The sequence below is a fragment of the Acanthopagrus latus genome, chromosome 6 (assembly GCF_904848185.1).
Source record: "Acanthopagrus latus isolate v.2019 chromosome 6, fAcaLat1.1, whole genome shotgun sequence".
In the NCBI taxonomy this organism is placed as follows: Eukaryota; Metazoa; Chordata; class Actinopteri; order Spariformes; family Sparidae; genus Acanthopagrus; species Acanthopagrus latus.
The window spans coordinates 19,909,632-20,051,748 of NC_051044.1; the positions used below are offsets into that span (position 1 = coordinate 19,909,632).

General features: G+C 40.9%; 10 protein-coding genes and 1 long non-coding RNA gene across 13 annotated transcripts; 5 read left to right on the forward strand and 6 right to left on the reverse strand.

Annotated features, from left to right (window-relative positions):
* The first annotated feature begins 3,428 nt into the window (after positions 1–3,428).
* On the forward strand, positions 3,429–7,640 carry LOC119021211 (acidic mammalian chitinase-like). The gene is made up of 11 exons (XM_037101331.1): positions 3,429–4,355; positions 4,471–4,500; positions 5,149–5,350; positions 5,453–5,509; positions 5,594–5,759; positions 6,042–6,166; positions 6,270–6,393; positions 6,493–6,675; positions 6,776–6,895; positions 6,986–7,124; positions 7,207–7,640. Exons 1-11 carry the CDS (start codon positions 4,331–4,333, stop codon positions 7,485–7,487), a joined length of 1,452 nt encoding a protein of 483 aa, XP_036957226.1. The 5' UTR covers positions 3,429–4,330; the 3' UTR covers positions 7,488–7,640.
* Positions 7,641–7,673: 33 nt separating this feature from the next.
* On the reverse strand, positions 7,674–16,041 carry LOC119020673 (sodium- and chloride-dependent neutral and basic amino acid transporter B(0+)-like). Its single transcript, XM_037100170.1, has 15 exons — positions 15,988–16,041; positions 14,594–14,738; positions 14,361–14,492; positions 13,888–14,049; positions 13,403–13,502; positions 13,186–13,318; positions 12,853–12,993; positions 11,286–11,421; positions 10,804–10,896; positions 10,589–10,714; positions 10,375–10,493; positions 10,178–10,277; positions 9,748–9,857; positions 9,159–9,326; positions 7,674–8,823 (listed from the first exon to the last, which is right to left on the reverse strand). Exons 1-15 carry the CDS (start codon positions 16,039–16,041, stop codon positions 8,683–8,685), a joined length of 1,860 nt encoding a protein of 619 aa, XP_036956065.1. The 3' UTR covers positions 7,674–8,682.
* A 2,396-nt stretch (positions 16,042–18,437) lies between these two features.
* On the reverse strand, positions 18,438–25,071 carry slc6a14 (solute carrier family 6 member 14). The gene is made up of 15 exons (XM_037101475.1): positions 24,978–25,071; positions 23,990–24,134; positions 23,751–23,882; positions 23,276–23,437; positions 22,963–23,077; positions 22,749–22,881; positions 21,478–21,618; positions 21,242–21,377; positions 21,054–21,146; positions 20,850–20,975; positions 20,644–20,762; positions 20,453–20,552; positions 20,251–20,360; positions 19,405–19,572; positions 18,438–19,308 (listed from the first exon to the last, which is right to left on the reverse strand). The coding sequence occupies exons 1-15, from the start codon at positions 25,041–25,043 to the stop codon at positions 19,153–19,155; spliced, it is 1,902 nt and encodes a 633-aa protein (XP_036957370.1). The 5' UTR covers positions 25,044–25,071; the 3' UTR covers positions 18,438–19,152.
* A 3,670-nt stretch (positions 25,072–28,741) lies between these two features.
* fmoda (fibromodulin a) lies at positions 28,742–33,305 on the reverse strand. 2 transcript variants are annotated; one of them, XM_037101625.1, is made up of 6 exons: positions 33,249–33,305; positions 32,158–32,553; positions 30,885–31,007; positions 30,657–30,797; positions 30,301–30,568; positions 28,742–29,650 (listed from the first exon to the last, which is right to left on the reverse strand). In XM_037101625.1, exons 2-6 carry the CDS (start codon positions 32,521–32,523, stop codon positions 29,499–29,501), a joined length of 1,050 nt encoding a protein of 349 aa, XP_036957520.1. In that variant the 5' UTR covers positions 32,524–32,553; positions 33,249–33,305; the 3' UTR covers positions 28,742–29,498. The 2 variants fall into 2 exon arrangements, with proteins under 2 accessions (XP_036957520.1, XP_036957521.1); XM_037101626.1 differs by lacking the exon at positions 33,249–33,305 and having other exon boundaries at positions 32,158–32,612.
* A 9,195-nt stretch (positions 33,306–42,500) lies between these two features.
* zgc:113307 (uncharacterized protein LOC553753 homolog) lies at positions 42,501–47,622 on the forward strand. Its single transcript, XM_037101533.1, has 5 exons — positions 42,501–42,866; positions 44,091–44,404; positions 44,555–44,879; positions 45,286–45,603; positions 46,783–47,622. Exons 2-5 carry the CDS (start codon positions 44,099–44,101, stop codon positions 46,932–46,934), a joined length of 1,101 nt encoding a protein of 366 aa, XP_036957428.1. The 5' UTR covers positions 42,501–42,866; positions 44,091–44,098; the 3' UTR covers positions 46,935–47,622.
* Positions 47,623–57,431: 9,809 nt separating this feature from the next.
* On the reverse strand, positions 57,432–59,575 carry LOC119020405. The gene is made up of 3 exons (XR_005075306.1): positions 59,474–59,575; positions 59,090–59,281; positions 57,432–57,531 (listed from the first exon to the last, which is right to left on the reverse strand). It is a non-coding gene; the product is annotated as an uncharacterized LOC119020405 (long non-coding RNA).
* Positions 59,576–61,340: 1,765 nt separating this feature from the next.
* Positions 61,341–71,572, forward strand: LOC119021942 (proline/arginine-rich end leucine-rich repeat protein). Its single transcript, XM_037102547.1, has 7 exons — positions 61,341–61,455; positions 66,370–66,805; positions 67,342–67,527; positions 67,617–67,774; positions 67,857–68,053; positions 70,605–70,680; positions 70,792–71,572. The coding sequence occupies exons 2-7, from the start codon at positions 66,374–66,376 to the stop codon at positions 70,880–70,882; spliced, it is 1,140 nt and encodes a 379-aa protein (XP_036958442.1). The 5' UTR covers positions 61,341–61,455; positions 66,370–66,373; the 3' UTR covers positions 70,883–71,572.
* A 2,391-nt stretch (positions 71,573–73,963) lies between these two features.
* On the forward strand, positions 73,964–77,003 carry il19l (interleukin 19 like). Its single transcript, XM_037102548.1, has 5 exons — positions 73,964–74,110; positions 74,582–74,644; positions 74,811–74,963; positions 75,047–75,109; positions 75,868–77,003. The coding sequence occupies exons 1-5, from the start codon at positions 73,967–73,969 to the stop codon at positions 75,952–75,954; spliced, it is 510 nt and encodes a 169-aa protein (XP_036958443.1). The 5' UTR covers positions 73,964–73,966; the 3' UTR covers positions 75,955–77,003.
* A 1,371-nt stretch (positions 77,004–78,374) lies between these two features.
* LOC119021944 (interleukin-10-like) lies at positions 78,375–79,413 on the reverse strand. The gene is made up of 5 exons (XM_037102549.1): positions 79,252–79,413; positions 79,027–79,086; positions 78,817–78,939; positions 78,613–78,675; positions 78,375–78,503 (listed from the first exon to the last, which is right to left on the reverse strand). The coding sequence occupies exons 1-5, from the start codon at positions 79,357–79,359 to the stop codon at positions 78,417–78,419; spliced, it is 441 nt and encodes a 146-aa protein (XP_036958444.1). The 5' UTR covers positions 79,360–79,413; the 3' UTR covers positions 78,375–78,416.
* A 12,607-nt stretch (positions 79,414–92,020) lies between these two features.
* On the forward strand, positions 92,021–94,710 carry il10 (interleukin 10). Its single transcript, XM_037101467.1, has 5 exons — positions 92,021–93,076; positions 93,274–93,333; positions 93,453–93,617; positions 94,297–94,359; positions 94,469–94,710. Exons 1-5 carry the CDS (start codon positions 92,912–92,914, stop codon positions 94,577–94,579), a joined length of 564 nt encoding a protein of 187 aa, XP_036957362.1. The 5' UTR covers positions 92,021–92,911; the 3' UTR covers positions 94,580–94,710.
* A 4,559-nt stretch (positions 94,711–99,269) lies between these two features.
* Positions 99,270–127,002, reverse strand: mapkapk2a (MAPK activated protein kinase 2a). Of its 2 annotated transcripts, none has more exons than XM_037101572.1 (10): positions 126,194–127,002; positions 109,170–109,309; positions 104,618–104,682; positions 103,883–103,962; positions 103,601–103,727; positions 103,421–103,496; positions 103,201–103,325; positions 102,184–102,269; positions 102,015–102,092; positions 99,270–101,160 (listed from the first exon to the last, which is right to left on the reverse strand). In XM_037101572.1, the coding sequence occupies exons 1-10, from the start codon at positions 126,431–126,433 to the stop codon at positions 101,011–101,013; spliced, it is 1,167 nt and encodes a 388-aa protein (XP_036957467.1). In that variant the 5' UTR covers positions 126,434–127,002; the 3' UTR covers positions 99,270–101,010. The 2 variants fall into 2 exon arrangements, with proteins under 2 accessions (XP_036957467.1, XP_036957466.1); XM_037101571.1 differs by having other exon boundaries at positions 102,015–102,095; positions 126,194–127,000.
* Positions 127,003–142,117: the final 15,115 nt, after the last annotated feature.

A 142,117-nucleotide genomic window follows, 5' to 3' on the forward strand; every position in this document is an offset into this window, starting at 1 on the left:
GTGTGTGTGTGTGTGTGTGTGTGTGTGTGTGTGTGTATACATACATCTCTGTGTGTGTATGCGCGTCTGACTTGGCCCTCTAATGGCTTTCCCCTTCATTTGCTTGATTCATTCAGGAGCCAACACACAAAAGCACACACACCCACATGCCCTGCTGACTGAAAGGCATCGAGGATAAGTGGTAGCTCGCTGAAAGGAAGGGAGAGAGAGGAGGTCGCCATAGCAACACTGGGGGGTTGTCGCTTTTATTGGAGAAAGAAAATCAGCTCTGCCTATCCTCTTATCTCTCCACACTCACGCTCAATTCTTTCTCTGTCTCACCTTTCTTTCTTTTCCTCGGCGTGTTAATTTCATCTTCCGTGAGCTGACGTCAGCTGCCCGAGACGAGAAAATTCAAGTCACGTCTGGCGTGAAATTCTTCCCTTCATCTCTTGTGTAGTGCCGTAGACTTTTAGTTCGTAGTTGATAGCTCTTCTGGATGAACAGAATATTTGCGAGTGTAAATCTGCCCGAGGAAACACCTCTCATCAAGGATACGAAAAATCATCACTGCCGCAATGATGATACACAGTGAGGCGCCATGTGACAAATTGTGTGTGATTTCAGCTGTCAGTGAGCCCAGGTCCCAAATCACATCCTCTGCTATTATTAATAAATTGGCTCTTTGTTTCCAGCACATCTGAACAGAAGCAAGCGTCTCTGTCAAGCTGACAAGGAATGTGGGCTATGTACCACAAACACACAGAGTTGTGTGTGCAGAAATCTGGCGAGCGACGCACACACTGGCACGTGACGCCATACCGAAAATGTGGCGTGCTGTTACCGTGTCATAGCATGCCTTCCCTGTCGCAGCATTTGAATTCTGTTCACAGGTGAACTGTTCTCCAGCTGGACCTGGTAACGCTCAAGGACTCAAGGACAACCCTCCCACATCACAGCTGAAAGTGTATGTGAGCGGGTGCACATGGAAACATGGCCGCGAGAAAATGATTGAGAATTTGCTGCCATGGTGACAAGCCCAGCAGTATCTCATAGCAACGGGTTGTTGAGAAGCCTGCCTTATGCAGGAGGGAGGAGGGGGTGGTGGTGGGGAAGGGGGGGGGCAGAGATAGATGGAGGGAAGTGAACAATGAGTGCTACTCACATTTTGCACCATGTCAAGTTTCTCGTACAATATTTTCACAGAGATCATGCTGCATGTACAATCCAATGGTTTCTGACGATCTTCCAGACTGAAACTTAAAAATAAAAGAAACATTTGTTGTTCCTTATACAGTCTGCACTCTTATAACTTCAGAGGATCCAAAAAAAAAAAAGAAATCACACCATCTCTGCTAATTGTACAACTTAATCACACCTGCTCCGTTACTGTGAGAAAATTAAAAAAAAGAATACTTATTATAACTACAGAGCTCCACTTTTATTCAGTTTTATACACAAGAGCAGATGGCTGCTTTCAGTGACTTCACAAAGACAACGTGATTAGTCATGATTCATCATCATTTCCATGTGTCACATTTCAATTAACAAGCACAGTGTGTGTGTGTGTGTGTGTGTGCGTGCGTGCGTGTGTGTGTGCATGTGTGTGTTTGTTTGTGTGTTTGTTTGTGTGTGTGTGTGTGTGTGTGTGTGTGTGTGTGTGTGTGTGTGTAATGCGGCTGTGTGTACTGCGTGGGAGATGCAACAGGTCTGTGTTTATCTGCCGGTTCCTTGTTCACGGTTGCCATGGTGAAGGAGTTTGGTTTGTGGTTCAGCAGGTTCATCGAAATTTGTCTCACCGAGCAAAAAAAGAGGAAAATCTGTTGTTTTTCAGACTTTAAGCCCTGTTTTGCTCGGAGCACAGCTGAAAAGTTTTGACCATTCCAAAGAACAGATCCCATCGCTGGAAGGTGAACTATATTGATCCAAGAATAAAGTGATTCATGTTCTAGACCACCTTATACACAATGAAACAAAATGGACTGTACATGGTGGTCGACTCCCTCTGGTGCTGTGGTTTGGTAGCGCATGTAACACTCTTAGAGAAGAAATACCATAACAAGATTTAAATACACAGAGAGAGATAATATGACAGAGTGTAAGTTTTATGAATTTCATATATGAAGTATTGTATGAAATATAAAAATAAATTCAAATTAGTCAGGGTGGATTTGATAGAGCAAACAAAGGGAAAAATGGAAAGAAATGTCCTTTTCAAACTGACCCATAGTGCTTTGCCATATGAGTCATGATGCAACAGTGATGCAGCCACATAAAACAATGACAGTAAGCTTCAGGACGGGTCAGATGGACTGCTGTATGCTGAAACTCTCATGCAATAAGCTGGATTTTTTTTGCTCTGTGTTTATCAAGCAGTTTAGCATTGAGCTTTTGTTAGCATGGATAATACTTCACTGTTGACCAATTGTATTTAGTGGAGAAAAAAAAAAAAAAAAGCAAAGACTGGCTGTGCTGGCCAGAGGTGATTGTATGTTTACTGGGAATGGGATTTAATGGAGTTGCATGTGATACTGGCTCAGTGTTGATGGTGTGCCTTGTGTTTTTAAGTCATCCTAGCAGCTTCACTCCACTTTGGTCCAGAGGGAAATATGTCAGCAACTATTGAATAAATTGCCGTTTTTTGATCCCCTACCAGCAGGTCAAAACCTTCACTCTGACATGGGACTCAAATTTGGGCAAATGGAATGGAGTCATTAGCTAATGATACTGCAGTCCTACCTGCAGTATTCGTTTTTAATAAAGAGTCCTGTCTTGTAATGGCCAAATTATCTTCCCTGTTCAAAAAGTATGAAAGTGAATATGTTTTTGTATTTGTTAAATGGCTGATAAAAAGTGAAATGAATGTAATCACACTAAACTTGAATAATTATCACAAATTTAGTGATTAGTGTTAAGTAGCAATGTGTTAAGATGCTATTCTAAGATGATGAGCAAGGTTAATATTATAACTGCCATAACATCAGGATGTAACTGAGTCACTGTGAGAATGTTAGCATGCTGACTGTAGCATATTTTCACAGGGCTGCTCACATGGCTGTTGACTCTATTTGGACATTGAGACACATGGGACATTTTTTCCCCCTTTGCTTCTCTTAGCACTTAACAATTTTGTGTAACTTTCAAGAGATGATACCACTGTATCTATGTGACCAGGACTAAAATATCAGACAACTGAATAATAGGAATCATTTTAAGATAAAGTCCTTTTAAAGTCATTCATTCAGAGTCTGTTTATTCGTCAGTTTTCACAAATAAGACCGCCAGGTTGCCCCTTGAGCCTCTCACTGTTTACCTTGACTTTTACATCCCCAAACAATCACACATTATCCATCTTCATATGGGCAATAACAAATGTGAAGAGCATGTCATGTTTCACTTTATACAGATGATTTATTGTGATTGTGATTATTGTGTGTATAGTCTCAGTTAATGCTGATTGTTACTGAAGGTACACAGATTTAGTTTGTTGAGAGATTTATTGATAGTCATTTTTTCTGTATACAACGTATAAATGTGACTGTTTCTGTCTAAATAAGTAAATGCTACAAATTACAAATAAACTTGCAAAAATATCCCCTTTAATGTGCAAACTAAAACTGGACTTTAACAGATGGTGCATAAACAATAGCTTTGAATGTAAATTACCATCTTCAGTGTCTGTTAATTAAGATTTAAATTGTACAGCTAGTGTACAACTAATTCAGTAATCCACATCTCATTACAAACACTGCTGAGCCACATTCAAGGACAAAAAAATCCTTTGTGTTGCAATAAGACGAACAGCGTAGTTCCTTCCAAGGCCAGACTATCTGTATTAAGTGATATTTACCTATGTCTGAAGTTGATAAGGCATGTCGCGGAGAACGTAAGGACGACTGCGTAAACATCCGTATCAAACAGCTTATGTAAATGGAAAATGGTGCAACGTGAATCTTGCTGGCGAAAAATGATTTGGTTTTGAGTGAACCTCACCAAGAAATCATAAAAATTAGATACATTTAAGTAATCATTAAGCAGAAATGTACCCACAGTACTGATAAAACGTGCAGGCAAGGTATAAACCAAACAAGTGTTGCCTGGCCAACAACAATAACCTTGACAATATCTCACTTAATCGGATCACATTATTATCGAAAGGCGCTTGAAGGTTATCGGTGCCTTCCGCCAATCCAACGTGACACTGGTGTTAAGCAAACAAATGAGTTTGACTTTTGAGTTTTGCTGAGTAGTAAGACCACATCAGATATGTTTTAGAGATATTGCAGATATGAGGAGGAACTCACGAGTATAAAAGAGTCTTCTGGTCTTCAGTTCATTGTACAGAGGCACCATGGGCAAGCTACTTATCTGCGTCGGTAAGCATAGCTACTCACTATTAAGCACTTTGGAAACTTTAACTTAATTTAATCTTGTGCATCATGCAGATTAATTCTCATTAACTACTTCCAATTCTGTCTCGTCTCTCTGCAGGACTGGCTCTCCTGCTGCATGTGCAGCTAGGTAATTATATCCTTTGTAACTCAATGGTTGGAGTCATATGTAGAGTAGAGCTGCAACAATTATTCATTTAATCTAGATGTTCAAAAGACAATTTAGTGCTAACTATTTTGATAATTGATGCAAAAATGTCAAACACTGGCTAGTTCCCACTAGTTGAATGTAAGGGTTTTTTTTTATGATGAGTAAATGGAGAGAGTTTTGGACTGTTGGCTGGACAAAAGAAGCTATTGGAAGCCATCTCTCTGAGCTCTTGGAAACAGTGGCATGACTGCCAATCTGAACTGTCTGGGGTCTGTTTGTGAGGAAGTTAAAGATCCACTTGCAGAGTTTGGTGCTAAAGCCCAGAGTGGGTTGATTTCCAATAGGCTTCATGGGTGAGATTATATTGAATGCTGAGCTGCTTAACCAAAAGCATTCGGATATAGCTGTGTTTATTCTCCAGGTCTGTGCAAACTGAGTGGAGGGCAGTGGATATGGCATCCTTTTTTGCACAAGTGTTTATTCTTTTTACAGACTGAATAATTGATAGATTATTCATGAAAATTAATGGCAGATTAATTGATAATGAAAATAATCGTTAGTTGCAGCCCTAGTGTATGATTATTAGTATCAAGTGATGACATGATGTAATTGTTCCACATGTTGCAGGCTCATCCTACATCCTCTCCTGTTATTTCACTAACTGGGCACAGTACCGCCCCGGAGCAGGAAAGTATTTTCCCACCAACATTGACCCATGTCTCTGTGACCATCTCGTCTATGCCTTTGCTGGCATGAACAACAACATGATCACGACCTACGAGTGGGACGACGAGAAGCTCTACGGACAGTTCCAGGCCCTGAAGAACGAGTGAGTACACATGAATGCTCACATGAAAACACACGTTAGTACACATAAGCATCCGAACACCTGCAGGGATTAAGTGTGAGTTGATGTTGTTGGTGCTTGCAGGAACAGCAACCTGAAGACTCTGCTGGCCATCGGAGGATGGAACTTTGGTACTGCAAAGTAAGTAGTTTTGAAATGAGCATCAGTGCTCCCACCTGGAGAAATGTATAGGCAGAAGCACTCTGACGGTATTCCTGTCTTCAGGTTCACCACTATGGTTTCCTCTCCTGCCAATCGTCAGACCTTCATTAACAGCGTGATCACTTTCCTGCGTCAGTACCAGTTTGATGGTCTGGATCTTGACTGGGAGTACCCTGGCTCTCGTGGCTCCCCAGCTGCAGACAAGGAGCGCTTCACTGTCCTGGTCCAGGTCAGTTATGTTGCCTGGCAGTCCCTGGTTATGGACAAATCCAGGTTGTAGATGGAAACACTGTACACAGGTTTTATCACTATAAAGGTACAATGTGAAGGGTTTAGTAGCTTCAAGCAACCAACTGAAATGAATCTTAAATGTTACACATTGGTCCTTCTGTCCAGGGTATTCTGGAGAACTGGTTATATGCTGGAAAAACTGTCATATAATGCCATATAACTCTCATATAACTCTCTGCAATGAAACGTTAACTGTTTATCTCTCATCGCCCATCTGTAGGAGCTGTTGACCGCCTTCGAGGCAGAGGGCAAGAAGACCAACCGCCCCCGTCTGATGGTGACCGCTGCCGTCGCTGCTGGAAAGGGAACCATCGACTCTGGATACCAGATCGCCCAGCTCGGAGCGTGAGTACACGAGCAGACACATGCAAACATTACATACTCTCACACATTTGTCATACAGAAGATAGCGATCACTTAACATTAATTCTCATGTCTGTGTTGTTAGTGTGCTGGACTACTTCCACGTCATGACCTATGACTTCCATGGTTCTTGGGAGCACAACGTTGGAGAGAACAGCCCTCTGTACAAGGGCCCTGCTGACCAGGGATCCATGATCTACTTCAATGTGGTGAGTGAGGGCTCCCGCTCTAAATTAACACAGTTTTCATTAAAAAAAAACAACCAAAAAAACAGATGCTCACACCGGCCTGTAATCACTTGTATGTAGGACTATGCCATGAACTACTGGAAGAGCAATGGTGCCCCAGCTCAGAAGCTGCTGGTTGGTTTCCCCACCTATGGCCACACCTTCCGCCTGGCTTCCTCCAACACAGCTGTCGGTGCTCCCGCCAGTGGACCCGGAGCTGCTGGACCTTTCACCCGTCAGGCTGGCTTCTGGGCCTACTATGAGGTTTGAGTTTCTTCCTGGAGACCATAACAGAGGACAACATGTTGTATGTACATATATCATACACATGGATCCCTAACTTTAAGTCTCTCCCTTCCATCAGATCTGTACTTTCCTGAAGCAAGGAGCCACTCAGGCTTGGGACAGCCCCCAGCAGGTGCCATATGCCTACAACCAGGGAACCTGGGTTGGATATGACAATGTTAAGAGCTTCCAGGTTAAGGTATGAAGTTTTATTTTTTTAATCTAAATTCCTGTCACAAACCTAAAGGGTTTTTAACATTGGTTAACACTGATCTCATCCTCTCAACAGATTCAGTGGTTGAAGCAGAACGGTTTTGGTGGAGCCATGGTGTGGAGTTTGGATCTCGATGACTTCAGCGGCACTTTCTGTGGCCAGGGAAAATACCCCCTGATCAGCACCATCAAGAGTGGACTGGGAACTGGAGCTTGTACGTCTGAACCCCACATCCTCTGATAATAAACATGTCAATGTGGTTTCCAGCTTCTAACCCTTTTCATTTCTCTCCTCAGCCTGCAGTGCTCGTCCTGACCCCCTGCCTCCAGTCCAACCAACCAAGCAGCCTCTGCCCGGCGGTGGTGGCAGCAGTGGTGGCAGCAGCAGTGGTGGCAGCAGCAGTGGTGGCAGCAGCAGTGGAGGATCTGGCTTCTGCGCTGGCAAGACTAATGGACTTTACCCGGACCCAACCAACAAAAACCACTTCTACGAGTGCAACCAGGGAGAGACCTACATCCAGCACTGTGCCGTCGGCCTGGTGTTCGATGACAGCTGCAAGTGCTGCAACTGGGCTTAAACAATCCATGATCAGACTTCATACTGGTTGTTCTTAAGTCAGAGCTGGGTCAACAGTCATGTAACATCAGCTCCTTTAACAACAGCCCATTCAAAAACAGCTCTGTAACACCTGTCACTGATGTCACTGAAATAAACATCACATTTAAAGCAACTTTGGAACTTTGGAGGTTTTGTGTGTCTCATGTATGGTTTTATTCATAGTCAGTAATGTCATAAAACTGCAGGTGTCATTGTAACCATTGTTCTCTGAGTGAGGAGAACATCTCTTTCATTAAAGCAAGAAAGCAGTATGTGTATTTAACAAGTAAAGACATGAGTGACAGTGATGGCCAATGATCGGCAATATACTTACAGCACATAGAGATGCACACACATGCACACATTGTCAACACCACTTTTGATTCAATTTTTTTTTTTTTTTAGGATTTTCTATAATCTGTCAACATTAATACCATCCCAATATCAAGTCCCTATACTTTATTGCCCTCAAATGATAGTAATAAGAATAAGATCAATTAAAATAGGAATGAGATAAAATAAAACAAAAGAAAAAAATACTAAAAGCTCAAAATCTGTTTGTCAATTACCAAGTTCTCCCTCTAATACTTCAACATAACTCCTGCAAGTAATATAAATACACTGCAAGCTTCTTTCACATACTGTACAGTGTATATTTTGACACATTTGTAGAGGGCAATGGGACTTTAAAATACATCATATATATCACAATTATAATGCTCTGAGAGCGGTCTGAGAACGGTCAGACATAAATAGTAGAAGCAATACAATTTTAAAAGGACAAGGAACTGTTTAAATACCATAATTTCAAGAACACAATCTGTGATGAAAAGAACACAAGGTGTCATCTCTAGAATCTACTTTGTTATGCTTGATGACCACTAGGTGGAGCTCTTGAGAGAATAATATCTAGATGAGCCTTGACACACACAAGGTAGGATTTCATAATATCAGCAGAATAATTTAAAAGCTTACAACGATCAGCAGTTACTACAACAGTTTGTTAAAAAAAAGCTGTAAACTACTGTAGACATTTGGTGAATTCAACACCACTGAGGTGTGCTGTTGTGCTGAGACAAAAAAACTTGAAACAATGACAACAAACTTGATCAACATTCAGGAACGGTCACATCTAACAATTCAGTCTACATCAGTATAAATATGGGTGCCATGAACTAGAACTTAGATTCACATTTGATATCATTTGTTGACCCTGCTCTTCTTCGATGACAGCAGTGTTCTGAGTAGCGTTCTCCTCGGTGGATGTCGAGGTAGGGACGCCATTCCTCAGACGGAGAACACAGCAACTTCAGACGCTGTAGAGAGTATCACATAATTAGAACAATGAATATGAGTATGCCCATTAAATGCGTTTTTTTCACTTTCAAAAGAAGTCCCCATCTGTTACTTCAGTTGCTGAAGAGAATTCGCTGCCATGCTATTTTGCAGTGAAGCTCTTGAAACATTTCGTGGATTAAGAAACTTCACCTCGGCAGGATGGACAGACCGGTGGGTGAGCAGATAATGACTGAATGTTCATTTTTGGGGGAACTTATCATTCAAATTGACATTACTGCTTGAAATTGAAAGAGGAAACACAGCCTGCTTTAAATGCACCCTGTGTCATCCAGTAATACAATGTCATACACACCATCCAGGGACTTCCTTCTGCCCTCAACAGCTTATACACTGCGACGACAGGGACCCAGATGAGGATGAACACACTCATGCACCAGCCCAGAGCCACGCCCCAGTCTGGGTATTGGACCTTTCCATAGGTGGGGGACTCAAAGGATACACAAGACCAGATCAGGATCACCTAGATAGTGAACATAATATCAGATCATATTCAGACATAGGACACCCTCATGTCAGAGTCAGAGTCCAAAGATGGACAAAAAAAACCCACAAAAACTAAAACTAATCACTAATGTCACCAGTTCTACCACAGGACACTGCAGTGGGATGTTCTGTAATCTTCTGTTCTTCCATCAGCCACGATCAACATTATATTATCTTTCAAAGTGGATAGAGTACTTTTTGATTACATTTTGCACTTTTATTTCAATACATATTACCTACAAAACCAACTAAAAGATGCAGGCCCATATTTGTACTAAGCATACAAAGAGTGCATGGTGAAGTGGGTGTTGAAAGTAAAATTAGCCAGATTGTCTATTAGAGGGTGTATTTCTATTGAACAGTATAAAGGAAGAGAGCAGAGGACAGGTTGTAATCACCACAATGATGCAGGGGCTGATGACGAACCAGCACGCTCTCCACCACAGCCAGAAGCAAAAGCTCTTTTTTCCGAGCATCATCTCAATGTCTTTGATGAGGCGGTTCCCTCCTGAAATGCACCAAGAAAACATTAACATGTTCACAGCTTAGGTCAACAGAAAGCTGTCGCACATCTGGTTCTAATGTGTAAATCAGAGAAGCACTCAGTCGACTGCTAGCCAAGGTGACAGATATGCTATAAGGAATCACTGTTGAATTCATAGAGGAGAAATCAATCAATGCTGGAACACTGCTGACATGAACTATATACTGTACGAACATACATTCAGTAAATACAGCCAAGCCATTAAAAGTTGTAAAGTTTAGTTGTAGAAAATGTGAGGTATCACATACAACCTTACATATCACTACAGCTGTCATTATATTTACCATATATGTAGATGAAGCCAGCGACCTCGGTGATGGACACAACAAGCAGAACTGTGCTCACAGTAAACGTGTCGAGTAGAGTTACCCAGTATATTCCTGCCTATCTCACACAGACACACACACACACACACTGAAGGTAAACAGGGTAATGATATCAGTTTGTAGTAATAAAGTCACTGTTTTCAGATCCACAGTACCCTTGTGACACATGGCAGACCCAGGAGGTAGATGACGCCACATGCCATTATCGTCAATAAAGAACGTTTGGATCTTAAGGTTTCAGGGTTGGCATCACTCAGGCAGGTGGTGATCACCTCTGATGACAAGAGGACAGACGAGATTTAGTTGAGACAGCGGCTGGTTTGGAATAGTTTGAACTCTAGATCTATGCTAAATAGTGAACAGTCTCACCTAATATTGTAAACTGTGAGTCTAGGCCAACTATGAAAATCATAAAAAAAAACAGGATAGACCAAAGAGTGGAGACAGGAAGCTTAGATAAAGCCTCTGGATATGCAATGAATGCAAGGCCGAATCCTGCAAAGATGGACAAACACAACATAAGAAGGTATACAAAGGCTTTTTATCATTTTTCTTTCGAGTATGTGTTATCAAAGTTGTCTGACCTTCCTTCACCACTTCTCCAATAGGTTTTCTATTAAGGAAAGCCATATGACCCAGAACTGAAAAGATGGCAATGCCTGCAAACACACTTGTAACTAAGAGGAGAGAAAAACAGTCACGAAAACTAATCAGTTCAGAGATGACATGCTATATATCACACATATTCAAAATTTACGTGTACCTGCCACCATAAAAAATGGTGGAACTAAAATTATTTCATAGGTAAAGAAAACAAAGGCAACGGCTATGGATGATTCTCTCTGGGGACACTGCTGCTGTTCACCACACTGTTTTTTTTTTTAATACTAGCACTTGGAGGCTTTGTCAGAAATGTACAAAATAATCATGGAGGCTGCAGTTTTAACAAACTACTCACAAAATTTAACAGACATACTTTTACTGAGCTCTGATTAAGATCGCCTCTAAACATAAAAAAAAAAAAAAACATTTGAAAGACTGATCAACTGAGACGGTGTTTTCCTACCATGATTAATGATGGACACCAGAGCTGCGTCCAAGAACATGTTGTTGTGAAAGTTGTTGTAAGAAGAAAGAGTCAAAATGCCACCCGAAGAAATGGCTAATGAGAAAATAGTCTGCGTGGCTGCATCCTTCCAGACCTAAAACCCAGCAACCAATGTTAAACGAATGATATAGGACATATTTTGAAAACTTAAAAGGACATTCTTGCATTTTTTAACCTGGGCTCTAAGTTTACACGTTTGGGCATGATTTATACTTAACAAACATTTTGGAATTGCTTCAGTAGGTGGCCACGGCTGGCAGCTGTGACATGGCTGCCTTGGCTACAATGTAATCATTTGAGGCAACTCTGACCGTCAAAGTGACTTCCAATAAAAGTGCTTGTTTTTGCTTCTAACCAACTGCAATTGTTTTTCATACAACGTAGCAGAAACGATTCTAGCAGAGAGAGACCCTTTTGTGAAATAATAAGATCCATTTCGATACCAGTAACACAAAGAGAATTCTTGATCTGAAATCTTGCAAGATGTGAGTTGTTGCATGAATATGACAGTTGGAGAGACGAGTTTACCGAGTCATGGTAATGTTCCACTGGTTTTGACAATCTTGATGGGGAAACAACTTTAACAGCTCACCTCTCAACTTCTCCTTGATCCTTGTGTATCTGGTGTAAATAAATGGATCTTTGTGGCGGTGAGCGTGGTGGAGGCGTGGCTGCGGGAGTGAGAGCGTTGGACAGGGCTCAGGAGAGCAGCGCCAGGTGAGTGATACACAGAGCTGGTACCCAGTTACTAATCACTGTCTCCCTTTAAATGCAGCAGCGTGCTGGACCTCAGGAAGATGCAGGGGAGATGCACAGGAGCGCAGCTGCAGGAAGCTGTTGGCGAGATGCAAGAGCTGCGATCGAGCCCTGAAAGTGCATCACTGTGTGTTGTTTGTTCCTGAGTGGTGCAAGCTGAATAAAGACCGGCTAAATCTAGAACTGTGTGCGTGGTACTTGTTGAGGTTACCCATGGTAGCATGGGAAAAGGCTACAATCTTATTTAACAGAAAGTTCTCTCTCTGGATTCGTTTCCATAATGTTGTTAGCACTTTCAGTGGACATTACTTTGACAGTCAGAGTTGCCCCAGAGGAATACACTGCTGCCATGTTGCAGCTGCCAGCTGAGGCCATCTACTGGACTGATTCAAAAACTTTTGGTAAGTATGAATCGTTTTCACACCCAAACATGTAAATGAAGGGCCTGTTTAAAAATGGCAGTGTTAGTCTATGAGTCTTAGTCTGAAGTTTTGTACAATTCATGGTTCCCAGTTTATAAATGCAAAACAATACAGTATACCTGCTAAACATTAGCATGTTTGCATTGTTACTGTAAGCATGTAAGCACGCCAACATTCGTATCAGTTTCAAAGCACCACTTTTCCTCACAGAGAGAGCCCACTGTATGGCTGTAGGCTCCTCAGTTCTTACGCTGCATTAAGATCAAATGCAAAGAAAATATTTGCATCGAGTTTGTGCTGAGCACAGTGTTAGCTTTGTGCGGTAAACAAGGATCGTTGGTTCTCACCTGTGCCTCCATCAGTTTCATCATATTGGATTGGGATCCAATAAAGAACTCTATCCCATCTCTAGCTCCCTCTAGTGTCACACCTCTGATCAGCAGGATTAGAATGATTACATAGGGAAACGTAGCTGTGAAATACACAACCTGGAGAGACAAAGCCATTGAATCCACAGGCTACTCTGAGTGTGTGCACTGATCACAGATTACAGTCCAAGTGCCATAATTTGAAATAGAAGTACAGTATAATGTGCAGCATGATCTTTATTTAGATAGCATTCATGCCTGAATAAAATGAATAAGAGGTAAGGACTTGTTATTATGTGGCTATTGACATACTTTGCCTGATGACTTGATGCCTCTGATGAGCGCTGCAGCAGTTAACATGGTGCTCAGCAGCAGACAGAGGGCCAAGTGCCAAACTACTGGTCCTGTTTCATCCAGACCACTGGACCTCTGCAGGGCCACGCGACTGAGGAGGAGAGACACCCGACCGTTCAGCTACAGCAGTTTGACAAGTGTGTTTGACATTTGTGCTTGGGTATGTGATGCTTACTCCCAGTACTGCTCACTCGGGCTCTGCATTGGAACTGTGATGATGTTGGATGAAGGACAAGTGCCGTTAGACACTACAGCGCCACTTACATTGCAGTACACTAGAAGAGGAAACAGGACCAGTAAATAGCTTGCATAACATATCAATTCATGCAATGGGTAATGTATATAGTGCTCTGGCTCATCAATGAATCCTCTTCCTCAATGAATCAATGAATCCTTTCAAGACTGGCGAGCACCACAATTGCAGAGATATCACTAAATTGCCCATGCAATTACAGTCATCATCATGCAACATTTATCATTTAAGGTTAAGTGTGGAAGTAAAACAATACTAACAAAAATCAAACCGCCACCTCTCAAAGTCAATACTAGCCAGTATTAGTTTTCTGAGTGCAGTGGTGCTACAGCTGAATAAGCCAAACCGTGACAGATCAGGATTCACCAAACAGTTTTGGAAACATTTTATTTATATAAGAAAAAGACCTGTAGGAGTGTTGCTGCAGTTACTGTCAGCCCAACTGAAGCAGCTGGACCACGGCAGAGGAGACTGGAAGGAGGCGAACATGTAGAACAAGCTGTAGGCGACGATGACGTTATAGTAAATTGCTATGAATAAATTCATTATAACCATGGAGAAGCCAACACCTGGAGAAGATTATATATATTAATATTATATAATGATAATATATAATATATGGATATGAATATTTTTTTTTTACTAAAACACAAGATGTAGAGCCCACAGAACCCGAGAAATCAGCAATTACTTGAACCTCTTTCTTTCTTTCTTTCTTTCTTACTTTTTCTCTCTCTTTTTTTTTTTTTTACAGTAATTCTATATATTTTATACAGGAACGTATTTTCAAATTAAAAAGCTACCAAAAGTGCACAATGAAGTGAAATGAATAATGGTTTTAAGCCTGTGGGATTTTTTCCTCCTGTTCTTTCAGGCTTACCCTGCAGTAGTGGCACAGCTCTCCACACATTGAGTGGGCTTTGGCTGCAAAACTGACCAATGGCATTTTCCAGGAAGAAAAGGGGAATTCCACACAAAACCAACATCAGGAAATAGGGAATGAGAAAGGCACCTGCTCACACAAATTAAAACAAGTTTTCATAATATTCATAATACTTGCAACACTGTAACAATAATCGATCTATTTTTTGAGTACCTGTACAAAATAATTACCCCCTCCATTCCTGTAGGCTAGATATGGAAATCTCCAGATATTTCCCAGGCCAACAGCGTAGCCAACCATAGTGAGCAAGTTCTCTGCCTTGTTGCTCCAGTTTCCACGCTCAGGAATCTCATCACCGTCTTCAACATGACTGTCCTGCTCAACGCAGTGTGTAAAATGTTTATATTGTCAGATATATATAAATTACCATACCATGTACTAATACTAGATAGTTCTCTGTTGTCAACATCAACAGTTTTCATTTAAAGCAAATGGCAGCTTATTTCACTGGTAAATAATCCAAACCAACAGACTTCAGCAGCAGACAGTGATAAACATTTTTTTTTTTACAGCAGGAATTGTATTTGCAGGAAACGCAAATACAAAATACTGACAAAGATTCAGTCAATATTAAAATGTCCTGGAGAAACCGTGATTGTGGTTGATACATGTAAATCGCTATGAATCGTTACGTAGAGCCCCTTTAATGTTATCAGTTACACTCAAAATGTCTGCAGTGAAAGAGGTTGAACGGAGATATAAATATCATAAAATGCAGGACTATTGCCTCAACACGACCTCACTGTGAGCAGTGGTGGAATGTACCCAAGTACAATCACTTAAACTTTACTTAAGTATAAATTTGAGGTACTTATATTTAACATGGGTATTTTTTCTTCTCATGCCACTTTCTACTTCTACTCTCACTACATTTCAGCTTATAATACGTTTACTTTCTACACTAATTATTTAACAGCTATAACTAGCTACTTTTCTATTAAGGTTTTAACTTCAAACAAAACAAAAGAATATGTTTTATATAAATTCCATGACAATGTATACAAGCATTCAAGACAATTACTTGACTATACAACTGGAACTTATTGTTTATACTAGCTGTATAACTAATTTATACAAAAACATGTCATAGGTCACTGCTTTTCCTTTTATTTTTTAATCAATCTTAATTCATTTAAATTAATTTTGATATTTTTCAGTTAGCTGAGCCCTGGGAATTTTATTTCTCAACGAACTACAGCAAAGATTCTGCTTTTATATGAATGTATGAGTAAAAAATTAATGGTATATAAACAGTAAAACAATCAGAGGGGACATTTTTTTGACACTTCAACACATGATAATGTATGAAACCCAGTCGGTAGATTCTTCTTACTTCATTAAGTGACGTTTCTGTGTCTTAGGTAAATGTTTGAGAAGTTAAATGTCTGTTGAATGTCTGTTTAACCTTCTCCTAAAACCAGGGAATGTGTTTGAGCAAAAGTATGAATTTAGATTACCATGCGAAGAACCCTTATTTGAAATGGTGAGAGATAATATGGTTTCTTAAACATCTTTGAATAGAACTGCTATTTAGTTATTCAGTCACAGATGTCGGCAGTCCTACCTGATCAGAGAGAATAGCGGGATCCCTGGAAATCTTTGAGCCGCATTTCACCATTGCGATTTATCTGCTTCTTGAGTAAAAGATGAAGAAAAGTTTCTATGCCTCCGATGGTTTGTAGAAGACCAATTCAAATGGCTCCAAAACTTGTCCCAAGCCACATGAACTAGACTGCAGTCATGCACTTTAAAAGAGAGACAGATGGACAGGTTTCCTTTCAGTTGGAGGTAAACCTGCCTACACAAGTCTGTGTTTATCTTTATGACATGTGACAGTTACTGTAAGCCAAAGTCAGCTGACCTCTATTAGCCTATTTCACCCCTTCAACCCTAACCCTGACAGCACATGTATCTATTGTTTGAATTTATAAAGTCTTAATAAGTCTATATGATATAGGCCATATCAAATGTCTAGCTTTATCTGCATTAGACTGCATTAGATATCTGCCCTGGCCACACTGAACAGTAAATGACACTAGAAACAATAATATGGGTGTATAGATGACTTGTGTGTAGACTGAAGGCTAAAATACAAATTAACATGTAGCTAGTGTTACATCACATCCACCAAATTGTTACAGAAACAAGGGATTTGCATTAACGACAGGTGTGTTGCACAGTAAAGGGCGCTGAGACTCCACAGTTTTATGGAGAGAAAAAAAATGAACAAAATAATAATATAATAACTTTTTCCACTTCAACCAACAGTAACACAAATGTTTTAAGCATTCATTTAACAACATATAATTTAACTCAATGCACCACTTAACTTAGTACATTTAGTATATTTAATATATCTTTTCATGAGCAAGCCTATTGCAGCCAACTTTCTACTTCATTTATGGGTTAGGGTTAGTGGTTTTATGTTAAAAAATGAAGTTTGTTTTGTGCCTTACAGATAAAATATTGTATTTATATGTAAATATGTATTCATGATTTATTAATTGACCATTTGTGGTGCTCATTCCATATGGGGGAGCTGAGAAAAGTATTGCTGTTAAAAGTGTTAAAATTAGCACAATTATTAGTATAATTATTGAACACATTAAGTTTATTTTGAATAATTGTGTTTTGTAAAAGGTATCTTGACAATGTTCACACATGATGATGTTACACACGCACAGACATCTCAATAAACAAACCAAAAGTGTTTCTAGACTTCATTTTATATTCACACTCACTCAAAATAATCCAATTAAAAGTGGATTATCAAGATAAAATAGATAAATGCATTGTGAAGCAAACCAGTGAAGTTGTTGTGGTGTGTGATTGTACACGATTACTTTCTCCCTCACGACTGCAGTTTCTTATGATCCGCAGTAAACCTCACTGGTTAAAGACAGATCAGCTGAACGGACCTCAGTTTGTTCAGTGACATCAGACAGCTGTGCGATCACTGAAAACAGCTGTAATAACCGAGTGATGACATAACCAACGAACCTTCCAGCACAGCTCATTAGAATACCTCAGCTTTAATGATGGTCACAGTCACTCACACACAAATACTCTCATTTTTCTACTGCTAAAATAAGCCCTTAAGCTTAATCAAATACTAGTTAACAGTGCACACGTACTCAGAAGTTCCCTAAGTAAATACAATGTGTTACTTGAGTAAATACCGGATTACAGATGTCCCTTATACACACACTTGGAAGTCAGCAGTTTATCTAGTTTGGTTTAGTCTTAGAATGCTCCCTCTACGGCAGTGTACTGTATATTGTTGCTTTTTTAATTCTAGTTTAGTTTGCATGATATTACTGGAGTAATCACACAAAATAAAAGGAATGATGCAATTAACTCCTAGACTTAATACTTTTGTGGTCTTTGGTATGAAGATGCGTAAGGATGCGGCAGCCAGAATAATTTAATAAACCAAGAAAACATAGGCCACAACACTGCAAGGTTACATGGCCAGACAACGTTACATGGTATACAATAATTTAATAATTACCTCCACTCACCCTCCCAAAGCAAGAAGCCAAACACATCTGCAACAACCAGAACATCTGGGTTGGATATGACAACATCGCAGGCTTCCAGATGAAACTCTGAATTTGTTGTAATGAAAAATGTGTTTCTAATATTTAGCCGGCTCTCTTTGATACAAACACAGAATCAAAGAAACACTGGCAACAAAAATCAGCAGAACAACAAATGACACCCTCCAAAATGATCATACCATCTAGTCAACACCTCTCTAAGACAGCTTCAGCAAAAGGTGAACATCAAAACCTTACTGAAGGCAGCCTTTAATGAAGTATGCAGTATGACATGGTTTTGTGCTCTTGGTTTTGCTTCCCGCCCCCCCGTGGTACTGTCAGAAAAAGGAATGCAATCTGTTGGTAAAAGAACTGCTAACACATCGATGTGGCGCTGCATATTCAACTCTTAACTATACAGTGAGACAAGCTTAGCAAGATAAATAATATAAATAATTTCATCACATATCAGAGATGCAGATTAAAGTCGTTTATTGCAGCATATCAGTGATGAGGAACAGAGTATGTACAGTGGTTAACTGACAGGAAAGACAAGAATCATTACTGACACATAAACACTAACGATTGAGGATTAAACATTTTTGATGAAAAATGGTCAGATAAATAAGTCCATGGATCATCGACAAAACAACAAACACTACCTGATTCTAAAGCCCCAGTGAGTAATATTTGTGATATCTACGTGGAATAAGATGATTTCCTTTAATAAGAAAGCATTATTGTCATTATTATCATTGTCCTGAGTAGCTTTCAGCCACTTTTATATAATTGTCTTCGGTCATTGGTCTGTGTGGTCGAGGGCCTGAATGGCTTTGTCCCATTTATTGTAAACACCTCACACAAGCTTGTTGCAAGCTGCCTGCCACAGCAGAAAATGGTGGACAGGAGGTGAAAATATGGCTGATGAATATAGTCAAAGAGACCCAGAAATGTCCCCCTGAAGGTAGTCAACAAAGCACCAGCTAAAACAGAAATGCATGTTGGCTTTGACATTCAGCAGAAAAGGACGTTTAAACAGGAAGACGCCTGCAATGAAATGCCAGTGTTTCTCTTTTTTTCTGCTGCAGTATTGGGTAAAATCTGCTGTGCGTATTTGAGTCACTCCCTGAAGTCTTTGAGCACTTCACTAAAGGGAGAATAAATTACAGACTGACACACAAAAACTAATATCAGAGCCACGAGCTAGTGATTACATTTACATCTACTTCTGGGGTGTGTTTAGGGTTCCTCCTGTGACGGCAGTGTTCTGCTGAGTAGCGCTCCCCTCGGTGGATGTCCAGGTAGGGATGCCATTCTTCAGATGGAGAGCACAGTGACTTCAGACGCTGTGGAAAGTAAGAGATGAGAATCATTCTATTTTCTTCCACTTCTTTAAATTAATGGAAAGAAATCTCAACGTTTTTGAACCACTACATACACACCTTCCAGGCGGTTCCCTCTGCTCTCATCAGCTTATACAAAGCGGTTACAGGGATACATAGGAGGATAAAAACAGCCATGGACCAGCCCAGAGCCACACCCCAGTCTGGGAACTTGACTGCTCCATAAGAGGGTGGCGTAAAAGTCATCAGAGACCAGACCAGGATAGCCTAGAGAAAAGAAATGTGGCCGGTGTCATTCATCAAAAATGATCCAAACTAACCTGAAGTATGTGTGTTGTTGATAGCAGTGCAGGGTCAGGCATGTATGAGCTGACCAATCAGAGCAGACTCTGATTCTGCAGGGGGGGCCTTTAAGAGACAGGAGCTAAAACAGAGCACCTCAGACCAGAGCATGTGAGCGGAGCTGAGCGGTGAGAATTTTCACTCCCCGCTAACGTGGGTGTTCAGCTTTTGGGCTGTCACCTCGTCCTCTTTCTGTGTTCTGTCTTTTTGAGCCAGTGGATGGCCTTGTACTGCCAGCAGTATCGGAATGGAACTGGAGCGAAACGGAACAACCGCTCTGGCCTTTGGATTAAAACCCGCTCTGCGGTCCGACTATATTTCGCACGTTCCGCTCCCCACTCGCTCCGCTCACATGCCCTGCCTCAGACAGGTGGGGAATGCAGGGATGTGTTTTTGAGAATTAAAGCATGTAAACAAATAGAAGTAATGTAAAATAATATCATGAACCTGAAAATGAGCATACAATGTCTCCCTTAACATTTGCTCAAAAGCAGTTACACAAAAGACTTTACATACATGCATGAAATCTAAATTAAATTCACTGTAATTCAATTTCAGATCTTGAAATACAAGTTCAGGAGCATAGTGAGAGGTTGTACTCACCACTATGATGCAGGGGCTGAGGAAGAACCAACACACTCGCCACCACAACCAGAAAACAAAGCTCTTATTTCCGAGCATCATCTCAATGTCTTTAATAAAACGGTTCCCACCTGGCAACAAGGGTAGAACACAGACATGTGGGCAGCTGGAGATGAATGCTCTCTGTCATCTTTTTATGAACATATCTCTCATTATCATTTACCGTATATGTAGCAGATGCCAGCGATCTCCAGGAGAACCAAAATAAGCAGCACCCAGCTGGCAACAAACTGGTCGATGAGAGTCACCCAGTATATTCCTGCCTTTTGAACCCACAAAAACACACAAACTGAGTAGAATGGCTAGGCCTGAGTCAGACAACAGTGTCAGAGAGTTACACTAAGGCAGTCTTACCCTTGTAACACATGGCAGGCCCAGGAGGTAGAGGATGGAACACGTTGCTATTGTCAGTAAACCATGTTTGGATCTGAAGAGTTTAGGGAAGCCATCCTGCAGGCAGGTAGTGATCACCTCTGACGACAGAAAGAGAGATTATAGGATGCGTGATCTTATCACAATAGCAATGGTTTGAATTTCACGTGAGAATGAACTGAGCTCACCTATTCCTGCAAACTGGGAGTCCAGACCAACAGTCAGAAGCATGAAGAAGAACAAAGTGGACCACAGAGGGGAAATAGGAAGCTTAGACAGAGCGTCTGGATATGCAATGAATGCCAAGCCAAATCCTGCAGCCGGAGAAACAAAACATTACATGGCGGTCTTCCAAATGTGTTTTAATAATCAGTGCCATCGCGATGTCTGACCTTCCTTCACCACTTTTCCAACTGGCATTTTGTAGATGTGTGCCATGTGACCCAAGATTGAAAATATGGCAAAGCCTGCAAAGACACTGGTTCCTAGGAAAATATGAAACAAACAATAAAATAGACCAACTTATTAACAACTAATCCAAACTTTCTTTAAATAATTGTCACAGTAGCTGTGCTCCTACCAGCGTTAGTGAGTGTTACAACAAACGAGTCCCTGAACACGTTGTTGTGGAAGTTGTTATAGGAAGCGAGCGTCATGACTCCACCCCAGCCAATTGAGAGAGAGTAGAAGGTCTGAGTCGCTGCGTCTTTCCAGACCTACGAGAAAAAGAGTTAGGCTTTGAATCAAAAGTTTCATTTTATAAATCTTTGGTTACTGCTATGTGTTGCACTCTAACAGGGATGGTTGGGTTTTTACCTGTGCTTCTGTCAGTTTAGTCAAATTGGATTGGGAACCAATGTAGAACTCTATCCCATCTCTAGCTCCCTCCAGTGTCAGACCTCTGATCAGCAGGATCACAATCACCACATAAGGAAATGTAGCTGTGAAATACACAACCTGCAGAGACCAACAGTTAAAATTGTTAAAAAAAAAAGGCATTCATACACTCGTATATTCTTGTTGCTGCTAGTAGTTTCAGGCTTGAATGTAGGTATCAGGTATTGACCATGTTGCAGTGTGTCCGTCTTCCTTTTCATCTCTGCATCAAGCATTCACGCACATTTTATTTAAAATCTACTCACAAATGTAAATAAGAACTTATAGCACAATAGTTTGGCTTTTTTGGTGATATATTTACTCAATTTTGTGCATGAGTTAAGATTTAAAGATGGATGCCAGTCTCATGTTTGTATAGTAATGTTGCTGCAGCCATCTGGTGGTAAGACTGGCAAAAAAACCCCCAAAAAAACAAAACAAAAACACAACCATCCTGGCTGTATCTAAAGCGAACAACACCCAGCTATCAGCACTTCTAAAGCTCACTCATCAACACACATCTTGTTGATTTCATCCACACAAAGCAAATAGTGAAAACAGTTGTTCTGCAGTGTTTTCTTGCAGTTTATGAAACAATACAGACCAATATGCTGTAAATTAGTGCTGGTAAATTGATCTTGGTACCTTTGGACAAAGTCAGGCTGTTTCACCTTGTGTCCAGTCTTTGTGTTGAGCTAAGCTAGCTGGCATGTCTGTACTGTTGGTTGATCTCAACAAATATTGACCCAGAAGGTAAAATCCCATGAACGTTGGTGTCCAGAGGATGGATCCCTATACCTTTTTTGATCCCCTGACTTTTTCATTTGGTAAACAGAAGGTAGAAATGTCTGTCAAACCAATTTGACTTATGACAAAACTAAGGACATCTCCATTAAGTAAACCAACCAACATTATACAACATCTGCATGTTAACTTTATGAACATATTGGAATGCTGATGTTAGCATTTAGCGCTGCTGCTAGCCTGGCTGTAGACTCGTAGTCTTGTTGTCATACATATAGTGGTGGGAAAAGTGAACTCCCTCAATTGTCTCATGGCAGCTAAGCACCAGACATGCTCCATGTTTATCAATTCTCAAACTGTAAAATGAATCTGTAGTTAACGAGTTTGTGGTCAGGTCTTTTTTGACATGTAGCTGAGTCTGCTTGCTTTGTGTTGCTTTGCTATGATTAATATTGATATTGACTTACTTTGCCTGATGACTTGATGCCTCTGATGAGCGCTGCAGCAGTTAACATGGTGCTCAGCAGCAGACAGAGGGCCAAGTGCCAAACTACTGGTCCTGTTTCATCCAGACCACTGGACCTCTGCAGGGCCACGCGACTGAGGAGGAGAGACACCCGAATGTTCAGCCACAGCAGTTTGAGTGTGTTTGACATTTGTGCTTGCGTATGTGATGCTTACTCCCAGTACTGCTCACTCGGGCTCTGCATTGGAACTGTGATGATGTTGGATGAAGGACAAGTGCTGTTTTCCAGAGTCCAGTTAGACACTACAGCGCCACTTACATTACAGTACACTAGAAAAGTAAAAAAATGTTTATTTAATGAGCATGTGCAAGCATTTTAAATTCCAAGAAAGGGGTTATTATTTGATTATTTAACTTGTTTGAAGTTGATATTGTCACCCTGCCATTATTATTATTATGTCACCCCACCCCTGGAGAACAACACATCAGCTAACAGACAAACAGCAGGTCTGGAGATGAAAAAAGCACCTGTAGGTGTGTCGCTGCAGTTACTGTCAGCCCAACTGAAGCAGCCGGACCATGGCAGAGGAGACTGGAAGGACGCGAACATGTAGTACAAGCTGTAGGCGATGATTACATTATAGTAAATCGATACTATGAGAGTCACCATAAGCATGGCAATGCCAACACCTGAAGAAGCAGAGAAAGAGGTTAGATGGCACTGTGGCTTTTGTTTAACCCACTCAAATATTGGACACTGTGTAAAACTATGTAAAGAAATTAGAAAGAAAAAAGCAAAAGAAAAGCAATCACTGCTGTTGTGTCTGTTTCTGGACACCTAATAAAGCCCTAAAACCAAACAACAAGCTCCTCTGAAATGGGTAATCATAAAAAAAAAGATCTGCATAGTTGAACAAACAGCCTGATAAATAGTTCATGTCTGACATCTTCAAACTCAGATGTATCCGACTGATCCCTCTCAAAACTTTAATGACTGTCTTACCCTGCAGTAACGGTACTGCTCTCCATACGTTAATTGGACCTTGGCTGCAAAACTGACCGAAGGCGCTTTCCAGGAAGAAAAGAGGAATTCCAGTCACCACCAACATCACAAAGTAGGGGATAAGAAAGGCACCTGCTCAAAACGACAGATTTACCAACCGGCACAGGGATACACATGAAACACAACATCTACAGTGGTGCTTTCAAAAGGGATTTCTGTGTCAGACACTAAATATTTACCCCCTCCGTTCTTGTAGGCCAAATATGGAAATCTCCAGATATTTCCCAGTCCAACAGCATAGCCGATGGTAGAGAGGATGTACTCCCTCTTGCTGGCCCAGTTCCCGCGCTCAGCGTTCTCATCGCCATCATCCACATGTGGATCCTGCTTGGAAGAAGAAGAAGTTGTAAAACATTTTTTGTCAGATTTTGTATATTGTACCTGGAAGAAAACTGAATGTTAAAATGATGTAGATGATCTGCAGTGCCAGAGAATAATAACAAAATCTAAATATAATAGCAGTGTTGCAATAGCACTGTTGATCATCTTGTGTAGAGAACCACTGCGGTGCAGGAGGTAAAAAAATAAAAAAATATGTATATATATATATATATATATATATATATATATATATATATATATATATATATATATATATATATATATATATATATATATATATATATATATATATATATATATATATATATATATATATATATATATATATATATATATATATATAGCTTTACAGCTACTGTAAGTACTGCCACTAACGCAACTGTTTTGAAGTGTATCCTTAACTGCTATAATGGAGACATAACATAATACATTGACATCACATTAAGAATGGATTGTGTTTTTTCCCAGTGTCCCAAAAGTAAACATTGGTTCAGTCCGTATAGGAGAAAAAAGTGGTTGTTTGCTTCATCGTCACTCGAAGACTATTTCACTTACATGGCCTCTTGAATGGAGCTGCTTCATCTTTAACTGAAAACTTCTTTTACCTTCCAGCTTTAGGAGCATGTCATAAAAACACACTGGCTCTAAATTCATTACAATTAAAATCAGAAAACAAGATATCTTTCCTCAATTAAATACTAAATAAGCAAACAATACTTACTCATCAGAAATACAGGCATGAACCGAATACTTAGTCTTATTCAGCGTAACTATTATGCGGTAGACCTTCCATTAAAATCTAGTGAAACAGGTTTGTAATCCTACCTGGTCGACAACAGCAGGATTTCTGAAAATTAAGTCCTTGAAACTGTTCCAGCTGTATTCCCTCATGTCCTTTCACCTGCTTGTTAGTGGTCTGTATAAGAAATTCAATTCACTCATGTAGGTCTGTTTTAAAGTGCCCCCACCTCTCAGTGACAAGGGAGTGATGTTTCCCAACCAATCACCTGCCCGGACCCTCCCCCACAACACTAACAAACAGGTTGTGTGTGTGCAATTAATCTTTTTATAGAAATGAAGCCATCATTAAATGCACAGTGATCAAGAAAGTTTCCCTCTTGATGACATTAGTGACTCACCTGTGTGTAGGTGAGTCACTAATGTCATCAAGAGGGAAACTCTGTCTGATATAGTGCCGTTTAGTGTTGCTTCCTGTGTCATGTCAGCATACCTGACCCTAATTTTTGATATCATGCTCATTTCTGCTCTACAACTGTATATCATTGTTTGTAAATAGACCTGCGCTTTTATAGCTCTCACCTGACATTATGTGTGATAACAACAATACTTGTTCTGTATTGATAAATAGACAAAACAGTGGAGTAGTTCAACTACAGTGTTGTGATGTGTGTGTGTGTGTGTGTGTGTGTGTGTGTGTGTGTGTGTGTGTGTGTGTGTGTGTGTGTGTGTGTGTGTGTGTGTGTGACTCAGACACCTGTAACCAAAACTTAACAGCTACTCCCTAAAGCCACTGCTGTGTCTCATTTTGGTCAGTGACGTTGACACATAATCACTGTACTGTTGGTGTAGAAGTACGTCTGTGTCACCCATAATCACAAGCTGATGACCACAGCCGTGTCAGATGACATGACAAGAATGAATGAATAAGTCGTGCACTACCCATTAATCTAAAGATTATTACAACCCCGGCCTGACAGGTCGCAGATAAACAGACACACATATACCAAAACTGTCTGGTGTGTTGTATTAATTACTTTCTTAGATGTCACTAACTACTTATGAGTGAATTCTGTCCCTCATGTTTTTATCGTGGCTTATTTGACCGTTCAAGTTCGATCACAAACTTGTAAACAAGCAGCTGCCTCTCTGCGCATCCAAAAGAGAAAAATATTCAGACAAGGTAAACTGAATATATTAAAACTAAAGGTGCATATGGAGAGTGCTGACTTTGGCCAAATTCAACAGTACAGACTTTTGTGATTCGCAAATCTGTAAGCGCCGCCGCTCTATATGCCAGGGTATATGTCCAAAACTGTTAATGTCTAAATATGACTGTGTCAAACTGAAGCCTCATCTTCATAATGTTCTTCAGAAACTACATAGATTTGTTAAAGCCAGAGAGCGATTATTATCATTCACATACAAAACAGATATCAAATGCTTAGACTGAAGTAACTGTAAAGGAAATCTGAACTGAATGACCTGAACAGAATAACCTAAATTATCCTCCTTGTGTAAATACTGATGTCTGCTTTACAAACTTGTTATCTGTCTAGGAGAGAAAAAAACGACCCCATATGACCTGTCTTAAAAAACATGAAAGCTTCATGCTCTCGTACAAGGTCCGGCTCTTGGCAAATGATAGACACAAGAACTGCATGGCTAGAGACCTTCAACTTATGTAAACTTGGTGTATAAAACCTGCGCTTTAACATCAGAAACATTGTCAGAATTCTCTAACCTATTTAGGCGGAAGAGCTCTGTCCCTATTCAGCTGAATAGTTGATGTGACTCTTGCCTTACTGTCTGATTTTGTTTATGGACTTTGTCTTTTGCTTATTGTAATTTGCAATGTCATTTTCTATTTCTGATTCTGATTTCCTCATATTGAAATATGCAAAGCTTGGTCAAGTTGAGCATGTTTATTCTCTCACCAGGAAATTATGTGAATTTCCATGACAGTAACATCATGAACATGGCAGCTTGTCATAAAAAAACAGTTATTACGGAAAACTGTAACTGTATTACAAAGGAGACACAAATGTACCTATTTTCTCATGAAGCCTTTTGAAACTTGGCACCTAGCCTCTTACTTGGTCAGATGGATCAGTGGTTCCCAAACCTTTTCAACTTTAGATGTTTTCTCAGTGATAGATTCTGTCATCATGTTGCTTGAGGACGGAAATATGGTGAAAATTAATTATTATAATTATTCCCCATTTTGATAGAGCGCTTCAGGGTGAGAAATTTCATGCAACATTTTTACTGCATGGACAGCAGCATCGCTAATGCCATGTTCAAGCCATGATGTTGGCTGTGAGGCTTCACTGTTGTAAGCCTATATAATACAAAGCAGACCTCTTGGCAGTAAGCTGTATCTCAGCTCAGTGTCTTCATTGTGTAATGTTCTCTGCTTGATGCTCTTTTGGTTTCCGAGCCATTTTGGTCAGTGACGTGTGGCCACTAGCTGACCGCTGTAAGCCTATTATATATATTAGTTGTAATGACGTTATCTGCTGGTGTGGCCACAGATTAGAAATCATAGTGATGGAGGGAAATAGTATAAATATAGACATCTTGTGTCCTCTGACTGTCCCACCACTGGTCAGCTGACACACAGGTTTGTCAGAGCTAGTCAAACACTCAGGGTTCATCTTAGAAGACAATGGGACTGCATAGTGAATTTAACTGAAAGGTGTGGCTTCCTGTTTAATCACAATTCCTCTCATGTGAGACAACAGTCATTCAGAGGGAGTTTGGAAGTCAGAAACATCGATATCATCATCTGAAGTGTGATAGTGTGCCAGTGTTGTAAAAAAATACCCAAAGGTCTTACTTGAGTAAAAGTAAAGATAAACCAGTAAAAGTCACCCATACGAATAGGACTTGTTTAAGGGTCTTTAAGCATCTGACATGATTTATACCATAGTATTAAAAGAACAAGTTAAAATAAATTAAACATTAAAACTGACTCATAAACTTGTGTTTTCAGAGTTGGCGCTGTCGACCTGGTCAGTTATTAGACCTAGTAGAAAATTGATAATTATAGCTATCAAATAAATGTAGTGGATTAAAAATTACAGTATTTGTTTCAAATGTAGTGAAGTGGAAGTATAAAGTAGCAGAACATTGAAATACTCAAGTAAAGTACCTCAAAGTTGTTCTTAAGTACAGAAGTTGAGTAAATGTACTTCCAGGTCCATTCCATCACATTAGTTTGCTGATAGGTTAAAAAAAAACACACAAAAAAACAACAACACAATTTGCTTTTGTTTCAGTGTGGAAAAGCTTGTCATTTTTTCCAAACATTCCATCAGCCACAATGTTTTTACTTTCATTCTTTTCTGGAAAAAAAAACAAAAAACAAAAAAACCTTTGTCCAGAAGAGGTTCACTCTCTGCATGCAGTGTGTCAAAAGTTCAAGTGTTCTGAATGACTCTGTTGACGCCCTCACAAACAACGTGATGTCGTGCAGGAAGTTACTGTCACCATCTCCAGTGAGCACATTTAGATCATGAGTCTTGAAAATTCTCTCTCTCTCTCTCTCTCTCTCTCGCTCTCTCTGAAAAGGTATTCTTAAGGTTATGTGTCATAAAAAGTATCATATCTGAGAAAAAGTGTCCAGCGTCTAATAAAAAAAGATAGCTGATTATTTGCTGTTTAACAAAAGCTTACTCTGTCCCAAGCAAACTGTGTTTTCAGTGCCCCAGTGTTTCCTCTTAATCCATCATTACTCCATAAAATCACTGAATCAAACCTACATCACGCACATGCGCACAGAGACAGTGAAATAAAGCGCACTGCAATTACAGGATGTACTGTAAAATGATCGTTTTAAAAAGCCCAACTTTTATTTCTTCTGCCATAGGCTCGTAAACATAAAAGCTTTGTCAGTATCATAACCTATCCATGCAATGCATACAGTAACTCAAGACTTGTAATTCATACACTCAAAGGTATGTTATTCGCTACAGTACAGAATGGAGATATTTGTTCACACAGTACAAAGGGTTCTATCCATGTTTCTAAGGAAAGTTGATTTCACTGAGAAATATGACAATCTGCCATAGAAACAAGCAATCACAGCACAAGATATCACTTTTGGACATGGTGGTCAGAGAAGTTAAACACCTCACGTCATACATCATACATAACATGTGTATCATCAGCTTATCTGACTAAACAGTGGAAAGCATGCTTTGTAGGACAACAGAGATAAACAAAATAAAGAAGCTTAAAACGCTGATTACAAAGATCATTAATCCTCACACCATCATATAAGTAGGGTGGGATTATTTTCAATATGCAAAAAACTCCATCATATGTGGCTCATACAATATCGTATTAGGCTTATACACTGTATTTATGGAAAAGAATCTCATAATGTTAAACACTTTACTTGTCTATATTTGTCACAGAGATTGAGCAGTGAAAGGTGCAACGTTAAGCCACTGCCATGTAATCATCCTCATATGATAATTACTGTGATGGGGATGGTAGATTTTGCAGTACAAACTGCTGCCGCCTGCTGTCAATATTAAATCATATCACCGCCCCAGCCGTGCTTTGGGTTTGGCTCCTGTTGGTGTGGTATCCTACACACAGTTAGATCTCGATGGTGGAAGCCAGGCGCAAGCAGATGGATGACTCTGAAGGGACGTCCTGGAGACTGATCTCGTTCCCATCCAGTCGCAGCGTCCGCAGTTTGGAGAAGTTGGACACATCCGTAAAGGTGCAGAAACTACCCAGAGTGAACTCTAGAGGGACAGATGGAGAGGTGATACAGTTTCACATGCAGTAGCATTTCAATCAATATTTCATTGCTGCAGGAGATCCTGAGAGGGGTGGTTTTTAAAGGTTCAGTGTGTAGGATTTGGGGAAGATTTACAAGCAGAAATTGAATAAAATACTCAAAATTCAGTTTTCATTTTCGTATTATCACCTGAAACGTATAATTAACGTGCTTTTGTTACCATAAAATAGGCTCTAGAGAGGAACTTTAATGCTTTTTTCCTGTTATTAGCTGCTGTCAAAAATGAGGATGAGACAATGGGTACTCAGCTGGTTGAAATCTGCAACCTCACCCTAAGATGCCAACAAACCAAATATGCAACAAAAGTAAATATGCACAACTAAATGAGCAACAAGTTGGACGCTGAAAGACCCTGACAATCTACTTCATCAGGACAGTGTGGGTGTTATTGATCAGGTTTGGCTGAAATTGGTCTGGAGACATCACAAACACCTCCACAGCTGACTGGCTTTGACTCAGATGTTGTTAAATCCTGAGCGGTGCACAGAAGCCTGCAGAATCACCTTTTTTTCCAGCTGAGCCCCTCCACTACAAACCAGAGAGGAGAGCACATACAGAGTCATGTGAACAATGTGACAATCAACACGCATTTACCCTTGATCTGGTTGGCCTGTAGATAGAGATGCTGTAGCGTGGTGCTCACTGGGGGGATTCTCTCCAGTTTATTGAAGCTGAGGTCCAGCTCCACCAGACCGGTCACATTAAAAGTGTTTGCAGGGATGCCTTTGTCTGTGAGCTGGTTGTGGGCAATCCTTACGTACTGCAGCTGAGTGAAACCTCCCAGGAAGCTCTCTGGTAGAGCATCAATGGAGTTGGACTCCAGGTAGAGTTGGTGCAGATGTTCAGGGAGCGCCTCTGGGACCTGGGATCAGTTAATGAAAATATTGTGGGAGGACTGGAAATGATCCATTGACTTAATGGGACATTTGCAAACAGACACGCAAAATTACCTTTGTCAACTTATTGCCGCTGATGTCCAACAGTGTGAGGGATTTTAGTGCCTTCAGTGATGTGCCCATGTCTGTGACAGCATTGTCATTGAGATACAGGATTGTGAGGTTATCCATTCCTTCCAGGTCTGCAGCTATAACCTAGGCAACAGTATAAATAATTGTGTAATGTCTCCAATGTATGGCCAAAATGACTATGCATGACTATCAAACTATGCAAGACATTACCTTTTCAATCTTGTTATGGTTTATTCTCAGGTCTCGCAGGCTGCGAGGGAGGTTTGAAGGAATGCTGGTCAAGTTATTGTGTTGTAGGTATAAACGCTCCAGTCCCCCCAACTTCAGGAATGCCTACAAAAATGATGTGGAGAATGAATAATTTGTGAAAAAAAACCCCAAAAACAAATAAGCACTAAACACCATTTCCAAGACTGAAATGACATTGTTAAGACTTTCTGCAAAAGGGTCTGTTACTGTCAATTATTTGTAAATCAAAAAAATACATAAAATGTTCTTATTAAAATATATACAATTATAAATAAAGTCATTGGAGAAATATCATAAATGCTCTCTTCTCTCTTTGTATTTTATTTAAAGAATTGCAAGGCAGAATTATGGCACAACAGTCCTGTCTCGAACCGGAAGTGAAAAAGGGGCTAAAGTACCGAAACTGACTGATGTGACATTTGGAAGTTTGTTTAAAAACTGCTCTGCTACAACTGACCGGCTAATAAGTTAACTGCAACCTAACATCATCTGGGTAGTTTTTCCAAGTGAACATTTTTTTTAGTTGCTCTTTCTACAAGACAATGTGCACGACAAGATGTGTGTCAAAAGCCAACATGCTAATCTAGTTTGTGTCTGTGGCTCTTGCATTGTGCAGCAAGTTGTTGTCTACCTACTAGTCTGTTGCCATGTCTGACATCACTCCCTCATTTACTGCTCCCTTTATTGTGGACACTTACAGTTCTGACAATCGTGGCCAGTGACTTGAGATTTCGGACACTTACATCATCACTCACAGTTATAATGTTCACAAAGGTGGACCATTGCATTGTAGGATTGTTTAGGTTTTTTTTTTTTGCCATTTTGGAACATCTATCCAATATACGAAGAGGATAATTTTCACATTTGGAAAGTCAAATAAAATGGCAGACTCTAACTGGCTGATCAATGCAAAGACCGGATGCCATCGCAAATAAAAACTTTAGTGTCTCTCCTGTGGAGAAGGAGGAGAACACAGGCGACATGTTTATGGAGCAGACAGGTATACTGAGGCATTGAAACGTCTGCTATTTATTTTTAGCTGGAGGCAAAGCTAGGAACACATACAATGTGCCTTTTGTTAACACCTATACAGCAATAACACAATTTCTTTTTTCTTTTTAATTACATTCTGCCACCTGCCAAACATCTGACATCCATTGAGACCAGCATGAGTCCTTCATACTCTGAGCTCACACGCGTGGCTCTGTCTAACTGAGACCAGATGTAGGGTTACCTTTTTGCCAATGGCGTCAGATGTCAGCTGGTTGTGGTGCATCATGAGCCACACCAGATTGGTTGCATTGGCTAGAGCTGAGTCAGGCACAGCTGTGATGGCATTGTTTTGGAGGTACGCGTATTTCACACGGGAGGGAATGGTTGGCATGGTTGACAGGCCCCGCCCATCACAGTACATGGCAATTGGGAAAGTAGGGGGGCAGTCACACTCATCTGGACACGGCCCTCCAGCGGTGTCTGCCTGCAGGGAGCCATAATAGTGTCCTTGGCTCCGTCGAGTGTACACCCAGGCTAAGGGGTCCCGTTGATGGGAGAGAGAGGGTGGAAGCAGGGCAGACAAGAGGAAGACAATCACCACACGCATGGTCACAGTCACACGAATCTTCACTGTAATCTAACAAAGACAGAAGAGAAAGAGCCAATAAAATTCCAAATAGACACAAAATCATTCGCAAATTGTCAAATTATGTTGTTGACTGACTAATATTTTAATAGATTTTGAAACGGATACAGCTCAAAAGCAAAGTGGTGAAAGTGGTGAAAGTGTGCTCTTGTGCTGAGCCTCTGTATCCCCCTGTTCCTTGCTTATATAATAAAGACGTACATGATTCTCAAGAATAAAGCAAGAAAATGTACATGAAGCCACCAAAAAGTAAAAAATAAATGAATAAATAAGTTGGCAAAAACACCACTTCTTTCACACCGTCAGAGACATCACTGTTACATGAATAGTCAAATGTGCGGCACAGACTGTTTTGGAAATGTAACTGCCTGCAGAGGTACATTCTTAGGGGTCTTAATCCACAGGGAATCCAAAGAGGAAGCATTGAAAAAGAAGAAGAAAAAAAAGCATGAATGGCAGCTTTGTTAATGTCTCTCACTGCTACACTAAAACTATGGGAAAATATCCAATAATCACCCTCTGACTTTGAAAAGGAAAAAAAAATTCTCAAGCAAAAGTATGCCTCTATCATCGTGTGTTTATTTATCCCCTGTTAGGTTTCATAGAAAAATACCACAGAGATTAACAGACACATGTTCACACACATGCATGTACATGCAAAAACACACACATACACACACACCTACCTGATCAGAGAGACTGGCCCTCCTTGTCCCCTCTCTCTCTTAGAGTGTGCTCAGAATTGGAGGAATTGGACTCTGAAAAAGACTTTGTAAAAAAAAAAAAACTTTCCTCCCCTCCCTAGTCTTTTTAACGTTCTGCCATCCCCCCTCTCCATCCCTCCCTCTGCTCCTTCACTGTTGGTTCTTTCCACCCCCTTACCCGACCGCCGGCACCCCATTTTGTTCGCTCAGGCATGGCCCTGCACACCCCACACCCCACTCTGGAGCCTCTTTTTCCACTCATACTAGTGATGTGAGTTGCAGCGACTGTGAGGGATTGTTCCCATCTGTGTCAAGCACACTCAGTCCTTTTCAGCTGAAACCCCTCTGTTTCTTACATATTTAGACCTTTGCTTTGAAGCTCACTGGATCACAGATGCTAAATTATTTGTCGTTTTTGACCAATACAAAACACTGTCAGACACAGGTAAACACATGACCTGGTCGTTGCATTGCTGTGTGTGCTGTTAAGAGTCATGCTGTTGTTGAAGGGAATTTCAGCATTGCATTAAATATCTGATCAATATTTTGTATTTATGTGTAGCATGTTCCTTACAATATAAATGACAAGACTATACAAAGACAAAAGACAATAGATAATTCTATGCTTTTAGATATCAAATAGAGAGACTGATGAAGGACAACAATTATGATAATTCCCAGGACAAAGCTTAAAAGCAGGGGTGTCCATTCATCTGCAACAAGTTTACATCTTGTAAAGGGTTAAATGAAAACATGTGTGGCAGTACCCACATGTTGTCTGTCTGGTCTTAATGTGGGCCCCTTCCTGCTCTGTGTCTTTCCTCTGACACAGGCTCCGTCTGAATCTTATTCATTCACTTTTCATCCTTTATGTGTGCAAGCACTTGAAGATTCTCCAATTTGTCTTATCCACCTTTTCCTCTCTCCATCTCCTCCGTTTGCTGTTATCACGGAGGGAACTGTGACGAGGGAAGAGTGTGAGTGTCGAATAGAATATATCTGGGTCTAATATGTTTAAAAATACATTTCTATTGAACACAAGATCATATTCTGTGCAAAAACGAAGCATGTAGTTAAATGCAGTCAGTCAAAAAAGTGTTTTCTCCAGATGTGTCATTTCACTGGTGCGTTTCCTCCAGACATTCAGTCCATGTAGAATTTCCAAGGGAAGAAGAAGGGACTGGATTAACTGATTGACTTATGTTTCATCACTACTTTGCCTTTGTGAGACTCAAAATGTTAATTGTTATGTCATTGTTAATAATTGGATTAACAGGATTTCAAATTTACTGGATAATGGATCCAATGGTGGGAGTCATTGTAGTTAATGTTCAAACGCCACACCCCATCATAACACCTAAAACAAAAGAACACAGGCATTTCAACAACACGCATTTCTTTAAACAGGAGTACAGAAAGTACCCTGTTTCAACAAGCCTATGTAAAGTACTTTCACTTTTATTGCATCCTCTAAATGTTTTACCTTCTGCAGTGGAGCCGAACAAGGAATGGCCTGTGGAAATGTGTAGGAGGTACACCACATGTGTAAACATACATGTTGTTTTTTCTGGATTTTGGAGAATTTATGGTGATTATCTTGCATTTCTGCACATGGAGTCTGGTTATTTTGGCAATAGCAATAGTGAACTTACTATTAAACAAAAAATGATGTCCTCTGGAGAGAATCTTTACATAACTTGATGGACACTTAGAATAACAATCTGAGCCTGTCAGTGGCACAAAAAAACAAAGCAAGTAATTTAAAGGTGAATGATAACATTTTTATGTAGATGAATCATTATCAAAACAATACATCTACAAAGCACGTAGAAAGGTGTAGCACCTCTTTTCCTCAAGACATTATAACTGTGACTCAATCATTTTAAAATGTTTGTCGGGTCCAAAATGATTGTGTGCAGTTGCCCACATGGTTACAGTGCAGCCCATGTGGCTCCTGGTTGCAGTTGTCTCACTTAATAGTGGGCCAGTTTCAAAAACTGCCATCCACATAAGTCACCAAGGCACAAAAAATGTGAAAGTAGGTCCAGAATGAAATTCACAGCTATCCTTAGTGGATTTCTTAATGCATTCCAACAGTGTGAAAGGCCCTCCCCTGCTGTTCACCAAGTCCTGTGTTACATATCATTTGTTTAATATGTACAAGAAAACAAAGTTACAATAAGACACAGTGTGGTTTTACAGTTGGTCCGGACTATTTCTTGGCTGGATGCAGTGACTTCCTGAAGTGTAAGTTTCTGAGTCATCAAAGAGCAAGAGTGTCAACACTTGTCAAACTGAAAATATATACATAGCACATAAACACATACAGATTGAAAACTGGCTTAGTGCCTAGCACATGTTCTTTGAGTTGGCTGTAACTTAGTGTATCCATTGTGTCCGACATTTGACAATAAAAGACTTTCATATATCAGAAAAAAGGAAGAAAGAAAGCAACAATCAGCTGGAAAATTCACTTCAAAGCTCAGCTAGAGACTCTTAGTGAAGAATTTACTGGCTGTGACTGAGATTGTTGAAGCTTGGATGAGGAGGGTCGGACACTGGCACGAGTCCCAACTAGGACGGACAAACAGATATATAAAGCAGCTTATTCATTCTGCTATCTATTCTGCAGCATCAGGAAACACTTTCTTTTGTCTTTTTTGTGTGACCGCAGGCATCTGTGAGCTGCAGATGGAGCAGAACAGACTGGTCAGTGCTCTGCCCAGCCTTGTAAAAACACTGCACGAGTCACATTCATTCATTTAAATGTGACTTTATATGGGGAATGGACTCAACACATATTTGTTGTTCTCTAAAAAATAGTGTGAAGAATGAGTCACAAAAACCTGGAAATCTTTTTCTGTTGTTGGATGCCTGACATCCAAGCTTAAGAGACTTTAATGTTTTATTTTTAACAAAATAAACTTTTTGAGAGTGTTTTTTTACCTTTTTGGTAAACACCTTAAACATTGATGAAAAGCGGTTTTCATTTGTGGATATTATTCTAAAACGAGACAAAAACGTGTAAGAGATTATTTTCTGCATTAATCCCAGAGGATGCAAAGATCCCATTGGCTTTTTGTTGATGGAACCAGGTTAGTCTACGAGGAAACATCATCCCTGCTGCTCTCTATGCAGTTGTAGGTCAAAACTGTTTGGTGAAGCACTTCTAAGCTGAACCAGGATGACCTCCAACCCCTTTATTCATTCTTGATGACCAACAACCTTATGAGCCTCAGAGGTTATCAGCTCTTGCATAGTAACATCAAATTCTCCCTTGTTATATGAGATTGTTAAAGGTTAGTTAAAGTCTAACACATGTTCACCACAAAAAGATAAGTATCGACACATACAAGACAATATGAGGAAATGCTAAAAAGTAAGAAAGAAAAACGAAGGAGAAATTGAGTCTCTGCTGACCAGAACTTCAAAGTGAGAGGCCCAGGGTGACTCCGCACAGCCCCCAAGACATTCAGCCCCCACCCGTGTCCACTCCCCCCTTCTCCCGTCTGGGTCAAGAGCAGCGCTGAGCAGGGATCAGAAGATCAGAGGACCAAACAATTTACATTCAGGCCATGAACTCTTCACAGGAATGTCACGGGAATTTGCCCTGCGAAGAGTACTTCACCTGCAGAAAAAAAAGCATTTGCGGAAGGTTTTAAAAATATACCAAACATCTACTCATCCTGACATTCCTCTGTCATTCAAATGCATGTTCAAATCCAGAATAAAATCAGGTCAGTGAGAGGAAATCCACTTTGTTTGGAGGCCATTGTTATGCTCCAAACAGACTAAATGGTTTTGTTATGTAGGTATGGCAGTCAGATGTTCTGTTCATCTGGCTGCCATACAGATTCCTATGGCCTTAATGATTTTGGACTGATAAAAATATAGCAGTTATTTCTCTTTCTCTCAGTAAGATGTTGGATGTGTCCTTTGTTTTTTGCCACAGAAGGGAGAAAATGTGCGGAAGAAGACACAAAAACAAAATGTAACATATGAACCATAAACAAAGTCATAATTTACTAAACTCACTTGCAAGTCATTTCTGGCTGACACAGACTCTAATCTTCACCATAATAATTACATGCCTAGCACAAACTCCAACCCAGTCTGAAGTCAACAATTTAATGTTTGTCCTCATGGGAGCCAAACTATTGTCTCCACAATGTGTTTTATAAGTTGACTCACGTACCCTTTGACTAACAATTCAACAGCCGCCTCCCAATTTTAAAGCATCCTCTACAGTAATATTTCCGTGTATAACTCACATACAAACAGCTGATGAAAGTCATAACATTACATCAATAATGAATTACACACACAAATAACTCATCGAGATGACACACTCATGATAAAATACAAATGAATTCTATAGATGAGATTTGGTCTTTGTATTCTACAATGACCCTGAAGGTCAAAACAAAACACCATTACATAAAATATAAAATGACACTATATAGAACAAAATTACATAATATTGAACAACATGCAGTTGTGCTTCCTGAAATGTTGTTGTTTTTTCTGTATATGTTGTTGTGTTTTGACCCTCAGGGCCACCGTAGTATTCCCTGGATAATGTCATCCTTAAGGTAATTTGAACCATGGCACCCCAGGGCACAGGCGGGGAGGCATAAACCATGCTATAGAAAGCAGATGTCCACGCACACACACACACACACACACACACACACACATAAATCATGCACAGATGTTCATGATTACATTGAGCCAAGCTTCTCATCTTTTTCTCATAGAGATAAAAGAAGCAGATTTTTATGAATATATGTTGGTAACAGTTATAATTATGGGTTTAATTTCAATTCTGATGACATCCTGGCAGAATTTATCATTTGAACAGTGTTAATTCGGTTACTAAAAAAAGAGGGGATCTTGAGAAAACAGTGACGGCTGTCCCAGGGACTAAGTGGCCCAAGATGGACACATCCCAAGTTGAACACGTCCCAGCGACCGCCTGTGAAACTTGATCGTCAGAGCATTATATTTCTTCTTCTTCAGTCTGTAAAATGTTTTCTTTTCTTTACATCAATATATCTAATCTTACAAACAACATATATCATTTATTGGTATTAATGTGGTTCCTTGTACTTGTGCAATCAACAATCGAAAGCTGACCTTTACCTTATTTTACTTCAGTTTGTACCTGACTTGTGTGTGCTGACAATTACATAGAAAATGCTGCCCTCTAGTGTTGGTGACAGGACACAAACTGTGGCAGCAGATGGTAAATGGAATTATGAGAAGATGAATAAGGAGAGTGGGAGGAGGAAACAGGGAAAAGACACAAGTTAATCAGTGTTGTCTTTGGTAGCAGGCAACTTTTTTTTAATTTCTTTTTTTTTTTTTTTTTTAGCTCAAAACTGTAAAAAACCTACAGTATTTTCTCAGCAGACAAATAAGGTGAATGAATAGTTGGTGACCATTGTCCATTATTGGGTTTTATATCTAAATGTACCAGATAGCCACAAGCAGAACACCAAATCAACTATGATGAAGCTCTGCTGGTTATGTGAACAGAGAACAGGATACTCCCATGAGATGAGTATATCAGTGTTGTGTTTACAGCTTCCTGCTGTCACTAACTGCTCAAAAAAAGTAGTTTAAAGAGCTCAGAATTAACTATTAACCTTAACATTTAACACAGAATTGTTTTGTTAATTGTTGTTTCAAAGACTGAACTTTGGAATCTCAAAAGTAACACACTATGTGTATCCTTGACGTCGCATGTGTATAATGCATGTCCTTTATCATAAAACATTTGAAAAGCCGACATTTAAGCGTTTCAGGATTTCAGCCTTGTTTACATCCATACGCAAATGTCTGAAGAGGTCTCGTGGCTTTTTCTGGGATCAGACACGCCTTTACAATATCTGACAAGCTGTTTGAGGATGTGCCAACACTCAAACAGGAAACCACCCGGGGCCAACTTCTGCTTTGGGAAATGTCATTATTGTGAGGAGTAGTGACTCACTACCAAGAAATCATATCCAAATAATGATTGTACAAGCAGACTGATTAATTTTGTTACTGTAGTACATTCTCATACTTTTTCTTAGAAGTTACACCAGGACTGATGTCAGAGACCCGTCCTCCACCCAGGTTTCATTGGAATCCAATCAGTAGTTTTCGTGCAATCCTGCTGACAAACCAACTGACCAACAAGCAGACATGAGTGAAAACATGATCTCCTAATAATGGTAATAATGGGCGACAATACTGAGTGACGTGATACCATGAACGTCTTCTTTTGTTTAATTCATGATTTCATCATCCCTGTCATTTAATTTCCCAGGGTAATTGCACAGATGCCGGCTAAGACCACATGATCAACTTGGGACACTCATAACATCAGTAATGAAATCAATCCCCCCCAAAAAAGCTGTCATTCATAGCTATTTGTCTTGTTTATTCCTCTTTAGGTGTTTCTTTGCTGTGCCATATTTCCCAATTCCCTAAAATAGATCTATGCAGTATAAGTGAATATATGTATGCACCCATCTGTCCAATTTCTATACCCAGTTGTCCTGTGCATATTTGGGAGTTTGGAGACTGTCCCAGCAAACATTAGGGGAGAAGGTTGTTTAACAAGAAATGTTTCACTACATCATTAACAACCATTCTCACTTCATGCCACCACTGAAAACAGAGGAAATACTCAAGAATCATACGTGGTGAACACTGTGTTCGAGTGTGATGCTGTGATGTTTCAGTGAAAGGTGTTATTCTGAAGCAGAGGGATCCGAGCCAGCAGAGGATAGAGCGAGGTCTTTTCCATTTCCTCCTCCTGTTTATGACTCAACCAGACGCAGACGGAGTGTGGAGGATGGAGAGGAGCTGCCAACCGGCTGCTGTTGACACACTGTGTACCGGCACTCAGTACATGTTTCCAGAAACCCTCACTTAACCTGCGTCAAATCAATTACACAAACATGACACTGTTTGAAAAGAAATCTTACTCACAGGAAAAAAACACGGGTGGGGAAAAGTAGCACAACATTCAGACTGAGTAGATCACCACTAATGGATGCGTTACCATTTAAATTGCACAGACATGATCTATAGAGGATTGATCTTGATGACTTTGGTGAGGCATAGGGTTTTCAGGTTTTTAGTGACATGTTTCTACAGCTATTGGATGGTTGGCATGAAATGTAATACATACAACCAAGGTGCTTAGACGATGTATCTCAAAGCTTCTGTAAGTGCTTATTTTCCTATTAAGATAAGATTTAAATAACTCTATATTCCATGAATGAACAGTTTGGTCAGTAACGGATGTCTCCCCTCTGCACATTTTCTAGTATCCCTGCTCACTGTATCCAATCAGGACAGAGCACTCCAGAAAAAGTCAGTTCTGTCTGGTCATGAGCACGTAGCGAACAGGATCCTCCTGCTCTGACACCTACACTATGGATGGCAAAACAGCACAAGCAAACAATTCCAGAGCCCCCTAAGACGGCTTATACCACCATACAGGCCAAACGAAGACAAACACTTTAAGAAAAGAAAGAGACGAAGAGAGCTGCCTGGAAAAAAAAAGAAGGGAGTCGTTCAAATGTGGTGAGATAGAAGGAAGAGAGGGGATCACTGTCTGCAAAACAGACAGGAAGTTAGCTAGACCAGCGACAAGGCTCACAGCACCACAATGAGGTTGACATGTGGCTTTGAGGGAAATATATCAGCCACTGGATGTGTTGCCATGACATTTAGTACAGACATTCACAATCCAGAATTTAAATAGTCATCACTTATGTGATCCCTTCAATCCTGTGAACTATTCAATTTAGCACCATGTCCTCTAACTTTAGAGAAAATTTGTTAAAAGAGTTTTCTGACATGCCAACCAAAAGAAAATTAAAAAAAAAAAATGAAACACTTGTGGCCATTAGTCCATCAGTCTGACACTTTTTGTGACAGCCTACTTTTGGAAAATTACATTTTAAGACATTGTGATTGGAAGACTGTCATAATATGCATGCAAACTATAAAGGCCACCGCTCTCACTTCATGTTCATCATCGTAGCCTTCACCAAGCATGATTGGCTTGAAAGATGTCACGTGAGAAAAGAGTGTAAACAAAGATGTCGGCTCCATAATCGGATATTGAGACCATGTTGGTCAGATTATCGCACATAATGGTAGTTTTGGAATCACTGATCATGCGGAGGGCCAAACTATCGTACCAATACCACAATTATCATACCGCTTGCTCTAATAAGCAGATGTCAGCATGCTAAGATGCTAAACAAAGATGGTAAACATAGCATACATTGTACCTGCTCACTTTTTTTTTCGGTGACCCGTTAGCATTGCTTTGTGAGCGTGTTAGCATGCTGATATTAGCATTACGGTTATTGGGGTCTTCAGTGGTAGAAAGTGCTTTCTTTCATGACACAGTATGAAGCGTCACAAAACCTCTCTGGAAGGAACTTTGTTGTCGGTGGCACTGGAACATGTACATGAAGTGCACACACATTGTACTGGTGACATTTTTAAATTACAGACTTATTCATAAACTGTATGTAAAAATAACATCATACAGCTGCAGTAGCCTATACCACCCACACACAGAGTGCATGTGGCATTTACAGCACAAAACATGTTTTGTTCATGGTTTACGGTTAAAAGAAAGTGCTCCATCACCTCGTCCCCCCAAATACAGGCCCTTATTATGTCATAAATTTGGCTGAACTCCCACTGAATTGTGGGTGCCATGACATGTGATTTATCTAGAGGGCACTCTTTCAGTGCTCTGATTAAATATACTGTCTGCACTCTTCCCTCTTTTTCTCCACCTTGCCCCTTTTCTCACAGCCCTCCCCTCATATTCTTTGGGGGGGGATCTGGAAACGTTTTTCTCTCCTCTGCTCTTCTCAGATGCCTGCAACGAGTTACTTTCTTCAAGACGCACACACACATGCTCAGTTGAACACACACAGATGCACACACACACACACACACGCACACACAGAATGGTCTCTTTGGCTCCCCAGGTACTTTGTGGCTTCAGTGCCTCCAGGCAGAACACAGACTGTAGATCCAATAAAGCACACGCACACACACACACACACACACACACACACACACACACAAACACATGCATATTCACACGCTCATTCTTGAATGCTGCCCAAAATCTTCTCATATTCACTTAAAGTTCTGCACCGTCAGACTCCAAACAGATAAGTTACCCTCATTTGATGTCTTTCTTCTTCACTGCCTTCACTCTTCTTCACTTAGTCATTCTGTGTCTTTTTATGGTACAAGCAAACATGTTTCCACCAACTGTTTTGGGCTCAACCGTTACCAAGGGCTGAGCCGAGAGAAAGGAGAAGGAAGAAGTGAGTGAGTCAGGGAAGATTATGGAGGAGGTCTGGGGTCGGGGATGTGGGCAGCATATGAAGAGGAGGAATGCAGTAGACAGTGGGTAAACAGCGCTGGTAGCTTGAAAACACGCACGCGCACACACACACACACATGCAGACGTATTAACGCACACACATTTCCAAACAGCTCCCGAGGGTTTCATTGGGAATTTAGGACAAAACTGTCTGCGCTCTGTGGCTCCTGACCAAACAGGTAAGTGTCAGTCTGTTGTTGGTTTTCTCGTCCGCTTCCCTCTCCTTTCTCTGCAAGGCAGGTAAAACTGGAAATCTGCGCTGTGCGTCTGTTTAATTACAGTTGCTTTTGATGAGGAAGGATTGCATAATGTTGCTGATGCCTTGGCAACCTTTTGAGCATGTGCTGTACTTTTAATTCGAGAGCAGAATGCCACATTGCAAAGATGGTGATTAAGTCAAACTTCCTGATGATGCAAAACTTTCTTACGCACTGATGTGTCATACAGCAACTGAGAGTCTCTGTGTGTGTTTGTTGTGCATCTTTGTGGGAATTACCGTAACCATCTACAGCTGTGCATGCAAGGAAAAAGGGTATTCTTCCCTCTCCTACTCAGATGTTTGAATGCAAAGAAATGTGTATGAAAACATCATCTCACCATCTCAACTTGTGCTGCAACTCAAACAGAAGCGTGCATTCATTTAACTCTAATCTAGCAGTACATGTTAAAGAGACAGGCTGCCATAAAGAGGGTGACCTTTTTGGCCTCACACTGACACCGTTCTTTATCTGATGTTCAAAGCTCGAGGCAGATAACAGTTTCTCAATTTCGCATTCAATATTTACAAGGGTTGCATCAGTTCTTATAGGTGTACCACTTAGAAGAACATCACTGCCATTTCTGTAAAATGGGGAACTTTTAAGAGGCAGATTAGACAAGATAAAGAGTCCTCAGCCACACTAGTTGCTCAGTGAGATTCTACATGTTAAAAGATAATGCTGACATGTTGATGCGTGGAAAAACCTCCAAATACAGGTTGAATACAGTTGCTTCACCAGTAACACACTGTACATAGATATATCAGTCAAAACCACTCAGAGTGCTTCCCATTGTGTTGGTGATGGAAAACAGTTCAATATCATCATATTTGTTGGCAAAACCTTTATCTATAAAGCACTTTAAAGGAATTCATATGGGATAAAGTAGTATTTTATATTTCAGACTGGTGATTGCACAGTAAAACACTATCATTCTTCATGGCAAAGCCTTCATTTCTGCAGTATGCATATAGTATTTTCAAACACATTGCTTAACTCCTTTTCTCAAACTTGACAAAGCTGGTCCAGAGAAGACATTAATCAACTTTTACAGTTTATGGAGCTCATCACTGATACATTGGTTGATGGTTTATTTCCTACCTTTGTTTTATTGTTTCACTATTGTTTCATCATTTATCTCCCCAGCTGTGTCCATGGCTCCTCTGTGCTCTGTTGTGTTGGTGCTGCTGTGTGTTTTTGACTCATCATCGGCCACATTTGTTGCCAACATGGACTATGGAGGTGTTCCTCTGTGGATTGACCGCCAGCTTGGCGAGCCCAGTGTGTTGAGCCTGCAGGGACGGATGGACCCACGCTGGTTCAGAGCCAACAACCCCCAGGCCTGCCCGCTACAGTGTGACTGCCCCATCCAGTGGCCCACTGCGCTCTACTGCGACCACAGAGGCCTGGCAGACGCCCCTGACCGCCTACCGGAGAGAACTCAATACCTGTTTCTACAGGTAGAAAAAACATTGACATGGGAACTGAGCGTGTGTTGTCTTTACAATGGTCTGCCACTAGCCTACAGCGGTTTTCCTTTCCCTGTTCATTTTAACTTTGAAGTGTGGAACGTGAAGCTCCTTCAGACATTTTTTTGTTTTTGTTCTCAGGGCAACAACATCTCATCCCTGTCGTCCACTTCTCTGGCCAACATTACTGATCTACGCTGGCTCATCCTGGACCACAACCAGCTGCAGAGCGACAAGCTGGAACAGGCCGCCCTGCAGAACCAGAGCCAGCTGTGCTACCTGTTTGCCAACAACAACCACCTTACATCAGTGCCCAGCGCTCTACCAGCTGGACTCAAACAGCTGCGTCTGGCCCATAACCAGATCAGTAGCATCAGCCCTGGTGCTTTCCAGAACTTGCACAACTTGACGCTGCTGCTTCTGCAGGGAAACAAGCTGCAGACCATCACAGAGGGAGACCTCAAGGGTAGTGTAATGTGTCATTTCCTGATTAGATTAGGTTACAGCACAACTCTGTGCTTTGTTCACACATAATAAACACCATAGATTAACATTTGATAATTTTCTTTTGTCTTTGACTAGTTTACACAGCCGGCTATTAGGGCCGTTGGAGTCAGAGGGTTGTTTAATTCGACAGTGATTGGATTTCAAATCAAGCAATTTAGTGAATCAATATAATCCAACTGGTCTGAGCCAAATGGCGACCAAGCTCGCTTTAATGATAAGCTGAAGTACAAAGATCCAATTACAGGAGACGCAGAGTGAAAACAGATGAACTGATGAAGAGGGAGGGGAAACAAAGGCTTAAATACTGGAATGATTCACAGTTGATGAACTGATCTGTCACACAAATTTTGTTTTGCGTGTTGCAGGTCTGTCCAGTCTGAATCTGCTGGACCTCAGCGGGAATTTGTTCTCGTCCGTCCCCAGGCATTTACCTCCATCAGTCGTGCAGCTCTACCTGTCCAACAACACTCTCTCCGGGCTGGATGAGGACAGTTTTGGGGGATTTCTCAGCCTCAAGTATCTACGCCTCAGTCACTGTGGTCTGAATATCCAGGGCATCCACCCACAGGTCTTCAACTTCTCCAGTTTGGTGGAACTGGACCTTTCTTATAACAAACTTAGTACCACTCCCACAGTCCCCATCACCCTGCAGTACCTCTACCTGGAGGCCAATCAAATACAAGGTGACCCGGATACGTGCACAAAGAAAACAGGCACATACAGACAAGCACAAATACAGTCATGTCTTTAAAATGCTTATACACCACACGTGGGCTCATTAACAACCTTTACAATTCAACAATGCGCTCACTTCTTGTGACAGCAGAATACAATATAAGTGAGTTATGTGGCTGACCACCTGGGGAGGTCTGACACTCAAACTTGGCTACAATTGAGAAGTGGAATGTGGAAAATGTGAGAGGAACTTTAAAGAAAGCACGAGTTCCTCGAACACACAATCTTGACTCTCTTGACTGCGTACAGACATGGGAGGGGCCGGGCAGAGATGGAAGACGAGGGAGAATAAAGGGAGGGGAGGGACTCTGAGACATGGAAAGAGAAAAGGGTGGAGGAGAGAAGAGAAAAAAGGAATTTTGGGTGGTTGGATGGAGAGAAAGTAGGCTAGTAAAGGAGAAAGGAGAGTGGTATGAAACATCTGTGATGGATTCAGAGGTAGGAGCCCCAGATGAGCCAGAAGCACATGCTGTTCCCATCATCTCCTCTTCGCCCTCTCTCGCTCTGCTCCCCATCACTTTTGGTCTTCTTTGTGCAGATGAGATTCATGATACAGCCAGGAGCCAAATTTTGACTCACGTGATCATCTGGCAGCCGTGTGCAGTTTTCGTTCACAGGCTCTGGCAAAGCAAAAGTTTGCTCCCATTTCCCAATCTGTTTATGCACCAACAAGAAGAGACAGACAGACAGCAGACTGCAAAACACTTGCACAAAAACACACACCTCATCGTCTAGCTAGCAGCCTGACAGCTACCGCGGTGCTTGTCTGCCAAAGCCCACAGTCTGTGCTGAGGGAGGTTCTACTACTGAAATGAAGTGAGAAAGCAAAAGAGAGGGTGTTGTGGTTTCCTCGCCCTCCGTTTTCACCACAGCACCTGCAAGGCTACTAATGGGAAATGCAGACTGTTTTAGAAGAAGAGCCTTTGCAGAATGCACAGACTAATCTCATTTGATCAAACCAGCACTTCATCTTAATGATTCACATATGATGAACACATGGTACATGATGTGAAATCAAAGCTCCGTGGACTGCTTTAGTATCGACAAGGTTTTGACAAGACAGCAATAAAAAGGAGGTTGTCGCTCTGGTGAATAATGAGCCTGTGTTTTCTGTCTGTTCATTACAGGGTTCAACTTGACTAGCTTCTGCAGAGAGGTGGGACCCGTGTCCTACTCCAGGATGAAGGTATTACGACTGGACGGAAACAAGATGACCTACCAGCAACTTCCCCCTGACTGGGTCTACTGTTTGCGAGTGCTTGAAAGGATTTTCGTCTGACCCCTGCCTCCTGAGCATGATCAAAAACAGGAATGCTGTATGTGACTGAACAACCTCATCTTGTGATCCAAAGTACTAAACGAGACTCAACCTAAGATCTTTGTTTTGTTAGCTAACTCATCATTTGTGCAAGTAAAAGCCTTAAAGCTAGAAACCAGAGACTCTAATTCATCATGTGTTCAATATGTAGATGCACTGCCAGCCAATGAGGGGATGCCAAAGCTTGAACTTACCATTTATTTTATGGTGATGCCGAAGTCCTGATCAAAACATTTCTCATTCCACCAGCGCATTCCCAGGAGTCTCTCTCACTCTCATTCCATCTCCGCGTTCTGCCTTAGCAGGGTTGTACATCTGTGTGTTATTACTGAATAGGAACTGTGACAAACCATCTCATTTATGACTGTACAGAATAATAAGCTCTGGTTAGACTGAGCTGTCTTAGGGGGGAACAGAAACACGTATGAATGGCAAAATTCGGTAGCTTTCCCATGAGAGAATCTGACTCAGTTAACTGGACTGAGTGAAACAGCCACACCAGTCCGCACATGGAGCCTGGTGGAACATGAAACTATTTAAAGCCTTTTCTGCAAATCAGTGTTACATTAAAACTTGAACTGGTAAATTTTGGTCCATGATCCTGAACATGGTGTTTGGCTTGCAGATGCAAAAGAAAAATAAAATGCACATGAACACAATATTGTGTACTCGTCTTGCTTTTTTTCACAGCTACTGCAATACTCAGTTCTTAATGTACCAGAAACACAAGCAGTGTAATTCACAGTGCATCCTTGCATCCCACACGTCACTCACCCCAGCGATGCTTTCCGGAGGTCCGAGCTCTATCAAAGTTGAGCCTAGCCAACATTTGGAGGGGAACTATTTTCAGCTGCTTGTATGCATGATTATTTTTTTTTTTTTCGGTCAGTCCCAAAGCACATGACCACAGATGGGGGTTGGAACGTAGATTGACTGGTAAATCAAAAGCTTCGCCCTACAGCTAAGCTCCCGCTTTACCACGATGATCCCACATGATGCCTGCAATGCCAGAAACCAGTAGATATTTATAACCAAAACAACATTTGACATGTTACCAGCCTTAATTAAGAAAGAAAATACTGGCCATGTGCATTGTCCTGAAGCATCTCTGGGGAAACTTAGAGAAAAAAAAATATTCTAGTGAATTATATTGCCATACAGTGAACAAAAGAAATGCAGATTAGCTTCTAACCAGATGAGTCAAGCATTAGCAAAGTGCATGTAGATATATGTGAAGATGAATGACTGGACAGAATGGACAATAAACCAAAGGGGTATTATGGTAATGAAGAGGTTCATTGTTGATTGTATGCACGTCTGACACATCTGTGTAACTAGATTATGTACAATATGAATATGTGGGTTTCTAGTACTGGTATGTGCAGTAAGAAGAAGCCATTACAGTCAAAAAAGGTCAGAGTTAAATAAAGTGCATGCTGCCATAGCAGCAGCAGAGTGAATGGAGATTTCACTGTTGACTGCTTTTTGTTACCTTGACACTTGGCCTTTAATGGCGCACTAAAGGATTTGACTCCCGCTTGTATATAACATTTCTGCACCCTGATTTTCAAGCCTGCGTTTTGTCATGATGTCATCCCCCAGTTTACTCTGCTTGAGGAAGCACCCAAACCAGACGGGTGGAGCTCTCATACTGCACAGAGACACGAGACTCTCTATTTTATTTAAAGAGTCATGCAAACAGAATCCCATTCACTTTTTATCTAATTCAGTGCTGACGTGCATGGGAGTTTCAGTTGGAACCTTAAAAGATTAAAAAAAAAAAAAAAAAACAGCAACCAAATGAATATTATTATGATTTTTGCAGCTCATAATTACACCTTCCATATCTCTTTATTTACTCAGCATCAAACTACAATCGTCTTAGTGTCTCACGTACTTGCAGGAGCAGCCTCACGTGGATCAGAGTGTGTGTTCATCCACCAAACCCCAGTGAATCAGCACTGACCTATTAATAATAGTCCCATCTTCATTTCTTCTGAATGCCGCTGATCAACAAGAAAGTACCAGCGAGAGAAAGTGGAGTCATTGCAGTCCTGCTTACTCAAATGGAGGACTGTTATAACCATCATGCTTTTTCTCAAAATGACAATGTGTATTAATGATAATCTACAGCTACAGTCTCATAATAGCGATAATGTTTACCCATCATTACAAGATAAAGATCATGTAACCCTGAGAAATTTTCTAAATAATTGCAGAATGCAAAGTAAAAATTATCAGATGTACAATTACAGGAAAATGTGTGTGGATGTTCAGCTCTTCAGTGAATGTTTTGTTTGTTTACAGCATAAAAGAAAAGTGTTCACCATATTTCAAATTGTATCATACATCTGATTCACTTTAGGATCCTGCTGCATGATAGGTTTGATTCATTGTAGATGTTTTCTTCATTTTATTGGCAATAGAAAACACATTTTTTAAATTAAATTAAAACTATGATGTCCCTGCTTGCGACCACTTACTATTGGTTTAATACTTGATGCATTAACAGTGGTTTTTCAGATTTGCATTTTTTTAAATACTTCTTATAGGCCTGAAGAGCTAAAGCTACATATCATGCAACATCAGCAGACACCTTACAGCACAGCACTGTAGCTTGTATGACTCAAAATGAATAAAAAAGTAGTTAAAACAGTGTCCTCCGGTAGCTAGACCAAACTGGTCAATCCGTCGAGCGTGCACTCAACAGGCTTAACAGGCTATTGTAGGGCTCATGGCTCATGACAGGCTGTAACATGGATATGTACATTATGAGAAAAACGAAAATGCTGGAATATGTTTCTGTCTCCACCAGTGAGGGAGTAAGTGCACGCTCGACAGATTGACTAGTTTGGTCTAGCTACTGGAAGACAGGGATGTCAACAAACCGGTATGTAGCTCCTTGCACAAACACACTGTTTTAACTGCTTTTTTATTCATTTTGCATCATACACGCTACAGTGCTGTGTTGTAAGGTGTTGCATAACTTTTGGGGTGAGATGTGGAGCATGTTAAGAAGCTTAAAACACAGTGTAAAGTTCTGACCCTATGCTGTTAGCTGTCAATGCTAACTCTCCATTCACGGAGCCCTGTAATGGTTGGACCAAATGTGTTCGCGTCTTCGGTATTGGCAAGTCAAGGGTAGCTTGAGCAATGAAGCTACATGATTAAATCAACCGAAGTTCTCCTTTAAGACAGGAAACACTGTCCCATATGCTCATTTTGACTGAACGGATCATTTTGTTCAACATATCAATCTGGAGGTGAGATACTCTCTAGTGCATGTTTGTGTGTGTGTGTGTGTGTGTGTGTGTGTGTGTGTATGTATGTGCGTGACACTGCCATATTTTCCAGGTGACACCATGTCTTTTAAGTGCTGTGAGTGTGTTTGATGGTCTGATCAGACTCATGCTATGTCTGGACCCACACTAACCAGAGGCGCTCGCTCACACAGGGTTCCTTTGAGGGACGAGCATTAACCATAAAAGTCTGTGTGAGCTTGTTCCAGTGACGACCAGCCGGCGGCCTACTGGGTGAGTATGAAGTCATGATGGAAAGTTGAGCGGTTCCATGTTGCTGCTGAGAGGCCATCCGCTGCATCATGACATCTTGGGAGAATGGCTCGACATTTTGGGGCATATTTGGGCAGTATATATTTCTGCATATTCACTTTCTTGCTGAGCCCTGAGTAAGAAAAAACTGACACTCATAACTGTCAGTCCTAATATGAAGCTGGAGCCAGGGGACGCTAGCTTAGGGAACATGCTAGCCTGGCTCTTCATGTTCAAGAAAGAGTCACATATCCTCCATAAAACCAGGACTGTCACTGGAACAGATCACTAACAGTAATCAAACTAATTCTAAATATAAAATCTCATACAGAAAAAGTTTAGTGCCGTGTTGATGCATTGCTGAATGTGAGTATGTACTGAGTTGTGGTTTTATGATGCTGAAAGCTGTATATTTTCATTACACAGTACATTTACAGCAAAGAGTTAGAAGCTAGCAATAGCTATAAACTCTCCACGTGCAGCGCATTAGTTTCATGCTTTTAATTGGCACTGTGTTCGCTAAATAGAGTGGTCCCTTTTGTATAAAAGTCCAGTAAATAAACATGAACATGATAACATGCTCATCGGTGAGCTTCAGAAAAGCCTGTAGGCTGTAATTCTTTGTTAGCTTTGGACAGAGCCTGGTTGGTTGCGCCCCCTTGTTTCCACTTTTAAGCCAAGCTAAGCTAACCAGCTGCTGGCTGTGCGTTCATAGGCTGTATATGACAGAAAACGAAGGGCTAAACCTCTCAGCTGAGAAAGTGAATAAGTGCATTTCTCAAACTCAAACTGCAAACTATCTGGGATCTTGAGGAGGGCAGCGCTACTGAAGAGCTTTTAAACAGGTTGACGCTCATCCTCAGCTGCTCTGACACTTTGACTTATTATTTCACCTGCATGCCCTTTATTACAGATGTGACTCCTTGATACTTCTCACCTCAAACTTTATTTTCCTCTCTACTCTCCTCTGTTTTACTGCAGTCTGTTAGTCCTGTAAATCAGGCATACACCACACATTTAAACCAGACCGCTGCTGCTTTCCTCTTTTTCTGAGCCATGAAGCACAACGATCACATTTGAAGCACAGATCTACTGTATTAGCAGTAACAATGTGGGTATTTCAAACAAAGACACTTTTCAAACGCAGCACATAATTTGTATTAGTTAACGCCCACTTGTGTCTTCGAAACGGTTGAGAAGACAGTGGGGTAGCACCATGGAGACAGATGGCACCTGTGAGCACCTGAAAGGCTCACTGGTACTTCACAGTGATATAAACCAGTAACTGAAGGTGCTTCTGCTGCAGTAACAGCCGGCACCGAGGCGTGTATTGTCTTTAACAGTAGATAGCTAATGTCATTTTTTCCATCACTACTTCCAGACTCACTGATTTTCTGGATTGACCGGGCCTGAGTGAAGTGGAAAAATGCAAAATGGAGATGGAAAATTAAAAAGGATATTGACTGGTAGAAGTTGGTTCCATGTAGAAAAGAAAGAAAAAAAGAACAGAGAAATAAAGAAGCAGCTTTGTTTATTTCACTGCAGTGGAGACCTTCTCTGTTTCCTAACCTCCGATGACGATGATGATGATGATTTGTTTTCATGAAGTCTGGACTGTAAGGAAGACGGTTATTCATGCTAGTCTAGAAGTTATTCCTAATAAAGCGTCATATTCAGGGGTATTATTTCTGCAGCCATTTAAAAACAGAACTAAACTCCAACTGGGGAAAGCATTAGAGCTCAGGCCATTCCTCTCCTCTGAACTAAACTCTGCCTTGGAAACCACCAGTCAAAACAATCTGCAATGACGCTCCCTGCGGTGTCATAACAGCAACATAGAGAGCTGAGGAGCTCAGGTCCCTTCATATATCACATCGCTCTACCCACGCACTCTTTCGTTTTTACAATACTATACCACTCAGGTATGAGCAAGCCCAGCCACAAACCTGTTTTGCATCTCTCATTGTATCCACTGCTTTCAGTCATCTCTATTGGCACTGTTAGTATTACTAGCTAGTTTTATCATTTTTAAAAAAAAATTTTTTTAGAAAAACTAAATGTGTTATTTTGGCAGAAATTCAGAAGCTGGATAAAAGGAGACCAGCTGTTATGTATGTTTGCCATCTAATCAATATATATTTGCTATTAGCTCTCACTTTAATCAACCTTATTTCACACTGTATGATAAACCCACTGTGCACTAAGCCAAACAACAGACACTGTTAGTGATTTGCTGGTGAACAGTGAAGACCAATACAGAGCTAAAGGAGAGTGAATATTCGACTCCAAATCAATGAATGAATGAATCCCTTTTTTCTTAGCCTAAGTCCAACACTCTATAAGAAACATAAACACATTGCAAACCTAAAGACAATTCAACAAAAATGACAAATTCAAACTCAGTGGACACCACAGAGGGTGCAACAAGATGTTTTGCACCACATACAGAAAATAGCCCAACACTTCCTGTAGAGTCAACGCAGGTACAAAACATCATCACAGCAGAAGGAGACGACACAGATGTGTGTATATTGCACCAATCGGTGAGTTTGATATTGCTCTCATCTCCTCTCATCTGCTCAGACTCTCTGATCCTCCACAGAATTTTTAATCATGCTCAGCTTTCCTCAGAAATCACTGCTAAAAGATCCAGTTTGTCAAGTCAAGAACAGAAAACGTCTGTTGTCCAGCCAGCTTCACGAGTGTGTTTGATGTTTGTCACGTATAATGCTCACCAGGTTGTGCAAATCATTGATTCATTTACGGTAGATGCAACATTTTTTAAGTGTGCCGAGGAACAATAATGCTAACCATAACCATACCCCATCAGGACAAGATCCTTCAATTTACACAGTGTGTGGATATGAAGGTCTGGCCTCAGACCTGAGCCCACGACACACCGGCAGGTACTTTCTTCTAAAGCTGCTTATTTAATGAGTTTTCTCTGCTGTCATGCTACTGTCATTCTACCTCTGAAACAAGATGCAACATACAATACTTTTGATAAAAAGTGCAAAACGACCTTGTTTGGATTTGTCTCTTCTCGAGATTTTTGTGCTGGTGTCAACACAGAGTGTTTCATTCTGAAAATGAACCATGTGTTTCGATGTTGTTTTGGTTCCTGACTTCCTGTCTGCTCTGTGCTGAATTTGTCTGAATTGATGCGTCATGCTCTGGCAACCAGCTAAAATAGAAGCCTTGCCTATCTACTGAGGAAGGGTCTGGACTGCTGGAGCAGCACTGCAGTAGATACACAACGCAGCGGAGCCAGAGGAAGAACATACATAGACTAGGGTGAAACATTTCAGCACCGCTATTGTGGCAGATCGGAGATGGACCGAACTTGGATCAGGTGGAATTTGGGGGTTTAGTGGCTGCAGGACATTGGATTTGGGGAAAGAGTGTGATGTCTTGGGATTAGCTTTGAGGAGTCAAATGCAAGATGTGTCAAGAAGTCAGTTTTCCTAGAATCTCTGTTCAACAAACAAAACTATTGGAAAGGCTGATGGACCAACTGACTGAATAATAAGAGGAATAATATACAGATGCTTCGGAGCTCCCAGCTGTGTGAGGGTTTTGTTAGCTGCCGGGCAGACAAATCATCTCCAAACCCGTCGCAGACTTGTATTGTACTTATGGTTTTGGGGTGCTGAATGAGGAAGCTGTTGGTTTCATTTACAGGCCTGTTTACAAGCAACACTAAGACCTCCAGCCATCTCGTTAAACACACACATAAACTGACACACAGATGCTGATTCTGCCTTTAATGTCTGACGAGTGTTACTTTCATTTTACTAGTCATTAACTTACAGTGCAGTAGTCCCTCAGAGGAGGAAAAGGCGCCTTGATGATTGCTGAAACAGTAATGGCCACACGTTTAAAGTAATGAGCCTCAATATCACGGCACGAAACAATGTTCACAAAATGTTCTGTGACATTTGTCTTTCGCACAGGAATGACCAGTAAAAGCATTTTATTGGCACAAATGCCAAATCTAGCTGTGACTCTCTGATCTATGTTTTTACACTTAGCATGATACCTGACCTGCGGAGTGTGTCTTGTGCTGGAAAAAGGACTGCTTACAGACCGATTTCCTGTAGTTTTCCCACACCCCCTGCACTGTGCACCACAGGATGATTGCCTCAGGACCACATGGCCTCAGCTGTGAAGCCAATATAACTCAGAGTGGGGGCAAAAGTTGTGGTTTGCCTATTCTCCTGAGCCATGACACTTTCATTAGCATGCTGACTAAACAATATGAGAGGTTGGGGTGTAGGTGGTTGCCCCAGTAGTGTTTAAAGGTGTGTGATGCGGAGTTCAGGGGCCAGACTGAAGGCTCTATGTGTGAACTATGTGCATTGCGTGTGAGAGTAGCGCTCTACTGCATCTGTATCACCTCTTCCATATTTAACTGAGTCCCGCCGCAGAGCCTCATATGTGAAACACATGCAGCTAACTTAACACAATATGGCCACGTGCATCCACACACACACACACACACACACACGTTCTGCTTAGCCACACCACTACCATTTATCACACCATGAAGAATATGGGCACGGCAAGCTCGTGCTTCCTTTTCATCTAAAATAATCCATCTGTGCAAACGTCTTCACTCGTTCCCATCTCTAAATCAGTATGCAGTGAAATACAATAAATTACGAACATGTGCGTCTTTATGGGCACATTAATGCCTCTCATGTAGAACAAGGCCAAACTGAGTTCAAGTAAAAGACCATAGTGCTTTGATTTTCTTTAATCAAGTGACTGTTAGCGAAGCCTCATTGTGGCATTTCTGCTATTAAAGCCAATTCCTTTTTTGAATGTTTGGTTAAAGGCCAGAAAAAGGACTGTTACAGCTAACAAGATAATTTCACATATTGTTCTACAACATAGAACACGTCAGGAAATACCACACTTGTGAATATCGAAGCTTTTACGTGTCTTAAAAAAGTCTGTTGCGAAAAATAAATTAGACGAAAAAGGTCATTGGGGATCATAAAAGTCATCTCACTGAACACATAAACTCATTTACCCTTGCAAATTCTTTTCACTCAAACTTTCCATCTTGTAGATTTTACCAGTTTATAGTAAAGTGTTAATAGTGTAATAGGATTCTTGGTGGTTGTGACATTGAAGTTGGGAAATGAATTTATAAGCTCATGTTGGCATTTTATTTCTCATGATTGCATATAGGCTTATTACATATCTTTAACATGGCCTACAGTTGTTAAGATTTTCTTGCTGAACAAAAACTCTGCTACCAGAGTTTATTTTCTGCAATAATCCAAAATCCAATAGAGAAATCCCTCTGGCTTTTTGTCAAGGGGACCAGGGCGATGCTGACATTTGGGTTGGCTTAAAGAAACGCATCCATGCAGGACTACTTACTGAACATATGAAGAATCTGATGTGTGTCCAAGCTACATATGCCTGGCTAACTAGCTAACTAGTATTAACCAAAGCATCATACTTTTAGTGGGGCTACGAGTTGCCTTAACAAAAACAAAAAGCCCTGATGATGTCATGATAGAATATTAACGTTAGAACATTTAGCTCACTAGCGACAGATGACAAAATCTACCAGCACTGAAAAATTGTAAATCTGTTATAACTAACAGTAAACCTTGGTGGTAAATTTGCCACTTTATCGATATAAACTGCGTATTGTCACAGTTCAAAATAAATGACAATCCAAATGCTGCTGGGAACAGGCCAGTGCTGAAAAGGCTGACGTGAAACAGTCTGTGATGGAACCACTCGGGCTGGGGAGGAGCACAGAAACACAGGTAGGAAACGGAACCCTGGGAACACGTGAGAGCAGGAAGTAGAAAGTGACAACAGACACAAGAGGATATAGCTACAAAATAAAACAGGTAATCAACAAACAAGAAAGTGAAAGCATGACAGGTGGGACAACAACAACCTAAACTTAGCTCCTACCACCATCTGGGAGATTCAGATAAGAAGAAGCAAGCGACTCAGGTGCTTATTTAAGTTGTGTATAGTATTGGTTTAAAGTAGAGGGCTTCCCACTGTACTACAGTATACAGCCTGGATTTCTTATTCACTGGCCATTTGGATCACTGGAGCTGTGATTGATTACAGAGCACTGATTGATTTCAGATACAGCAATCACAATGCTGCAGGGATGAAGCAACAAAAAAACAAACAAAATGCCTGAACCACATGACACAAGACCGGTACTGACGAGGGAAGGATGTTTTTATTCAAAGGAATGGAAAACTCATATGTTCGGTGCAGTTCAAACAGCCCATTTCACTAGACAAAAAGGTTTCTTCAAGATTTCTGACATGACAGTGGAAAAAATGCAAATATAGGATGGGCAAAATCAAACATTTACAGTCACCTGATCGCAGCCAGATGTGGTTCAGACCCGATCACAGCAACTGTTTACATTAAAGCAAGTTAAAGAGAAAAAGAAGCCTCATTTGTAAATCCATGTTTGCAGTCTAATCCTGAAATAAGATAAGTAAGCAACCTGCTCCAAGAATTTCAAACCTCGTTTCAAAACTGAGCCGACCAGTTGTAACTTAAGCTCACGAGATTGTATGTGCATAGTGTGTGAGCTGAAGACTGTGAGGGCTGCATAATGTTTGATTTAATGCACCATGGATGAGATTGGATTTGGAATCGTCTAACATCCAGATGGCTTCCTTTTTAGACAACATTCGTTCTAGAAAGCACTCTTCGGTCGACAGCCTGCGTGGTGTGATTTCATGCGTGATGTAATGCTTCCCAGTGTCGGCAGCTGCTCTTGAGATCCACTGTCGGTGTGTTTTATAATGTTTTCCTTTCACTGGTACTGTGATTCAGCACAAAAGACACGTGGTTTGAATCAATAAGATAAGATTTTTATAATCCATTGGTATTCATTTGATTGACAGGAACTGATTTTGCCAAAGTTTTGACGATGGAAATGTTTTTAATTTGGCTTCACAGATGAACAAAGCGGCCAGCTGTCTGCTCTGCTGTGGCCGTATGACCTGTTTTGCAAGCAAAAGAATGAAAGTTGATTATAAATTCTGTAAACGTCTGTAGATAAAACAAGCAGTTCTATCAATGTGATGGGCTTGTTTCCACTGAACACTGCCTTGTTTTAAATAAATGACAAAGATTGCTCTTGAAAAAGGCAATAATGATGTCATTTGTCAAATAATAAAATGATTTAAGAGACCATACATTTATATTGACATAATGGCTTTTGAAGGGCATAAAGACTGCTAACATTTTGCCAGGGTGTGTGTGGGGATTTTGACACTGGGTGTTGCCTGCACAGCGTGGTTATGTATACAGAGTGTGTATAAAGCTGTATCATCTTTTTGCAGAAGTGCAACATGTCAGATAGTTGTCTTCTGGCTGTATGCCCTCTTGGAACATTTCTGGCTGAAGCTCATGTGCGTCTCCTTTAAATCAAAAAGGGTTTATTCATCCAAATCTCCCCGATGATGACAGAACAGGCGGTTCTTGGAAAGTTCTCAGATTATTATACAAACCAAGTCTTTTTTTGGGCCGGAGCCTGAGACTGCCTCGCTCTCTCCATCTGTTTGGAACACAGACGCTGCTGCAGTATGTATAGCTGCTTAAAGATTTCCTGCAGTAAAAGCAGGTCCTCTGCACTTTATGCGTCTCCCCTCTTGAATCAGCAGGTTGGACTCAGCCCTGAAAAACCAGAGGGCTCACAAATCCGACTATCTCTTTCCAGACTCTGTGTCTGAGAGCTGCAGACCAAACATTCCACAGGCCACGTGACTCAGTTTTCACATGCAAAAACAGACCACAGTTTTATCCTCCTTGAAGGTTAGCTATTTTAGCTCTAATAAATACAATTATGAAAAACATAACACATAAAAAATGCATTCCTGGCATGGTGGATTATGAGGTGATGGGTACAGAGTGTGCACCCCAAATGTCTGACAGACAATATGAGGTGATAATCTCTCTCTGTCTCTTTAAAGGTGTCATGGTGACTTGTTTACTGCTACAGGTTGAAACTCAGTGGGTTTTTTTTTAGGTAAGAAAAGGGACAACAGGTGATGCTCTTCAAGGAAACACACAGGTCAAAGCTGAAGATTAGAAAACATGGCAAAGTCTATTTAGGGCTAACAGTGTAGGGAATATTGTGAATAATGAATTTGGCTGCTTCAGTATAGTCCAGCTTGCATCATAATGATGTTGAGGACATTTAAGAGGTTGTCATTTATTATAAAGTTGTTTTCCTTCCATTCTGCAAAGACACATCATATGAACAGTTACTTTACACTTATCTCAGGGCTCTCATGACCCCCTTCAGCTCCTTGGCCTGTCCCCCCACAAAGTGAATGATTAAAACATGACTCAAACCAATTTCTTACACTCCTGTACTCAACGTTGTCGGTAATTCTGTTCAATAATTTGTTGAACACTGGCAAAATGTGCTGTTGGACAAAATTGTACAGATGCATTTAAAAAGTTAGAAATCAGATTATATGTCTGTTGAGTGACACTAATTTATAACACTGATAGAAAAATTGAGTGCTTTGGTTTTTCAGCTCAGCTACTTACTGTAATTCACTGCTGTCTTCGAGCCAAAGGTGCTAAAGACAGAGGAGACTTCAGCTCAGAGAAGACAGGACGGAGACAGTCTGCTCCAAGGTTTGGACCTCTCAACTTAAAAGTAATTTGGCTTACACGGACAGGAGGACTTGCAGTTTATGATGGCGTATTCTTCTTACAATGTGTTCACCATCTGTTGGACTGGATAATGGATTAACCTGACGTTATCATGCTCTAATATTATAATGTATTCATTCAAGAGAAACTGGTCATTCTTGATGTTTCTCTGACTGATTTGACACAGACACACACCGCCTAAAATAGACTCATGATGAATTTTAACCCAAAGCAGAAAGCAGAAAATCATGTTGTATAAGCAGTTATGTATAAAACCTTAGAATGATGTTGAGGTGATCTTATCTGGAAACAGAGTCATGACCGAAGTGATTTTCCTGCTGTCTATGTGGAGATTTTGCCGTTTGGGATACATATAAGCGCCCACGCCTGTTGTGAACTGTGCATGAGCTTTATGAACAATGTGCGGTCGGGACGTTCCAAATGTAAAGTCATACAAATAAAAATAACGAGACAGGTGGCAGCAAGTTAGCTTGATTTGAGATTAATAGGTGACAGGTGTGTAAGTTACAAACGAGACTCTGAGGAGGTGTGTGAGCAAAGTTCTTTTCTTTATGCTCTCAGTATCTTTGAACAGAAGCGCACCGTCAAAACTGATTTTAAGACTAAGTACTGGCACGAGTCTAAGAACATTTCTATAAATGAGGCCTCTGACGGTGTGTTCCCTTTATGTGTGGGCCTCCCCTCTAAAGAAAGCTCTGCAGCCGCAGACCAGGCCTTCCACATTTAGTGTCAGTGCTGTGCCAAACAGAAGCCAGATACCAACGATTTGTGGCAGACCACACCATTAAGAGAATCACCTTTTCTTTAAATTTCCACTTTTTTCAATTTAAACGTTTTGTGCGCGCACTACGCTGCTCTGACATGCTCATTTCAGATTATATTACACTGTCGACATGATGCATAAGATATTAAACCAAATAATGAGACATTTCTGTTAATGAGCAACTATTTCCAGTGATGTCATCCCGGCAGGCAGGACAAAATAAAAACTTTTAGGGAGAAATTAGGTCACGGAGGAGAAGCTGAATGTGACTCCTGGACCCTTTTCTCAAGTGGTAGCGCAGATGATGAGAAAGAACATACAAACACCCAAACAATGACGCATTTATTTCATGTGCCCGTTGCTCCCTGCGTCCTACTCGTTGACACATTCTTCTTTTCCTTGACCAGATGTTTGGCCCAGCTGAGCTCAGTGTCCTGAACCTGGTAGCTGAGTGAAGAGGAGACAGGAGCGCAGTGGAGAGAATTCATGAAAAGAAAAAGAAAGTGAGGGAAAACGAGGCACATGTGTGTACATGTGTGTTAGGAACCGTTCCCCACACATGTTCGCCTCATTAGCCTTCGGCTGCAGCTCACTCTGCAAGAATGCAGGGCAGCAAACACATGTCCAACTCCTAACCCCAAGTGATACATAAACACACACACACACACACACACACACACACACACGCGTAGAAGCTCTACACTTGTTAATCATGGTGCCACACACCCCTGCTTCCTGACAACCCGTCTATGACACCCCATGCCTCAGCTGGACCTCAGCAATCAGACTGTTTGGAGCACAGGGGGAGAAAAAATCCTCCTAGACATTTAACTGACACAGAAAAGATGCCATGAAGTCAGCGGAGAGATGCTGCTAATGAAAAGCACATGACTGGTTATGAGTGCAGTCATCTAAACAATAGCTGGGTGGGTGGGAGACAGAGGGGATGTGCAATTTCAGCTGGGCTTTCCCTAACAGAGGTCCAGTCTGCACAACATTTCTCAAAGCCCTCTGATATAAACACAAGCTTGTGCATACACACAAATATGCAAACATGCCCATGCTCTCTTCTTTTCTTTTTTTTTTGTCCATTTGGGACACATTCTCATGCTATGCTGCAACAGAACGAAAATAATAATAAACTGTGACACAGTTCAGACACTTGAAAGAGCCTGCGGTCCTCCAGAAGGAATCATGATTAAACCTCACTGGCCCTGAGCCGAGCAGAGGGGGAGAAAGAACCACTGTGACCTCCAGAGGGAAAAAAGTCAGGGAACAAACCCAACAGGCAGGCTTGTCCACCAAAGGAGAGAGGGAGGGGAGGGAGGGGAGGGGAGGGGAGGGTTAGGGACGGAGAGAAACAGAGGAAGAGAGAGAGAGAGAGAGGGAGGGGAAGGAGAAGAGTGAGAGAGGCAGAGAGGAGTAAAGACACCAAAGTTGTGACTTGACAAAAGAGGGCAGGTACCAGAGGCAGGTAAGAAACTTTATTTGTTGTTTCTGGGAGGGCGCCTGCTTTAGATGGGACATAATCAATAAGATAAGCAAGCAGGCAGGAGTGTGTTTGCGTGTGAAGCAGGGAGAGATGAAAACACAGAAGTGTGTGTGTGTGTGTGTGTGTGTGTGTGTGAGGGGGAATCCTGGCTCAGGCTCATAAGCCATGCTTGAGTGTTTCTATAGAAACGCTGCTGTGCCATAGTGTGAGTGGTACTCCGTCCTCCAGGGAGCTGCAGCAGCACTGTGACTCGACTCTGCCTCTCTCCAAGCCTGCCTGCGCGCTCACCTTGATTGGATTTTTCCATCAGTGTGCGAGGACGGCGGCTGCTGCAGCGCAGTTAGAATATGACGAGTGAAGCTTCAGTCACGGTTATGAAAACCTGCTCACTTTGGCTGGTGGACAGGAATCTTCTGTTTTGCAGCTCACCAGGTGGATCCTCGAGTCATGTCAAGGCAGTGCAAGAACAGGACTTTTTTTTTCTTTTTTAAATCTATATAATTTCTCTGCAGCAGAGTTGTAATCTAAACCATTTTGTCATCACAGATTCAGATGGAACATATGATTGGATTGGTGAGGCCAAAATAAAACTGATGAGGAATATTGAAGAACTGTGAAAAAATAGAAAAAGAATTCTTATTGCTCATGTATTTTTTGGTGAATAACTGCACTGCTAGAGGTGTGAACTTAAAAAAATCCTCTGGAAAGTGTGTGAGGAATGTAAAAGGTAAACACAAATCTATTTAGGTTGAGCTGACTGATGATCAGGACAAGAGGACAGGCTGCTTTAAGTTTGATGTGTTCTGATTCTCCGCTCTCATTTTGCTTTAAACAGGATTATTTTAGTTCATTTACAATTTAGTCACGTGTTTCTAACTTTTTCACAGCACATCCAAACTGCCACAGATGTGGATCCAAGCTGTGTACAGCCACTGCAGGACTGCCCCACCCGCATGAGGAAATGTTTTGTTAATCTTGTAATACTAATGCAGAGTATCTGCTTCCAGTTTATATTCAGTGTGCCAAGCTATTCTAAGTCCAATCTTTAATGTTATTTAACTGCCCATAACTGTATTTCCGATTCATAAAGATAATGCATAACAGTCAGACGATATAATTTGGCATGGTGTCACATATCTTATATTCCGTTTTATGGAGAATCTCTTTGTAATTGTGTTGATTTGTTCAAGATATTTGCAGATATGTGAGTCAGATTTCTGCTGGGCATGATGTGGCTCCCGTTCAGAGTATTTTAGTGGTCTTACAAAACAGTGGTGATCATTTTTGGCTAAGGGAATCACAGTGCCTGGTCTGCCAAAAAAGAGAAAAGTGAATCAGAAAGGGCTCATTATCAAGGACTGAGGATTAAGTCTTTTTTTTTTTTTCCTACTCTCCTCCACATGGACATAAGCAGCATTTTGGAGCTCTGATGTTAACTGAGGATATTTATATCTCCCCTGAAGATGTATGAAGATGTTCAACGACCACAACTAGTGGGGGCTGCAGGTCATATGTCATGACTTTCTGTGCGCTGCTGCCCCACCTCATACACCTGGTGCCCTTTTTAATTGTTCTTTGCCGAGGTCACTGCTGCACACATCTAAAATCTAAAGATTCACAAGTGGGAAAAAAAAGCTGCAGGTCAAGTGGACATCTTTAATCTTGACAAACAAGGACCATAGGATCAAAGTGCATCATTGATCTTGGATACACCAGCTGAGGAAACGTTCCCACCATTAGGTACATTTATGTTGCTGTGTATGCAGCTCATATCACATAAACATCTGCTATATTGCTATGATGTGATCAAAAGCTCTAGGACGCCTACTAAATGGACCTTGTGTGGTGTCTTTTAAAGAAGGATTCAGCTAAAAGCACAATAATAGTTGGTTTTACAGTAGAATTCATAATGACTAGGGATACATGAATCACATTGATCTGTAAATGAACTGTTCAGTGTATGATGAGCTGGTTTGTGACCTGCAGAGATGTCCTACATGAATCTCAAAATGTAGTTCACATACTGATCAGATATGCTTATTGAGGTCACAAATAACAAAGCAATGACTCAGCCCTCTCTGACTTTGAATCGTCAGTTGTTTGCCAGACCGCAGGTCATGACAACAGCAGCATGAAGCAGAGCTGGTTATGGTTTTGAACGGCGGGCTGGGAGGCTCTGGGTGGCTGACAGGGAAAAGGAAGGGTAGTGCCAGGGAACACTGTCAGGGAAAAGTTTATTTTTCCAGGCGGGACAGATACTGGCTCCCAACCCCATTCCTGCCCTGTGATTCATATGTGATGTTTATCAAATTGGCCCAGAGGCTTTACCAAATCTGAGCTGGAGCGATGTGATGGAAACTAGCGGTGCATTTGTGTGGTGATTATTTACAGCAGGCTTCACCGATGAGGTACAGAAACAAATGCACACAAACAGACATCCTGAATAATGTAAAACAAAAGTGAGAAGTGGATTTATCTCCACTGAAAGGTAAATAGTTATGATGCTAAGTCAAACATCTACGTGTGTGTGTGCGTGTGTGTGTGTGTGTGTGTGTGTGTGTGTGTGTGTGTGTGTGTGTGCTTGTGCGTGTGCTTGTGAGTGTGTGTGTGTGCCTGTGTGTGTGGCCCATGTGTGTATGTGTGTGTGTGTGTGTGTGTGTGTGTGTGTTGCAGTCTCTCAGTCTGAGGGCATGGAGGTCAGTACATTGTACACACATAATAAGTTATAAGTTGATCACATCTGCTTCTAAGAAGCATTTAAATTGTCATAAATTACAGTGCACACATGAACATGAACCTAAATATGCCTAATTCGACTTCAGTGAGCCTGTATGTCACTAACTTCCATAGATTTACCATGGTTTAAAAGATACAAATGATCTCCATCAGAGTCTGGTTGGGATTTTGTCCAGTTTCCTTTGAGCCTCTGTGGGGTCAAAGAGCCTCAACCTTCCAGCCTTAAGTTTTCTCCTCCACATCTCTCCCTCTGGACCAGTACTGACAAAAGAGCCTTTATCCTAAATCCTTTCCTTCCCTCCCTCTCATAAGTACTAATTTCCTGTATCAGTTTCTGGCCTTCCTCCTCCTCGTGAATTTAAATCAAGTTAAATAAATGACCGGTTGCTTTCTTGCTCGGTCTCTTTAACTTTTAGAACAAAACCACATACCACCCCCCCATCTTCCATTTGTTAAGAGCTGAATAACAAATTAAAAAATTTATATCACTTTTGCATTATGCTGACAACACTGAATTGACTGATGCTTTCACAGTTAAATATACTCTGAAAGACACTGGAAAGATAATCCAGATTGCTCTCTTAGTGCACATACTGTACTTCAGTTCAGCTCAACAGGACGCTGACGTCATGAAGAGCAACAAAGCGCTTATGTAAGACTAGTACTGGGCAGCAATCATCTATGTTTAAACAAAAGTGCAGCAGATGTTCAGGCAGCAGACTGCTTAACATATTGGTTTATCATTTTACAGTCTCAGTCTCAATAGGTAAGTGCCTCAGTATAAGCTTTCAGTCATGCCATACAATGTAAGAAAGCTTCGATTCTCGAGATTCAACTCTTTCAAATTATTTCAAGACAAAATCACAGCAGCAAGGTACAATCAATAAACAATCAAACAAACAAGCTAACAAACTAGCACTTACAGAGGGATAAACTCCATAAAAAGCTGCCTTATCTTATTCCCAAATGTCCACTGGATGCAGTTCAATAACATATTTAGCCTCAAACTAAAAAAATGGCAAAAAAACAAAAACAAACTTTGATCACGGTTGCTTTTTCATATTTTTATATGCATAAGACTCCTCATTTGACAGCAAGCGCCATTTTCCCTGCACAGCAGAGATGCTGAGATGGCAAGTGTTTGACTGACAACTCATTTGAGTAGACTGATGCTTATATGCCCGCCCAAGAGCCTGCAACAGCCAGATAGCGATTGTTTAGACCAGTGATCACTCTCTTCTCCTTCTCCACTTTCCTGCCCCAGTTGTACACTAGCCCCCAAGACAACTGTTGCATCATGTGGCCCATGAGATTTCAAGTTCAGTCGTATATAGTTTATATCAGTTTATAAAGCCTTCTGTTGTTATTTGATTTCACTCTTTGAATAGACTGTTTTTCCAGCTAAACACCTGTTTTTGACTATTTTATATGCATTAACTTAGTGTAAAGAACGAAATAAAGAACTATTTTTTGCAATTGTTACTCTAAGGCAAGGCTATTTTGATGTCACAAAATTGAATTTTTTTCTGCCCGGCACCTGAATTTGCTTAGAAAAACATGTGTTCATTTGAATTTTTTCAAATTTTAACTTTTGGACCATGTACAACTTGTTCAAAATTTGTTTTGAAAAATAAATAAATAATTCAGTGTGTGCGCCTACAGATTATTGCCAAAAGCACTGGCAGAGCCTCTGACAGCTTGGGGGAAAACATCAGCTTCTAACCTTTTAAAGGAGCTCAAAACCAGTTCAACAACAGGTTTGAATTTACTTACTTGAGCTGGTAAGGGATAGGCATTTTGGGATTCTCTTACATACATTTCCAGGGATAAGCACTGAGCCTCTCAGTGCCTGCGAATCAAGGAAACAGGGTCTGTGTGAATACTAAAGAGTCAGCACTGCCCTAGACCTCCCACACAGGGCAAGAAACACAAGAAGAACCATGTGCATGTGTTTCTTTATTAAACTTCCTGTGAGGGAAGGATGAGCTGACCACGGTGGCTACCACAGGATAAGACAATTCTTTATTGACCCCCACAGGCAGAATTCAGTCATAAATGGCTAACCAGCAGAACCAAAATGATAGCTTGTGTGATGTGGGATTGCTTCTTTCTCTCTCTTACTGTACATAATGTAGTACCTCTGATCATTTTGTGCCATAGGACTATGAAGGCTGGCGCAGGACTCGTCTCTGCATTAGCACTGTTCCTCCTGATGGGGGCAGTGTTCACCCAGAGAGTTCGGCCAAAGAAGCCCACCAGGCGCCCAGCCACCACCAGGAAGCCTTCTGTCCCCAAGCCTGCTGCACCCGCACAGCCAGAGCCTGTGGAGCCAACAGACTTCCCCCCACCCATCCTGGGCCCACCCTCTATCTATCCTGACTGCCCACGCGAGTGTTTATGCTCCCCAAGCTATCCCAACTCTCTTAACTGTGAGAACCGCAACATCCGTGTGATCCCTGTCATCCCATTTAGAACCCACTACTTGTACCTGCAGAACAACTACATCTCAGAGGTGACAGCAGAGGCATTCTCCAATGCCACTGAAGTCCGCTGGATCAACTTGGCTAATAATCGGATCCATCAAATAAACAAGCAGGTCAGAAAGCTTCCCTGATTAAATGAAACCTACTATGCTCCTTCGTGTTTTTACCTTTCTTCTCTTAGATTAAGATTCTTAAAGTTAAAAAGGTCAGTAGAAGCTCCCCTTTCCCACAGAAAACACTGATCCTGAAATGCCTCGTCAGTGATCTCACCTTTAATTCTGTGACTTTGTGAGATCACACTATGTCACAAAGTTGCAGATTTGCATAATATATGCCTAGTTTGGCACATAAGAATTGATTTAGCACAGCAGCTCAGTTGCTCTTGACAGAGCTGGGTCAGGAGTGTATGAGCTGACCAATCAGAGCAGACTGGGTATTCAGTAGGCCTTAAAGAGACAGGCATCTCTGACAGATGGAGAATACAGTGCTGCTGCACTGGAAAGTATGAGAATACCGATGTAAACATGTACCCCGATTCTAGTAGTAAACCTGAATTAAATTATGAACATTAATTACAATTATATATCTTCTTTAAATCTCACGGTTTGTTTATACCATAAAACCATCCCAATATCTGTCTCTTGTGCAGGTGTTTGAGAAGATCCCTGACCTGCTGTACCTCTATGCACAAGGTAACCAGCTGAAAGAGGTCCCTTCAGGTCTCCCAGCAAGCCTAGAACAGCTCCGCCTTGGCAGGAATCGCATTTCTAAGATTCCTGCCGGTTCCTTCAGCAAGATGGGGAACCTGACTCTGCTTGACCTCTACAACAATCAGGTAAACCTCTGTTGAAAAGGACTATGCTTGATCACCTTACTACACTGTGCTGTTTAGGATAGAGCAGTGTGTGATGACTTCTCTTCCAGCTGAGTGACAGTGACCTGGGAAGGAACACATTTAAGGACCTGGGGAGCCTCATGCAGCTCAATCTGGCTCGTAACAACCTGAAAAAGATGCCTGCTGGTGTACCAACTGGCCTCATACAGCTTTTCCTGGACAGGAACAACATAGATGACATCCCAAAGCACGTATCCATCGCACACGCTGTCTCATAGCTGCTGGCCACGCATGCACACACTCATCTCATCCATTGCTCTTTTGTACAGAGACTACTTCAAAGACTTCACCAAGCTGGCGTTTGTGAGGCTGAACCGCAACCAGCTGAGTGATAAAGGAGTTCCCAAGGCTGTGTTCAACGTATCCACCCTGCTGGACCTGCAACTGTCCCACAACCAGCTCGCTTCTGTTCCTCTTTTCAGCTCTCACCTGGAGCACCTGCACCTAAACCACAACAGCATCGAGAGTAAGTTATCTCAGCAGCAATCAGAACCAGCTTATAGCCTGATGATCAGAATAAAATGTTGGCATTGTTCGATTCTGCAAACCGCAGGAAGGTTAGATTTTTACATTTCATATGTATCATTAACATCATTTCAGCAGAAAGTTTGTTATTATGTTTGGATATAATGTATGACAGCTGTCTTTCTCTTTGGGAGAAGAGGGAATAGTGGTGTCGAGAAACCTTGGCAAGCAAGAGACCATCTGATAGCACTTCAACCAAGAAAACCGGCTTATATTAGCTGCCGTCAGGTCCTTCTTTGTGACAACAAACTGGGACAATTTCCAGACAAAACGCTTTATTTTCTGAGCTGTAACCATGTTGTTATTGTGCCTAAATCTAGCCGGACCATAAGCGCAGCATCAAATTAAATACTGAAACCCAAAATGTAATTGTTAAGTAAGTTAAGTTTAAGGTTTGCAGATGCGTACGCTGCAAATGGGTGGTAGTTAGATGAGACTTGTTTCATTCATTGTTTCTGGCGCAAACGTCGTTGGGTGACAGCAACTTTGGAAACCCTTCCAGCTCCAGATGTATCTTCCTAATTACAAAGCCCTTATAACTGAGTCAAGATGGCTAGCCTCTTTCTTTGTTAACCTAATTTCCTCCAGTAAACAAAGTCAGTAAAAGATGTACTTGTGACGAGCCCGTGCCTGATATCTACTGTAAATAGCTCCCTTCAACCTGAACCAGCTTATTTTTGAACAGCCTCTTATGAAAACACTTAATCCATTTCTTTCCAAAAACTACTGGCCTATATCTCAGCTGTCTTCTACCTCCTAAATCTTAGACAAAGATGTTGCCAACAGCTCACAGCTGACCTGACAGCACACAACATTTTAGTTATATTCCAGCCTGGTTTTCATCCAAAGCATTCCAATGAAACAGCTCTTCCAGGAATCTTCAATGACATAAGGATGTCTTCTGACGTGGATGAATGCTCTGTACTGCTGCTGTTGGACTTTGGTGCAGCTTTTAATTTTGTCAATCACACCATCCTCACTGAAGGGCTCAGGCAGTGGGAGGGTATCTCTGGGCTGGCTCCCACCATATCTCTCAGATACACATTTTTCTGTGCTGCTTGCTCACCACAGGTCTAAAACTGCTGTTCTTTCTTGTGGTGGGACTGTGGGGTCCTATATTAATTGCTTCATTTGCTTTAAAGGTCTCTTTTCTCATTGTTACACTGATGATACCATACAGTTTGTAACTTTTAAGCCTGATGAGACCAGTGGCACCTCAACCATCCTGCTACACTTACTGGTCAATAATGATATGCTTCTCGGTGAGGAGTACCGTATGCATGATATGCTTCCATCTGATAGTTTACATGAGGTACTGTTCATTTACACTAAATCAATACTGAAAATAAGAAATGCAGCCAGCCAGCCACTTTTGACCTTTTTGTTTAACCTAATAAAAGAATTTATATATGTTTACTGAGTGTGTTTACAAAAGTGTCTTCAAATGAGTCAAATGAGACCAAGTATATGTTTACTGTAAGCCTGGCTCCATAAAATTTAACAACATGCTAATGAAGGTAAGATAATTGTGAATCCACAAAGAACTTGTTATCAAATCTTTTTTTGTATCGCGCCAATTCACAACAAAAGTATTCTTAAGACTCTCTGCCACTGGAATAGGTCTGGACTTGATATTAACCTTGGCAGACATCTTAGGACGGTGTGCCTCTCAGTGTCTTTTCAGATTGGTAGTTACCCTAAAAGACACACATTTGAGCAGTTGTGGTTTACTAGTAATTAACATGTACTTGTACAAAGCTGTTGAACAAGCACATTATGTGGCTCAGTTTGTTGAAACAAGTTCAGATGTACAATGATCACAGGCTGACACACTGTTATATACAGTTTCTGCAAAATGTTGAGGATTGAAATGTAAAACAATAAAATCTAACATATGATGACACAATTCCATGTATCTCAGAGGTTAATAAGTCATTGCAGGGATCTTTTGGGAGGTAGTCGTGCTATCTCGAAGCAAGACGGACACCAACATCATGATAATCTTACTTCACAAAAAATGTCTCTGATTATGTAACCCTCAGGGCTTCACATAGACTTGGTCATGTTTACTTTCCTATTTGAGCCAACAAAGTGCTTAATCTGCAGTGTTGTTATGTTGTTGTTGTGTTTAAGTGTTTTTGCTGACAGGAAAAGCTTTGCTTGCTTCATTCAATTAAATGCACTAAATCAACATTTTGGAACAAATCATAATGTTAGTCATTTATGTGATCATTTCCTTTTATTAAAGTATTCTTCTTGTTTTGTCTGGAATGTATTTACCCTCATTTACATTATTTCTGCTGTACTGCTTGAGAGCATTTGTTTGCATAACTGATTAACATCTTTTGTTATCTCTTGTTTCAAAGCACTTAAGAACAGATGATTAGCATCACAAACACTTGAAATAATCCTTGTTAATGGGCTTCTTTTTCTAATTCTTGTTGTATCAAGGAAAACATCCGAGGACTAATTACCGTGTGTTTTCATGACAGGCATCAACGGCACACTGATCTGCCCATTCAGCCTGCAGGAGGACCTGAGTGATCTCAGCCTGGTGCCAAAACTAAGGTAGGTCACATCACGTCATGTCATGTCACCTTTTGATAGAAGGGGAATAGGAACAAAATTATGTCAGTCATTGTGATGGGACTACGTTAAGTGCCCGCTCTGTTGTGTCAGGTACCTGCGTTTGGACGGAAATCACCTGAGCCCCCCAATTCCTCTGGATGTCATCATGTGCTTCAGACACCTCCGCTCCATCGTGTTGTAGGAGAACCATGCTTGAAGGCCTGGGGGCATGCACGCACACACACGCGCACACACACACACACACACACACACACACACACACACACAGAAAAACACCAAACCACACATGCACACACATACACACAAATACACACAGTCCAAACTGAATTTAAGGCAAAACATGCTCAGTGAGGCACAATCCAACTGTGCGTGAACTCCGAACAAATGAGAAAAATGTAATGCCATTCAAGTTTCATTGTTGAGAGATCTAAGAGAATGAGAAAGATGAACTACGAATCTACAAAGAGTGGATATACTGACAATTAGGGTTAGGTTTTTGTAGGAGTAACAGTTTATCTGTTGTTTTTTTGCTTATTAAATTACAATGCAAAAGTGAGTAAAGCCTGAAAATACAGGTACATTGACAGACATGCTACAGATATGGAGGGTAGTTATGTTCACTAGCAGATGAGTACAGCTGCCACCGAGGACAACAGACAGACCTGCAGTGGACGACAGAAGAACAAGTTTAAAACATTCTGTAACTACCATGTAGTTGAGACTGTCCCGAATGTGCCTGTGATTTTCAAGGTACTCCATGTAAAAATGTCATTATATTCTTTTTATTCTTAGTCTTCTGTATATTATTCTTCTGTATAAAGAAGCTTTGTACAAATAATGGAAAATAAAACTTTTTCTTTGATCATTTGACCATGTTTGATGTTTAATGTAAACACACTATAAGGACTTTTTAACTGGTTATCGATACAGTTCTGGTGCCTCTGTTAGCCATGAGCCAATGAGATGATCAGCAGATAGTGGGTTATTTCTGCATAGATATTGTAGTCATTCTTAATGCCTGTCATTGGTCAGATTCAGGTTCATCTAATTTCAATAGGTCTTTAATTACAAATATTTCTTATGGCAAGTGCTGAGGATGAGTACAGGAGTCTCGGAGCCTGAGGAGAGAGGAGGTAGTCTGGTGGTATGACACAAAAACAAAATTTACTTTGTCCACAGAAGCCACCAAAATACAAAAAAATGTGTTTGATTGAAGTCGCAAATTTCTCGTATGTGCTCAACTGGTAACTCAGTGGTTATCAACACATCCCAGTCATTTTTGGGGAAATCGCATTATGGAAAGCTGTGGAAAGACAGTGACAGATAGTGGTTACAAGTAGCCCTAGAAATGACTACTGAGTTCGTGTGCTTTATTAACTCAACACAGCGGTCCACAACATGGGGGCCAGGACCCCCTGCCTAAGTAGTCACAAAAGCACTCACAGGATTATTGGACAATTAATTATAATGTCTCTGTGATTATCATAATTTGATGGATGATATGAAGATAGATATCTTAGACCAGAAGGTGTTATATTCACATACAGTTTCCTACAGATTGAAAGACTCACACGTCAGTAGAAGTTTTGTCCATGTCCATGAGGCTTTGTGACGACCTCTAGTGGCTTGAAACAAGCAGTAAGCATTCCTGAGCTGGGGAGTGCTGTCAGCTCTGACATTGTCATGTTCACCTCCACAAGGCAAATCTGGAAATTTTGCTCTTCCTTATTTACAGTATATTGCCATAGATGCCAATGATATACCTAATATTTTTCCTTGAACATGGGTTATTCCTGTTTCAATTGGACTTTCCTGCTCTCAGTTCTTTCCACTGCCAGTAGTTTTTCAGCAGTAATCAAAGCCTGACAAGCAGATGAGCAGGACCGGTAGGTGTTTCCTATCAGGACTCGTCTGACAGGAGTGAAGTCACTTCTAGTGAAAGTGCTCCTCGAGGAAAAAGGAGTAGGGGTATGTCTTGCTCTGCCCTGGTGGAGGTCTAACTTACAGGATTTTGTTGAATAGTTATAGAATATTTGAGATCAGACACAGATATCAATCAGAAGTCCGTGAGAACAAAGCATTAATTGTTACTGTTGCAAGACTTACACCCTAAAACAACAGACAAAGGTATCTTAAAAGGGTCTTATCTTAAACAAGGTCAGCATCCAGCTGATCAAATCAGTGCTGCAGTGGAATGACAACACTCTGATCCAGAGAATGACTCATGCAATAATTACACTTAGCATCACTGACAGCGGAGGTGTTTCTTCTCTCCAATTACTCCTTTTCCTTTTCTTCCAATCAGGTTTTGAGACATCCACTGGCATTTCCTCTAATATTTACACACTTCCTCCTCCTGTAAATAGGTTTGCGTGAACATGCAGGTACGCATGTGTGTGTGTGTGTGTGTGTGTGTGTGTGTGTGTGTGTGTGTGTGTGTGTGTGTGTGTGTGTGTGTGTGTGTACATCTGTAAACTGTGCAATACCTGGCGAAAAATCCCCTTCAGTCCACTATAAGAGGAGACAGCATGGAGACACAGAGGCACATCTCTCCCAGGACTCTTCCTCTGAGTGACAGACACACACACACACACAGGTGAGTCTGAACACAGGTGGTGATGCTCAGGGTCATGGTGGTGGGTGATGGTGGTGGGTGATGGTGGTGGGTGATGGTGCCTGAACATACTGCAGGCAGGTGGCCTTCATTTTTGTAAACAGTATAAAACATCCAACAAGAATTACAGAATATATATGGCGATTTTATTGATATATATATGAAATATATCTGTTTAATTTAAGTATTTTCAATATACTGTCTTTTCACTGTACTGTGTTTATCTAAATTTAGCATAATGTGCAAATCAGTGGACGGATTAATATTCAGTCATAGAACAATATTATTAAAATCGCAAAGTACGTATAACATCTCATTATGAATTATTGATAAATGTGCATTTTAATTGTCTGGTTTTCTGTAAATTAGATGATTTAACATTTATTCCAGAGCTTTTTAGTGCGTCTTGTTGACCCTCCACCATTTTGAATTTATGATGCTATATTTCAAAACCACAATGAACAAGTAAGAATCAAATGAAGTGTAGTGGCTGGAAGTTGACTGTATGTCAACTGTAGCGGATACCATGCAAACAGTAAATGAACATAGATTATTAAACTACACGTAAGGACTGACTGCCAGTCATTTATCTGAAGAGATTTTAACAAAAAAAGATATTTCTGTCAGCTTTCCCAGACGATAACCTCAGTGATGAAGATGCTGCTCAGCCTGCTCCTCCTCCTCGCCTGTCTGAATGAGCTCGTCCAGAGCCGAGCTTTGCACCTGGACAGCTGCTCTGTCAATGTTCACACACATGAGCTGCGAAAATATTACTCGACAATAAGATCAAATGCGGTGAGTTTGATACATACACACTCTCAAATCCACTCACAAAATAGGAAATCAACAGAAATTACTGAAAATTACCTTAAACACTGGTCATACAGTAGCAACATGCAGCATAGTATCAGTTTGTAAAAATATCCAGCAGAATTCATCTACGTGAACACAAAGTTTGGATTGTTTCCATGTCTGTCAGCATTACTATCATCTGTGTCCTGGAATGAATGAAACACATAAACACATTTATGAACTGTGCTGGGCGGTCACACCAGAATCTGAGCTTCCTCAGCCAGTCTGTGGTTGGATGTGGGCAACAGAAGCACTTTGGTTAAAAGAGACTCTTTATACTTTGGGGGTTTTTTTGTTTTCCTTCAGTGGTTTTTATATAGCAGGTTGTTGTGAATGTAAAATATCTTGAAATCTTTTAATTGAAAGAAACTTAGGAGAGAGTCTTACATGTTCTTCCTGGTGTCTGTTCTACAGATAGCAGGAGATAGTGAGGTCGGAGTGAAGCTCCTGGAAAAATCATTGATCAAAAATGTTCAGGTGAGTCTTTGCACTGTTCTTTGTGCTGGTTATGTTCCCTCTATCCATTTTTTTTTCTCTCTCTGCCCCAAACTATTCACAGCTCCAGGCTTCAGACACAGTGTATGAGTATGTAATATGAGTGTGTGGGAGCTGCTGTAGTCTGACCTGTGTGTGTCTCTGTCAGGACGGTCAGACGTGCTGCTTCCTGCATCTCGTGCTGCGTTTCTACGTTGAGAGAGTGTTCAGCAACTACGCCTCTTCTGAGCCACAGGATCAGAGCTGCTCCAGCGCCCTGGCCAACGCTTTTGTCAGCATCAGGAGGGACATACATAAATGTGTAAGTTAGCTGTTCAATGAGCTGCCTGATAACATGTGGAAAAGCGATGAGTCGTGTTAATAGCTGTGTTTCGTTCTGCTCAGCACTGCCAATGTTCAGAGGACACACAGAGGAAAGTGGACTCGCTGCATGCTGAGTTTATCAAGGTGTGTACAGTCAGCTCTCACTGAGCATCATGTCTCCTCACATCTCACAGTGGACAGCAGAGGGTGCTGGAGTCATTTAATTCATATTTTAAAAAGGACGTCTTAGTTGGTAATCAATACTTCAAGGTGCCCAGAGGAGGTCTCTTATAAACTGTCTGTCTGGAGGTCATTAATAACAATCATCAGGATGTTTTGTTTTTAGTGTGACATTCCTTTTTCACAAGTTACAAACATGAAGACACAAAGAAAAACATTCACGTTTTTTTCTAACAGATCACCAACAAACAATTTAGAACATTTTCAGTGAAGTGAAAATATTTTTTTCATTAATAATTTTATGTGTATTTGTATAAAAAAAAACATATATTTTCTACATAGAAAAAAAAATCACGTTTTTATGGATGAAAAGAAAGATTATCCTGGCAAAATGTTCCCCCCCCCACCACCACCAGTTGTGGAGTCATAAACACAGGAGCGAACAGAGTACGGATCAGATTTAGAAACTAGATCACCAGAAAAAAAAGTGTCCTTGCTTGAAAATAAGTCTTCAAATGAATATAACTGCTGCATTAAAATATATTAGGGAGTCTTCTCTGTCGAGGTGCTGCGGGTTCGTGAAACAAAATCTTGGTCCTAAATGTTTGAAAGATGCGATTCCTCACAAACATAGCTGACAAAACCTGCTCACAAACAGAGAACAGTTTCTACACATCATTTAATCACCTACTCTCTCTTTTCTTTCTCCTCCCTGCAAGCAGCTTGAAATAAGCCAGGCAGCACAGAAGGCTGTGGGAGAGCTGGACACCGTGCTGGAGTGGCTGGAGGGACTCAAAACGCTCAGATGATCAGACGGACACCGTGTGAAATCACACTGCGATCCCAAAGTGCCCTGAGCTCATAAAGTAACTCCCGATCTGACAGGAAGCAGAGAGGAGGATGGGAAATATTCTTTTTTTTTTCTGTGCCATTATGCATTTCTCTATTTTGCACTTGAATGAATTTAACGTGTGTGCATGTTATCCACTAGTATGTACTAAATGTTTTTGATGCTGTGTTTATAATTCATATGACTTAAAATATTTATATTTATCAGGAGCAGACAGCTGTCGAGGCTTTTCATGTGTGTTTAAGATTATTATGCAGATTATAGATATTGTTCAATGTCATCTTCTCAATTTGAACAGTGCTTTGATTTAAACTTTTTTAACTTGGAATGTTTTTAATTTCAACATCAATGAAATAAAAACTCTTGCCTTGCCTGCAAACTTTGGGTGTTTTCTTTAACACAAACACATGATGACTGCTGATTGGACGCAGCAGCAGCAGCAGCAGCAGCAGCAGCAGCAGCTGGGTTGGTTGAGGCTTCCTAAACTGAGTCTGAGTTACAAGAAGTCTGGCACAATAATGACTTTTTTGCTGATTCGAATTTACTGGATCATCTGCTTCCTCTAACTCACAAATCAGTGACCTAAAAAAAATCAAAGAACAGAAGATTCTCATACTCTGATATAACATGCCACAGTCTCACTTCCTGTCTTTCGAAACTTGACATGTCATCAGTTTCTTGTTTTTTTTTTTTTTGTTTTTTTTTTTGTTTTTTTCAGTTTCAGGAAATAATTGTTCTGCGTCTTGACAGACAGGATTAGTAATACTGAACCAGTGGCGGAGGAAGTACCGAGCTACTGTACTTCAAGTAAAAGTACATACAACAATGTAAACGTACTCTGTTACAGTGTAAGTCCTGCATTTAATACCTTACTTAGATGCAAAGTATGGATCTATTATCAGCAAATTGTAGTAAAAGCAGAGGTGGCAAAAGTACACACATTCCTTACTCAAGTAGAAGTACAGATGCTTGAGTGATGATAGATGATTCTACCACTCGCTAACTGAAACTCATGTCAGATCAATATAATCTCTCTATAAAAGCAAGAAATCTCTGTTTGTCTGTGTGTGTGTGTGTGTGTGTGTGTCTGTGTGTGTGTGTGTGTGTGTGTGTGTGTGTGTGTGTGTGTGTGTGTGTGTGCCTCAAATATCTCTGCAGATCAGGATCAGGCGGATCTGAGATTTTCAACATGGCTGCTGCGTTGTTCAAGGGTGTGCAACGTCAGATTTGTTTGGACTACAATGATACCGTTAATAAATTGTTTCATAAATGATTTACCAATTCCGCTAGAATTGTCAGCCATAGCCACCATAGCCACGTGTGCACCAGAGCCAATCACTGCAGAGCTCACTTCCATGACATACCTTAAGAAACAGCTGCGCGAGCTGGACCAGGAGTTTGCCGGCGGTTCGGTCCCATTCTGTGCATCTAAACTGACTGTTGTGGATTCATGAGACTTAATGAGTCTAGACTGAGTCTGTTCTGGTCTGAGGAGATCTGGAAACGCGAGGACAACAAAGTGGAATCGGACTCAGTGGATGTTCATGTGTAGCTGCTAGTCCTAGTGGTTGCTGAGGTACAGAAGAAGTTGTGGGAGGGACGGAGGCGGAAGAGTGACAGCAGCAGTGGTGGTGATAGAGTCAGCGAGTTTTGAGAATTGAGAGATTTGTGACATACAGCATGTTTGGAGAGTATAGTTAGTGTGTTATACAGCGTTTGGTGCAGTGCGTTTAGTGTGTAGTGGAGTCGTTTTTTTGTTTTGTGAGTCAAAACAATGAGGAGACTGCTGAATGTGGAGCAGGCAGGGAGGAGCGGAGGGAGACCTGAGCCTCAGGCATTATCTGCATTTAAATGTAAATAATTACATATAACTTTCTAAATTTCAAAAACTCATGCACAAATCTATATTTGCATTATAGGTAATAAAAATGGTTCTTTAAACATATTTGTTTTCACTGTAAAAAATCTAACTTTTTCCTACTCGAATTTTATGTTTTTTGAGATTTTAGGTCCATTGTGTTAATACATATACTTATATACGTAATATGTATGTCAAAATGAAAAAAATAACTTCATATGTGTAGGATATGGTATAAAATAAGACCAGAATGGTCTGGAAACTTGTCCTCAGGTCCTGTGTCCCAACTGTTGAAAAACACACACTAAGGTGCCCTCTTGGTTGGCAAAACACACTAAACTGCCCCCTTGGCTGGTTAAAACATGATAAACTGCCCTCTTGGGTGGCGAAAACGCACTGTATGTGCCCTTTTTTTTCTTTTCGCCCCTGCCCTTCAAAAAGTCTGTGCACACCACTGGTCAGGACAAAACAGTAAACAGAGGTCTCAGAACCAAGAGTGCAAGATGAAGACTTTTCTTCCTCCCTGATGATGAACAAGGCCACAGGTCAGGTCTGTCAGGTATTCAAGTGGAGGAAGCCAGATATGTCTCAATGTAGTTGAACAGCAGATCCAGCTCTCCCATGGCCTTGTAAAGACCTTTACTCTCCATCTGTGGACAGACAGGTGGCTCACTTTATTAAAACGATCAAAAATGCAATCAGGCACACATGTATGCTGCAGGCCATCATGATTTCTTATTTCTAAATCTTGGCACTCACCTGAGTGTACGTAGAGTTTAGGCTTGTGATGTCAAACGGTTCCTTGCAGGAGAAGTAATGTCTCTGTTGGAGGAGGCAGAGAAAGATAAAGTTACCACAAAGGTTACAAACATTTGTGAGACATACATGCCCTAAATTGCCGTAATCGGTGCGCATTTGCATCTTTATTCTCCTGTAGGTGTAACGCGCGCTTCAGATACTCACACATGTGTGCACGTCAGATTTGAGCTGGTCGAAGATCTGCTGGATGGACTGCATGTGAGGCTTTAAGCTCCTGGTGTCCTCCGTCTCCGTGCCCAGATCGAAGCCCAGGATGCCGTTCGCTGTCTGGAGAGGGAGAGGGAAGCAGCAGCCTGGTTACACGAGTCTCCTTTAAAGTCTTTCTTTAAACGATGAATTATAAGTGAAACTTACTTTGAAAGATTCCTCCACGCTCTGGTCGAGCAGCGCTGTGTCCACATCATCGTTTGCTTCCTGCAAACAGAAGGAGAAGAGAAACGCGTGTGGTCAGTGTGCTGTGAGGCAGACAGACAGACAGACAGACAGCATCACCTGGAGACTGACAGGAGCCACACGGCCACATGTGGGCGATGAGGATGTTTCCAGAAGATGCAGAGTGAGTGCTGCGCGTTTACTCACGTAGAAGTCTCGGATGTGTGAGAAGTTTTCTCTCAACGTCGGAGCAGAAGAGTTGCTGAAAAGCGACAACAGGACCAGGACGCAGAGGAGGAGAGACCGAGGAGTCATGGTGCTGCAGGCGGACGGGCTGCTGGAGTCTTCTGGAGGCAGAGAGGAGAGGTCTTCAGGGTAGGGAGCTGCTGAAGAGCAAAGTGAGCATATTATATATATTATATATATTCTTGGGTCAATTTATAGTCGAAATGCGACAGGAGAGGGAGGAGACTGACTGGAAGAGAAATGGTTAAACATGCTTCATACATGCGGGGGAATCGTTTTACTTTAGAATCCTTAAGGAAACATGGGATATTATTATGTTGTTGTTGTTGTTGTTGTTGTTGTTGTTGTTGTTGTTGTTAGCAGGGTTGGGAAGGTTAAAAAGTAGTCTGTAGTAGTATTATCCAAGTATTACAACAAGTGCTGATATTTGATTACTTTCTATTACTATTGGATTACTTCAATACCAAATATATGCTATGCATATAGAGACAGAAAAGAGAGAAGGAAAATAAATAAGATGATTTTATTTAATCTCAACAGAATACTTAAAAACTCTGAAAGTGCTGGCACGTGTGCACGTGCTCATGGTTTTAGTCAGTATATAATTCATCAGTCCTCTTAGTAATCTCTTTTTTACTGAACTAGTGCAGTGCCCGTAGGAAGTATGTATTCCTATAGAAAAGTGGGAGGTTAAGTAGTTTTTTCATGGATGGCCAAATGAGGTTGTGTTTGAAGGTGGGACATCAGGGATATAATTGGCCGTTTTTGACTACTTTTGATTTTACCATTATATTTCACCTTAAAAACTGTTTACCTTGCCTTGACATACCTTGACATACCGTATTAACACAATGGACCTAAAATCACAAACAGAACCCCAAAAAAACCAAGTAGGAAAAAGTTAGATTTTTTACTGTGAAAACCACAAATATGTTTAATGAACCATTTTTATTACTTATAATGTAAATATAAATTGTTGTTTGCTAAATTTGAGGTTTTTAGATTTGCAAAATTATATGTATCTATTTACATTTAAATGCAGATAATGCCTGAGGCTCAGATCTCCCTCCGTTCCTCCCTGCCCGCTCCACATTCAGCAGTCTCCTCCTTGTTTTGACTCACAACACAAAAAAACAACTCCACTGCACACTAAACACACTACACCAAACACTATATAACATACTAACTATACACTCCAAACACACTATATGTCACAAATCTCTCAACTCTCAAATATCACTATCTATTGCTGTCTATATGTCCGTCACTGCTGCTGTCAATCTGCCGTCTCCGTCCCTCCCACAACTTCCCCTGTTCCTCAGCAGCCGAATCACGTGGTTTGCCATATGATTTTGTGATTGGTTAATGTGGTGCCTTTTTCCACCTAAAGGAACATGTTCTTGCTTGCAAACACTTCCTGGTTGCGGACACTTTTGTGACAAAAGCCTGTTTCTTCCTGCACAAGGCACAAAGCAAACGTGACGGCAATGTTCGCGAACAAGCATGGCAGACATTACCATAAGTTCGGTTTTGGACCTCCCAGCACGTCCGTCGACTCAGGAGGTGGGCCGTGGGGATGGGCTAGCAGCTAGCTACACATGAACATCCACAGATTCCGATTCCTGTTTGTTGTCCTTGCGTATCCAGATCTCCTCGGACCCGAGCAGACTCAATCCAGACTCGTTTAGTCTCATTAATCCACAACAGTCAGTTTAGATGCACAGAAAAATCCCGGTCCAGCTCGCGCAGCTGCAGGTATAAATCTGCTTGTTTCTTAAGGTATGTCATGGAAGTGAGCTCTGCAGTGATTGGCTCTGGTGCGCACTTGGCTATGGTGGCTATGGTTGACGATGCTAGCGGAATTTGTAAATCATTTTTGAAATAATTTATTAACGGTATCATTGTAGTCCAAACAAATCTGACATTGCACACCCTTGAACCACGCAGCAGCCATGTTGAAAATCTCAGGTCAGTCTGATCCTGATCTGCAGATATATTTGAGGCAACACACAGACAGACAGACAGCGATTTCTTGCTTGTATAGAGGGATGTATCTGTTTTTGTTGTGTGAACACAATACAGACATTTTATTTTGTACCTTGATTAGATAGTCCTGTAACATGTATTACTCTGGTTTGAAGCCTGGTCCCATTTACAGTCCACACAGTGACGGTAACTTTAAATACTGAACTAACACACATATGGACCGGACAGGATCTAGACTCATGCCTAGCGTCTCATTGCCACTAGGGAGACCAGACAAAGGAGAAAGAACCTACTTTAGATGATGTTTAACATTCTTATTTACATCCATGATCAACTTTAATATCTGAATCAATATCTGGTCTAAAGCTTTATTTAAGCGTTTATGTATTTATTTATTCATTTTTACACAACTTGGGTACAGTATGAATACTGAAAACTAACTAAATTATTGAGTATAATAGTGATCATGGGGCATTTAGGTAATTCTTTTGTTCTCTGAAGATCAAAATGTTTGTAAAAGGGGGCCCTGAATATATAGAGTAGTCTCAAGGATATGGAGGAAATTGAGCCACTCTGATGGAAATTACTTTGAGTTGTGGTCTGAGTTTGATGACTCATTGAATTCCCTCTGTTTGTCAGATGTACGTAATATGGCTAACATGAGTGAGGACAGGACATCCCGGCCAATAAGGATGTGAGAATGGCACCCAGGTTGGACGCTCTGGTCTGTTTAAGGCCCCTATTGAGATTTCTTTCTCATTCCAGTTGAAGGAAATTGTGTTTATATTGTGTGTGTGTGTGTGTGTGTGTGTGTGTGTGTGTGTGTGTGTGTATACATATATATATAATCAAATAAATCAAAAGGGGGGGGGGGGGGGGGGGGCACAGTCATGTCAGGGATTCAGTATGATTTAAGAGAGGTCTCCCAGTCCTTTGAGTAAATGAGTTTAAGGATCCATTGAGGGAAAATCGAAGTTTTTCTAGTCTAATGGACATTAACAGCTCTTTCACCCACCTGTTGTGAGACAGAGGTTGAGCGTGTTTCCGATGAAGTAGTATGAGTCGCCTGACCAACAGGGTGGTAAAGTGAGGTTCCAGAGTAATAGTAGTATTATATGCTCTGCTAATGGTTTTGAAGATTTCGGACCAGAATGTGGCAAGCCTGGGACAGAACCAGAACTTATGGGAATAATGGGCTGGAGATTGTTTGCACCTGTTACATGAGTGAGTTATATTGGGGTAAATATAAGAGATGAACTTTGTGCACAGCTTTACACTGAAGAAGGCTGTGCCTCGCACAGATTGAAGAGGAGTGGACCAACCGTAGGACTTGTTGCCATTAATCATCAGGCAGCATGGTTCCAAGCTCTTGCTCCCAAGAGTCCTTGGGGCTGGGTGCTGGGCTAACAATAGTAGAATTGAGACAGTAAATGCTGGTTCAGGATTAAGACCCAATAAAGAGTCTACCAGATTTTCCAGGGGCAAGAGTAGGTTGTGTTTTCTATCTTTCTTTTGTCACAAGTCTGTCCTTTTGGTCTGTAAAATTTTAGGCTTAGGGTTAGGAAAGCATCATGGTTTGGCTTAAAATACCTGTCTGGTCCAGGCTGATGAATGGGGATGGTCTTCCTGTGAAAAATGGCTGGTTTTGAAACCCCATAGACGAGTGCATACATTTTGTCTTTGGTGGCAAACAAGGTTCCACACGGGATTAATATAACTGTATATACAGTATATACACTACATTGCCAAAAGTATTCACTCAACATCCAAATGATTGAAATCAGGTGTTCCAATCACTTCCATGGCCATAAGTGTATAAAAGCAAGCACATAGGCATGCGGACTGTTTCTACAAACATTTGTGAAAGAATGGGTCGCTCTCAGGAGCTCAATGAATTCCTGCCTGGTACTATGATAGGATGCCACCTGTGCAACAAGTCCAGTCGTGAAATTTCCTCGCTCCTAAATATTACACAGTCAACTGTCAATGGGATTATAACAAAGTGGAAGCGATTGGGAACAAGAGTCAATTGCTACAGACCTCCAAACTTCATGTGACATTCAGATTAGCTCAAGAACAGTGCGTAGAGAGCTTCATGGAATGGGTTTCCATGGCCGAGCAGCTGCATCCAAGCCATACATCAGCAAGTGCAATGCAAAGTGTTGGATGCAGTGGTGTAATGTACGCCGCCACTGGACTCTAAAGCAGTGGGGACGCGTTCTCTGGAGTGACTATTCGCACTTCTCCATCTGGCAATCTGATGGGCGAGTCTGGGTTTGGCAGTTGCCAGGAGAGCGGTACTTGTCTGGTTGGATTGTACCAAGTGTAAAGTTTGATGGATGAGGGATTACGGTGTGGGATTGTTTTACAGGAGCTGGGCTTGGCCCCTTAGTTCCAATGAAAGGAACTCCGAAAGCTTCAGCGTACCAAGAGATGTTGGACAATTCCATGCTCCCAACATTGTGGGAACAGTTTGGGGATAGCCCCCTTCCTGTTCCAACATGACTGTGCACCAGTGCACAAAGCAAGGTCCATAAAAACATGAATGACAGAGTTTGGTGTGGATGAACTTGACTGGCCTGCGCAGAGTCCTGACCTCAACCTGATAGAACACCTTTGGGATGAATTAGAGTGGAGACTGAGAGCCAGGCCTTCCCGTCCAGCATCAGTGTGTGACCTCACAAATGCGCTTCTGGAAGAATTATCAAAAATTTCCTAAACCTTGTGGAAAAACCTTGTGGAAAGCCTTCCCAGAAGAGTTTAAGCTGTTATAGCTGCAAAGGGTGGACCGACATCATATTAAACCCTATGGATTAAGAATGGGATGTCACTTAAATTCATATGCGATTCAAGGCAGGTGAGTGAATACTTTTGGTGATATAATGTATGTATAAATGGAATATCTGAATATTATTGATCAAGCTTTTAATCTAAAAAACACACTATATTGCACTAATAGGTGTTGGAGTTTATGCACAACTGACTACATGTCATTCCTTGTAATGGACTCCAGAGGGTGCTTATGTAGTTAAACCTGGAGGCAATTTAGTTTCCCTTTTGTGATGATGATCTAGTAGGTTTAAAGAAGTTATGGATGTTTGATATCTGATTCACACATTTTACTAGGAAATATCTAATGACTCAATAATAATCAGGAACAATTTCTCCAAAGAAATCATGCAACCTGCACAAACACAGCCAGCATGTCTATTAGGATGTTATTTAAGGGTCCCACAATGTATTAAACTTGTCACAGATAATGACAACAATGTGTTTACAAGCAATTACAAAGAAAACTGTTGTCTGTTGCTGTTAATGATGCAATATTCTTTTTAATTTATTTTTTAGAATATTAAAAAATGACTTTAATGTTGACTCAAATAATGCAGTACTATATATTATAAACACAAAGCATCTTTTATTAATTATACAGCAAATATTAATTTATTCATATTTATATTTTGTATTCATTTCTTAACACAGATGTTTATGTATTTATATCAAGTAAACACATGGTTTAACAAACTGAATGACTAACTTTCTAAATAACTAAATGAATATAGTTTAACTATAATGTAACTATATAAGTGAGATCAAGATAATTTTCACAACACAAACCGCATATATGTAACAGAGAAACATCACACTCACACACATTAAAACCAAATTAAATCCTGCATAAATATTAAAAATATCACTGAAAAAGACCTTTATTACAACAGTGATGTGCAGAGTAGTCAAATGAATGAAATGTCAAATGAAAACAGAGGCATGCAGACACTTTCTAGCTGTCTATGTTACCAATCCAACCTGTTTATATTAGTCACCGTGACTAATACTCCCCCCCCAGCTGGATGGGATGGGTATAACCAGAGATTCTGTTGAAAAGAGGAAGGAATGTGGTTTGCACTCTCTCTGACTTCTCCTTCTGCCAGCCTGAGCTGCAGCCTCTGAGTGTTACTCTCTGGTCTAAAATCTGTCTGTCTGGTCTCTTTAGCTTATGAAGAGTTTGGTGAGCCTGGTAGCCCTTGTTTACGCGGCTTTGTTTCTTTAGTTGTAGTACGAGTGGACCTTGGTTAGAGGGGAGAGCCCAGGTCCTACGACCCTTTGTGGGTTGGCCTGGGTGTCTTCCCTTTTTGTTTTTTATTTTTCTTCTTCTTGCCGGCTCACCAAGCCTTGTTGGGTTACTAAACATGTTCCTTGTTCAATAAATGGACTGATTATTGTGACTTGGTTGTCTATTTGATTATGTTGGGCCCTCTGGGGACGAGCTACACTTGGGGGTCGTAACACACTGATTGTGATAGTGGCTCAGTGAGCATAAAATTGCTCAGCAGAATAGCTCTGTAACAGTGTAGATATTAAAGTAAATTGAATAACATGTTTTGTTTTGAAAGGAGAAACAAGCTGTTTATAAGAGTGAAACGTTCAACATGAGTTTTGAGACTTAATATTCAATCTAACCAAAGTACTTATAATTTAGAATTTTAATGACGAGCACAGGTCAGCGTAGTATTGTAATACACCCTGCATGCAAGCATTTCGTCTTTTTGGAAGTCAAAATAAGATTTAAATCATTAAAACGTATCTGCAGGTCATCAAAACCAGGCTGTTACTGTAGATAGCTTGCTTTGCTGTGTTGTTTGCAGTAAAATACAACATTGTGTCATCAGCATAAAGGTGTAAATAGCAGGGGATGTACCATTGACTCTTGTGGCAGGCACGTGCACACATAGGGCCCAAGGGGTGCTTGAGCCCCTGCCCTTTTGCCTCTATCAAAAAGTGTCCTTTTTGTGTGTGTTTTTTTAATTGATATATAAATTCCTGTAGTGCATAGGGATGAAAAAAAAACTGCCACGGTTATTTAACATACGCATTTCCTTTCAATATGTGCGTGTGTTGAGCCTAAAACCGCATCTCTGACCTCTCACAGAGGAGAGAGAGATAGAGAGAGATAGAGAGAGATAGAGAGAAGCAACTGCTTGGTGGAGAACTCCACCCCGCACATACATGAGACGTGACAGTGGAGTGATTTGAACCTTTGTGAGTTATAATTCCATGAACATAACTTCATTGTTGGGGCTAACAAGTCACTTTCCACTTATTCAACGTGCTTAAATATGAGTCATATTTCAGAAAAGCGCCCATTAGTGCTTGTTAAAATAGCTGCTTGTTAATGAGAGTTAGGAACAATCTAAACTAAAAGCTGTCTCTGTCGGCTGTTTATCTTACCACAAATCTTGAACTGCTTCCAGATATTGAGTTTACTGTGACTTTGCTGTTGTAAACATTGCTGTTCCTACTAACATTCACAGTAGTAATTTCTTTGTTTTGTCACATTTTTAGATGTGTAGCATGTATTTCTAGTTTGTCACTTGCCCGCTAATAAATAGCCTAATAATAAACTAGTGTTTTATTGCTTTTTAAGAATTGCAGCTGAATTGCATGTCTGCCAAACCTCAGTTTTATGTAAGGGATAATGCCCAACGAGGTGTCCATAATCAGGAATTAATGGACGACACAGAGGCCTGAGAACCTCCGCGAAGTCAATTAACGCCCGATTACGGACACCTCGAAGGGCATTATCCCGCTTATACCATGGTCACTTGCCAAAACAAAAGAAATTCAGACCATTGATTTATATTTTTATGTGTCTGCTACTTTGCTAGTGCATGCTGGCAGCATGTGCATTTGTTTTGGGTTCAAGTGACAAAGAGACCTCACGATGGATCATGATGAGGTAGTGTGTTAATGTGACTTTATATGTGATATATGTGATCTGGACTTAGCACAGGCATTAATTATAACTGTATAAAACTAGCAGTCTTTTTGCTGATGGTCTCGTTCACTGTTGGAGGTCATTTATAATCATCAGAGGAGTCACAAGACTGTTGTCATAAATACTTAAACGTTCCCTGTAGTCACTTACACAAAATATTTTTGCAGCATGCACAAGCCTTGGTGAGATCCAGAAAAAGTGAAGCAAGAATATTGACTGCTCTGCATTATCGCCCTCTGTTGGAGATCAGTGTTGTTCTCAATACAGGTGAGCCGATGTAACCAAGTCAGCAGCAGCAGCAGCATGATTGGCCAGAGGCTTATATTCCCTATATAACAGGTTCCATATTCCTTTGCATCTGAGCTGTGTAAAACCAGGAATCAAAATAACGTAAATAACAACCAATGAAACTGTGATTCATGATTCAAATTGCACTGAGGAACTGTTATTTTTTACTTTTTCTGATTCAGCACTCATATGTTTGAACACAATGGGAAAATATGAGCTGTCACAATGAGAATGCTTACATAAGTGCGGTTAACACCATCAACGGCACATATGCGAATGGCCATATGCTTGCATGTGCTTACGCACTTGCACCCTAACACAAATAAAAACGGTATGAGAATGTAGTCTTACACTTTTGGAACCATCACACTGGAGTGTTTCATCAACTGACAGTTTTTGCTAGTTCCATCTTACATTAATGATGATGTCCGGTTCAAACTGAAACAGAGTTTCACCTCCTCCTGACGAGATGTTTGGTCAGCAGACAGGACAAGGTTACTTTAGTTTTTGGGTTACAGAAATACATTCATTGTTGCCTCCTCAGTTCTGTAGAAATTCAGAGATTTCCGAGGAAGTCTCTGGTTATCTTTGTTTGCGGTTATTAAAGTTCACATTTGCATGCATTTATAAATGAGATTTACCACAGATAATTCAGATCCACAGGGTGACGTAGATAATATGCCAACTAGAGGACAGCTCATGGTATCAGTGTGTCAGCATGTTTGCCATCATGGGTGTCTTGACAGGAAGTCTTAATGACGTCATTAAGGAATTCATCTGAAATCCAGAGGAGTATCTGTAGATCACTCACAGGAAGTAGAATACTCAAATCAATTTGGCTTCTCAGCTCTGCACAATCCTCAAAATGGGCATCTGCCCACCCAGATATGTGTCACCTAGCCTGAGTGAATCACTGTCCACTTATTGTAATGATCCAAGGACAACTCAGACAGTATATATTTGTCATAGTTTCATTGTAGCCTTTTTAAAGATATATACCATCATAACCCTTTGATAATAGATCTCTGAGGATTTCACATCAACATACAAAAACACAAACATGCACAGTCAAACACATGACCTGAAAGTGAAAGAAGAATGTGGTCTATGTATTTTCAAACCAGACCGATTTCCTCTAAAGGAGTCTGTGAAGACACACTATGCACACAGTGTGAAGCATAAGGTACAGGACATGTAAAGGCATAACTACCATACACCAAACAGCTCTATTGGGATTCATGGTCATTCAGCTGTAAGCATGCAAAGCAAATCTATGTGAATTCATCATTTCAGTTCAGTGTAACCTGGTTTTCCATCGTGGTTCATGGGGGCTGAATCAACTAGATGTGATATCAGCAGTCAGCTTTCAGGTAATGGGCTGCAGTATTGCTGACTGCAAATTCTGAAAACTGGCTTGTGACGATCAGAAAACCATTCCCACTCAGCACCTGATCACAGAAGAAGGCGACTTTCTGCTGACTGGCGCCCAGCAATTGACAAAGTGATTCGTGAAAGATAAGATTCGACTGACTCAGCTGACGCCCCATTTTGAGGAAGCAGTGTGAGCGAAGACATGGAGGGAGAGAGTTCCAGCTGGTTCCTGGTATAGCTCACTGAAGGAAAGAGTTTAATCAGAAAAAGTAGGGAGAGGATTTTTACTTCTTGACTCTGGTTTTGAGTGCGCAGTGATCATTAACTTGGTGACATGAAGCCTCGACTCTGCTTACCCTCAGGGTGGTGACCTGCCAGTGTAATCAAACTGGTTTCAGTTAATCATGTCACATGAGCTAAGCATGATGACACACAGAGAGTGGAAAAAGACAGACAAACCGCACACCCAGTCATCTCTCATATGCATGAATGAATCCCACATTATGGGCAAAAAGTTTAAAAAAGAAAGAATAATGTGTCATGTGGCTCGCTTTCTATGAAACAAGGAAAAAACTTGTGACAACGGCTGATACCGCGCAGTAATACATTAGCATGACCAAGCCATGACACTGGTTCTCGCTCAGTTTTTTCCCCGGTCACTTCTGGTACTCTGGATTTGAGTATTAGTTGTGAACGAGGAAGAGGCTGACTCACAGCCAAAACTGGGTTACAATAGAAAAATACTATATGACATATTAGCAGACTCGAAATCTCTCATGCACGCACATAAACAAAGCCACAACTGAAATCCTATAGTAGATTGGGCAGGAGCATCTAAAATGCAACCACGCAAACTCTCGAAATCACGCACTAAGATATGCAGCAGAGCAGACATGCATGCACACACACAGTCAGTGCCAAACTTAGAGGGGTTTCCCATAAGCCAGTTACTGCTGACTCATCTTAATTTTGCATATGAATTTATAGGTACATATATTTAAATGCATAACATATAACCGCTGCTTGAGAGACGGAACAAATCTGCACACGTTGCTTTATTGACTTCTTACATGACTTACATTCTTGCATTTTGAGAAATGAATAGAATAAAACCTGTTTTGTTTCAATCCACCAGTATCCAAACCAGCACTCTTAGTTTCGCTGCTGTAATTTGCATACAAGTACGATGACCTGCATTTTATCACTAACGGCGCGGTCCGTCCTGTCCAGTGTTACTCAGATTTCGCAACTCACAGAATTCTCTGGAAACTAATCAGACAACTTGTTCTTGGTATTTTTTTTTTCTCCTTTCCTTCAATCCGAAACCGTCAGCATCTCTCCATAACCAATAACCATTTTTAACCTTTAAACCAATAATAACTGTGTATAAGAAAACTGTATGTAAGAATGACTGACAGAGAACACTGTTTTCCACCTCAACATTCATTTTGCTCTCACTGAACTGTCCCAAACTTTGAAATCCAAAACTGTCAAAAGACTCTTTCAAAACATGTCCGTTGACTAAAATCTTTGAATCTCTATTTTAGGCAATGCATTCACTGTTCTATGGAAGATTTTAAGCGCCTAAACAATGAAATAAAGTTAAATGTCGCTCACGTATTTCCTTTGTATTGTGCATTAAAGATCCAATTTATAAGAAAGTTGATTTTTGAGTCTCAATCGCAACTCTTCAAATACTGACACTCTGGGATCGTTGCTGACCTACAATCTCAAAACGTCAGCATTTGTAGATTTGGGAATCCTTACAAATTGGACATTTAAAATCAAACCACAACACAGGACGCATATGCTCAGAGAAGGAAAACACAATGGCCTAAATGAAATTTAAAAGAACAACAAAAAAGAAAACATTCATACGTACAATTGTCCAGACCTGAGCTCGACAAGCATTATGGGGTTTGTTCGTTTTTTTTTAAATCCAACCCAACTTTAACCTGAAGCAGTTAGTGTAGGGTTAGCGCTTTGTATTCCACCTCTTAAACAATACTGAAATGCAACAAACAACTTTACTTTTTTTTAATCTGTGTTGTGATTAGATTTTTAAGCAGTGAAAAGTCGTTAGTCTGAGTTCATTCTGTTATTAAAGACAAAAAGCAACAACTGTCCTTTTGATGTATTTTAGACAGTAAACACATAGCTAAATGAATAAACTCATTAAAATGTAAATTGAATTTTTTTTTGTTTTGGGCATTTTTTATCTTCCATACAACAGGGGCTTCGTTTTTAAAAAAAAAAAAAAAAAAAAAAAAAGACCCAATCTTTTTACTAAACCTCTAATTCATACTTTGGTGCACTGTTACATACGCATTTGGCTGTAGTACCTTTGATTGTAATAACTACTTCTGTGATAAGCACACTGTTATCAGTATGACACAAGTTTCATCCAGTAAATGAACCCTACAGTGGACCCAGACAAATGATCCTGAAGTTTATCTGCAGTGAACGTGAAGTCTTCATCATCCAGCGTTAATAAACTGGGAATGATTTTCCCTGCAGCAGTTTTCAAAATACCAGTGTTGCCCAACATAAAACGACGAAGAGTAAATACAGCGGACAGATGCATTAGTCTGAGATATCTGGGCAAAACAGAAAAAAGTACTGAGAGGAAAACACCCCTTCCACAGCCACTACAAGGAATCCAGAATCACTTCTCTCTTCTGCAGTTTCTCCTTTTTTTTTTTTTTTTGTATGTTTTTCGCCCATGCATATGCAAACGTCAAAGAGAAAGAACGCCATGACTCCAATCCCCGTGTTAAAACAGCATAAAGTGATGATGAGTGGATGTCACCTGTCCTCAAAAATGTCAGTCATATTACGTACATCTGACATATAGGGAATCCACCACCCCATCAAGCTCAGACCACAACTCAAAGTGATTTCCATCAGAGTGGCTCGATTTCCTCTGTTGTTGTGAATGCATTAGATAATATGACGTGATTCACTGCAATCACAATTACTACTACTTGAAACTAAATATCTATTGTACATTCCATATCCAGGGCCAGATAAAATGGAGAGACTACAGACACCCCCCACCCCCCCCCCCATACAAACATTTTGATCTTTGGAGAACAAAAAAAAACTTAAATTATTAGTCTAAATATAATCTATTATTCATAGTATTCATACTGTACCCAACTGGTTAGTTGTGTAACAAAAACATGGCTAATGTGTATGTTTAAAAAGAAACCATAAATGCATAAACACTGACATGTCTGGACTCCCTAGTGGCAATAGGACCCTGAGCATGTGTTAGTTCAGTGTTTAAAGTCACCGTCACTGTGTGGACTGTAAATGGGACCAGGCTTAAAACCAGAGTAATACATGTCACAGGACTATTTAATCGAGGTACAAAATTAAATGTCTGTATAGTGTTCACAGAAAAAAAACAGATACATTCAGTAAAAAAGAGATTACTAAGAGGACTGATGAATGATATACTGACTGAAACCATGAGCATGTGCACACGTGACAACACTTCCAGAGTCTTCAAGTATTCTGTTGAGATCAAATACAATCATTTTATTTATATTCCTTCTCTCTTTTCTGTCTCTTTTTGCATAGCCTATATTTGGTATTGAAGTAATCCAAAAGTAATAGAAAGTAATCAAATGATATCACTTAAATATTGTAATACTTGGATAATACTACAGACCGCATTTTTTCCAGGTCATTTGTATCTGAATACATTTTTTGCTCCAGACCTGCTGATTAGTAACGATAACAATAATAATAATAATAATAATAATAATAAGTGTCATTATTATCATACAGTTGTATTAATAATATAACATGTAAAACACAATGTACATATTCCACAACAGAAATATGGATAATGATCACAGACAGTGATGTCATATAAAAATTCCATGAGTGCTTTGTCAGATTTTTCCTTGACAGTTCAGATCTTGACATCAATCAACAGCACCATCATGGGAGGAGGGGCCCATATCTCATGAAGATTGTTAAGAAAAAAAAAATTCCCCCGCATGTATGAAGCATGTTTAACCATTTCTCTTCCAGTCAGTCTCCTCCCTCACCTGTCGAATTTCGACTATAAATTGACCCAAGAAATGAGCCCGAATATGCTCACTTTGCTCTTCAGCAGCTCCCTACCCTGAAGACCTCTCCTCTCTGCCTCCAGAAGACTCCAGCAGCCCGTCCGCCTGCAGCACCATGACTCCTCGGTCTCTCCTCCTCTGCGTCCTGGTCCTCCAGTCTTTCCTCTGCACCGTCTGGTGCAGCCCTGTGTGCAACAACGAGTGCTGCCGCTTCGTGGAGGGCTTTCCTGTCAGGCTGAAGAAGCTCCGAGAGAACTTCTCACACATCCGAGACTTCTACGTGAGTAAACGCGCAGCACCCACTCTGCACCGACCTCCACAGTGAGCGCAGCATCATTTGGAGACATCCTCATCGCCCACATGTGGCCGTGTGGCTCCTGTCAGTCTCCAGGTGATGCTGTCTGCCTGTCTGTCTGTCTGTCTGTCTGCCTCACAGCACACTGAGCACACGCGTTTCTCTTCTGCTTCTGTTTGCAGGAAGCAAACGATGATTTGGACACAGCGCTGCTCGACCAGAGCGTGGAGGAATCTTTCAAAGTAAGTTTCACTTTTAATTCGCCGTTAAAAGCAAACGGGCTTCTCCAACGTGGATCAGAAACAGCAGACTTTGAAGGAGACTCGTGTAACCAGGCTGCTGCTTCCCTCTCCCTCTCCAGACAGCGTTCGCCTGCCAGGCCATGAACGGCGTCCTGGGCTTCTATCTGGGCACGGTGCTGCCGACAGCCCTGGCCGACGAGACGGAGGACACCAGGAGCTTAAAGCCTCACATGCAGTCCATCCAGCAGATCTTCGACCAGCTCAAATCTGACGTGCACAAATGTGTGAGTATCTGAAACGCGCGTTACACCTACACGAGAATAAAGATGCAAATACGCACCGATTACGCGCAGCAGAAGGCTGCGACACACTCAGCGCGCAGAGAGACGCGATGGTTCTGTTGTCGTTCTGCAGCACGTCCGAGAGTTAACAAGTGAGGAAGAGGAGTGAGGTCGACCTCCATGTTTTGTCACATAATGGTCCTGGAGGTTTTTGATATTATAATGTTCTCTTACTGCACTGAGGTTACATAGACGCGTTTGGGTCGAACAGTAGGCAAGTAGAAGTCAGTTCAACATCCTGCGGTTTTGGGCTCCAAACATTCCACGCACTTTTTGACATGAGAAAATTGGCTGTCAGACAGTCAGGGGAAAAGATTAGAGATGGCTCATAGGAGAGATCACAATGTTGCCTCAGTCAGTGATTCCTCTACTGCAGTTGCGTGCATCATCCAGTTCTGCAAAAGGGGAAGAGAAAGAAAGGAAGACATGCTGCACACACCAAGTTCCTAACAACAGCTGTACCCCTGTGTCGGTCATCACTCCTGTCATGAATTAGCAGAAGAGATAGTGATCGCTTCATTTATAGGCCATTGTCTGGAGGGGGCGGGGGGCAATTCAGGGCAGTTTCATAACGGTTTTTAACCTTTGTGGTAACTTTATCTTTCTCTGCCTCCTCCAACAGAGACATTACTTCTCCTGCAAGGAACCGTTTGACATCACAAGCCTAAACTCTACGTACACTCAGGTGAGTGCCAAGATTTAGAAATAAGAAATCATGATGGCCTGCAGCATACATGTGTGCCTGATTGCATTTTTGATCGTTTTAATAAAGTGAGCCACCTGTCTGTCCACAGATGGAGAGTAAAGGTCTTTACAAGGCCATGGGAGAGCTGGATCTGCTGTTCAACTACATTGAGACATATCTGGCTTCCAAGAGGCACAGGACACGTGTGGCCTCTGCTTGAATACCTGACAGACCTGACCTGTGGCCTTGTTCATCTCAGGGAAGAAGAACAGTCATTCATCTTGCACTCTTTTGTATTTAACTCCGTTATTTTCTGTGAGTGTTGTCAGACGATGATTTTGTTTTGTGAGCTCTCTGAGCTGACGTCTTTATTGCTCTGAGACCTCTGTTTACTGTTTTGTCCTGAGGACAAGTTTCCAGACCATATTGCGTCCTACACATATGAAGTTACAACACACACTGCCACTTGAAACAATGTGATATTTATATTTTTTTTATTTTTGAGTTAATATCTATTTATTTTGACTGGATATGTATTTGCTACAGACTAATAAATGAACTGTTGAACATGAGAGACTCTTCTGGGTTCATTTCATAGGGCAATACAGCTGAGCACTGAATACATGACATCCTGCAGAGCTGCAGTCTTTATGTGGGGAATCACTTGAGCGTAAAGTCAACAGGCTGCTGCGCTAACCTCAAACGTGACCCGTATACACCACTTACCAGCAGAGGCCCCGCTGGATCTTAACTTACGGTAACTGTAACTAGCCAGCCTCACCCTTATGGCATATGCACATTTGCACAAACACTTACACGTGCAGTGCATGCAAACACAATCACACTTGACACATAAAACAGAACTAACACACAGGGGTGAAATAGGGCAGTCCTACATTCAGAAAATGGCTGTTACTTCTTTTAAGTGATGATGTTTCACCTTCGTCAAAGGAACAGAGGCAAACTGGGCTTTTTCAAGGGTTAGTTAATACAAGTACTCCACCGCGAGTTATATCTCTGCATTCAAAACTTGAATGCACGTACATACATGCATTGCTCTGACGGCGTCTGTCTTTTCACCAACTCCTGACTTGACTCAGGCCTCCACACACTGAAACTACTCTAAAGACATTTCTTCAGTCATTCGCTCAGCCACCGTGGGATGAGCTGATAAGTATCGTTCCAGCAACGGTGGCACCTTACGCAAAAGTACAATTCCTAACATTTGTCTGATAGAGCATAACTGGGTCATTTTGACCGATATTAGTGGTAGTTTTCCTCATGGGTGAACGGTGTTTATCATAGTTTGCTCCTTTCAAAATCCTCTGTTGATTGGGTGTCCTTGCAACTAGTGTTTATGTTTTGAGCCACCTGTCTGTTAACGTGCTGCTGAAGATCGTATCTAGCTGTTATGAAATGACTAGATGCTTCTCTTCAGAGAACGATAGTTTCGAGGTGAGAGAGAGAGAAAAAAAAGACTCTATCATTGACGAATACGCTGTCCAAAATGTGCAGATGTTGATCTCCTCATGGTAGGGACTTGGAGGAATAATGCAGAACTGCTTCTGAAAGATCATGATTAATTGCTACTGTGAATATCTGAAATATGGATCTAACCCGGCGTTCAACTTTCACCTCAATAGTCGACACCTGTTGAGTTTACCCCCCCTCCCCCCCGACACAAAAAAAACAAAACCTAAGTACCCTCCCAATACCAAATACTAAAAACAATATAGTAATGGCAAGCGGGTGAATGGTTTGGACCAGAATGAATGAAAAATAGGAAATAAAAAAGTGTTTATAACTGTTGGAGTGGAAAGACAGCCGTCATGGAGAGGGCACTGCTGGGATAACGCAGCTCCTTGTCATGTAATCCCTCCATCAGAGGCACGAGTGTTGAAAACGACTTTGTGTGTTGAAGATGCAGAGACCTGGAAATATATTTTATCTTCTGCATTCATAAATGTCAAGATGTGACACGCTAAATTTCACACGAGAGGGAGAGGAAATGGAACATCTCATCTCAAAAGCAGTGAAATACATCCGTTGTGATTCTTCAATTTGAATGACAAAGATTAAAGATGAGTCACGAGCAAGATTAGATTGTTCCATAGTAGAGATGCTATAGATATCCAGATGTTCCAAAACTGCTTCAGTGCAGAGTGACACCCTCTATAATGAACTGAGTCAGCGTATGATATGGGGCCGTCACATCTTATAATACACTTTGTGTATTGGATCACTGATCCAGCTCATGGCGTGTCATGATGAGATAAAGTAAGCCTCTTATGCTGCTTCTTTTTTCCCCTTTTCTTTTAGTGTACTTGCGAAAGATTTTGAAAGTTAAGAACGTTGATCAACATATTTAGTTGTCTGTCTCTTAAATCTAATGTAAAGACATTTGTAAGCTCTGACCAAGGTGTCACCAAGTAATATTTCACAACAGTGGTAGATCCCAGACAGGGCGAGAAATCCCAGTATTTTGTTTGCGGTGTTTTACCAAAGTCATATCATTCTAACACTGAAGGCTGAAGGTAAGGAAGCAGAACACATGCAGATCATTAGGAATACATTGACCTGTTTCATTTTCATTCATTTACTTTGGCTACGTCAACAAACACGCCTACATTTTGTCCGATCTGCCTTCACCAGAGCATTGAGTAAAAATGTTCCACAGCACCAATAATGCGCCAGAATAAAAGCCTTTTTTCTTGTCACTGCTGTTTGGTGCCAATCAACATGATGAGTGGTCTGTTTGAAGTAATTTCTTATAGGCAGATACGTTTATTTATGTGCTGCATGAAAGTATCAAATGATGTGAAAACAGTGGCGGCAAAGAAGTCAGCTCCTCTGGATAATCAACAGAAAAAAGCATTCATGACCTCATTTACCACATACACGTCCTTTTAACTGCATGTATGCATACATATGTTCGCTTTCCTACAGCCTCTTTTCTAAGAAAACCGTAACGAAAGCGTTTTTTTTTTTAAAGGTTTTTGTCACAGGAAATAAAAATATCAGTGCGATCCCTGTAACCACAGCACACACCTAGAGCTGCACCTGACAGTAAGAACAGTCTCATTTCCAGATTAGAAAAATGTAGCACATGTAAAACGTTGAACAAAAAGGTTTTCCATTTGATCACACCTGAAAAACCTCACAGTGGTTCACTCAGAGCCGTGGGTTTCATGCAGGGGTAATGTCTGGCATCTCACTATTGCAACCTCATCTGGGGCACGTCGGATCAACCCCGTCAGTGAGAGGATGTGTGTGTTTGTGTGCTGATGGCATGCCACTTCAAAGAATCCCCCCCCCACACCCCATTTCAGAAGTCTCCGTCTTTCATATTTCCCCTCACCTTTGAACACGGGCGTACAGTGTAATAACATGCTGGCATGATTACGCTGACATGTTTCAGTTTCCGACCAAGAGAAATCAATTAATCACTTGTTTTCATGTTTGTGAAATATTGAATGTTTTCTCCATGATGATGGAAATCCTCTGATGTCGCTGAACTCTTTGAGTTGATGACATGACTGTGATGACATCACAAACTAAAGCCTATACCTGTAACCTTCCTGAGGTTTTAAATTCATTGTTTCCCACCTCTATTACAATAAAAGGCCAGAGGGTTCCTTTTGAGAAGAACACGTTGGGTGGGTGCCCTGAGGTTTGTTGTAGGCGGGGGTAAGGGGTAGAAACTCCCCCTTAGCTCCATTTAAAACCCTTTCTCAATTACCTGCCAGACAGAGAGAGATGACTGTAGGGTTTCGTGACACTCAAAGCTGGAAGCCTGGGGCCGCCTGACACCTGAAGAGAAATAACCTTGTGCATTAACGGGAAACTGCTCTAAACACCCCAGTGTTGGCAAATGTCCATGTTGACTCAGTGCCACCAGTGTTTTGCGACGCAAATTCGTATATTCCAGGAGTCACTCATGCTAGCAAGTACGGTCGTCACGAGTTGAGTCCGTGCACTCCATGTCAAAGCCACAAATCCCAAAACGGCCTGACAATCTGAGTCATAGTTGGCGACGTGACTGTCAAGAGGGATTTTCTTAATGTGAAGGCAGAGGTCGAATATGGAGGAAATAATAAACATTTTAGATTAGTCTCTTTTGGGGTTTACTCAACATATTAAGTTAATGAGAAACTGGACCAACAACCCAGAAAATCACAATCATCACATTCCTTACATGATGGTACTAAGTGCTACTGAACGCCTGGAATTGTTACTTTTTCCAGAAAATCCACTAAGATAATTTATGAGAGCTTTATATCAACACCTTAGTAATGAGGATTAGTGAAAACGTAATAAGGGCCTAATGAAGTCCTTATTAGTTTCATTTTGAAATTATGTTTTAATGAGACCGTCATAGAGTCAGTAGCATCATAAACATATTTAGTGTTTATTATGGTGATAATTTAAATGCACATAAGAAGTTTCAATGCATCTGTAATAAAAGTGTTACAAGTTTCTTATTATTGTTCATAATATTACTAACAAAAATTAAGTTAAACCACCTTACATACTACAGTTAAGCACTTAATAACAGCTGACTATGATTTTGGCAGGTACTGGTTATAAAGCGAGAACAGTACCTGAACAAAGAAAACCATTATTTACAATCAATTACTGTTTTTAAGCTGTCTATGAACTGTTTTTTGCAATTGCTTACAAATGTCTTGTAATCCAACAATGAACATGTTTATAATGCTATCACTAACACTACGGTCCCACTACAATTTTACAATGTTAATGACCATCTCATATTGACGTCTAAAGGCCTTGTCACCTACTAACTGATGCTTATTACAGTCTAGTGCTCATTACAAACATACACCTTTTGTTGTCTGTTTTTGCTATACAGTTAAAAGTGTTTTGGTACTCAAAAAAATGGACAAGACAGCTTTTTTTTTTAATGTGTTTTTTAATCCAAAGCTGAAGCAGACAAAAGTACGGCGGGTGGAGCTGAACAGACTTAATGACAAGAAAAAAAAAAGACATACACATCTGTGCTTCCACTACAAAAAGAGTGTCAAGAGGGACAAAAAAAACAAAACAAAACAAAATAAAACAAACATTGTCACAAACATTCAATGAACATTTTTACAGTGAGAGATTTATAGGTGCCATGTGATGGAAAATGTGGATGCGATTTTACAAGTGAGGTGAACCAAATTGACAAAAAATCAACACAATCATTTCTCATAATCCCAAGTGAGCTGGGAAGTGTCCTGTTGCATAAACAAAACACTGAAGATGAACCAACCATCACACTCTGTATAAATGTGATGACAGCTTGCTGGTGGTATGTCAGATTCTGCTCCGGGACCAGGAGCAGCTCGTAAGTACTTTCTACTTGTTAACAATCCTCCAGGAAGTGTGGAGGACGGGTGTTGGAGAATACTGGCAAGTCACCAGATTAGGTCCACTGAGCCTCCTGACAGTTACAGTAAGCTGGTGCAACCAACAGTGATGCAAAGTGATCGCTTCAGAAAGACCCCCAGAGCTCAAACCAGTCTGTCCAAACCATGCATTCCTTAGAGGGTGCTACTGCTTACACAAAAACACACAAACACTCCCTATGTTTGCTCAACATCTCTCCCAACACATCTGCAAACAGAAATCGACACTAAAGGTCCTAGCAGTACTTCATGCTGACAAACACATCTGCATAGCATTAACCTGAAATATAATCTGGCAATGTTATATATTCTGAAGCATAACATTGGTAAAAGCCTGAACAGAATGGTAGGTAGGGGTTAAAAGTAATTGGCTGCTTTAGCAACACTCAGTAAGGCCTATACTAACATGTCCATAAAATCCATGAAAAAATACAGTATCCGTTGGCTCCTACTCTCCTATTAGCTACATGCAGGAGAAAGATGGAGCCAGTTTTATGTTGCGTGGCATCCGTCTCTGACCTAAACCTACGTACCTGAAACACAAGCGTAGATCAAAGGTAGGAGAGAGGGGCCACGAGTGAGGTGCTCTGTCAGAATGGCACACGGCCCTTGTGAGTGCATAGGCCTCTGTTCAACATTCACAAAGACAAAACTAACCTGACAGACACTCCCAGGTCAAGTCCCAGAAATGAGTGACCATCCCCAGCTAATTCCAACAGTCAGGGACAGAGTCCTTACATTCCACTCGTCAGTTCAAAATACATCTGCTTACTTTGCATTAACGTAAAAAGAAACCTTCCCTTGCTTTTATTTTTGGGATATAGCCGTTTGATTTAACATTCACAGGTTTGGGGCTAGAGCTAGAACAGGGCTGTGGGGTGAAACAGAACTACTGCTAATGCTAAGGCTTCATGTCCTATCCCACCGTTTGAACCCTCTGAATACACAACCTGATATTTGGGAAAGAAGAGGAGGGAGATCTCACTGATTCCCTCTCCTCTCCTTTTCTAGAATTCATAATCTCTTCACTGGTGTAAAAACACAGATAAACACCCTCTCTGTCAGAGCAGAGTGGTGCGCTTGTTAAAATGGTAGAGTAATAAAAACAAACACTTCTACAAAACATTAGAATTTGCCATGAAAAATAAAACACTGAGAAAATCCATGCAATGCGACTCATGTCGACAAATTATTGCTTCCTTTTTACAACCTGTGTTTGTATGTGCATGCATACGTGCATCTTTCAGTGGGCAGCAGACTGCGGGTCTGCCATGGTGTTATTGGCTTTCTTCCTCCGTTTCGTTAGCAGTGGATTGGATGAGTCCTCAATGGTCTTGATCTTGATTTGCTCATAGTCAACCCTCATTGTTGCCAAGGCACTGGTCATTTCCTCCTAAAACCAAACGACAAGAAGAAGCTCATTGGAGTTTGCTGTTTTGTATAGACTTGTAGAATTAGGCCTGGCACAGGACTAGTGCTCCCAATCCTCTGCTAGGGTTTAAAAAGCACCTGAGTGAAGAACTGTCCTCACCAACTCTTCCTCTAGGCAACTAATATTTGCATAATTCTGCTGGTTAAAGCAAATAACTGTCTACCTCAGCACAAGGATACAATGTCAGGGAAAAGTACACCTGTATTCATACCTGTGCAAAAATAGCCTTTAACACGTTATCTGATAACTCTGAGCATCTGTTTGACTTAAGCTACTAATGCCAATTAAGATATGACAAATTATTAAATGAATAAAATGATTCAGAAATTCATTTGAAAATTGGTAAAATTACATAAAAGCAGCAACACAAGCCTTTAAACCAGACAGGTCACAAAATTAAAAATTAGGTCAACTGGTCCACAGAGGAAAGTGGTTAGATTCCCCCATTTTTATCCTTCTTCACTTCACAGCTGTCAATCAGGTGATGTGTCACTAACTATTCTCACCACCTGACAATTGTGTGAATGGCCAAAAACCATTCAAGAGTCTCCAAATTAGGAAGTTAATGTGTACAAGGTACTGATATAGTAAATGAAAACCTCTTTCGTTACTTGATGAATGTTATGTATATGTATTTTTTTCTTGGCTGGATATATTTATCAATCAAAATCAAGGATTAAAGCATAAGTGAAAGGTGAGAACTCCTTACATAATGCATGCAAAGAAAGCATTTAAGCCATGACACACAGCACAGTGGTCATGTCCAACATTTTCAGGCAAGCAAAACTGATGCAAAGATGAACCAGGTGTCTGACCTTGACATCCTCCCATGCATCCTTCTCTTCCTTTAGCACCCGGCTGGTGTGAAGTGGGGTCTGGGGAACCTCCATCGACTGCTTCAGGGAGACGGGCAGAAACAAATCAACATCTTACTTCAACAAAAGGATTATCAGAAAAGCTACAAGAATGCTTGACTGTGCTTACATTGATCCATGGATGATTCATGAACTCTGTGATGGTCATCCTTTGTGTTGGCTCGGTCTTAAGGAGGGTCCTAATCAGTTGTTTAGCTGCAAAACAATTATTTATTATTAATAATTATTTTACTATTATTATTTAAATCATTAAAAAAGGCTCAACTATTACAGCAACTAAACTTAAATTAAAATCACACACAAGAAAACACAGGTTGAGGCCTTTGGCCCTGCATGATGATGCCAGAATTAAAATAAATTTTTGTATTTACATACATATTTACATTGAGTAGCATATCATGAGGCATATGAAGTGTATTAACATGCAGACAGGGTTCAAAGCATCCCATTTTTTATGGTAGGTTTTATGAATTAGAAATCTGAAAAGTGCAGGAGATCTGAGAGGCCAGACAGCAGCATACTATGTGAACTAGGCTGCAGCCAGGTAATTAATTGTCATGCCTGTTGTGCTATTGATGAAATACTCAAAATCAGAACTGTGAAATCCTACTGTGACAAAGGAATGGCTCACACTGACTTATAAGGATTGTAGTGGATCTTGAGGAAGTGTGTCATACAAAGCACAGGCGATCGTTCCACACCCTTCTGTTACTGTCATAAGTTGTCATGCTAGCTTCTCTTTTCTCTCCAAAACCTCTTTATTACTCAGGAAATACAACATCACTTTCAATTATAGTGAATCTGACTGCTGGTATCAAATAGGAGGTGAAACACCTGCATGAGTTTCAATTTCTTGAAGAAAAAAAAGCTTGCTTGTCACATGTGCGCAGATGTTTTATGAAGAGTGCATGAAAGAAACTGTGAAATGATGCTGACATGATTTTCATTTTGTTGGTATGACCAATATGAAGCAGGAGCTCCTTGGTTTGTCAAGCAGATAAGTGCCTTTTGAATGTATACATTACACTTAAGAAGTATAATACTTTTTTTTATAAACAATATAATCCTTCACGTAACTTGTTTTTTGATCATCATACGATTGTCCAATTTAACTCTTTTTACTGACCTTCCTCTGATACATCAGACCATTCAGGGTTGGGAAACTCATACTGGCCCATCCTGATCCTTTTCTTCATCCCAGGAGAGATGGCTAGACCATGGTTAGAATAAAATGGAGGGTACCCACACAACCTGTTGAAGGTTTAAAAAGGCAATATTAGTTACAGCAACCAAAAAATAATCTCACGTGATAAAGGGTTTATAGATACTAGAAACAAACGACTTACAGGATATACATAATGACACCCAATGACCACATGTCACATGACTTATCATATTTCTCTGGGCCCAGAACCTCTGGAGCTGCAAAAAGAAAAGTGGAGGACATAAGAGATAGCAGATAAATGTTTTATGTGTGTTCATTAATAACAAACAAGTGTAGGAAATGAGAGAGTACAGATCCTTACCAACATAGTAGGGTGTGTAGCAGGGAGTAGCTAAAGAGTTATGTGAAGTGGTCTCCTTGGCAAAGCCAAAGTCTGTGAGTTTAAGCAGGGCATTGGGCCTCTTCGTGGAATAAAGTAAATTCTCTGGCTGCAGGAAGGAAACAGGAGGAGAACCGCAAGAAATTACAGCAAGGCGTTATTTATCATCCTTTAAAACCTTCTAGCAACATGCTTTAACTTCACAAGAAAGAGCAAGAAAACATCTTATTTACCACTGTGATCATATGAAGTTATCACACAAACCTTGACGTCTCTGTGTGCAATGTTGATCGCATGTAAGAACTGGATGGCCTCTCCTATGCTCTTCATGATGTCAGATGCCTCTAAAGTAAAACAGATAGGACGTCATATTTGAAGAAAGTGATTTTGGAGCCGCAGTACAGTTAAGTTTATGGAGCAAGTCCCCCCAGGTGGTGTTGAGCAGAGAGCTGTGAACAAAGCCACGGCCTCGACTTCTGCAGGAGGTCCCCAAACCACCAAAACAACAAAAGCTGGACTTCAGTGCTTGACAAGCAAGTGGGGGAGAGTTGAAGAAGTTGGTCGGGCAGTATGTTGTAGAGGAAATGCTGCCCTAAAACACGGTTGACTCGCCCTTGTTTGGTGCCATAATAAACAAGATCCCTACTACTATCAATGCCGTGCTTGGCGTTACTGTTAAAAATGCACTTCCAATAAAGAGAGTATTGGCAAAACCGGTTGTCATTTTTATGATGAGTGTGCATTCAGTAGCTGCTGAATGTAACTAATAAAGTAACTTGTAATCTAACTTAGTTACTTTTAAAATCAGGTAATCAGTAAAGTAACTAAGTTACTTTTAAAAGGAGTAATCAGTAATCAGATTACTTTTTCAAGGTAACTGGTTATAATGTATTTAATAGGTGCCTGTATATGAATGAGGATGCAGTGGTATATCTGAACCAGTGTTATGTAATTGTGAAATATTGTGCAGCAGAAAGGAAGTCAGTAAAAGCGTATTACCTCTCTCTGTGAAGGCCTGGTCTCCTCTGTCCTGGATTCGACTAAAAAGCTCACCACCATCCATGCTACAAAAAACAAAAATACATTTTAGTTTTTTGTGTACATGCACGTTACATATTGGCCCAATAAATTATCAACCCGAGAGTGGTAAATTGATAGTAACAATTATATTATGGGCATTGTTTAAAATTATTGTTGATAAATGGACATAACGATGTGAAGCCAAATTGCTCTCAAAAACTTTGATACAGTGACACGTTGAGTAGACTAGAGAGCCAAACAAGTCTTTTCTGGATTTAATAGGGTGCACTACAGTAACATGATGTCTTTCTCTGAACCAACCAGACCGCTCCACTGATTTTAATATTGGCTTTTCCCCACTCAGTCATTATATATATCAACATAACTGATGGTTATTTATCAAAAATATCATTCTGTTAACATCTTATGTTGATTCTAATTCTACCATTCAGAAAGTGCTTTAAAGGGTACTTCAAAATATCAAGCTACAGCGTATGATATGTCCTGCAATATAGCCTAAAAATATGCTATTATTTCAAGGCCATATTGGCTAGCCTCAACAGAGCAATGATGGATCAGAAAGACAGTTGCATTAACATTGAATCATGTCTGGGCTATGAGGCACTGTCATGTGTGTTTACTGTGACCCTGTCAGCCAGACACACTCATGTTCTATGTCAGGAAAGAAGACAGATGAGGGGGAAAAAGTGACATTGGCTACATTATTTCTGAGCGTGTGACCTAAAATTAGCATAATAAGGCTCTGAGTGAAATGTAAATACAACTATACTGTAACCACAAGAAATACTGTAAGATGAAATGCGAAGGCAACATGATGTACTAAGCCAAAATAACTGTGTGCCATGATGTCAGAGCTTGCCTAATTGTGCAGCAGCTGTATGAAACACATCCGCCCTGCCAGTTGATGCAATGCAAGGAGGATGCACACTCGATGACTGGTTGCTGGTAAAGTTGTAGGTTTTCTTCTGGTTGACCAATGCAGGTGTGAAAGGAATTGAATGACGGGTTCACACCTTTGGCCCACTAACACAACTATATCACAGGTTAGGTCAGCGTTCTGCTTGCCATTTCAAAAAGCGACACAGAACAAAGTTGCACCTTTTTATAAGGGTTTCTTATTGGTGATTAATCACCTGCTGCACACGAGTTCATCATTTTGTCAGGGCGCATGACACATTATGTCGTCTGTATTTTGATGACTAACGGTTGATAAATCGTGCTGCTACTCAGTTTTTCCAACAATACTGAAAATTCGATGTTTCATACAACTGATGAAACCTGTCATTATTACGTGTGGAGAGACACACATCAGTGGTACTTAAAGTTAATACATTTAATTAATACATTTAGGAAATTAGAGAACGTGGAGAGCACAAAAGCGTGGGTATTTGCTGACCTGAGAGTGAGTCCAAAAAAAAACAAAAAAAAACAAAACTATTTCAGATTTGCTTTCAAAGTTTGCCTCCATGGTGTTTTTTTAATTATCCACCATAACGCACAGTCACTAGCTTGCTTCACCTTTCTGTTTCTTACTCTCTCTATGTCCACCCTGCTGACTTTCTTCTTCAGCATTATGCTATATAAAGTTACTGGAAAAACAAACACACATTTTTTATTTTTCCATACAACAGCAGCAGAGCTGCGAGTGGAGAAACCTTGTCATTAATTATGCAGCCAATCGAAATCTCTGAACCAAATGTGGTAAAGAATGACATTGCAACAACCAAGTGCACTTACATGCTGCAACGGCATATGTCGTCCTACATTAAATAGGAGATGTCACAGCATAATCATTGGGTTTATAGGAGTGATGTTATACCAGAGAAAATCTCCCTGTGTTTCACAGAAGCATGTGTTAATGTGAGTAGACATGAGGGGTAGAGCAACAGTGGACTCTCCACTAGTTTAGTGACTGAGGAAGCCTTCAAGAGTAGCATCAGGCTTTGAGGCCAACTTTCATAGTGGCCAGTCCATGTAATTACAAGGTCACGTGATGCACTGGGGCATGGGGCAAAAAAGACCTTTTTCCATGAGCTTACATTGGGAAAGAAGCTGCTGCAAAGTTGTACATGATCATACTTCTAATCAAAGTCACCCTTTCACTCTTTTGACCATCATATATCAAGCCACTCAGCCCAGTGAAATTTGGGAAGTCTAGAAGAGTCGCAAGATTAAAACATTTTAGTTCTGTTCAAGTTAGCAGGGCACTAAAACAGAGGTTAGCTGGATTTGTCAGCAGCAGTTTCTAGTGTGCATGCTCTACGGACCCTACAACAGGGAGATCTTGGTCCTTTTACAGCCAAGAAGTCTAGCCATTTTTGCTTTGAAAATGCCACTGAGCAGCTTTCATAGAAATGAATGGAGCTTTGCCTTCATAGCCATGTCCAGATTTAATGAAACCTCCTTGATGTGATCCCTTCACAAGACAAAAAAATCTGCACAAGTTGCATTTTTGAATGCAATGTTTTAAGATGTAAACAAACCAGTATATGGCTAATTAAGAGCACACAACCTTAAGTTAAAGTTAAGAGTAGACAGGATGGCTCATCAACTATGGCCAAGAGTTACTTTACAAAATAAAAAAAAAAAAACAGTCAATCAAAAAAACAGTAGTTGCTCAGTGAAGCAACAGAGTTCAACTAAGAATGAGAAAATTCATACTCAATGCAGTTCTTAAGTTTCATTTAATCAGTTTGCTCAGTATGACTACATGAGTTTCAATCATCAGTGCCAATTTTATGTGTGTGTGGGGGGTGGTGTGCATGAAAAGTGCATGACAGCACAGACCGATTCCTCAGGCATTCAAGCGTTACGGACCTGCCGACTAAGAGCCACGGGACAGCCCTGCTAAACCACAGCACACTTCAAACTTCTCTAAATCACTCACTCACATGTTGAATTCTGCTGACAAATGGACAGCAGTTGAGCCATATCTTTTGATTTTAAAATGATCACGTGTGAGAAACCGCCAGCAGTGAGAAAATGCCTCAATTTTCTCACACTAGTCCCACAGTTTTTCTTAAGTGGTTGAAGGTAGAGAGGAACTTGAGGTCTCATGACCCTACCTTTTTGTTTCTGAAAATGCCTTGAGGTTGGGTGTGCATTTGCAGCAGAATAGATACTTAATGGTAATGCAAGTGCTAAGAGTTCTCATCACTGCAGAAACACTGTAACACCCTGTCTTTCACATCTCAAATACAGTGTGGAACCGACTCTTGGGTAGGGAGTATGTAATGTGCTGGACCACATAGAACAAACACCGATACACAGCAGGTGTTTTTGGTTTTCAAAACCAATTTTTCGTTCAATCTCATCTGTAAAATGTAACTACTATTGCTCTCTGTTGGCAGAGCAGAGAGAGGCACTGAGACCAAGCACTAGAGAACATGCATCATGTCACATGGCGGAAAATTGGACCCGAGTCCAAAATCCACAGTCCAGCAGCTGACCTATCATCTTAATGAATTTCCTAAATTACAAAGGTGTCTTGACATAATGACCCTTTACACAATGTGGGAGAATCCTTGAACAGCAGTATATAGGTCACAACGGGTCTCGATTTATGCAGTGTCAAAAGGAAAGGAGCTTCAATAGCTAAATCTCAAATTTACTGTTTCCTTGTGCAAAGTTCTAGGAAATGTCTTACTTTCAACAGAACTACTTTTCTTTTTTTACATTTCATGCTGAGTTTTCTCAAGGAAATTACTCATCAGCAGCAGCCTTTTTGCAGGAGTGTGAAGGCAGATAGGTCAACTACCTCTGCGATACAGTGGTAACCACAAACCCTAATGCCTGCACGTGTGAAGTTGATGCTGCTAAACGGAAATATAGCGGCAAGAAAGGGACTCATTTAGAAGAAACGGGTCATTTTCTCCTCAGGGTCACACATAAGAGATGTACAATAATCAACCTGGCTGAAATGTGTATAGAACATTTGAGAGGGCAAGATACTCATCACTTAACCTTGGCTCAGGATAGGAGAGGTTGTGGTTGTGGGAAAGCCAGCCTTCCCAAGTCTGGCTAGTCAAGTCACAGTTGATTCAAGTCATATAGACTAACCCAGGTTTAGGGTTTAAGTTAAAAAGCTGTGGCATCTTACCTGTGAGCCAGCAGATTAATAGTGTGATGTATGTAAAGGATTTTACTTTTTGAAACAGTTGTGTTGTGGTTTATGAGCCAATAAACACGTCTAGGGCATCCTTAACAGCCCTTCACATGTCAAAAATATAGCAATTAAAACATTTTGAACACTTGACAACAGACAACTAGATACCTTTAATATGATAAATCACAAAAAACACACTGAATGCTGTTATCAGATGCTCCAACACTGAGCTTTGGAATTAAAAAGGGAAGCAAAATCCACAAGCATCCACTGCTGATCAGTATGCCAGCTTGAAAGGAACACTCTGCATATGTATGTGTGATTTTGTGTGTGTGGAGAAACATCAGCGGTACTTAAAGGTAATATGTTTTGGAAAATAGTGTGTGTGCACGTGTGTGTACTCACCACTCCATGACAATAAGCAGACACTTCCTGCCCTGATAGAGGTTCTCATACACATCAATGATGCGCACGATGTTGGAACAAGGTGATGCCCTCCAGTGAAGCTCCACTTCTCTACGGGCCTTGGTACAATCCTGAAGCATCTGGAAGGAAGAATAGGGACAAGGAGGGTTAGGCAAATAAACAATCATAATTAACATAGTCATCAGCTGTTCCATCATAAAAGATAGTACAGGTTAACATTATTAAGGTGAAGAAGTGACATGAAACCTATTACAGACCAACTTGATACCACTACTTATACATATCAGCAGTAAACACATAAGGCAAAGGTGCAGTGCTGCCATCAGCTGGTTGAAAACATGTTAAGTTTTTACACTCAAGTTTTGTGTGAATGTAGCACCCTCTCTGTGTCACTAGGTTATTGCACCATTTAACAAAATCAACTGCAATTTCGATGATTTTATGTCATGAAAAAATGTTTTAGCTACTAACTGCTGCTAAACTATTAATCCCTGACAACAAAATATTCCTCTGACTCACCGCCTTACATCAGGAAGTCAAACTAGAGGCTGCAGAAGTGTTTAACAAACACAAATTCAGCATGCTGCTCAAGGACACTTAATTAGATTCAGTATCCCCCTGCTCACAATACTGAATTTTAAACAAGCAAATTTTGTGTGTGCACATTGTTTATTTCCCCTGTGGAATTTAAAATTATTAAAGCCCTGGTCATCTTAGGACAGTCATTTCAACAGCTGTCATTTCTATAAAATATGATCGAAGGTGTTCCTTTTTATTCTTTTTGGGGGTTTTTTGGTAGCACTTTAAACTGCAAATCTTTTTTTCCTTTTAGGTCATGTGACAAAACAGAATAAGTAAGCATTTCATGCCATATCCTTACTATACAGACTACACTACTAAACATTCTGTGCAAGAAAACAAGCCATTAATATGCAAGGGGTAAGCTGTCATTTATACAAATGACCGCTTAGGACAAGCTCAGGACATGTAAATAACAAAACAAAATTTGAAATCCAATAATGTTCATGTCAGTAAAAGCAGTCAACAAGTTACTAAGAATGAGTTTTCAAATTGGTGCCCCCTGTCAACAAGCAAATGAATTTGCTCAAGTCAGGGTCACAAATGTTTTCCAGTTGTAAATAACATAGTCAATGCCAGGTAGACTCACAGGAAACTACTCCTTTACAGTAGTAAAAAGAGTGGCTCAGTCAAACATAGGCCTGAACTTCTGAACTCTAGCTCCAGCCTGTCTCAAAGAGTAAATATAAGATGAACATCAAACAGGAGGCAGAATTGATTACACAGCTTCACCTTAAAAACAAGACTGAAATGAGAATTTACCTGAATTGAAAAACTAAAATGCAAAAAATCTGCCATGCAAATTTTCCATATGCTTGTGAAGATTATAAGGTTTAAGGCTATTTAGATCACCAGCAGAAAACAGGAGCCAGAGTTTTTCTTTCCTATGCATCAAACATCAAAACACAAAAGAATCCAGTATTTTCACACCAGGCATGAAGAAAGCGACTCATAGAAATTTTTTTTTTTTTTACAAGTTTTCAATGATACAAATGCTTAAAGTAAAAGTTAAATATAACGTTAAATAAGTACTAGTGTTTGTTTACAGATTTAATTTTATGATATTATAAAATAGTGCAAGTAAAACCCTAACATATCCTTTCCAGTCAATGGAAAGAATTCGGCCTTCTGTAGCCTCAACAATGAGCCATCGTCTGTCCATCTAATGCTGGATTACATTCCAGCCATGCCCACGATCACAACACAACAGTGGGCTTGGTTCCAGCGGGCAATAAGAGTTGGGAGAGACAGACTCTCCAGACTGTTGTCTGACCTTGGCACACAAGACTGTCAGTACGTTTCCATGTACATAAAAAACCAGGTAACACAAAAAATTAGACATTACACACAGTACAGTGTTGTAGCCTGGTTACTGTGATGCAGCAGGTCAGTAATATGAGAGTTCTGCCAAACCTCCAACCTCATTTTGAAAATATTTACTTTTTTTGTTTGATCAAAACTGTATTAGTGGAAGAAATACCGCTTTCTGATATTTTTTTAATATGCATGTGCGGTGGGTTAACAGCACGGTAAGAGGACTCTGAATCAAATGCTCAGTGGTGCAACGTTACTGAATCCTCAGATTCCAGAAGCTTGAAACCTGTGTACAGACAGCTGTAAAATCATTTTTCTCAAGGAGAAATCTAACTGGGGCTAGCAGGTTTCCCCAGTGAAGGTACTATCAAGACCTGGATATGACCATACTGCACAGCCTTGCTTCTTATTTTGCCCTGTGGCCACTCCGTGTATTGCAGCACAAAAACCAAAGAGATGCCTGTGAAATTGCTATGAGGACACCTCATATGGCATATAAGACCAATAATGACTCTTCATTAGACTGTATAAATGCCCTCTTGGGATCCAGTATCTAGTCCTATTGAAAATCGATGGGTTTTCTTGAGCTTGATTACAGAAAACAGGTTTTTTACAACATGATATTTAAGTAATCAGGTGACTGCAAAAAGCCCTGTAACCTCGCTGTCCATGTAAAGGCAAAGGACTGTTCTTGGCCGACCTCTCTGCCCAGCACCAGTTACTTGTCAGATCATGTTCTTCTACTCAGTTGACTGAAAGCACTTCACCCAGGTTTAATCATGACACTCACCATCTATAAAGTACCTGACCTCAAAGCCAATTTAGCTGAAACCATAACGTTAACCCATGCCATAAAAGCCCCAAGTTCTCTGTTTTATATCAGTACCAGGTGCACAAACACACAAATAAGAGCAAACAAATATGGCCACAGCCTGTTTGTTTAAATTTAACTTAAACAAAAATAGATGACAGAGACGTGACCGTGAACAACAACTTACTGAAAAATACATTTAAATTAAAGAAGCGTATTATCATTACTGTTCAGCTCAAAAGCAGACAGGCCACATTAGGATACACCTTTGAGATTATTGCTCATCAAGCGATTATATTTGATAGATATTTAAACTGTAATATGATTCCCGACAAGTGTGAATGATCATTTTTGGAGCACAATTTTCATTTTCACTGAAAAAACTATTAAAGTCATGATTTGACATTTGTTGGCTTTAGAACCAAACATGTTGTCTCATATCTAAAGAACAAGATTTAAGGACCAGGGCATCTATGCAGTACTAAAGTACTTTATTAGAATTCAGTTTACACTCATCTTACCTTTAATTAAAAATTGAAGGTAGTTGTGATTTGGATATTGTGATTGTATTTCAGCTACATTTGCAGCCCTTATTCAAGAAAACAAACAATTCTGAGCTATACATCAGAATACTCTTGAACATTTTAAAAGAAGACTGACTGGGGCTATATATAGGAGCACTGATCACTATAATGGATTTTATCAATGTTATCTTTCCAGCATACAAGTAAAACAAGCCACGAAGAGGGACACGTTTTTGACAAGCATATTTACATTCTCAAGTATCAACTTCAGACTTCTAACCTTAGCTTTAGAGTTTCAGCAGGCCTTTATAAAGCCTTAAATGAAGCCAGCAGAGTTGACAGTAAAACTACAAATAAACAAACGTTCTTTGGTTATTGAAGCTTCTGCTGTAAACTAACTCCATCTTCACTGCATTAATATTTGATGTAAGAGATTTTTGCTGTTGCTCTGACCCAATTCCAGATTTTCATGACAATTATTCTGTTTCAAGGCAAGTGAATCCGACTTTTCAGTTATTTTAATGAAGCAAAGAGCATTTTAAAGTCTGGCACTGATTTTTTAAAGTTTAAAAGACCAACACCTCAATTCTCCAGCCTCTCTCACAGCAGCATGAAACTCAAGAATGTGTCAAGTCCAGCCAAGTCTTTTTTTACTTGCTTTGTTTTTACATTTATAAAAAAGGATACTGAAGGGGTCGACTCATTGTTCCTGTCTGTCAATCTTGAATACCAGATGTTTTGAATGCTTTATCGCTTTGGCTACATTTGGTTTTAAAGAGTTCAGGCAACACGCTACAAAGTCCAGTCAGTCAACTTATGAACAGCATTCTTTATCTCAAAAAGCCACCGACTGTCCTTATGTTTGTATCCATGCTTGTTCTCCAGGTTTGATATTCTGACAACCAGCGACAATAAGCTCTGCATCTCTGAGAAGTGACATAGATAGTGTTTGCTCTCTGGATGTGATCAATTGTCTTTGTTTATAAAGACTTTGACAAGGGAAAGTACAGAAAAACTGCAGCATAAAATTTCACTTCTTATGTGGACCAATCAGAGGTAAACAACTCAGTTTAATTTGTAGTCATTTCTGTCCTTGTCCAGCTGTTAAAACCTGAATTTCCCCTCTGGGTGACCAACAGAGGATTATCTTATCAATCTTTAAGAAAGGAAAAAAACTAGGACAGGAAATTACCAAAAAAGGAAATTAACTACTCATGAATGGTGAGACAGGTGGACATACAGGAAAGACAAGATATCATAGACAAAAGATTACTTTCAGATTTGTACGTTTATACATCTAATCTGAGTCTGAACATAGCATTTTAGCTAATATTTGATCAATAAAAGAGGTTTCTACTTATATAATAGTAGTTATTTAAGAGATTAATTGAAGTTAGAAGCAATGATTTGAAGGGCGAGTGACTGACCAATAAAAAGTGACTGTCTTTGTTACCAGGAAGAGTTGGCATGGTGTAGTTGAGTATTACTCGGCTTTATCTCAACAGCGAACACACAGAAGCACAGTTCAATCACCCTTTGGAACAAAACAAACACGGGTGGGTCTTTACTTTCTGCGTCACAGTGGACTGAAAAAAACTCAAACAAACACGTTACCTTATGGACACAAAGAACTCATAGGACAGACCCGTTGCACTGCGATCCAGTCATACTTTCACCCGCTGGGATGTTTTAAAATGAAAAGAAATGGGTCATGTAAAATTATTTTAAAAATAATTAAATCTAAACGTGACAATCCACTATCTCGACATATATTTTCACTGAAAATATAATCATTTCCATTAAATTCAACCTATACAAAGTATACTGAATCATTCATCATCACACTTACAAAAAAACTAAATTTAGACAGTCACACAGGTATACCTAAATGAAGTAAATGGGGGAAAAAAAAGAGTCTCAGTAAACTTTTAATACTAAATTAATCTAATAATAGACCAACAATAGAATACTGTTTGATCTCAAAATAGAAATGTGACAGTAGTCCCTTCTTTTGAATTTACTTCTCCTGGACAGCATGCGATTTGTACTTTCCAGCCCAGATCGCTATCTTTTCTCAATCAGTTGGGTCTAAAGGGCTCATCATCGGTCATTGGCTCAGGGGGTTATTTGTGATGTATATAGACTGATTCAATTGATTTCTACGATCAGTGCTGTCACAAAATTTCTGCACTTCATTTTTGTGAAGGAAACGCTATTGTACTTGGAAAAATGACAAATTGCCAGTTTAACCATATTGCTTTAAAATCTTGGTGACAGAGTGATTAAACAACAGTGTAGACATTTCCACAGCTCTTTCAGGCAGTGGGGTAAAAAGTCAATCTAAATTAAATAAACAAAAGAACATTTAAAAAAAAATCAGACTTTTGTTCATCACAGATATTGTCTTTCTTTGACTTGTGAATTTAAGGACATAAATCAACACACTTTTGTTAAGAATCATTTAATTCAAAGTGGCTTCCAATCAATCAATGCAATGCCATTGCTTCCTGATCAATGCTAGCTAATAGCCTTGAGGTCTTTGCACCAACTGCAATACTGTCTAAAGGACCTGAAAATTTTACACTGAGTTATGTTGGGAATTCTTTTGTGACCCTGATGTCAAAGAAGAACTAAAAGATGGATATATGTGCCTGCATTCACTGGAAACAAGAATCATGTGTTGAAACCAATATTAGCGCATCTAAATTTAGCAGACTTCCCTCCACAAACAAAGACTTCACACTGTCGACTGAACACATGTGCAATCGTATACGCACACGAGAAACACACCCCCGTCACCTCCCTGCTGGTGCTAGTGTGACTGCGTGGCCCCCATCTGCTGTTGGCCCTTTGAGGCTAAACAGTGAAGCTTGTGGTGAAGGAGGGAGACAAGGGGGGCAGATGGGCACACAATACGCTTCCTCTAGGAAACACAAAAGCTCCCAAGCCAGGGGCTTTGACAGGGGGAGGCGGGATGGAGATGGGGGTAAGCTGAAGGAGCACCCATCCTCCACCTGCCACTCACGAGTCAAGGAAAAGTCCAGGGTTGATGTAATAAAACTAGGAGAAAACAAACACAATCACACTGAGGGTGATAGGGCAGTGAAACTCCATGAGGGAGAGAGATTATTGCGGGGTGACAGGTTAAGCTTGGCTCAATCAGAAAAGCCTCTTAACCTGACAAAAAAGGGTTAAACAACAACCTACCAGATGAGGTATCACTGTATGTGTGTGTCAATGCAAACTGATCTGATACAAGACCACATAGAAAATATGTGAGCATGTCTATGCCCGAATCAATTCAGTGACACTGTGTTTGTCAGTAATGCACACAAACAACTGTAACTGTTTATCTGTCCGGTTGGATTACTAAAATTAAAATGTATTGTGGCTTTGGCTAACACAAAATCTGTGTTCAGTTGTGCCAGTCGGGCCCCGCTAGTGAAACTGTTCCACGTGGGTGCAAAATGATAAGGTTAGACAGTGCAAAAATTGAACATGAATGGAATTTGAGGGGATGACATTTCATATATAGCTGATGTGAAGACTTTAATTTATCTTGAACTATGCATATAAGGCATCCTGCATTTCCTCTATGATTCTATGCATGCTGTCGTGCTTTAGCCATTCATTACATTTTTCTGACAGTATCTATTGCCCTCCTGGTGCAAATTGTGTTTCTAGTTGAGCTTCCAGTTGTAAAAATATTAGGCTGTATGACCAAAAAGCATTTTCTACTTGTTGAGAGAGGAATTACAAGCCACTTTTAGATGGAAAAGGCAGCACATTTGCTGCAAGGTACAGGCTGCATTCTGCCACCTTGTCTATCTAAAAGGGAGGTTTAATATTCCTTCTTTCCCAAAACGCCGCCACTGGGGTAGACATAAACATGTGATGTGTCATGAAGCACAAAGTTGGGCATCAACAGTGATGTACAAAATATGCATCGGAAGAAATGTGGCGACACTTGATAGATTTACTTAATTATAGAACCGTGGCCCATGTTCTTGCCTCCTGAGTCAAACACACGCCGATGTTTAACCCCTGCTATTACAGAAAGCGTGCAGCATGGCGCCTTGCGTTAGCTGCCTCAAGTGACAGACAGCTAACAGGAAGCAGGTTGAATTGCACCCCACTGGAGTTTAGAACTGGGTTCCTAGCGCGAGGCTGTCCCGGATCTCAGCGGCTTTCCAGTTGCTCATCTTGACATCCACAGATGAAGTCATGAACTGCAATATCTATCCTAGCCATCTTCACCGCAACGCACCACCAGAGCACTACTGTTTATCCTCACCACGCCTGCTTAGAAGCGCAACATTGAAAGGGGTCTGGTATGAAACAGTGTCGCGTAGCATAGCATTCTGAACGTTGCGTAATCAAATACACCGGCATGGCAGTATATTAAAAATTCATATCATAACGAAAATACACCAGTATTTGGTGTGAACCGGTATACCACCCAGCACTAAAACATATGTTTGTAAATCTTATGTTACAATCATTACTGCTAAATTATTGTACATTTCTCTTGCAGTGGCAATGCTATCCTTGCTGCAAGAGCACACAACTGTATAAACTGATGAATACAGAACAACCCTGATTTCACTTCATGAACATACAGAAGTTAAATGAGGGAGGGGGGGGGTCTCAGCTTACACAAACACACACAGGTACTCTCCACACATACAGCACAGGTGGTGCATACACCCCTGCAAAACACTTTGTTGTGACACTAACGGTAGGTAAAATTTGGTTCTCATCCATTTGAACACACCTTAGAAACACAAAATCATTGTATTATAAGTGACCACTGCATGCTTTGAAAATATCCCCTGTCAGAATCAAAGTCTGTTCAAGTTCTGTCAGTCTTAGCTCTCAGGACAGACAGACGTCTAGTTTGCAGGTGAGTATCTTCAGCCAGCAGGTGTCCTGGCACACATCACACATACTTAATAAATGAGTGTCTGACAGGGGAGTGGAAATGAGAGTGTGACATCTGTATGACACACAGAAACAGCTGTCTCACTTCCTGTCAAAGGCTGGAAGAGCTGCTTGGAAACAAAGAAGAAGCTGGAGTAGGGTTCTCTTAAGAGAAACAGCAGGGAGACAAAGACAGATTAACATAATGACCTAAATAACTGAACTGGAGAGTAGAGACTAAAGGCATTTGTCATATTTGACAGCCTTTACCTATCTCTGTCCCTTTGAGCTGACTTCACTAACTCCTCCCTTTTGACACTGTATGATTCATGGTGTGAATCCCCCACTAGTCCGTTGCAACAGATGAAGCTAGTGGCTTTACTGCATAAATACAAACAGACTGGTTTCTTATCAGCTGCATTGAAATGAGGGGGAGTTCAGTCGTGTGTGTGTGTGTGTGTGTGTACAAGCACAAATTTACATTTCAGACAGCCTAAATAAAACTGGTCTGTTACATCTACCAGGCAAACAGTTAACACTTCAGGAAGTTCCTAGTGTGACTCATAATTTTGCCACTATCCCAATTAAACAAACAAGATAAATGTGTTAATTTGTGAAATTTAAAAGGTGCTGACAGACAGATTTTAAGTCATACCATACAGGAAGGAGTGTAATATTGTCTCATCTAACTCTGGGAAAGAAAGCAAGTGAGCTTATTTCCCTAAAAGTCCAACTATTTCTTTCATTTAAAATGTCTCCAACTGTCTTTTCCACAATCTTAGAAGCTACAGACACATCTTCTTGAACTTACAACCAACTAAGTCATCAAGTTGATCAAAGGTCAATTAATCAATGACATTTCCAATCTTCAATTATGATCTTACAGAGAAAACATCAAACTTTTGCTGACCACAGCTGACAAAAATTGAGGGCTTGCTTGTTTTTTTTTATGTAACATACAAGAGCAACAGGAGTGTAGCGTGTTGAATGAATGAACTTTGGAAGAGAGAAAATATTTCACTTCCCTTTACCGTTAACACCATTCAGCACATTGCTTTCTCATAAGGAACAGATCATGAGACCCAAGCAAAAAAAAAATAAATACAAACAAAAAAATAGTTGGGGTTGCTGTCCACCATAAAATCACGAGAAGATACTGTAGTTATGTCTTATTAAATCACACTAAGGAAGTATTCTCAACCATTCATAAATAAGTGTGACAGAGTAAAGAGTGCTTCATCCGCTTGAAAACTACTCTGTATCACAGATATAGTTGGCTGGCTAGTTCTGGGTCCATCTATCACAACCACAATACCACATCCTTCCAAATACACTACACCCAGCAAAACAGAGAGGCAACAGAGAGAGAAAAGGTCGAGGTGGGGGTGGGTGGCTAACTGCACCCAAATCACAGACGATATAAATTGCAATCAAGTAACTCATATTAAGTCAAAGGAGCTTACGCCACCAAGATAAATGTTTGCTAAAGGAGCTTTAACGTCAGCTAATCTGTTTGTTTGTGACAAATGTCACACAAATATTTTCACAGTAATCTGAAGGGAGAAATAAGATCTTATGGCACAAAGTCATTTGTCACAATTTGTCATAACAATTTCAAATATACAGAACTGACAAGCTGTCATACCGAATACAAGCACTGCAACCACTGGACAACAGAAGAAATACATAAAGAAGACAAAAATATGCAAGTCAAAGTAAAATAGGGGGTAGCAGCTCAGTTGGTAGAGCTGCTGCCCCATGTGCAGAGGATTTGTCTTCGCTGCGTTGGCCCAGGTTTGAGTCCCCGCCTAGGGCCCTTTGCTGCATGTCACTCCCCCGCTCTTTCATCCTGTTTCCTATCTGTCTTCAGCTGTTCTATCAATAAAAGCCAATAAAGGCCAAAAAAAAGTGTATGGTGTGTGGCAAGGAACATATATAATCCATAGTTGCCTTAAATCCATTAAATATAGTGAAGTACATTCTGTAAATGGAGCTGAAAATTTTGGCATTTTGCCTTGAAAACACCCCAACAATTAACCGATACTGAAAGTAGTTGATTAACTTCTGTTGATCAGCAAATCAACTAACTCCATTACACATTACTGACTTCTTTGTAACCTACTAAATTGCATCTGATCTCCACATGGAGGCTTTGTACCATGGAGAAGAGGTGTGGAAGTGGAAGTCTCTTCTATCTAAATGCTGTATCTTAAGTTGTCAATTGTGAAACATACATTTGTAACATAAACTGCTACAATTATTGCCAAAATTATTACATCAATAAAGCCACTGGCAATCTGAATACATCACCCCAACACCAACATCTTTTACATCTGATTACATCCCAAATGAAAACGGGACAAGGGCATTATGTAATCAAATTCTGAGTGGAAGCATTTCTCATGAGGGTGTAAGTACAAGTATAGCAGTGATGACTGGTTACGCAAGTGGCAAAGACCACATTAGTGAGGCAAAAACTTACTTTCCACAATAGGGTGAGATGACTGAGGATCAATGAACTTTGTGATGCAAGCAGGGGGAATTTTGATCTTGCTCAAGGTGGTAATCGGTGGTATAGTGAAATAATGAGTAGGTACATTTAGAGCAATGAACAAAAGGCATCCTATGAAAAGTCAAGTTAGAAGAAGTAGAGAAAGAAGTCAAAGAGGGCCACCAGAGAGAGAACCTCTTCCTTCCTCCCCCCTCCTTTTCCTTCCTTTCTCACACCATCTGATTGAAGCATGGGCTCTTCTTCTGTAACCTTTAATCAGACATGCTGACATTGTGAGTGCTTAATTGAGAAGGATTTATGATGAGTGAATGGTGAGTGCTTGTGTCTGGATTCTTCTGTTATCTAGTAGTGTAAGCAGAAATTTTAGAAATCCAACAGACATGAACAAAATCCTCCACTGGAACTGGTTAATGGTTCCAGTTCCTCTTTTCTCAGCCAACCCCTGACAGGTGTGTTTACTTAACCATAGTGACTTCCACATCTTTCCAAATTTCAGGAAGCGCAACTTCAACGACTCACAAAATGTGGCCAAAAGATTTGGTCATTCTGTTTAATATTACATCACCTTAACGATGCACATTTCACTGAGTTCCTTTCCAGATGAAGCAGAAACAGGCTTAAGGTGTCAGTGGATAAGCTTTACTCTTAAACACAGAGAATTTGTTTTGAAAAAAAAAACTTGTTTGGTCACCACTTAAACATGTGTTTGCTTGTAAGGCAGAATCACTGCAAATTCTTTGCCTGTTGGTTAGCTTTACATGTACAGTAAACTGATTATTGTTTGCTTTTCTCAGTAACCACAATGTGAAAACGAAGGACTTTTTCTTAATTGAGGTAAGGGATGAGGATAGGATGAGTAATATGCTTAATTACAATTAATCAAGTTGTCTTTAGTCTGACTAAAACTTAAAGTTTATAAATCTTAAAAGCAGATCGTTCACATAATTCAGACACATGGAGTAAAATAGAACCTGTGGTCTCAGGATAGATTCAAGGTGTACAGAACATGAAAAAAGAATTTTGAGACAGATGGTGTTTAAGGCACAAATGCGCCGGAAACAACTGTAACTAGGGATGTCCCAATCAGGTATTTTTTTACCCCGTTCCGAGTCCTTTAAAATTTAGTAAATGCAATACTGAGTCCCAATCCAATACTCAGCCTTAACTAATATTTTCCTGGATAATACAGCTGCATTAAGAAAAAAAGTACCTGCATCCAAGCTGTTCCTTAATAGGTTTTTTTTATTTTGTTGAAACAAAGTACATACTTATTATGGCTCTTTCATATTCTGCATATGCTATTGCAACAGTGGCCTACCACCTTCCTTGCTTCAGCAGGTGAGTTTGTGATGCTGCGTTGTGACAGCAGACCCTCATGTACAGCCGGCTGAGGTGTGGAAGTGTGTGCAAGACGCAGCCCACGCTTGGTACCTCCATATCATCATTGCTTTTTTCATATTCCTTACGTTGTCACATAAAATGACATTGACCCATTGCTTATCCATTTCACATGCGTTCAGCATCACCTCGATATTCTGTTTTACGTGCTCTGCTGTATGAGACCCGTGAAACTTGCACATACCGGCATGTTGTAACTCGAAAGTGGGGTCAATATAATGTAATGCTGAGATCATAGGTAGGTAGGCCATAGGGATCCAAGGAAGAAGAAAACCCTGATCCTCTACCACAGAGATGAGCTGGTTATCCAGAGCAATCATTCAGTTACCTTCTGTGTAATATTTTTGGCCATGTCGCCATCTCGAAGACAGGTTTTTTAGATGCCAAAACAAGTTTTTTGTATTAAGGGCAGCTCTTTTGTCCCCCTTCGCGCAGCGGTCATATTGCAGATATTACATGTCATCATTGGACTGCTTTCGCTTTGTAATTTAAAGTATTTCCACACTGCAGACATTTTATCCACAGGTTTGCCAGAGTAATGTTACGCACACATCTGCGTTCTGCCACAAATTGTGCTCCACCGTAAAAAAAAAAAAAAATCAGGCTTGGGCCCAGGTTCAAAATTGGAGATCCCGATCAGTAAAAAAATTGTACATCCTAGGTGTAACAGAAGAGAAAACAACGATAGACCTACTGTGAAAGGAGCATCTTCAAAACACCACTGAGCAACTTTCATCGGAATGAAAGGGGCACCAACTCCAACACCGTGTCCAGTAATAAAATGTTCTTGAATAGACCACGTCCCAAATTCCTTCGCATCATCACTGTGCAGGGCAAAAGCTGGCGTGTTCAGCCGGGTTTTGCATTAAGGTAAAAGCAGAGCTAAGTCGAGGTGATAAAAAACAGCGTCTACTACCCAGTAGAAAACAACAAAACAAAACAAAACAACCCAATGTTTTCTCCACCTTTTTGCATTCACTGCAGCCTCTTCATTTACTGCAATGGGACCACAGTGTTGGCACAGTGGGGGGTCCTGACACTCAGGGTTGTCACAAAAAATGCAGTGCTGTCTGGCAAAAAAAATTGACCACACACAGTGCTCAAAGCAATGCTACATTATCTATAAACGGCATTTTGTGTTCAAGTGCAGATCAAAGGTAGAATACCTTGTAACACGATCCGCATACCTCTACCCCTGCCGAGAAGATCCAAAATGAAAGGTGCAAAATCATGTAGTGATTTGACATCTGGTAAGCCTTCAAACTGATAAACAGTGGACTGTTTATGCATATACTTTAGCAACAGGGCCAAAAAAAGCACACCCTTTTGTGTTTTTTTTTAAAAAAAAAACGCAATGCTATTTTCAGTCAGGTTGTGGCCTTAACCTGATTGCTCCAAGTAACCTGGTTTCTCACATGCATATAAATGTAGTCACTGTAAGATGATATCTGTAGATGCCTCACAGCCTTTGAGAGGGTGCGTATGGCAGGACACTTTAAAAGCAGGCCAATCAACACAGTAGGGACCATACAGCTTTGTCTCAGACATAAGTCGCAAAGTCAAAATGTATTGATTCTCTGTGACAAGTTATAATAAGCACAAACCATAAAGACGTGAGGGTCTCTCTGCCACAGTCTCTCTCCTACAAACACGGATGTTCCAAGTTACAAATTATTCTGCTGCACTGTTAGCACAAAACTTGGTTCAAGAGTCACGTGAAAGTTCTACAAGGTGATGTCACCTTGGGCCAGGCTGGCAGATTCCTGGTTCTGGCGTCTACTGCAGACCCTGATGAATACAATAGATGAGATGGGGCTGACTCAGCTGACGTCAGTGAAGAGAACAACAAGGACATTAGTTCATTAATGCATTCAGTGAAGGTGTCAATATGTTTAGCTACAGTCTGTCATTGAACAGCATTAGAAATATCAGTGAAGCTCGCGGATTACACGCCATGTCAAGTCCAACAAGTTTTAAGAGCCATAGGGGTAATAGGAGGTGGTTGAAAGAAGTGTATAGAAGCTTTTCCCAATCAAATCATCAGCTTTGTGGGCGTGTGTGTATTTATGCATGCGCAGTTATCTGACATATAGAGACTATTCCTAGCTCTGACATCAGAGAGGGAGCTCATAGATGCCATCTGTCCAGAAGCTCAAACACTTAAATATTTATCCCACATTCTTAGCTGCCGTTCTGTTGTTGTACAAGTTTTGGGCATAATTCCCAGTAACTTGACTGTAGGTCTGATGCATCAGGGAATTTCTCTGCTGCGTCCCTCTAAAGACAGGAAATTTGGTTTTGACTCACCTCTATCACACCATGTCACCCTTTTTGTTTGTTTTAACTTGTTTTTAACCCTATCAATTCTAGTGTATCTTTATTCTATTTTTCATAAATGCCAACTTTTCCACCTGAGCTAAGCTTAAATTTGCCAACCTGTAATCTTAGTAAAGCTCGCTATCGTTGTCAATATTTAATTCTGGCTTAGACTTATGAATGAGTTCATATTTTGTACAAAGTGACTGTAAAAGCCCTGAAAGTTTGGACATGGTAGGATGGCACAAGGGCATGGGCATTTAGTGAAACTAAAGAAACTTCCTCTTCTACCCAGTATCACTAAATTCCTGCACTCACGGTGCCCTCGTGATCTAAATCTAAAATATACCAAACAGAAACCTGATTGTCAGCCTGCATATTCAGTTGCATTAATACTAAACACACATCTTTTCACACAAAGCTTTAACTACTTAGGTGACATACATAACTTTGTGCAAAACATAAAACAAAAGGACCAAACAGCCTGTTTGGCAACACCTTCTCATAATTCCACATGTTTTATGCATCAAATTATACACATTTTTCCACTTTTAAGCCTGACATTATTGGTCTGTTTGGAAAACTTGTCTGAGTCTTTACTAGATTTTTAAACAAAGTTCAGTGGGGTTACATGAAGCTTGGCTGAACAAAGTTTATTTGTGTTGTTGAACCTCAGGGTATTCTGGAAGGTTGCGAAGATTACTGCAGGGAAGCACTACATACATGTATGTATGTGTAAATTAAATATCAGGATTTAATCATTCTAAAATGACGGTCTATATAACATGAAATCTTTACATCAACAGATGCCTCATTTTGAGGAATACAGTTTTTTTTAATTAAATCCTACATAAATGTTTTACAAATATCACATTTGACCCACACTGGAATATATCGTGAGACAGTTGTCACTGTCAGCAGAAACCTCAGTCCTCATTATCAGTTGATCAGCTTTACCTGTCAACCATCATCGATCACATGCCCACATCAATCTATTAATTTTCCTCTTTTTAGCCAGTGAAATGTCATCTAGACTCTGATTACGCTTCAGTTTAATACTATTCATTCCAGACAAAACAGCTCACAGCAGCCAGGTAGCATCCAATCCTACAAAGCCATTTCTATGTCGTTGATAAAATTATTGTTCTCAAACATTTTTCTGGTGAGACAGTATGTTTCCTTCTGGTTCGAATGTAGCCTTTAACACTCTGGACATTTGAGCATGGATGAAATAGAGGAAAAATCTTAGGTTGTTGGCCATCTGCAAAGGATTTATAGACATGTCGGAACATTTAATTGTCAGCCTGACAAAGACCTTTGAGGTCAAAACATTTCATAATCAAACTGTTGGGAGCTTATCATATTGAGTTAGCAGACTGCTTCTCTTGCTACTTTGAATACTGCTACATGTCCTGTACCAAACTGGGGTTGGAGTGTAATGACAAACGCTCCGTTCAAGTGTCACCAACACAATGAAACTTTACAACATTAAATTAAACAGGTCTGATTAAGAGAGTGTATGTTAATGTTTAATATACACACACACACACGCAGAAAGCTGTGACCCAGTTACTTAGTCTGAATTTCAGCTCAAAGTGCTACACAGGATGTTCCCAGGCTGTGAATCACTTGGGGATGATTTTGTGTGATACTTATCTTTACATATTTAACACTCTAATTCACGCTTATATAATGATAAAAAAGTGACTGAATTAGTGTGCAGTAAGGTGTGCACCTGTGTGTCGGTGGCTGTTGTGACGTTTGTCTAGCCAATCACTGACCGATACAGTCAGCGATCTGGAGGTACTTCCTGATAACTGCAGAGTCAGTAATTGACAGGATACAATAGGAGAATCCCTCAATTTCAAGCCGGAGCGCAAACAGTGGGCAGAACTTTTTTTTTTTTAATCTGGACACACCATGTAGTGCACGCAGAGGAATTACAGTGCATGTAAATCTACTCATGATTTGCATGTAAAACACTCAGGCAGGTTATTACAACTGATCAGCAAACAGCTTTGGTCCAGTAATCACGACTTGGGAAGATAAACAACTAAAAAGGTGGGGAGACCCTCAGTCACAACCAAGACAATTGGCCTTTATCTACAAATTATTTTCTCTGTTCTCTAGTGTTACACATGGTTATCTATTAACCTGGCAATCTGTAAAATGTTAGAAAACAGTGAGAAATGTTGATTACATTTTCCAAAATCTGTGTGTGATCTCCTCAAATGTTGTGCGCTCCCAACAACTCAAAATGTAAAGATAAAAATCAATTCACTATTGTAGAAGACTTTTTTTTAAAAAAAACAAACAAACAAACAAAACAAAAACAGCTAATATCCACACCAAAGAGACAGAAACAGGGATTTCTTTTTGGAGAGTATCTCCCCTGTCAAATGATTCATCCAGTAATCTTTTCATGTATTTTTTTAAACAGTGGCTTAATACTTTAAAGATGAATTGGGATAGGTTGGACACTGACAGCTTCACAAACCCAAAGCTGGAGAGTCAAAAGGGGGTCCCCGCTTCCTTCCCAGGGTGCCCAGATGTGCTGGTTCTACCTCAGTTCTGCTCTGACCTCACATTGCTGCTTACTGACCACTTTGTATACAAGAATGTAACATACCTTCAGCGCATACTTGTCTCCAGTCTTCTTCTGGAAGATTTCGAGCACCTTGCCATTGATGCCCAGCCCCAGCACCTGGCTGGTTACCTTGTAGTCATCTGTTATGGCGTTCTTCTTGATCTGTAAGTTGGGTCTGGCGTGGAAGGGGAGGAACTGGCCCGTGGGGTTCTGCTGCCCGGCCGGGTTCTGCTGCCCCGCCGGGTTGGGAAACAGTGGTTGGTTCTGTGCGTTGGACAGCATGCTCTTGGTGTGGGGTGCGAAGCGAACAACCGCCGCCTCTCAACAATACTTTTCTGGCTGTTTCCTTAAACACACACCGCGTCTTCTTCCTGGGTTAGCTGGCCTGTGACGAGGTGTTCGGTGTGTAGCAGCCAGGCCCGGGGAGGAAAAAAAAACCCTCGGCAGTTCTGACGTTACAGGTTAACAAAGTCAATTGGCTAGCCGATAAAATGCTAAGTTAGCTAGCTGTTAGCATGCTAGCTTGATCCTACTCTTGACCCGTGATTCTCGGCTAACAACTCAGCTATCGGTTAGCTTATCCATCTCCGGTGGTGTCCGCCGTCCACCGGTTCCTCAAAGAGCACTTCGGGAACTTTTCTAAAACAACCCATAAATCGTCGACCGGACGGGGTCTCTGAAAACGTTGGCGAAAAAAAAAACTCGCGAGTGAAGCGGAAAAACGAGTAAACACTCAAACGAACGACAGACAACAGGAGGGGGGAAAAAGTCGGATACCAATAGCACGCCAAACACACTTCACTTTCCGACGGACAGACACCAAGGAGGAGCAGGTTTTACTGCTGACGTCATGGCCGGGTTTTTTTTTTCCTGCGCTTAAAGGAGAAGTGCGATAGAGGAAACCACTGCATGGACTAGAGAGCCCCGCAGACACACACATCATGAGGCACAGTCTGAGGACACACGGCACATACAGAGAAATGAGAAACACTATGTCCTGATGACCCTCACACCATAACAATCGCCACAACGTTTGATTGTTTTGATTTTTGTTATGGTTGGTATTCATGTTCTTTCAGTGCGTGTGTCAGGATGGCCATGAGATATATATATATATATATATATATATATATATATATATATATATATATATATATATATATATATATATATATTTTTTTTTTTTTTTTTTTTTTTTTTTTTTTTTTTTTTTTTTTTAAACCCCACACAGGTCACCTATGTGAGCAGATTAAACCTCTGCTGTGCTCAAGAGACCCACTTGTAATGTTTCAAAAGGCAGCGGGGGGGGGGCTCAAAAATAGACCCACAATCTGTGACCAGAGTCCTTACAGTTTAACTCAAGGTCAAAGAGCGACAGTGTTTTTCAGCCTGCTTTTCCGAGGTACAATTCAACCATTTCTGCCAAATTTTGATTGGCTTTCCTCTTCAGTTTTTCAGAAGGTTAGTTTTAAGCAAAACCCAAATATCAGCCTCAAAGTGTTACAGTTAGGAGCACACAAAGTTAGAGCTGAAGAAGCCTCTTGGGTGAAAGGTGAAACATCTCCAAGAAACTGAATCAAATCCAGTTGCCTACGATACAGCACTTAGAATTACCATGAACTGGATGTCTAAGAACCTTAGTCAACAAGATATGAAATTACCTAATTACCAGGTATTTAACTGGTAAATTCATGGTAACACAAAAGTGTTACTAGGTAATTACCAATGGCAATAAGAAAGTAAATGGAATGAAACTGAGGGTAGCTGCAGTCCTAGCTATTTACCCAGTAAATATACAAAAATGTGTTATTAGGTATTGTATTTATTTTCTTAATTACCTAGTAACACTTTGTGTTACCATGAATTTACCAGGTAAATACCTGGTGATTAGGGGACTGTAAAAGAGAGGCTTACCCATAATATTATATGTAGGTTAGATGTGGTGGATGTGTATCTACCAATGGGGCACTCATTTTTTTTTTTTAGAATATGGGGGCACCAGGGGCAGGACTTCTCAACAGCAACCCCCCTGAGTCCACGAGTGGGTCATAGCCAGGATTTTTGAAATATTGGGTTATGAATCCTTTGTGGCTCCCAGCTGAGACAACAAAAAAAAAGTCTCCATATTTTTTTTCCAAGTGTGACAGTGCTGGCTGGCAGTGTTTTCACCTTGTGAGTGTTGCATTTGTGTCATCAAGGCAAAATGTGGTCCTGGAGACACATTTTGTTTTTGTTGTGGGAACTAGCACAGTGAATAAGGGTGGTGGCCCCATCAGACTTTACTTGCCTGGCCCACATTCATTTTGATTCAGTCATTATCTTCACAGGTGTGTAGTTGAGAGCGAAAGCCAAGTTTGAAGATGGGTGTGTCCTGACCCGAGCACTCGTGTAGTAATGTGGTAATGACTCATGGGTTGCAACGTCAGCACATGACAGCTGGTGTGATCTCATCACAAGATCTCTTGTTTATATTTTTTTTGTTAATTTAACTGTTAACTTTTATATTTACTGTAAATTTCAGCCCCCATAATGACGGTTCGTGGCAGCATGGAAGGGCTGTCTCAAAGCCTTTTCCACACAATCCCAGACAAAAAAACAGTTGTGGTGGTAAAACTCCGGATCCTTTTATTTGTTGGCCTGAAGGTTGTCTAAAAGTACTGACATTGAAATATAAAACACCCACCATGTTTTCATGTATAATTGCAGAAAATAAACTTCCCACAAGGTTGTTAAAACCAGCCAAAATTAGTAAAGTGTCCTCACTTGTAGCTTGGGCCCAGAGCTGCTGAGTTTGAATTTCCCATCAAAAACAACATAGGGTCTTTAAAGTCAAGATGACCATTATGTCGACTGTGTGAATTATCAAGCCTAAAAATTTGCCACTGACGGTGAATAGATACCCACACTCCAAAGACATAGTACCTTATGTTCATCTTGAAATACGCTTAATGCTCTTGGTCTGGGGTGCGAGGTAACACCATAAGCTAATGGAATGCTGTTAGAGGTCAGTTGTGCAATGTCAGCACTCATTTTCCCCAAATCAACAGAAATCAAAGCAATTTCATGCTGGTTTACTCCTTTATTCTAATTTCTGATTTATCAGTGTATTCCTTGGACTTGTTGGCTGTAGCCCACCTGGAATTTAAATGCAGCACTTCTTGTAGCCACTAGATGGCACAGCAGTCTAAGTTTTTTTATGAAAACCAAATCCTCTCTTTGAAAGGTATCAGAGTTCAACTCAGTGAACTCAATGAAAGTGTTTCTAAACCTGAATTGTGCAGATGAATCAGGGTTGAAAACACTGGATTGTACAGTGTAACTCACCTTATTACAAAAGTGTTTTAAAAATACGTTCAAAGGCAGGGTATTGTATGATCAATGATTATTTGATCATGACAATGATCGAAAGTTGAATTGTTGTCCTGGAACACACTCCAAACACCGCAGGCTCACAGTCAAAATGGGTACACTGACTTGAAAACAGTCTCAGCCCTGACAGACGTGCCACGTGCATTGACCAAACCTTGTAGCCTTGATACCTTCATTGTTGAAATGCCTGAGTATGTAGGCTAACAACACGGTCCTGTATGAGTCAAGCTGCTGCAGGCTTAATCTGCAAAAAATGCCCTCATTTCCCGACAATGCATACGCTTTGGTTTAGCTTTGATGCAGTCAGTGCACCCAGCGAACCTCTGATTGTGATATTTGTGTACGGTTTGTCCTCAGTCGCACTGGATTTGTCCGAGGTCCTCGGATCAGCCAGTGACACCGTTCAGAGAACAAGGAAATGTTTACAGAATTCGCAGAACAAACGGCGTAAAAGATGTGTCCCGACATTGTCACGGGCCATCCTGTGCTCCCATATTACACTCTATTAATAGGATAGAGGGGCCAGGACCCAACTCCTCAGCTCTACTTCCACCTGTGGGAACACACTTGACTCTACTCCCAGCATTTGTTCTTGACTGCTAGATCTGAAATGTTAAAGGTGCAATATGTATGAATTGGCCACCTGTTTAATAGACACTCAAAACAAATATAGAGAAAATAACTGCAAGCTGCTCCTGTGTATTCTGTCACATCCTTGATCACAGCTACTTTTACCTTGCTAGCTCAATTAGCCTATAGCAGCTAGTCTGGCAATCCAGGGGAGTGTTGGCGTCCATGCCATTATTACAGCAGCTTTGGAGCGTAGTAACTGAGTTTGGAATCTTTCAAACTATAATTCTTACATATTGCACCTTTAAGATTGGATAACATTGTGCAATAATTATCAAATAAACTGTATCACAGATAGAGGCCACACCTGAAATATCCAATAGATTTGCCACATCATAAAATTAAGTATTAAAAGATACATCTTATCTGACAAAAAAAAGCCTGGACAGTGAAACCCTAATGTGTTTTGGTCACAAGATGAGATTTTGGAGCCATTCATAGGGCCCTGCCCAGCAGCAGTCACTGATAAGAAGTCAGCAAATCACAGATATAGGCAGGAGCCAGACCATTCAAGGCTTTAAAAACAAGCAGTACAATCATAAAATCAATTCTTAAACACACAGGTAACCACAGGTTAAGGGCAGCAATGATTGGTGTTATGTAGTCACCTGTCTTTTTACGTGTTGAAAGTCCGTCTGTCAACATCATGCTTGCTAATTCCAGAATACAGCGCATTTTGAAAAGGCAGAGATATTCTGACTCTTAGTCTTAGGTATTGCTCAAGCTCAAAAAAAACCTGATCCTAGAATTCACACAACGCATCTTGTTGGCGAGCCTGAGCCAAAAGATGGCTCCGATGACACCTTCAGGGTTGTTCTGTCAGACGAGAATCTTCTCCGGAGCAGCAGAAGACATTACACAACTGTTTTCATCAGATGAATAGTGCCTTCCTTGACTAGTAAACCGATCTTGATGTGTAAAATTGGTGGAATGCTCCTTTCGTAACTTGTGTCTGTAAAATGTTAATTGCTGAGATGATTATAAGGAACTGCTTCCTGTTTTTGATCAAAGACTGCACTTCAGTGAATGCCTGTTGAATGGCCCGATACTTGGTTTGCCAGAAAGAATCAAAAAGTGTTCCTAACATACTGTGTGAGGCATCTGGTCTCTACAAATATATCTTCCATACAGTTGGATCATAATAATGCCGATCTGTGCATCTGTGCTCAAATTATCCATTATGTACACATAACTCAACAAGAAGTGATAAGTTTGAGATATTTTTTAACTCTATACAACACTGGTAGTCCGACACGTTATCCTGATAGCAATTATTTTCCTTGATTTACAAAGTACATCTGATACAATGATGTATTTAGGATGTTATATAACATCATAACTTCCCAACCTATAGAAGATTTCCTGGCAGAGCGTAGAGGAGCGACACGGCCCTTAAGCTTCGATTTTACTTGGATGCATTTCACTGTTATTATCCTCAGTTATGTAAGAGAAGCACATCACATGTCCTCGTGGATCCCATATAGACACTCTGAGTACACCTTTTTAAAAACACCTATGCACAAGAACACGCACCCACCCACACACACACACACACACACTCACAGATGGTCTATGTGAGGCGTCTGAAACGAGAAACCTGAGCTTTGACAGCTTTGTGCTGATGAATTAAGACAAGTTACATAGTTACATTTACTTTGCATAGCTCCAGGTTCACTTATAGCTGACACTCAGCACTGAGGACGACCTGTTCATTACGGCGCTCTCCCTGGGGGGATGGTGTCATGGCTCCAACCATTATTCTCTGTATTATCACAGAGGGAACAAGAATGCTCACATAACACTGTACGTGGAAGATTTCTGTTGGCTTGCGCGCCATTGTCCCAAAGTTTGCCCTGGTCGCTGTACAAGCATCAGGAATGCGTGGCCTGGGCACAGAGCAGTAGAATCTGGCTTGCTGACATTTTCCTTTTCTCCTCTCCTTCCCAGAATGCTCCCTCGACACTCTCTCCAGTTTCACAGCACTTCTTTTAACTTCCTGACAGGAGGAAGGAAATCTCAGGGGCAAGAGGTGCATCCCCCCCACCCCACCCCACCCCGCCTCCCCTTGCTCTGTTCTTCATTAGTTCATGAAAGTCGGAGCTAGTTTGGATCAGTTATTTCAGGCTGGCCAGAACGCGTCTTTGTCAGAATAATCCTTCATCGCCGCCTGGGGCTGAAACCCTAGCCGGCTCTTGATATAGACCCATGGTCAGCACTGGCTCTGATATAGGATTCTAGCACCTGAACACTCACAAGCCCAACATGGGACCTGCTGAACCTGCTCACCCCTCTCATGCACGCAGACACACACACACACACACACACACACACACACACACACACACACACACACACACACACACACACACACACACACACACACCCTTATGATCCCCTCGTATGATCTCTCTCTCACACACTCCTTTCTCTTTGTGTCTCCCCATCTCTCGCTATGTTGAGCACCAAGAACCCACATTTACATATGATCTCATTTCATCCCACATTATCTGCATCCTTCAACCACCTCTATGCATTTGTTTACACAAGGCCTGTCTTAACTCAGCCTTTAAAAGAGGCTCTGCAGAAACTAGAAACTTTGTCTATCAGTCAGTCTGTCTGTCAGCCTGTTTACTCGACAGTCTATTTGTGTCATGATTTGCTCCTGGACTGGTTCACCCCAGTGAAGCATGATAAAAACTCTCTGAGGACAGGAGAGCTGGTTTCCCAGCTCTGGTCGCATTGGAGACAGATGTAAAGTTCCCCAGAGACTCCAGCGGCTGACTGATCTCCCTCTTCCTCTATCATCCACTCTCTTTTCTCATTTTCGCACTCACACAAGGTCGTATAAAGTCATGGATGTTACCAGCTCCGAGGCAATCCAGTCTCGAGATGGAGCGACACAGAGAGTGTATAAAGTCACTTCCGATCTTAACAGCAGTACGGGCCTCTGAAGGTGGAGGTGCACCACAGCCTCAGGGACATGATTGTGGACAATATCATTTATTGATATAGCTCATATATATTTAAGCATCACTTCAACAGTGGTTCATTCACATTATTCACATGGAACACCGCTTGCTTTTGCATTCAAGTGAAAAGCATTGAGGACCAAGAGCAAACATTCTTTTCTCTTACATACACACACTCACACACACATTTAGATACCTGTACATGTGAAACCAAACATTAAAAGGCACGTGCTGCTTATATTATTTGCATTTTGACAGCCAGAGAAATTGTCCCTCAGCCAGGAAAACTGGTTCCAGAGTGGCACCATAACTTTGCTGGTCTAGAACAAAAGAAACGGCTAAAGCCAGGGGCTGTGGGCAGGGTTGTCATGATCAAGGATCAATTAAATCCACTCATGACCACCATTTTTAGAAACCAGAGCTAGTGTAGCACGTTCTGACTTATCCAGAGAATAAACTGTGGATGCCAAATTAAAGCCAAGAGAAGTCTGAAACTATTCAATTATGACTTTTTCTATTTTGAAGTTTTGATTCATGGAGGTTATATATTGTAGATTATAATACATCTAATCTGCTGACTTGATTTCTGACCTTAGTAAACATATTCCTAATGATGGTCTCATTTAGAGTACAATAGACAATAAAGCAGTGTATGCTTTAGGGTGTGGCTACCGTGTGGTTGCTACCACAGTGTGGCCTTGGGCTCTCAATCAGATCCAATCAAGATTGAGGTGCACCAATGCGTGTCCTCCTCAGCTCCACCTGCTTGTCCATTCTAAGGCACCTCTGGCTTGAAAAATATATTTAAAAAATGTGAGGATGGCCAGAATCCTAAACACATGGCTTTTAAAAGGTAGCCAGTAAACCAATTGTTGACGTCACAGTTGATCCATCCCACCATTTATTATTCAGTCTCTGGTGTTGCAAAGCTTGCTGTTCGCAGAAGAGCTGCACAATGCCATAGAAATCTGCACATGCATGCACACAAAGGAAACCATGTACGGCTCGTCTGCCATGAAACGGGTGGCCTCCTCTATAGCCCTGCAGGGCGCATGTGACCGCCACTGGAATCCCCCTTTCATCCATGAACAGAGCCTCAACTACACGGGTCCCCACGGAGGCATGAGGGCTCTCAGCGGTCGCATGTGTGCTGGCCTTTTCAAACTGACCCCGGGCGTGTTTTGGAGCGGAGGAGAGAGGGGAAGTTTTGGGTGACTGGTAGAGAGAAATGTGGAATGGATGCCAATAACGAAGAGGACTGTAAAAATAAGATTAAAACATTGGGTGAACAGGGTGGGAACATAAGGAATGACCTGCTGTAATTTCATTCTACCTTTCCAGGTTAGTGGGACAACAACTTGTTAGCTTATGTGTGAGCAGTTGCTCTCACGTTTTGGTCACATGGACATTCCTGTCCCCCCGCTCATACCCCAATAAACAAGAGGCCGTTTGATGATAGGGGACGATTATTTAGCCTACTTTTGTTGCCAGCTCGTCTTCTGCCCTGCTCAGCTGTAAAGAATGCCCTAATTTCATTTCCAGCCAGCTCACAAACAACCACGCATATGCTACACACAGACACTCACACTTCTCATACTTGTAGCTCCTCTCGGTCTCCGGTTTCTCTCTCACATTGGCCCACATGTACAGGTCCGATTCTGCTGACCCAATGACACCAGGCAGTGGGACGCTCCAGTTCTCCTGCACAGAGAGACTCTCTGTAGAATTTGGTGCTTTGGCACAACACTGACTTCCTCACAGACACAATAATGTCATGTCATGCTGCTTTGTCTCTTCGTGATTCACTCCAGGCCACTGACCCAGTCTTGGTAATAAGACACAAACGCACGCTCACTTACTCATACAGGCACTCGAATGTGTCTGTTTTGGCACTTGGACAGACGCAGTGACGTGAGGGCCGCTTTGATGGCCTAGAATTGGATTGGGTTTATCAGCTGCCTTTCATAGATGCAGATGAATTGTGAATGGTTACACTGTGAAGACGACTTTCCAATCTAGGTGTGTGTGTGTGTGTGTGTGTGTGTAAAATGAGTGTACATGTGCAATTGGTCGCTTGTCATTATAAGTTCCATGGGAACATCAGTGATAATGGAGTCAGTGAGTCAGACAGGAAAAGTTCAAAACTTAACTAAAAATATCAACAGAGTGTGAGGAAATAAAAGTTTTAGGTTATGTGAGCGATATCTGGATTGTGTCGCAGAGAGATTTACTAAACTTAGCATGTCAATCAGCCAGCCAGGCGTTTGAACAAGAGGCAATAGTCCGATAGAGTAGATCAGTCAGGCTGCTTTGGGGCTCCAAACCCCCAGTACGAGCAGACTTGAGTAAGCTCAGAAAAATTGCTAGATGTGAGGCTAACTGAGCTAACTAGCTAAGCGCAGCTACAGTATGCAGCAGTTAGGTGCTGGTGATATGCCTAGCAGCTAGTTTGGCAAGTACGGATTTATTTAAAACAGATGCTCTGTTGTTGCTAGCAGTGCTGATTCAGGCTTGTGTGAGCTGACCAATCAGAGCAGACTGGGTATTCAGGAGGTGGGCCTTAAAGAGACAGGAACTAAATAGAGCGTTTCAGCAGAGGGAGAATACAGAGCTGCAACACTGGCCAGTGTGAGAAAACTGTTTATGAGCATGTAAACCTGTTCTATAAGTAATCCGTGATATAATTATGAACCTGAAACTAGCATAATACGTCTCCTTTAAAGGAATTTCCCAAGAAATATAAATTCATATGTAGAAGATCAAAATCAAATCAAAATATCACAATATAAAATTGAAATATAACAATACTCTCTTTTCATTTTTCATTCCCCAAGCTTCAGCTATATATATTTACATGTATATACATATATATATATATATATATATATATATATATATATATATATATATATATATATATATATATATATATATATATATATATATTTTATCTCCGTCTGTCTGTCTCTCTCCCTGTGGAGGCCCTTGTAATCCGATAATCCATCCTGATCTAAACTGAGATTACATGAGGTGAAAGAGCCACTTTGTGCATAAGATTATCCTCCAATTTAAATCACTCACCATAGTTTGTGTGGATTGAGTGTACGCACACAAGCATGTTTGTGTATATGTATGTAAATATGTTTTAATGTGTCTGCATGGGTCTGTGTGCGAGCAGGATGTACAGTGAGCTTTGTCTTAATGAGCAGCTGTTCCGGCGGCCTCCCCTCGGTTCTTCATCCCTTCCCTCTGTTCTGTGCATTAGCAGAGGTCAGCGCGGTGCTCTTTAATCCTACCAGTCTGATCCCCATCACGTTTCCCCTCCTACACTCGGCCCACTGCCCCACTGCCCCTTCATGTCTGCTCCACAGACTCCACACTGCTCGGCTTACTGCCCCCTGTGACACCTGTAACACGGCCCTACCTGACACACCTGCACCACTGCCCCTAATCCGCCAGCGGCACACTCGCTTCGCTTCTCCGGTCATTAAATAGGGACAGCTGCGACGGGGCTCTATAAGACAACTCAGTTTAATCATCATCCTCTCTTGTCTCGTCTGTCATCACAAAGCTGAGAGAAATCCGCTGTGAATTACTATCGGACTGGCAGTCATGAGTTCCTAGAGTCCCGTGCAGTTGCAGCGCTCCGCTCTGCACTATATTTAAGCTGCCCAGCTGGCACTACCACCTCCTCACCCCTCCTTCTCCCCGCCACAGATGCACACACCCACGTAGATGTGTGTGCATGTGCGGGGTTGGTATGACTATCCTCTGCCTCTGCTATGCCCTTGTACGGTCGCATGACCCACAGACCAGCATGCCCCACTGGTGTGGATTTCCATTCCTGGAGCTCACTCCTCAAACATATATTCCCCTCAGCCAATATCGTGTCCTGTCACGTCTTACACCGACTGGTTGTGCTACTGCTGACATGCATATACAGTAATGTCCACGTGGTTATGTGGCACACACACGCACACACACACACACCTGCTAATCCATAAGTTGTGACCCCATGCCATTTTCACATAAGCGACATATATAGACGTCATTATGGCTTTTCAGTCCATACCGTCCATACAGTACACACACAATACTGCGGGCCTGCCTCACGTTTTCAGTGTACATTTCACCAGCCGACCAGATTAGTAACATTAAGCTCTGAACTCTTGAACTCAGGACTTAATGCACTCAGAGAACATAGAGGGCAGGCTACCGCTGTTCAATCCAGTAGGCCTCACACTGTTTTGTTTGTGTATTTATCTGTGAGTGTGTGTATTTGTGTCTGAGCCGGGTCTTGAGTGTGACCTTGATGGTGAGCAGCATCAAACAACCATGTCCAAAGTTTCACTCTTACATTGCTTGTACACAAGCACAAGCATGGGTGTAAAGCAAAAATTGGAAAAGACGCGCTCATTCACTTTCTGGCAGTGTTGACACACTGGGCTTTTTACGAATTAAACATACAAAATATAATGTGTTAATCAGTTCGCTTCAGAGGGTTTAGTCGGGTCATTACTTGAAACTGTAAACCCTTCTAGATAGTCTAAAGAGCTGGGCTCAGCTAACCAGCTAACAGGCTGCTAGTTGCAGCACAATGGACACATGTGAGGGCGGCATCAAAGAAAAGGAGAACATTTCACAAAATGTTGAACTACTTCAACAACAAACCAAAAAACAGCGGTTGTGTCCCCGCGTAGGTATCCCTCATTCTTTCAGCACTTCTGAAACATTTCTCCTTGTAGATTTCCCCGTCGCTCTTCTGCGTGATGTTTTACAAAGTGCTCCGGGTCTTAATATAGCACGGCACTCCTGCGTTCAGCCACTAGTGAGACATAAACATTAATGCAGTGCAGAATGAACTGAATTATTGATGCCAAGCTGATGGGCTGTGTGTTCAAACATTTCCTCTGTTTCCTTCAGACTGTGTGTGGGGGTGTATGTGCCAGACAGAAAGCCAGACACGGAGATAAAAGGAAAAAGGAGAATCCACCATGCAAAGTGTGATCGTCCTTTTTAGCTGCCAAAGGAAGCCTTCCTCTCCTCTCCTCTCCTCTCCTCTCCTCTCCTCTCCTCTCCTCTCCTCTCCTCTCCTCCAGGTCAGCATGTTTCCTGTCAGAAGCAGACGGAAACTGGCACTCCACACTCTGCCATGGAAAAAGCACTTAGGACAACAATTCACCCAGCAGCTGCTCTGAAGGAGAGGGGAAGAGGACATCGGAGAGAATGAGGCCAGCGGGGCTCCCCCTAACACACACAAACATATAAACATATATATAGATATCTACTGTGTACACTACTGGTGCCACCCTGTCCTGCAAACATTGCCATATAATGTACTGTTTAATGCCTTCAGGGAACATTTCAATGGGGCTTTTGTCCCTTGAAATTAAGCAATGCAGTGTATCGTCTTCAAACTAGATTAACTGTAATCAGCATCGAATTGACTTACCAAGTGGCCTCTGCTGGTGAGGCTGTTACGAGAGCATTCAAAGCACAGACGGCCTGACTGGAGCACACTAAATTGTTGTTCTTGTTGACCGACAGTGGCACAAAATGGCGATTTCACAGAACACTTTGGTCTCGTTGAAAAACACGGGCCATTATTGAATTTCATACTCGGAAAAGCGATTTCAGTAAAAGTACAAACGAGGCGGAGCATGTGACAGAAACTGCTGAGTCTCTGTTTACTCTGTGCGTCCACTGATGCAAACACGGGCGCAGTACATAAGCTTGTGCCGTGTGCACACACACGCAACCGCAAAACTCAGAAGGTCAGACTAGTGCCTTTTCTGTTTCTGCCTTATGAGTGCATTTCTCCTGATTTATAAATCACCCAAATTAGGTCAATTAATGTGAAGCCACCTGACTGTCTGCATCAGCCTGAGCCCCAAGAGGGAGAGGTAAACTAAAAGGTAGCTTAGCAACAGCGGCCAAGGTTCACGCCAGCAGATGACTGTCTCCCAAACTCCCAAAATTCCCCGCGAAAGGTTATCCTGTTTTCCCCCATGAAACCTGAAACCAACCATAAATATCCCATTCACCCAGCAACAGAACACTTGGGACAACAGCGCCCAGACTGTAGGTGCCTTACAAGACAATGCGGAGTCCTCCGCTTCACATCAGATAGCGACACATCCAACACCGGAGCATCACAGTGACATGTGTAAAGAGCACAATGTTGGGCATCTTGGGAGAGTGGTAGCACATGTGTAGCAGGAGAAAGAGGGAGATTAACATGTAGATAGAGGAGGAGATGGGATCATACTCTATGTCATACTGTGGACTGTGTCTTAAGAAGTCTTCTGAGGACAGTGAGGTACCACTGAATGAAGTAGTGGTTTATTCGTCCAGTAGTAGTGAGTACATATAAGGACATACACTGTATCTCCAGCTCGCTTTCAACACTGAGGTTAGGATAAGAGCATGAGTCCTGTCAGAGAAACACAAAACAGACAGCGCTAGATATAGTTCCATAATCGTTCAAATAAATTAAATGAATTTTTAAAACTTTGGCTTATTTCCTATTTTTACTCTTTTAAAGGTCCAGTGTCTAGGATTAAATAGCATCATCGTGTCCCTTCAGTCAAGATTTGCCCCTTGGCAGTCCTCTTGGTTAGGACATTTCCATCTAAAAAGACCAGGCTCCAATCTAGATGAATCTAATTGTCGTCAACTCCAGTGTTGCAGACATTTTTTTATTCAAAATATTGTAATTGGTTGGTCTCTTCTTCATAATGTCTCTGGCATCTGGTGTGTACATGGCACGCAATTGTCACTCTTCGCCTAACCCTCTCCTACAAGGGCCACTAAAAATGCAAAATGCACTCTTTAGAGACAGTGCATGGTTTGTCCTTTGTGGACTACAGTAGAAACATGGCGGTACAACATGGCGGACCCCATGGAAGAGGACCTGCTCCCTCGGTGGATATAAAACACTGAATTTAAGGTAACGCAATCCACAATGATTCGTAGTTTCAGGTGATTATACACTATATCAAAACGTAAATGCATTTTAAATCTTGCCGTGAAATTTCTTTCACATCTCACCTTTTATGTCTTTTTATGTCTTATCATAAGCACTTTGAGTTGCCATGTTGGTGAAAGGTGCAATAAAAAGAAATGTACCCTGTACGCTGGAGGTGACAGAAGACAAACGGTAGCACACAGTGTGAAGATGTAGACGGAGAACATCATGTGAATTCAGTTGAGTGGTTTTTTTTTCCTGGTTGGCTCAGAAAGTGATAAAAAGGGTCTAAATGGCTGGATTGTTTATTGTACAGCATGGCAGGATATTAATATATGTGCAAAATGCAGTAAGAGTCATGAGTTATTATGAAACATTTTATCACAAGAAGAAAAAAAAAGCTGTGAATTACATGTTTCATAATAAATAAATGAATCCGCCTCTTCGTCTTTCACAGTAGGGGAAGAAGAGACTGGAAAATAACCTCCGCAGAGCTTTTGAGTAGGTGGGTTTGCAGATATTGCACAATGACTTGCTTTGAAGTGCCCTTGGAGCTTCTTGCCAGTGTGTTGCTGTGCAGACCTGCTACCTTGAGGCTATAACAGAACTGGGAAGACAAAACTGTAAAAAAAAAAAAAAAAACACACGCAAACTCACACACACATAAACACACGCACGCATATATAGAGAAACAGACAGACAGTCAGATTCATCTCTGTAGACGTGGGAATGAGTCATCCTCTATTCCAGGCCCCGACTGTGACCCGGCCGGGTCATGTAAACAAGACAAGGGAACTGAAAACCTAAATATGGGGGCCGCAAATACAGTAACTGTAGGAAGAGACGGGCAGATGAGGTTTCAACCGGTGAGACGGAGTTAAAGGTCTCTGCAAAATGCCTGTTGCGGAGGGGAAAACAAAAATGCCACAACATGCACACATGCCCTGCAGTCTGTGTGGAATGTAGATTGGTGGGTTGGGTGGGCAAATGTTCCTGGAGCACAACCCCACCTCTCCCAACGATTTGCATCTGTTCGGCCTGTATAGACATGTGCTCAGCTGTGCATTTGTGAGTGTGACTGGTGTGCGCTCAGCTGTGAGTGTGTCATTGTGTGCATGTGAGTAAGGAACAGTAGGCCGGGGTCTGCTTTTGTGCTTGTGGGGACATGTGTTGTCTCTCTTTCTGTGTGTGTGTGTGTGTGTGTGTGTGTGTGTGTGTGTGTGTGTGTGTGTGTGCGTGTGTTGGCCCAACAGCGGGGGGACTAATGTGGCATTCTCCTGCTGCCTCCATTGCTTGGTTCGTACCTCAGCTGTCCCGGTGGACCGAAGCCAGACGACACTCATAGCCCTGGTGTGTGTCTGCACTCTGTGACCCAGGACTGTGTGTGTTTATAGTCGAGTGTGCGTGTGTGGGGGACTGTATTGTTCATTCCAATCACAAAACGAAAAAAAAAAGAGAAGAAAAAAAAAGAGGCTCGTGTAAATGAAGGGGTAAAGTACAGAGGAGCGTGCGTTGGAGCGCTGTGCAGTGGTGAGTCACGGTTCTGGTTGAATCTTCAGTCCAGACAGCACGAGTTCTTCTGGTGGATCACGACACAGCTTGCAGTGACATCAGATGAACCCACGTGAAGAATTTTTTCATAACGTGGAAATATTTGAACAACAAAAACATCACACAAGCACTGTCAGCCCTAAGGGGGAAAAGAGGTTTTCCAAGACACATCAGTCACTCTGCCACAGGCATAAATACAGGTTGAGTCAGTGTGCTGTCACATAATGTACAGCACGAACAAAGTTCAAGTTAGCACATATTTTTGAGACAGACCCCTCCAAGCCGCTGTGGTACAAGCAGAATACGACTTGACATATGTGGAGCGATGTAAGTAACGTAATGCAATCATACAGGAGCCTTCATGTTTGGTTCTGTTTTGCTGAAGAGCCTACAAAGGCTCTGTAATACATCGATCAATTCACTCCGCAGGTGTAATGATCCAAATCATAGCCAAACAACAGCTGTTTCACCTGAGCACAG

What these genes read in the sequence shown, in the direction of transcription:
- zgc:113307 (XM_037101533.1), top strand. Translation starts at nt 44,099, where the DNA reads ATGGCTCCTCTGTGCTCTGTTGTGTTGGTGCTGCTGTGTGTTTTTGAC. An exon ending in CACAGAGGGAGACCTCAAGG is followed by an intron (nt 44,880 to 45,285) that starts GTAGTGTAATGT and finishes TGCGTGTTGCAG; the next exon opens with GTCTGTCCAGTCTGAATCTG. An exon ending in GGAGGCCAATCAAATACAAG is followed by an intron (nt 45,604 to 46,782) that starts GTGACCCGGATA and finishes TGTTCATTACAG; the next exon opens with GGTTCAACTTGACTAGCTTC.
- LOC119021942 (XM_037102547.1), top strand. Translation starts at nt 66,374, where the DNA reads ATGAAGGCTGGCGCAGGACTCGTCTCTGCATTAGCACTGTTCCTCCTG. An exon ending in AAACCACAACAGCATCGAGA is followed by an intron (nt 68,054 to 70,604) that starts GTAAGTTATCTC and finishes TTTTCATGACAG; the next exon opens with GCATCAACGGCACACTGATC. An exon ending in AGCCTGGTGCCAAAACTAAG is followed by an intron (nt 70,681 to 70,791) that starts GTAGGTCACATC and finishes CTGTTGTGTCAG; the next exon opens with GTACCTGCGTTTGGACGGAA.
- il10 (XM_037101467.1), top strand. Translation starts at nt 92,912, where the DNA reads ATGACTCCTCGGTCTCTCCTCCTCTGCGTCCTGGTCCTCCAGTCTTTC. An exon ending in CACACATCCGAGACTTCTAC is followed by an intron (nt 93,077 to 93,273) that starts GTGAGTAAACGC and finishes TTCTGTTTGCAG; the next exon opens with GAAGCAAACGATGATTTGGA. An exon ending in AATCTGACGTGCACAAATGT is followed by an intron (nt 93,618 to 94,296) that starts GTGAGTATCTGA and finishes CTCCTCCAACAG; the next exon opens with AGACATTACTTCTCCTGCAA.
- slc6a14 (XM_037101475.1), bottom strand. Translation starts at nt 25,043, where the DNA reads ATGAGGGAATACAGCTGGAACAGTTTCAAGGACTTAATTTTCAGAAAT. An exon ending in CCGAGTGAGCAGTACTGGGA is followed by an intron (nt 22,882 to 22,962) that starts GTAAGCATCACA and finishes TCTCCTCCTCAG; the next exon opens with TCGCGTGGCCCTGCAGAGGT. An exon ending in TGGAAAAGTGGTGAAGGAAG is followed by an intron (nt 20,976 to 21,053) that starts GTCAGACATCGC and finishes CTCCGGCTGCAG; the next exon opens with GATTTGGCTTGGCATTCATT.
- LOC119021211 (XM_037101331.1), top strand. Translation starts at nt 4,331, where the DNA reads ATGGGCAAGCTACTTATCTGCGTCG. An exon ending in CCTGCTGCATGTGCAGCTAG is followed by an intron (nt 4,501 to 5,148) that starts GTAATTATATCC and finishes CACATGTTGCAG; the next exon opens with GCTCATCCTACATCCTCTCC. An exon ending in TTCCAGGCCCTGAAGAACGA is followed by an intron (nt 5,351 to 5,452) that starts GTGAGTACACAT and finishes TGGTGCTTGCAG; the next exon opens with GAACAGCAACCTGAAGACTC.
- il19l (XM_037102548.1), top strand. Translation starts at nt 73,967, where the DNA reads ATGAAGATGCTGCTCAGCCTGCTCCTCCTCCTCGCCTGTCTGAATGAG. An exon ending in CGACAATAAGATCAAATGCG is followed by an intron (nt 74,111 to 74,581) that starts GTGAGTTTGATA and finishes TCTGTTCTACAG; the next exon opens with ATAGCAGGAGATAGTGAGGT. An exon ending in GGAGGGACATACATAAATGT is followed by an intron (nt 74,964 to 75,046) that starts GTAAGTTAGCTG and finishes CGTTCTGCTCAG; the next exon opens with CACTGCCAATGTTCAGAGGA.
- fmoda (XM_037101625.1), bottom strand. Translation starts at nt 32,523, where the DNA reads ATGCGTGTGGTGATTGTCTTCCTCTTGTCTGCCCTGCTTCCACCCTCT. An exon ending in CTGACGCCATTGGCAAAAAG is followed by an intron (nt 31,008 to 32,157) that starts GTAACCCTACAT and finishes TCATTTTTGTAG; the next exon opens with GCATTCCTGAAGTTGGGGGG. An exon ending in GCGGCAATAAGTTGACAAAG is followed by an intron (nt 30,569 to 30,656) that starts GTAATTTTGCGT and finishes AACTGATCCCAG; the next exon opens with GTCCCAGAGGCGCTCCCTGA.
- LOC119020673 (XM_037100170.1), bottom strand. Translation starts at nt 16,041, where the DNA reads ATGGTGAAATGCGGCTCAAAGATTTCCAGGGATCCCGCTATTCTCTCT. An exon ending in GTCTGCCATGTGTCACAAGG is followed by an intron (nt 10,278 to 10,374) that starts GTACTGTGGATC and finishes TGTGTGAGATAG; the next exon opens with GCAGGAATATACTGGGTAAC. An exon ending in TGGCTTCATCTACATATATG is followed by an intron (nt 9,858 to 10,177) that starts GTAAATATAATG and finishes GGTGCATTTCAG; the next exon opens with GAGGGAACCGCCTCATCAAA.
- mapkapk2a (XM_037101571.1), bottom strand. Translation starts at nt 126,433, where the DNA reads ATGCTGTCCAACGCACAGAACCAACCACTGTTTCCCAACCCGGCGGGG. An exon ending in GAGACAAGTATGCGCTGAAG is followed by an intron (nt 109,310 to 126,193) that starts GTATGTTACATT and finishes TCTTCCTTCCAG; the next exon opens with ATGCTTCAGGATTGTACCAA. An exon ending in CCAGGCCTTCACAGAGAGAG is followed by an intron (nt 103,963 to 104,617) that starts GTAATACGCTTT and finishes GTTTTACTTTAG; the next exon opens with AGGCATCTGACATCATGAAG.
- LOC119021944 (XM_037102549.1), bottom strand. Translation starts at nt 79,359, where the DNA reads ATGACTCCTCGGTCTCTCCTCCTCTGCGTCCTGGTCCTGTTGTCGCTT. An exon ending in CACACATCCGAGACTTCTAC is followed by an intron (nt 79,087 to 79,251) that starts GTGAGTAAACGC and finishes TTCTGTTTGCAG; the next exon opens with GAAGCAAACGATGATGTGGA. An exon ending in GCGTGGAGGAATCTTTCAAA is followed by an intron (nt 78,940 to 79,026) that starts GTAAGTTTCACT and finishes CTCCCTCTCCAG; the next exon opens with ACAGCGAACGGCATCCTGGG.